This window comes from Elaeis guineensis, chromosome 11, assembly GCF_000442705.2.
Source record: "Elaeis guineensis isolate ETL-2024a chromosome 11, EG11, whole genome shotgun sequence".
Classification (NCBI taxonomy): domain Eukaryota; kingdom Viridiplantae; phylum Streptophyta; class Magnoliopsida; order Arecales; family Arecaceae; genus Elaeis; species Elaeis guineensis.
This window is the reverse complement of record NC_026003.2, coordinates 29,423,655-29,567,833: the sequence shown is the minus strand read 5'-3', so window position 1 is coordinate 29,567,833 and position 144,179 is coordinate 29,423,655. Positions and strand designations below refer to the sequence as shown.

Sequence of the window (144,179 nt, the reverse complement as noted above, 5' to 3'; positions counted from 1 at the left end):
TCATGAATTCAAATAGGCGCAGATGAGGTGAGGTGGCGCAGGGAGATAAGTCAAGGTGGTTTCAAATATTAAATCAACCTAATTGAACCAACCTTATTAAAATAGGTTAGACACAATTAGACTAAATTAAACCCCACACAATTAGGCTTAATTAGGCTCAATAAAATCCTAATCAAATCAAAAATTGACTAAGTCCAACCCTTGATCAGATCAGGGACAAAACCACCTTGGCGATTAGGTCAACTCTTAACCTAATCGTGTCAAACCCAACTGAATCCAATTCAATTGGACTTGATCCAAAAATAATTACTCAATCAAATTGAGTTAATTAACGATCAAATTACTAATTAAATATCTCATAAATACTGAGTCCAAATTCGATGGGCAATCGGACATCAAAGTCCATCGATATGAAACCTTGATCGAAGAGTCCCAAACCAGTGGGACTCTTGACCTCGATACACAAAATGTGTAGAACTCATGATCTGAGAATCCTAATTCTCGATCACAGAGTCTCAGATATGTAGGACTCAAAATTTTGAGCATTAAGATTCTTGGTCGAAGAGTCCCAATCCAGTGGGACTCTTCACCAGCCATCAGATCAGATAGGAACCTCTAATGTGTGTGACCCCGCAGGTTCGAACCTAAGCCGGTAGCACAGAAACCAATTTCTGTACTAATCAAAATAACCATCTAGCAATAGTACCTAACGTCCGGATAGATCGAATAGTCACAATCGCAACACTCAGAATCTACGTGAATATGGTTACTGTATAATTCATCCCTTTTGACCCCTGTGTATAGGACGACTCAGGGTTAAACTGTCAACTCTGATCAGATCATCTAAATCGTGCTCAACTCAAATAGTCCTGTGACTCCTCACTAGGACTATCCTGGCCAAAGTTTTGCTAAATTGAAACACGACTGTACACAGCTCCTGAACTGGAGTGGTCAATTCCATCTTGACACATGTACCGACAAGTCAAGTACTTGACTACACCCAGCAGCCTTCCGTCACTGAATTAGAAATTTAGGTAGTCCAGTGCCTAAGTGCAGTGAGTTGCTTGCAAGTCACCATGGTGGTCTCAGATCAGAGGGACAGTTATACCCATATCTCATTGGAGCAAATCTTGACAGCAGAAAAAGCTCCAGAGTCGATCACATTCAGTGCAGATGTATCCTTACATCTCACATGTATGCCTTACCAGTGTCTCCACACTCCTTGATTAAGAGGACAATCAATCCATATGGCACACAATAACCTATGCTTGATAAACATTTTGTCCTTGGTAACAACGTATCATTTGGTCATGAACAGGTTTAAGGACTAAATGATAAATCCTCCTTTGTCGAATCTAAATAGTCCTAAGAACTTCACCACAATACAGGAGTTCATTAGAAGATCAAATAATTTATGATGAAAAATATCAAAATAACTTTTATTAATTTATAATTCATATACTAATACAAGAAAGAGCACAACCATCAACAGGTTGACGATTGGCTTTGGGACACTATTCCCAACAATCTCTACATTATAGAGAATAAAAGCTTGGTTGTCATCTCTGTTCTCTATAAAGATTTGGAAGGTTATGATAATCATCTTTAAATATTTATGAAATACTAAGGATCAATAGCTTGTTTATGGAGAATCTGACTTAAAATCTGTGGAATACTGATTCCAATTTTTAGTCGGATGGGAATAAAAAAGTTGTGTCAGATTGTGTTTTTATCCTAAATAAAAATATAAGCGACATACTGGAAAGGTTCCATGCAATAGTAAGTAGCCAATTTTATTTGTGATACGAAGTTCTTTACAGCATTTGATGCTGGTAAAAAAGTTATTTAGTTATGAAATTTTATCAGCGAGCATGGAGTGGCACCCTCTATTGATGGTCCAGTCTTTCTATATTGACAGCAGTACTGGAGCCATAGCTTAAGCTGAAGAATTGATGTTCAATCTGTGAACCAAATACCTTCTGTATTTCAATCAACTTGTTCGATAAGATCGAAATAAAATCGACCTTAAGAAGATCGACTGAAAGGAGAACTTGATCGACCCATTGACTAGAGCAATCAGATCTAATGAGTTCGATGATCTAAAATAGAAGATGGATATTTGATACTGATCTAATTGGCTTTAGTCCAAGTGGAAGTTGTTGGAAAATATGTCCTAAAGTCAATCATCTAGGTTGTAGATGATTGTGTTTCATATAAATATATGAATTATTGAATGATAAATGTTATCAGACAGATTCATCATAAGGAATATATTTTCTAAAATAGAACTCATATGTTATGATGAAGTCTTTAAAACTACTTTCAAAATAATAAAAAATGATTTATCATGTGGTTCTTAAATCCTGCTCACGATCAAATGATACAATTATTATAAGGACAATCATTGTATCAAGTATAGATTGTTGTATACCATATTAGTTGGTTATCTTCTTAACCAAGACATGTGGTGACATGGGTATGGTATACGGGTGATGTGTAGGAGTCTATTTCACTGAGTGTGACCACTTCTAGAGCACTCTACTGTCAAGAGTTGCTCTGATAGGATATAGATATATGTGTCCCTCGGACCTGAGGCTGTCTCGGTGACTTGTAAGCAACTCACTGTACTTTGATGTCAGACTATCCGAATTTTTAATTCGATGATGCAAGATTTCTGGGTATAGTCAAGTACTCGTGAAGTCTGAGTGTGAGTTAAGATGAGATTGACCACTCCAAGTAAAATTAGAGATGATGCATTATTATGTTTCAATTCAGCAAAACTTTGACCAAAGTAGTCCTAGTGAAGAGTCATAGGATTTTTGAGGTTGAGACATAATATGGACCACTCTTTCTGGGTTGACAGTTTACCCTTAGTCATCCTTGAGCATCAAGTGTCAAAGGGATAAATTATACAGTAACTATATCCACATGGATTTTAAAGTGTTGCTAGGCATACATTCGGCCTATTCAGACGTCGGATCCCATTGCTAGATGGTTACATCGATTAGTACAAGAATTATTCTTGTACTACCGACTTAGGTTTGAACCTATAGGGTTATATATATAGAAGTACTTGTCTAATCAAATGGCTGATCAACAATTATGAATTGTTGAAAGCTTTAATTATCAATTTGATTGATGATTAATCTTATGCAAAGATTGTAATAAATTATTTACTAATAATTAATAAATTAAAAAAATAATTAATTAATAATATAATTATTAATTAGCTCAATTTGATTGAGTAATGAAGATTGGATTAGATCTAATTGAATTGGATTCAATTAGATTGGCTTTGTATTAATTGAATGCAGTCCTATTAAATAACAGGACCTATTCCAATTGATCTTAGCGATGCATGAATATGTATTTTATAAGATTAGATTAGATCTAACCCTATTTGATAATAGACTTTGATTGGATCAAATTCCATTGGATAATAGGCTTGATTGGATCTAGCCCTATTATCAAATAGCTTCTCTGAATCCTTCAAGAATCAATCCCTGGGTCAATGAGATTTTCATCTAACTAATTATGATTCAATTGGAGCCTAATAATTGGACTAAGACCTAATTAGTTAGTTTGTTATAACTAATTCCTAAGTTAGTTAGGATTGGGTTCAAGAATTATTTAAAATTTGATCAAGATCTTGAATCTTATTTGGAATAGGACTAAATCCAAACCAAGTCACCCCATGTGATAATTAAATCCTCCACACCACATCTCTTCACGTTGCGAAGAAACCCCACACCCAATCATGAAGCACCACTCCCTCTCCTCTCTTCCTTCCATGAAAAAGGAGGCACCCCATCTCCCTTCTCCATGTCGCCTAAAAACAAGGAGGGGACGTCCAAGAGTTGGACGCCCCAACATTCCACATGCCAACACCTTATTTTTCCTCTTCTTCTTGGTATATTTTCTTAATCTTTTCTTGTTAATTTTTAAGCATCAAAAAGAGGCTTCTCTACTAGTTATATAGTAGAAAATTAGAAAAAAAAAATTCTTTCTGAGGAGAGAAAGATCAAAGAAGAAGAAGGATTTTCTTTCTTGCATGCAGCCTTGAAGAAGGAGTTCTTCTTCCAATTTTTTTATTTTTTTTAGATAAAATTAGATTAAATTTAATTTTTAAAATATAAATTTTGAAGAAAAATATTTAAAAAAATTTGATTTGATTTTGAAGCTTTTTGAAGTTTTAGATCAAGAAAGAAGATGGGACATCTTTCTTGCGTGCAAGCTTGAAGAAGAAGGAGTTCTTCTTCTAAATTTTTTTTATTTTTTTTAAATAAAAATAAAATTAGATTTAATTTTTAACATGAAAATTTAAAAAAAAATATCAAAAAAATCTGGTTGGGTGTTTGGGGCTTTCTTGAGTTCTTGATCAAGAAGAAAAAGAGAGAAGAAGAGAGGAGAACGGTTCTTCTCTTGGATTCTTCTTTTGAATTTTCTGGATCTCAAGATTTTATATTATTTTCAATATAAAAAATTAGATTAGATCTAATTTTTATCATAAAAAATTAGAGAAGAAAAGTTCTTCTCAAGGGCATGAAAGAAAGAGAAAAAGATTCTCTCTTATATATAGAAAATTGAGAAGAAAGGGTTCTTCTCTTGATCTCTATTGTAGAGATCAGATGTATGATCTAGGAAGAAAAAGAGATGGTCTCCTTATTCTTCAATTCTATCATGTTCCTCTCAAATCAGCTAATGGTTGGTATCTTCATGAGCTAGCACTCTCAGAGAGATCGATCAGCATGAGGACTTCGTATGGATATCCGTAGAGATCAACATGTATGCGGCTGCCAAGCATCATGAAGACTCATCTACCATGGATTTCAGATGCGGTAATATGCTACGTGAACTCAGGTATGAGATTTCGATCTCAATTAACTTTTAGATGTAATCTAAATATGAATTAGATATGATCTAATTACACTTAGATATATTCAGTATATGCTGATTTTAGATTTCAGATGTACATATATGCATAATAGTTCATGTCATAGATCCTATATAGTGATTTAGATTTGATCTAAGTATATATTATAGATTAAATTATTTAATCTATATATATTTTGCTGTAAAATTTTAAAAATACATGCACATCACCCACCATGCTTTCCTTCACAAATGATATGCTATTAATAGGACGGTAGCAATATCGAGTATAGGTCGTTGCATGCCATATGAGTTAGTTATCCTCTTAATCAAAAAATATGGAGATACTATTATAGTATATAGATGGAATGTAGGAGTACATTCACATCGAATGTTACCATGTGTCGAGCACTCTGTTGTCAAGAGTAGCTCGTGAAGGATGTGGGTATAAGCATCTCTCCGACCTGAGACCACCACGGTGACTTATAAGCAACTCACTATACTTTAATACTAGATCATCTGAGTTTCTAACTCAATGATGAAAGGCTAATGGGTGCAGTCAAGTACTTATCAAGTTGGTGCATGAGTCAAGATGGAACTGACCCTTCTGAATTAGTAGGAGTATGCATTAGTGTATTTCAATTCAGTAAAATCTTGGCTAGTGTATTCTATGAGATAGATTTGAAAGGTTGAAATATAATATCATCGACTAAATTAGGATTGATAGTTAAATCCTAGGTCACTTTGAGTATTTGGGTTAAAGAGATGAATTATACAGTAACCATACGCCAGTAGGTTCTAGAAGATTGCTTTGCAATACTTCGACTTATCCGATCGTCGGATCATCATTGTTAGATGGTTACATTGATTAGTATAGAAAGTTATTTTTATGCTACTGACTTAAGTTTGAACCTATGGGGTCACACGTATTAAAAGATTTGATCAGATCTGATGGCCGAAGAGTCTAATTGGATTGTGACTCTAGTGAAGAGTCCTACTCAGACTAGGACTCTGACAGAGAGTCCCACTGAGACTGAGACTCTACTATTTTTGAAAAATTAATTAGTAATTAGATTACTAGTTGACTCAATTTGATTGAGTAAAGAGCTTTGGATCAAGTCTAACTAAATTAGATTCAGTTTGACTCTGATTAGGTTTGATATGATAAAGTCTGATTACAAAAAAAATTTGATCTTGATTCGATCAGGATTTTGACTCGATTAATTCCTAATTGGATTAAAAATTTGATGAAATATTTAGATTTTTAATTAGATTAGTTCATTTCTATTAGTAGGTTCAATCTAAATTTGATTTGGATTAGAACTGAATTAGAAATGAGGAGTCCAAGTCAAACTAGGACTCTATCCTTATCTCCTGTGCCACTCCTGAACCCATGCCAATTTCTTCATGCCTAATTAGATTTGGGTTATGATTTTTGGCATCATGATAGAGGGTCCAATAAAAGTGGATAGCAATAGCTGATGAGTCATAATATTATCTCTTGCCTAATTCGAATGCGATCCAAATTAGAGATAAAAGGTAAACTAAGAAAGAGATTTTTCATATATAGAATATTATTGGCATCATATTAATTTTTTTTCTTATTTTTATTAGAGAATTCTTTGGTATGTGAGACTCTAAAATCCTTCCCCATATTCTAATATTTTTTTTAAAATTTTTTAGGATGCCAAAAGGAGGTTTTGGCATTGACTCTTGGCGCTCTTCCTTGAAAAATCTTAATTCCTAGTCTATAAAAAGGGGTCCTCTCTCTTGGACGTCCTATGATCAATCCCTTACTGATTTTTATTTTCAGAGTTTCCTTTCCTCCTCCTCTATTCTTCCTCTTGATCCTCTCTTACTTTGGAGTGTCCAAGGTACTTGATGATGGAGGAACAAATCAGCTGTCGAAGTTGCTTGCAGGCTAGCACCTCCAAGTCCCTAATCTGTGCTTGTCTTCGCGTAAATCTTCCTATAGAGACCAGACGACTCTGTGTAGCTATGAGCACCTTAGAAATACCTTCTCTAACTATTGGATCAGAGGAGATCAAGATCAAATTTGTTTGGTAATGATCTCTAACTTGTTTTGATTCCTATGGTAGATCTAGTAGTTAGATCTAGAATTTCAGCATCGATGAGATCGCTGCGATTTTTATTTGCAGATCTAAAGTATATATTTTTATATCAAAGATCATGATGTAATAGTCTAATATAAGATCTTATGTATGTGATTAAGATTAAATTATTTAATTTTTTATTTTACTATACAAAATTTTTAAATTGCTTGTACTGCACTATCGCATATTTTCTTCAGTCAAACCATTAACATGAACCTACTCAGTGATTCTAACTAATGAGTAATCAGGCTGGAGGATGGTTGGATCAACCCAACCATTATCAGATAGTTTAATAGAGTCATCATATGATGAATAATAATTTCATCATTCAGAAAGAACATCAAACGGATGGCGTCTGTAATGTCTATCAGAAATAATGGACCCATTATCACTCATCTTAATGGGAAGCTATGATCTAGTTATCACCATAACCAGCTCATTTTAAAGATCTAATAATTTAAAAAATTTAATCAGTTTAAAGAAAAGAGAAGAGAAGATCAATCAGTAGACCATAATCCTCTCACTAACTTCACCAAGTCATTGAATAGGGTTAGGTCATGCTGATTGAACTGACATCTAGATCAATCACACCGATTAATCTTAATAGCATGGACTAACTCGAATCACTTAGCAATCTAATCAAAATCTAGTTCATCAAATTGGTCAGATAAGTGAGATCGATGGGAGGATCTGCTAAGCTTACTTTAGATACCATCAAAATGGTCAAATATGCCGCTCTCAATTAAAAATCACTGATTGAAATGCTAAACTTAGCTTAGATACCAATTGGTTAACTAGTTTCGATTTGATGAACCTAATGATTCAGATTCAACCACTGAGCCACAATCAAGGTCTATTTGGTATAATCAAAGATATAAACTTGACCATCTACAACTATTATACTAGAGAAATCTTGATTAATCTAATTCAATATTTAGTTAGATTCAATCAATTTCTTTACATGGTCAATCAATTCTTTGATTCTGACCTTAGGTCTAATCCAATTAAAGAGAAGAATCTGATTTGAGCTAACCCATACCCCATATTTTACATAATGTCATTAGATCTAAATCACAATTCTAGATCTATTGAATTTAACACTTAATTCTTAATTAAGTTTTACATCAACATGGTTAAGATTTTGAAAATAATTTTTCATATCAACTTTTTACATTAAATCATAAAATTAATAGTGCAGTACATATGATTTTAAAATTTTTACGCAGTAAAAATGAATGATTAAATAATTTAATCTTAATCACATGCATAAGATCTAATCTTAAACTATCATATCATGATCTTTGATATGAAAAATATATACTTTAGATCTGAAAATAAAAACATGCATCGATCTCATCGATACTGAAAACCTAGATCTAACTATTAGATCTACCATAGGGATTAAAACAAGTTAGAGATCACTACCAAACAAATTTTGATCTGAAACTCCTCTGGTCCAACAGTTAGAGAGGGTGTTCCTCAAGTCACTCATAGCCACATGAAGTCATCTGGTCTCTATAAAAAAATTCATACGAAAACTGGTGCAGATCAGGGACTTGGAGATGCTAGTCTGCAAGCAACTTCGACAGTTGATCTCTTCCTTCTTGTACAAGCACCTTAGACACTAGGAGGAGAAGAGCTCTGAAAAACCAAAAATAGTAAGAAAATTGATCGTGCATCATGCCAAAGGAGAGGAGACCCCTTTATATAGACTTGGAATTAGGGTTTCATCCAAGGGAGGGTGCCATATACACCATGCCACAAACCTTTTTGGGTGTCCAAAAATTTTCAGATTAAAAAGTTGGCATGGGGAGGGAGATCTAGTATCTCACAGCCTAAAAACTCTTCAAGAAAAATAGGAAAAAATCAATATGGCACCAACAAATTTTCTTGTATGAAAAATCTTTTTCCTAGTTTATATCTTATCTCTGATTCGGATCGCACTCGAATTAGGCAATAGATAAGATTATGACTCATCAAATATTGCTGCCCACTCTTATTGGACCCTCTATTTTGACACCAAAAATGACAACCCAAATCCAATTAGGCATGGAGAAATTGGCATGGGTTCAGGAGTGGCGCAAGAGATAAGGATAGAGTCCAAGTTGACAAGGACTCTTCATTCTCAATTCTAATTCTAATCTAAATCAAGTTTGGATTAAACCTACTAATAGAAATGAATCTAATCTAATTAGAAATCTAGATATTTCATCAAATTTCTAATCCAATTAGGAATTAGCCGAGTTAAAATCCTGATCGAATTAGGATGAAATTTTCTTTGTAATCGGGCTTGATCATATCAAACCCAATCAGAGTCGAACTGAATCCAATTCAATTAGACTTGATCTAAAGCTCTTTGGTTAATCTAATTACTAATTAATTCTCTATTAATAGTAGAGTCCTAGTCCCAGTGGGACTCTCCCATAAAGTCCTAGTCCGAGTAGGACTCTTCATTAGAGCCACAATCCTATTGGACTCTTCGACCATTTGATCTGATCAAATCTTCTAATGCGTGTGACTTCATAAGTTCGAACCTAAGCCGACAACATAGGAACAACTTTTTATACCAATCGATGTAACCATCTAGCAATGGTGACCCGACGATCGGATAAGTCAAAGTATTACAAAGCAACCTTCTAGAATCTATTGACGTATGGTTACCCTATAATTCATCCCTTTGATCCAAATGCTCAAGATGACCTAGGATTTAACTGTCAATCCTAATTTAGTTGATCATATTATATTTCAACCTTTCAAATTCATCTCATAGATTATCTTGGCCAAGATTTCACTAAATCAAAATACACTGATGCATATCTCCTATTAATTCAGAGGGGTCAATTCCATCTTGACTCACACACCGACTTGATAAGTACTTAACTGTACCTAGTCTCCTTTCATCATTGAGTTAGAAAATCAGATGGTCCGATACTAAAGTACAGTGAGTTGCTTACAAGTTACTGTGGTGGTCTCAAGTTTGAGGGACACTTATACCCATACCCTTTTTGAGCTACTCTTGACAGCAGAGTGCTCGGCATAAAGTCACGTTCGATACGAATATATTTCTACATTCCATCTGCATGCCATAATAATATCTCCACACTTATTGGTTAAGAGGACAACCAACTCATATGGCACACAATGACCTACACTTGATATCGCTATCGTCCTAGTAATAGTGTATCATTTGGTTGCGAATATTTTTAAGGGCTTAACGACAAATCCTCCTTTGTCGATTAATTTTAGTCCTAAGGACTTCATTACAACACTAAAATTCAAAGATGGTCAATTTATAATAAAAATATCAAATAATTTTTATTAATAAAAATTTATATATAATTTATAAGATGAGCACAATCGTCAACAGGCTGACAACTAGCTTTGGAACATATTTTTCAACAGATTGAACATATAAGCTAATTTGATTGAGAATTAAGTTATAGGTCAAACAAGATTGAAGAGTTGATTATGTCGAGCTAGCACTACACATGAGATTCAGGTTCAATCCCGCGGATGAACAATTTCTGATCAATGATCCATGGAGCATATGATAGATTGAATTTAAGTGCTTATTAATTTTAGATTAGCTCTAAGTTAATTAGACTTAATTGGATCTAAAATTTTAAGTTAGACTTGGTACAAAAATCTTAAAGAGTTTGAGATTGACAATTTATTGAAATTATTTCGAACCAGCTTCGAATTGGATTCGAATCGGATCTATTTTGATGAGATATTAGGAATCCCACTTACACTGGGATTTCCTTCTCCCTTGGGTCGACCAACACCTAGTATGATGCTGGTTGTGGACATCCCATATGGGTGTAGGAAAGGGTGCATTGTGGGTGCCTTGTGCAGTTTCAATTCTATCTCATGTAGGAAACCTTCTTTCATGAGTATTGGACTGATTCAAAGCATGTTTGAATTAAGTGTCCTATACTTATTGGATCATGAGATTCATCTATAAATAGAGAGGATCTCTATCTATGGATGTATAAGAAATAAATCAGATTGAGAGAAGAGAAAAAGAGAGAGAGAGGTGTGAGAAGAGGGAGCTCCTTCCCTCCTTCCTTCCTTGGCTTCTCCCCATCCTTGCCGCCCCTCCTCCTTGCCATGGGATCCATCTTAGGTGTCCTCCTTACTGGTGTGAGACATCACACCAGTATCTCTCCTCTCTCATTTGGTTAGATTTTAAAGGTGATTTGATTGGACTTCATCTCACTTTTCTGCATTGCTTGACGTGCATGTGAAGTAGAGGGTCTGCACTTTCAGACCTCCATGAATGATGATTCTAGATTTTTGAAGATTTGATCTCCTATTCTACTGTTATTTTAGTAAAAATTTGATCTTTATTTATATAAATTGATAAAAAAATTTTAGATACAACCTGGACTATCAGAAGAGAAACAGGTTCCCTTTCTTTCAATTGATATCAGAGCAGGGCTGTAATACATACATGTATATCTAAATTTTTTTGAATTATTTATATATTGTATATAATTAAAATTTTATATTAAATATTAAATTTAATTTAAATTTATTTATATAAAATTTTTTATCTAATTTTGATTGGATTAAATGATCCTAATCAATGGTTGATTGAGATTGTTATGAGATTGTTATAACAGAATTTTGTTGTTGCTGAATTTCTGATGGAATAACAATGAGATTTAAAATCTATTTTAAATTTATTTTAATAAAATTTTAATATTATTATTTTTATTATGAAGTGGAGCTTATTTTAGATCTAAATTAGGTCTATTTTGATAGATATTTAGATCTAAATTCTATCAGAATTCAGCACTACATGAAAATAGATTTTACCAAAAATTTAATTCTTATGCATTCATATTTGTATCTAATTAATTTTTTATATGATATCAAATCTAAAATTGATATTTTATAATCAATATAAGATATATTTTAGATTTGATATAATGTGTATGATGCATCAAATCTAATTAGATTAGATGAAAAACATAATTGATAAGATCAAAGATATATTCATGACATAATATTATTTTTGCAATAATTGTATATTGATGTGATTACACATAAAATTAGATTTTAGATCTTAGTAGCCTAGTACTCAGATTAATAAAATCACCAGACCATCTGATCATAAGAGATCGAAGAAATTAATCTCTTTTTTGTCTATTCGATGGGTTCTTTTATGACGTGTAAGGGTGTCATTGTGATTCGATTTCATAAAGAAAAAAGTAATAAATTTTTTATATATTATTTTGATCATAAATATATTTAAATTAGATCTAAAGTAATTTATGATTCATCACAATAAGATAAAATTTAGATATAAAATTATTTTAAATCTAAATAATATATTATATTAGATGTAATCGATATTGATCTAAAAGTTGTCATGATCCATTAGATGTATGTATGAAGTTTAGATCATATCTATGTATGTTTAATTATTAAATATATTATAAAAATTTATTTTCATGAATTGAAAAATATGGTATGCTTCACCTGAAACCCTGGTAGAATAGTTCTACAAACTGAAATACACATTCCACACAGTTAATTTTAAATTAAGTTTGAATGTTCTAGATTTGAGAATTAAAGATCATTAAGACACTGCATAAATCGATGGGCAAAGAATTAGCTTGAATCAGGTCCTTCTAATGGGTTGGACCTAGGGTTAGAAATACATATAGATCAAGTAGAGAAATTGATTAAATCTAATCAAGTGTTAAATTAGATTAGATCAGAATTTTTCTAGATCAACCTCAATAGTTGATGTTTGATCAAGTCTATATTTTTTATTTAATAAATGGACCATGATCATGGCTCTGTAGTTGAGCCCGAATCTTCTGATGAACCAAATCGAAACTAATTCACCAGTTGGTGTCTAAGGTAAGTTTGGTAGATTCGATCGAGTAGTTTTTAATTGGGAGCTATTCACCTAGATGTGTCTACGATGAGTTAAGGACACATCCCTTCCATAGATCTCACATACCTAGTCAATATGGTACATTATGTTTTGATTATATCACTAGTTGATTCATGTTGATCTATACCATCAAGGTTAATTAGTGTGACTGATGTAGGTGTGTTTAGACCAGCTTGTATCTAACCCCCTACATGACTTGGTGAAGTCAGTGGGAGGATTTACAACTTATAGGTCAACTTCTTCTCTTATTTTCAGGTTAATAAAATCAAATTCTCTAAATTATTAGATTCATAAAATGATAGAGTTATGAGATAACTTGGTCAAAGCATCCCATTAAGATGCGTAATAATGAGTCCAATATTCCAAATAGGCATTAGAGGTGCCACATGCCTGGTGTCTATTATGTGTTGTAATTATCATTTAGTATATGACCATCATGATGTACCTTCAGATCAATACTCAGGTTGGTCGAGCCACACTTGGGCCTGGACATCTATTTGTTGGATGTACTTGATGTTGTCATGTTAATGGTTAGATCTAACCAAGATTTTCAGTGGAGGCGCCACATGCCTATTGAAGTGATGCCTGAGGCAAAATCTAGTTGCTAAAAATTATTTAAAGAAATAATTAGTTATGAACCTATCCATTGATGCACTAGGGTTGATCGAGCCATACTCGAGTCTGAATACAGTCTGTATGGATTCTAGTACCCGCTAAAAAATTAATGTAATTTCTCAACTTGGAAGCAGAGGCTACGAATTCGTAAAAAATAATGAGAAAATCTTTAGACTAAAGTCCATATCTTTGGGATTAAAAAGTAATTCATATACTAATAGACTTGTATTTTTCCTTTCAATTATGGCCAACACACTATCCCTCCATATGTTGTTGGGCAGTGACGAGCTCATTAGACCCAACTTCGATAGCTTGTATCGAAAGTTGAAGATCGTTTTAGAGTATGAAAAGATTTTATATGTCCTTACAGATGAGGCACCTGAAGAATCTGCTGCCAACACTTCTCGTGCCATGAGAGACACTTACATGAAGTAGCTCATGTTAGAAAATATGTCTCAAAAGCCAATCATCAACCTGTTGACGATTGGGCAAACCTTGTATTATAATTGATTTATTAATAAATAAAATATATTTTTGATATTTTCATCACAAGTTTTCATCTTCTAATAAACTTCATTATTGTGACGAAGTCCTTAGGACTATTTAGGTTCGATAAAGAGATGATTTATCGATTAGTCTTTTAAACTATTCACGACCAAATGATAGGCTGTTAATAAGGACGATAGCTTCTATCGAGCATTAGTCGCTGTAGGCCATATGGATTGGTTGTCCTCTTAACCAAGGAGTGTAGAGACACTAGTATGGCATACAAATGAGATGTAAGGGTACATCATCATGGAACATGACCAACTCTAGAGTATTCTGCTATCGAGAATATCTCTGGTGGGAAATAGGTATAGGTGTCCCTTAGATCTGAGATCGCCTCAATGACTTGCAAGCAACTCACTGTGCTTTGATACTGGACTAACTGAATTTCTAATTCAGTGATGGAAGACTTCTGCGCACAGTTAAGTACTTGCAAAGTCGGAGTATGATCAAGATGAGATTGACCACTCCAAGAGTTGGAGAAAAATAAGTCACTGTATTTCAATTTAGCAAAATCTTGGTCAGGATAATCCATCAAATGGATTTGATATTTTAAAATACAATGTGGACAACCTGATCAGAGTTGATAGTTGAACTCTGAGGTATCCTAGGAGTATTTTGATCAAGGGGATGAATTATATAGAAACTATATCCGTATGGGTTCTAAGGATGTTGTTCTACACATTCGACCTATCCAGCTATCGGGTACCATTACTAGACGGTCACTTCGATTGGTATAAAAATTTATTTCTATACTATCGACTTAGGTTCAGACCTATGAGGTCACACATATTAGAGTTCATGATCCGATCAGATGGTTGATCAATGATTAAGAATCGTTCTAGGATTAAATGATCAATACGATTGATATTTAATCTAGTGCAAGTGTTGCAGGAGGATCGATTAGCAATTTGATTGCTAATTGGCTTAATTTAATTAAGTCAATAGGCTAAGATTAAGTCTAATTGAATATAATTTAATTAGATTTGATTTGGGCTTGATTGGATCAAGTCCGATTAGTTTATTAGATAAGCCAAGTTCAAGAAAAAACTAATCCTAGTTCAATTAGGACTTGGGTCAACCTAATTTCTAATTTGATTAAAAAATTAAATTAAATTTAAATCTAATTTAATATGATTAAATTATATTCTTAATTTGGTTAAAACTTATTTTAATTTGATTGATTTGGTTTTGGTTTGATTTGGTTTGAGAAACCAAATTTGAACAAGTCATAGATTGAATCCTAGTAAGACTAGGATTCCACCTTGCACCACCTTAGCCCCCCACGCCCACTCTCTCTTATTTTGTGTGACAAAACCTTCTCTCCTAGGCCTTCACATATACCCAAAGCATTCCACTCTTTCTCTCTTACATGGAATATGGTTGTGGATCAAGTCAAAGTAGGAATTAGTTTGGATATCAAATTCTATGAGATAGAATTTTAGGAAACCAAAACTCTTTTCTTATGGCACTAATTTTGCTCAGATTTTTTTTGAAATTTTTATGAATTTTATGACACATATTGTGCACCCTTTGTTAGTGGTCCATGGCAGAAAAAGAAAGAGGAGGCGCCCAAGAGTTGGGCACCACTTGTCTTGCCATGTTTGGATTTTTCTTGACTAGGTATTTGACCTCGACAAGGATTCTTCATATCTATTTATTTAAGAAGAATTTCTTCTTGAAATTTTTGTGAATTATAGATAATTGAGAGACCTTTCGAGTTTATGAAAATCAAGAAGAAAGAGTGTTGGAGCGTGGAGATATAATAGATACAAAATTAGGTGTCTAGGTGAGAGCAAAGAGAAGAAGAAGAGGTCTTCTTCTAGAGTTGCTGAGTTCACCTCTTCTCTTCCTCCATCTGTGAGTTTTCTGAGAGTATCTTATATCTAAAATTTCTTCTCCTACTTTTCATCTTTGAAAGAGTTCAAATCAAGATGAAGGAGGTATCTAATTGATCATCGAAGAAGGATCAGCGCAGTACTAGCATACTATACTGAATTCCTGGATCAAGACTTCTGATCATGATTTGTGGGCTCGTGTGGAAGACTCCAAGAGGTTGGATGTATGTGTGGCTCATAACATAATCCTTAAGTCTGAATCAGCAAAGTTAGAATGTCTAACTTGCAAGGTAATAGATCTGATCTATTATATTTTACATACATTAGGTGTAGTATAGAAACATGTTGATATGATCAACATGTAGCTCTTGCTCTTTATATTTTAATTTTTGATTTAATACTATGTAATAATCATATAATAGGATCTTAGATCTAGAGATTCTCTAGTTTTATAAGATAAATTTTGATTTATTTTAGTCTTTCGCTGTCTGATCTTGAAAAAGTTTCAAGATCTAACCCTGAAATCCTAGATCTGGTTCCTTCAATTGGTATCAGAGCCTAGGTTATTTATTACATGATTATTTATACATGCTTAGATTATTTCTTAGATTAGATTTAATTTATAATCTAATTATAAAATTTAAAATTAAAATTTTTAGATCAATCACAAACTACAGGTGGTCCTGCTGTAAGGTTTACCCCTTACAGTACAAAGATTGTCCTAGCTCGTGTAGATCTATCTTTAATCATAAATTTGTTAGATATGTTCTAGATTAAATTTATGATTTATTATATTTAAAAAGTATTTAAATCTAAAATAAAATCTCTTTGTTAATAATTTTCGTGCAAAGAACTATCATATATTTGTCTAGAAAATTTGTACAGTTTAAAGTTAAAATTATTTTAATTACATGAATCTGTTTAGATTATATCTAAAGTAGTTTCATACTTATTTCACTTGCATTTTGATTATGAATCAAATTTGCAACTTGGTTGGTAAGAACCATATTGTAAAAATATTTTACAAATATGAAAATTATTTTCAAAAAGTTGAACCCCAACCCTCAGCCCAAAACTTAATTGAGAATTAAGAAGTTGTTTGATTAGGTTCTAGGATTGTGAATTGAAGAACCTAAGACACAAATCATAATACATTGGGTTAATGGGTTAGTGTGAATTAGGTCCATTAATTAGGTTACACCTAAGGTTAGATTAAAGATGGACTTAATTAGAGAATTGACTAAATCTAATCAATTATTGTCTTAGATTAGGTCAAGAATTCTCTTGATCAATTATAATAGTTGTAGTTGGTCAAGTCCATGTCTTTAACGAGAACCAAATAGACTTGATTCTTGGCTAAGCGATCTAGCATGAACTATTAGTTTGATCTAATCGAAACTAATTAAATCAGTTGGTGACTAAGGTAAACCAGACCGGTGGTTTTTAATTGGGAGCCCGCTTATCTGGCCATTTCTGATGGTGTCTAAGACAAGCTTTAGTAGACCCTCCCACTGATCGAACTTACCTGACCTCTTGGTGAAAATATATTTTGATCTGATCACTTGACTATTTGAGCTGACCCATGTCAGCTAGGTAAATCAGTGTGACTGATTTAGGTGCTCCTAGACCAGTCCTTTTAATGGTCTCCCTTAAGCTGACTTGGTGAAGCCAGTAGGAGGATCATGATAAGCTGGTTCATCTGACCTCCTCTTCTAAATCAATTAAATTTTTTAAAATTATTAAGTTTTTAAAATAAAATAGTTATAGTGATAACTAGATCATAGCCTTCCATTAAGTGGATGATAATGGGTCCATCAATTGGATAATCATTGGAGGCCCAAAGGCCTGGTGCTTATCGGCTGATGAAATTGTCATTCATAATATGATTTTTTGACTGCATCTTTCTAAATGGTGGTTAGGTTAGCCAACCAAAATTGGATCTAATCATTCATTGGCTAGATGGGCCAAGTATGGTCATGTTAATGGTTGGACCTAACCAGACCTTTTCAGTGGAGGCCAATGCCTACTGATTAGGGACTAGGACAAAATTAAAATTACTAAAAATTATTTAGAAAAATAATTGGTTATGAACCTACCCTTAGATTTACATGGATTGGCCATCCAAAGTTGGACTTGTGTGCAGTCTAAGTGGATTCTAGTACCCACTAAGAAATTAGGGTAATTCCTCGAATTGGAGGTAGAGGCTACTAATTCGAATAAAATAGTGGAAGAAACATTTTGATTAAAGTCTATATCTTTAGATTTAATGAATCAATTACTAATTAGGTTATGATTTTTCTTTATGCAGATATGGCCACTTCCCTATCACTCCAATCATTGTTGGACAATGAAAGTTGGTGGGACCCAACTTCGGTAGCTGGTACCGAAAGTTGAAGATAGTCCTGGAGCATGAACGAATCCTATATGTGATAACGGATCCTGCACCTGGAGAGCCAGCTGCCAATGCATGTAGAACAGTCAGAGACACTTACCAGAAGTGGCTCAGTGATTGGACCACGGTGCACTGCATTATACTGGTTGCCATGAGCAACGAGTTCAGTCATAGATTTGAGATGGCTCAGCCAAAGGACATGTTTTAAGTATTAAAGGATGCCTTTGGCACACCCGATGACGTGGAGAGGCACAAGACTAGTGCCATCTTCAATGCCAAAATACGAGATGGTGCCTCTGTCACTGATCATATATTGTACATGATCGAGCTGATGGAGCATTTGAGCAAGTTTGGCTTTTTCTTGCATGAGCAGCTTGGGAAAGATGCAATACTGAACTCACTGCCCAAGTCTTATCTCCCATTTCTCATTCATTATAGAATGACAAAGCCTGAAATAAACTACCACAGGTTACTGGGGTTGCTTCAGAACTTTGAGAAGGATCACCAACTCCACAAGGAGTCAGTGAACTTAGTGGAAGGTTCGTCTTCTGGTTCTCGATCTTTTGAGAAAGGGAAGAAGAACAAGAAGAAGAAAGTGAAGAAGGTGCAAGTTCAGGCTGGGACATCAGTGCAGGGCCAGACAGAAAGATCAAGCCCGATAAGAGTCAAGTTGAATGCTTCTTTTGTAAGAAGCGGGGGCACTGGAAGAGAAACTGTCCTCAGTACATTACCTCCCTAGATCCAACAGGTAGAGAAAGAAGCAAGCTATTGCTGGGCAAGGTATTTATATGATAACTCCTTGCAATTTCTCTATTTGTGATATAACTGACTGGGTATTGGATACCAGTAGCCCTTACCATATTTGCAATTCCTTGTATGGGTTGCAGGTCAGTAAGAAATTCGAGCAAGACGAGAGGTTCCTGAACATTGGAGATGGAAGATCAGTTCCAGTTCTAGCATTAGGAATCTTGAAACTTGTATTTAAGTCCCATACCGTTGTTCTTAGTGATTGTCATCACTGTCCCAGTTTCTTTTTAAATGTTATTTCTGTAGGCCTTCTGGCCAAAAATGATTATAAAATTTTAATAAAAAAATAAATTTATAATATCAATATGAATGGTGTTACTATTTTTTGTAGACATTTGAACAATGGTGTGTATATGTTATCACAACCTGTTAACATAGTCTATTCTACTGGCAAGCACCCTAGATTAGATAGTGTATCAGATATCTACTTATGACATTGTAGGCTAGATCATATAAACAAGTACAGGATAAATAGGTTGACTCAAGAGAGAATCTTCGAAGTCAGTGATTGTGAATCACTTCCAACCTGTGAGTCCTGTCTTCTTGGTAAAATGACCAAGTCATCTTTTACTAAAAAAGGTGAGAGAGCTATTGAGCTCTTGGGCCTAGTACATACTGATGTATGCGGGCCCATGAGCACAAGTGCTAGAGGTGGATATTTCTACTTCATCACTTTCACGAATGATCTATCCAGATATAGATATGTCTATCTGATGAAACATAAGTTCTATTCATTTGAAATGTTCAAACGATTCTGAAGTGAAGTAGAAAAATAAATTGAAAAGAGTATTAAAACTCTTCGATCTGATTGAGGAGGAAAATATCTTTCTGGTAAGTTTCTCACATATCTAGGAGAGAATGGGATTCTCTCCCAATGGACTCCTCCAGGAATACACAGTATAATAGTGTGTCTGAAAGGAGAAATCAGACTCTGTTAGACATGGTCCGATCCATGATGGGTTTTGCCAGCTTGCTGATATCATTCTGGGGATATGCACTCGAATCGACCTGTTATTTGTTAAATAGGGTTTCAAGTAAGTTTGTAATTAAGACTCCATATGAGATATGGACAGGGCATAAGCCAGCACTTTCATACCTTAGGGTCTGGGGGTGCTCGGCCTATGTCAAATGGTTAGTTACAGATAAACTTGGACCTAGGTCTGACAAATGCACATTTATAGGGTACCCCAAAGAGACCGAAGGATATTTTTTCTACCATGCTGATGAACAAATGGTGTTCATCAGCCTTAAGGTAACCTTTTTAGAAAAGAAGTTCCTTGGTGAAGGAATCGTTGCCTCTAAGGTTGAACTTGATGAAGTTCAACAGGTAGAAGGACCGACACCAATAGCTGGACCTGAGTCGGATTTGATTAGATCAGATCCGGAGCCCAATATACCTGCCCCATTAAGGCGATCTGATAGAGTACTGCATCAACCGGACAGATACTATGATTTCTTGGTCTGGGACGGTGATCCCATCGAACTCGATGAGAACGATGAGGATCTGATCACCTATATGGATGCAATACAGAGATCTGATTTCGAGAAAAGGCTTGAAATCTTGAAATCCGAAATAGAGTCCATGAAGGTCAACGATGTATGGACATTGGTTGACCCACCTGAAGGGGTTAAACCCTTTGGGTGTAAATGGGTCTTCAAAAAGAAGAGGGGCACAGAGGAAAGGTAGAGACCTATAAAGCCCATCTGGTTGTCAAAGGATATCATCAACATTATGGTATTGACTATAATGAGATGTTCTCCCCTGTGGCAATGCTTAAATCCATTCAGATAATGCTTGCAATAGCTGCCCATCTGGATTATGAGATCTGGCAGATGGATGTAAAGACAGCTTTCCTAAATGGAGAGCTGACCGAAGAGGTGTGTATGATATAACCTAAGGGGTTTACATCCACAGATGAGTCCAAGATGTGCAAGCTTCAGAGATCCATTTATGGATTGAAGCAAGCTTCTCGGAGTTGGAACATGCGTTTTGATAAGGTGATCAAAATGTATGGCTTCATTAAGAATGAAGAAGAGCCCTGCATCTATAAATGGATAAATGGTCCAGTTGTGGTATTCTTTATCTTGTACATGGATAATATTCTCTTAATCGAGAATGACATCCCTGTACTACAGGAAATAAAAATTTGGTTGTCATCGCAGTTCTCCATGAAGGACTTGGGTGAAGTATCTTACATCCTAGGGATGAAGATCTATAGGGATAGATCTAAAAGGGTGCTTGGGTTATCCCAATCTACATACATAGACACTATATTAAAGAGGTTCAGCATGGAGAATTCCAAGAAGGGCTATCTACTGATAGGCCATGAAATTTCTCTCTCTAAGAAGGATTGTCCGACAACTCCTAAAGAGAGAGACCGTATGAGTAGAGTCCCATATGCTTCGATCGTGGGATCTATCATGTACGTCATGACATGTATAAGACCAGATGTGGCATACTCACTAGGAGTATTGAGTAGATACCAATCTGATCCTAGAGAAAATCACTGAAAAGTGGTTAAAGCCATCCTTAAGTATTTGAGAAATACTAAGGATCAATGGTTGGTTTATGGCGATCAGATTTGAAACTTGTGGGGTTCACAGACTCCAGCTTTCAATCTGACCATGATGACAGCAGAAGTATGTCGAGTTATATCTTTACTCTGAATGGTGGAGCCATCTACTGGAAGAGTTCCAAGCAACATACCGTGGTAGACTTTGTTTGTGAGGTGGAGTATATCGCAGCATCAGATGCCGTGAACAAAGCTATGGGGCTAAAAAAATTCATCACCAAGCTCGGAGTAGCACCCTCCCTCGATGATCCGGTCCTGCTCTACTGCGACAGCACTGGTGCCATAGCTCAAGTGAAGGAACCCAAAGCACACCAGCAGATGAAGCACATTTTGCCCCGCTTCCACCTGATCCGGGAGATCATGGATCGAGGTGACGTTGACCTTCAGAAGATCGACGGAAAGGAGAACCTAGCTGACCCCTTCACTAAAGCCCTGAGGATAAAAGAGTTCGACAACCATAAGTCGAAGATGGATATTAGATACTGTGCCGAGTGGCTTTAGTGAAGGAGGAAAACCACTTTTCCTCGTAGGATCTTTCAGATTTCATCAAATCTGGGATGGAATTATTTAAAAAAATTTATTCTATATATATTTCAGATCTAAGTCTCTAGACCTAATCTTCATATCTAATATTAAGTCTAAAATAAATCTAAAAGGGATGAAAAACAAGTAATACCTCAAGGGTAATCTGATTACCCTGTAGATGATCTCTGCATAACCCGAGGTTCTGATGTAGCCACGCAAGCACCTGGCCTCTATCAATATCCACTCAGGCAGGATCTGGAACATCTTCTCCTCACAAATCTATGCTCCAAAAATCAGATCTAAATCTTATTAGAAAGATCTTCAAAAGTCTTCCTGAAGTTGGAGCAGCAGCCTGTCGAAGAAGTCCTGCAACGTTCTGTTCCAGGCATCACCACGCCTTGGATCTTTGCCAGATGGACGTCCAACTCTTTGGACATGAAGAGGGGAGGAAGGAGAGCAAGGAAGAAATGGAGAAGAGGGAAGGGGGTGGCAGCTATTGGGTTTTGTGCATAAAATAACTTCTACTTCGAAACCCTAGGCGCAACAGGGTTTATATAGACCCTGTATGCTGCACAGTGCCACATCATTCAACCAATCAGAAAATTCTAATAAATTTTGAAAAAATTTTGATTGGTAGAGTGATGTCATCTGATCATATCAGATAAGAACCTCACCTTATCTCCAAAAGATGGTGCCAACATTGGATAAGCACAAATAGAGGTGGCGCCCAAGAGTTTAAATTGATCAAGACTCTCCAATCCTTATCCACTTTGGGCGCCCACTTTAATCCAATTAGGCTCACACCATAATCTGATTATGGCACCCAATTTGATGTGGCTTGGCTTATGGACACTCCACAAAAATCTTTCAATGAGCCCTCTTCAGTTTAAGACCCATATGTCAACTTTTGACAGATGTCCTAAAATGAAATTGGCAGGTGCTAGGAATTAGCAGGTGATGTCTTAAATTCATCTCATGAATTAAGACAAGCCTTTTTTTAGCTGAACAAGCTTCATTTAGACTGAGAAAAACTTTTCAAGATTTTTTGAATGAGTCAAATCATATTTGGCTCAGTAGAGACAGAAAAGATTACACGAGGAGAAAGTTAGGCTCAATCGTGTGCTAGCACGATTTCCTTGAACCTAATTGGATCTTATCCAAATCAATTGGGTTCGCCCAATTGATGACATCTAGACCCTAACCCTTATTTGTGTGACCCAGTTAGGTTCAATTCTATATGATAATGAGACATGTCATGATCTCATCATCAACATCATCGAAACTCCTTTCGATGGATCAGAACTCTTCTGATTCAGACAATTAGAATGATCGATCATCAATATCATTCTAATTGCTCCCAAAATTTATCAGTGATACCTAGCAGTATGTGGTGGCAACCCATCAAAATTGAAGATAAATCTCTCGGTGCAGCTACCTATGTGATTGAGTTCCTCTATTATGAGTTCCGACTGAATTAGGGTTAAGGTGAACTCGTCAAACCCAACATCAGTCATATGAGTTAATCGATCGATCCGAGTCTGATGTGAAACCCCAATGAAAATTTTTTTTTCCATTATTTCACTCTGTCATGGCCATGGGCTTAAGGACTCGATCTTTCGATCATCATAGGACTACTCCTCTCATCTATCGAGGTTGATAGATCCCATCTTGGTGCGACTTAGTTCCTATAATGAATATGCTACAACCAACATACACCTCAGGGTTCGAATGGCTAGGAGACCGAGTTATGGTGTAGTCAAACTATAACACACTCAAGATGAACTATCGATGCACCTCAAGTCAAAGAACTAGACACACAACTACAGCATCGAGTTAGTCATCGACGAGAAGGTAGACTTCCTTATGACTTCTCGAGGTGGTCACGCTCAGTACTCTCATTCTCAATGAATACCTGTACTCTCACTTCGGTATCTTCATACCATAAACTCAAGACACATCTATCCTAAGAAAGCGATCGTACACCAACTTTTCGGATCGATCACCATCCTCATGATGATCCTATGGTCAAGAGCTGTTTATGAGTTAGTTATGTAAATTCATGCCTTAAATTTTCAACTCTTGAAAATATGAATTGACATTCCTACTATCTCAAAGGGTGTATCACAGACACAATGTATACAATGTGATAGAAGAATAATCCATTTATTGATTTATAGTCAAAATTATAAATTTGCCTTTAGATTTGTACAGGAATGTGTCAGCCAATTTGGCATCTAGGACACACATCTAACAAACTCCCACTTGACCTAATGCCAATTGGCTACATATTTAAGTTTCATCTTCTCAAGGTGGGCTTCGATCTTTTACTGGCCCAATGGCTTAGTTAGCGGGTCTGCCACATTATCTGTGGAGTCGACTCTCTTGACCTCGACATAACCCTTTTCGAGGTAATCACGGATCAAATGGAATCATCGCTCGATGTGCTTTGACTTCTGGTGAGACCTTGGCTCCTTAGCTAGAGCTATGGTGCCATTATTGTCGCAGTAAAGAGGTATGGCATCCGATGACATCACTCCAAGCTCTACGATAAATTTTTGTCCTAGAATGCCTCCTTCACAGCTTTCGATGCAGCAATGTACTCTGCCTCCTTGGTGAAATCAGCAATCACTGTCTGCTTGGAACTCTTCCAGCTAACTACACCACCATTGCAAATGAAAGACTTTCAGATATCGACTTTCGATCATCTATATCAGACATAAAGTCTGAGTCTGTATATCTCTGAATCTGGAGTTCTCCATTCTCAAAAACTAGAAACATATCCTTAGTCCTTCTCAAGTACTTAAGGATACATTTCACAGAAATCCAGTGCTCTTCGTCTGGATTCGACTGATATCTGCTTGTGACACTCACAGCATGGGCTATATCAGGTCGTGTATATAACATGACATACATGAGGCTCCCTATTATCGAAACATAAGGGATCTTGCTCATGCGTTCAATCTCCTCAGGTGTGCTAGGGCACATCTTCTTGGAGAGATGAATGCCATGTCTAAAAAGTAATAAACCTCTTTTGGAGTTTTCCATGCTAAACCTTTTTAGCACCTCCTCTATGTACATCTTCTGTGAAAGTCCCAGGATCCTATTTGGTCTATCTCTATAGACCTTAATACCCAGTATAAAGGATGTCTCTCCTAGATCTTTCATAGAGAACTCCTTAGACAACTATACTTTGACTGAGATCAAAATGGGAATGTCATTCCCAATTAGAAGGATGTCATCTACGTACAATACGAGGAAGACAACTGCGCTCCCACTGACCTTTTTGAACACACATGGTTCCTCCTCTTTCTTGATGAAACCAAACTTTTGATCACATCATTGAAACGAGTATTCCAACTCTGAGATGCTTGCTTAAGTCCATAAATAGACCTTTGCAGCTTGCAGATCCTGTGATCATCATCACTGGATGTGAAACCAAGAGGCTGTTCCATATAGATATCTTCCTCAAGATATCCATTTAAGAATGCCGTTTTCACGTCCATCTTCATATTTTATAATCGAAATAGGCTACAACAGCAAGCAATGTGCGGAAGGATTTTAGCATGGCTACGAACGAAAAGGTATCCTAATAGTCAATACTTTCACGCTGACTATAATCTTTTGCTACGAACCTAGCCTTGAATGTCTCCACATTCCCATTATCTTTCTTTTGAAGATCCATTTACATCCAATAGGTACAATACCTTCAGGTGGATCTACCAAGGTCCAGACTTGGTTTGAGTGCATCAAGTCAATTTCTGATCTCATTGCCTCTAACCATTTCTCAAAGTCGATATCTGATATCACCTCGTCATAGATCTTGGGATCATCACCATGAGTCCCATTTTCTGTGAGGAACATTTCTTCTACATCCTCTTGTATGGTACCTAAGTACCTTTCAGGAGGACGAAAAATCCTAGTTGATTTACGAGGTGGAAGAGGTTGTGTAGGACTGGTTCTGATTGATTGGGTTCCTCAGGTTCTTTAGCTCATTGCTCATGGGAGACATTCTCCTTGAGCTTAATTATTCTTCCGATGCCACCATCTTGAATAAACTATTTTTCAAGAAAAATAGTATTTCGACTCACAATCACATTGTGATCTTCCAGAATATAAAAATAGTATCCTAATGACTCTTTAGGATATCCTATGAATCGAGCTCAAAAAGATCTGAATTCTAACTTGTTCGCCTGTTGTCTCTTAACATAAGCCGGACAACCCCAAATTTTGAGATGATTCAGACTTGGCTTCTTACCATGTCAATCTCATACGGTGTGGTAGGAACGATGTTAGAGGAAACCCTATTCAATACATAAATTACTATCATGAGACAATGTCCCCAAAGAAATTCAAGGAGGTCCGTGAAGCTCATCATGGAACGGACCATATCTAATAGGGTCCGATTTCTCTGTTCTAAAACCCCGTTGAGTTGAGGCGTTCTAGGTGAAGTCCATTGAGAGACTATACCATTGTCCTTAAGATAGTCTAGAAACTTTCGACTAAGGTATTCACCTCCTCGATCTGATCGAAGAACCTTAATGGGCTTTTCTGTTTATTTTTCTACCTTATATCTGAATTTTTTGAACCTTTTAAAAGCTTCAGACTTGTGTTTCATTAGAAATACATACCCATACCTAGACATATCATCGATAAAGGTAATGAAGTAGACATAGTTGCCTCTAGCCGACACATCAAATAGGCCGCACACATTCGTATGTACTAGGGCAAGTAGGTCTGTGGCCCTTTCCCCATGTCCCACAAAAGGAAGCTTGGTCATTTTGCCTTGAAGGCATAATTCACAAACTGGATATGACTCGAAAATCAATAGACTTAATAGCCCAGATTTTTTCAATTTGTTAACCCTGTCTTCCGCTATATGACCTAGCCTTAGGTGCCACAGATACCTATCATTTAGACTATCTCTAGGCCTTTTATTTTTTCTATGGCATTCATATTTTGCTCGATATTAAATACAGATACATCAATATGTAGCTGATAGAGACCGTTAATAAAAAAATTATCTGCAACTTTATTATTTTCATAAAATATGTTATAATGGTCCTTATGAAAGCTAATCACATAGCCTTCTTGTACTAAACATGAAACAAAAATCAAATTCCTGCTTACTGCAGGCACATAATAACAATCTCTAAGAAATAAATCTAATCCTAACGGTAATCGTAGAGGGTAGGTTCCCACGGCCATAGCAGCAACTCTTGCTCCGTTCTTGATGCGTAGGATCATCTCCCCATCTCTCAGCCTCCTGCTCTCCTCAAGATCCTGCATAGAAGTACACAAATGAGCACTAGAACCAGAGTCAAGCACCCAACTGGATGCAGAAAAAATCGTAAGGTTAGATTCTAAAATGAGCATACCTCCAGAAGGACCATCCTTCTTGTTCTTCAGAGTGGCCAGGTACTGAGGACAGTTTTGCTTCCAATGGCCGTCTGATTGGTAGTGAAAATATTTTTCTTTATCAGCAGCCTTCTTTTTCGATTCTGTCTTCTTCTTCTTGCCATCCACCTTCTGCTTCTTCACAAACTTCTTTTTCTTTTCAAAAGACTTTCTCTTGAAAGAAGTCCGCTCCACAGTAAGAACTGAGCCTTTTGAACCCTTCATAGAAAGCTCAGCCATAACCAGCATGTTCATTAACTCGGCCAAGGTACACTACATCTTATGCATATGAAAGTTATGATGAACTGATCATATGCATCGGACAAAGACTGAAGGATCACATCAATCAGAAAATCTTTGTCTAAGATGATATCGAGCTTTTCAAGCTCCTCAAGATCCTTGATCATTGTCAAACAATGATCTTGGACTGACTGCCCATCATGCATCTTGGCCTTAAAAAGTCTTTGACAGACTTGATACTTGGCTGCGCGACTCTGTTCACCAAACAACTCTTGCAGGTGAGCCAACATTTGACGGATAGTCAAAATGTTCTCATGTTGGTGCTGCAAGTCATTAGACATTGCACCCAACATGTAGTACCTTGCTTTGTTATCATCATCCATCCACTTTTTCAGAGACACTCTCTGTTCAGCAGTCGGACGTGCTGGCATGGCAGGTGGGTCCTGGTCCAAGACATGAGTCAATTTTTCGAAACCTAGAACAATTCTATAGTTCCTCAACCAGTCCTTGAAATTAGATCCAGTCAATTTGTAGGTGTTTGGTATTTTGGTCAGAGGGTTTGAGGCAGACATGTTTCCTGTAAAGAGTCAAAAGTTTCTAGTTAGATTTTGTAATCAGATTTAACCAATTTATTTAGGAGTTTTATTTTTAAATAAATTAGGCTCCCACTATTTTTTCAGATCCCTACACTCCCTTGGTAGAGATGTGAAAATCTTCGTAATCAGTGATTTTTAGTGGGTGGTGCGGTCTCACCGACTGGCTCACCACCTCACCTAACAGTTATTGGTGATGGGTCAACCTATGAGTGGACAACTCTTGTCCAATGATTCTCTAATCATGGTGCACCCAAAACTTGATCTCTAATTCATGAAGCTCACCGTGCCCGGGATATTGCTCCAATCCTTAGTTAAGTCAGACCCACTATTTGCACGAACTAGATTCCTGATTGGGTCCCTCACCGTATCCGAAATATTAAGCCTAACCCATCCTCTAATTCGTAGCATCCAATGCCTAATGGACATGGTTGCATCTTTTCGGTGCAACTGAGCCACTGTAACCAGTCGAGAACAATCAACCCCGGAAAGGGCCCGCACATCCACAATGGTGGAAGATCTAGACTTAATATTTTCTTAGAGAGATTTGATTTAGGTCTCATTAAACTTGACTTGACATAGTCATAACAATTATGACTAACCTAGTGGCATGGGTTAGCTCGAATTGTTAGCCAATTCTAATCAGAACTGAGTCGACACATATGGCCAGGTAAGTGAGACCGGTGGGAGGGATATGCCATTAACTCGATAAGAATGCATTCGAGTCGAGTAGCTTCCAATTAAAAATCAATCGGTCGCATCTGTCCAACTTATTTAGACACCAAATTGTCAAACCAGAACTAATTGGGTTAGCCTACAATCCAAACTCTAACCTCTGAGCCAAATTAGGTCTTAACTTGATCGGGTCATATCTAAATGTGATTCGACCTTGACTCAGACTTAATCCTATTAGGTTGGTCAATTATTAGCTTTCATGATCCCACCTAATCAACTCTTGATTCGGTTTGATCAACCGCTAGACCTAATTGAGCTACCCAAGCCCGAACCCAATTTTATGAAAATATCTTAGATCTGAAATTCTCAATTTTAGACCTAACTTAATTTCATAAGCTTAATTCATTAATTAAGTTTGAGTTCATAAACAAAGCATGTAAAATAAATCTTAGGGTTTCAGGATCTAGGGTTTTACAGAAAAGTAAGTTTTGATTTTTGATTAAGGATGAACACGCGGCACCCCTACACATCATATGAACATCCCATTGAATGAAAAGAGAGGTCATAAAACCCTACTTCGTTCTTATTACCGGACGGCCATGAGGAACACCTTAATCAGAAATATAACTTTAACTACAAAACTAGTTAGATCTAAATTTACATATCTCATATACAATTTAAGATCTAACTAATACATGCTTTGCATACATCTCATGTATCAAAAATCAATTTAATTAACATGCTTTCAGATCTAATACATCACATGTAACATCTGAAAAATAGAATTTAAATTGAACTATTCAAAATAAAAACTATTCTAGACAAGTTACTAGAATAATTCTACAACTAGTCTAGGCATGCAACAGATCAATTTTATGGAATAATTAAAATTTTATTTTTTATTTTTAATTTGATTATAATATTTATAATATCAAAAAAATAAAGAATAAATTTGATCTAATTCATATTTTAATCACATTAAAACATAAACTTAAGACTGTTCATGGATTCAACTAATCCTAGTCTAATCATGCATCTCATGCATGTTAGATCTTCTCAGATTTAATTTTAAATATTTTGATTTCAAATTCTATCATATCTGATGTGACATTTCAAATCTTTTAATATCAAAAAAATAAATAAAAAATTAGATCTAAATTAGATCTGAAATAGAGCTAAAAACCTGGCTTTGATACCAGTTGAAGGAGGAAAACCGCTTTTCCTCGTAGGATCTTCCAGATTTCATCAAATCGGGGGTGGAATAATTTAAAAAAATTTATCCTACATATATTTCAGATCTAAGTCTCTAGATCTAATCTTCATATCTGATATTAAGTCTAAAATAAATCTAAAATAGATGAGAAATAAGTAATACCTCAAGGGTAATCTGAATACCCTGTAGATGATCTCTGCACAGTCCGAGGTTCTGATGTAGCCACGCAAGTGTCTGACCTCTACCGGTATCCACTTGGATAGGACCTAGAATGTCTTCTCCTCATGAATCTATGCTCCAAAAACTAGATCTAAATCTGATTAGAAAGATCTTCAAAAGTTTTTCTGAAGTTAGAGCAGCAGCCTGTCGAAGAAGTCCTACAGCCTTCTGTTCCAGGCATCACCACGCCTTGGATCTTTGCCAGATGGATGTCCAACTCTTTGGACATGAAGAGAGGAGGAAGGAGAGTAGGAAAGATATGGAGAAGAGAGGAGGGGGCAGTAGCTATTGGGTTTTGTGCATAAAATAACTTCTACCTTGAAACCCTAGGCGCAGCAGGGTTTATATAGACCCTGTATGCTGTGCAGTGCCACATCATTCAACCAATCAAAAAATTTCAATAAATTCTGAAAAAAATTTGATTGGTGGAGTGATATTATCTGATCATATCAGATAAGAATCTCACCTTATCTCCAAAATATGGCACCAACATTGGATAAGCACAAATAGAGGTGGCGCCCAAGAATTTAAATTGATCAAGACTCTCCAATCCTTATCCACTTGGGGCGCCCACTTTAATCCAATTGGGCTCACATCATAATCTAATTATGGCACCCAATTTGATGTAGCTTGGCTTGTGGACACTCCACAAAAATCTTTCAATAAGTCCTCTTCAGTTTAAGACCCATATGTCAACTTTTGACAAATGTCCTAAAATGAAATTGGCAGGTGCTAGGAATTAGCAGGTGTTGTCTTAAATTCATCTCATGAATTAAGATAAGCCTTTTCTGAGCTGGATAAGCTTCATTTAGACTGAGAAAAATCTGTTCAAGATTTTCTGGATGAGTCAAATCATATTTGGCTCAGTAGAGATAGAAAAGATTACACGAGGAGAAAGTTAGGCTCAATCGTGTGCTAGCATGATTTCCTTGAACCTAATTGAATCTTATCCAAATAATTGGGTTAGCCCAATTGATGACATCCAGATCTTAACTCTTGTTTATGTGATCCAGTTAGGTTCAATTTCGTATGGTAATGAGATATGTCATGATCTCATCATCGACATCATCGAAACTCCTTTCGATGGACCAGAACTCTTTTGATTCAGACAATTAGAATGATCGATCGTCAATATCATTCTAATTGCTCTCAAAATTATCAATGATACCTAGCAGTATGTGGTGGCAACCCATCAAAATTGAAGATGAACCTCTCGTGCAGCTATCTGTGTGATTGAGTTCCTCTATCATGAGTCCCGACTGAATTAGGGTTAAGGTGAACTCGTCAATCCCAACATCAGTCATATGAGTTAATCGATCGATCCGAGTCCGATGTGAAATTCCAATAAAAAACTCTTTTTCCATTATTTCACTCTACCATGGCCATGGGCTTAAGGATTCGATCTTTCGATCATCATAGGACTACTCCTCTCATCTACCGAGGTTGATAGATCCCATCTTGGTGCGACCTAGTTCCTACAATGAATTTGCTACAACCAACATACACCTCAAGATTTCGAATGGCTAGGAGATCGAGTTATGGTGTAGTCAAACTATAACACACTCAAAGTGAACTATCGATGCATCTCAAGTCAAAGAACTAGACACACAACTACAGCATCGAGCTAGTCATCGACGAGAAGGTAGACTTCCTTATGACTGCTCGAGGTGGTCACACTCAGTACTCTCATTCTCAATGAATATCTGTACTCTCGCTCCGGTATCTCCACACCATAGATTTAAGATACATCTATTCTAAGGAAGCGATCGTACACCAACCTTCCAGATCGATCACCATCCTCGTGATGATCCTATGGTCAAGAGCTATTTATGAGTTAGTTATGTAAATTCATGCCTTAAATTTTTAACTCTTGAAAATATGAATTGACATTTCTACTAACTCAAAGAATATATCACAGACACAATGTACACAATGTGATAGAAGAATAATCCATTTATTGATTTATAGTCAAAATTACAATTTGCTCTTAGATTTGTACAAGAATGTGTCAGCCAATCTGGCTTCTAGGGTACACATGTAACATTTAGGACAAGTAGGAATTGTTGGAAAATATGTCCCAAAAGTTAATCATCAACTTGTTGATGGTTCAGCAACCTTGTATTGTAATTGATTTGTTAATAAATAAAATATATTTTTGATATTTTTATCATAAGTTTTCATCTTCTAATGAACTCCGTTGTTGTGATGAAGTCCATAAGACTATTTAGGTTCGATAAAGAGAAGATTTATCGATTAGTCCTTAAAACTGTTCATGACCAAATGATAGGCTGTTAATAAGGACGACAGCTTCTATTGAGCATAGGTCACTGTAGGCCGTATGGGTTGGTTGTCCTCTTAACTAAGGAGTGTGGAGATACTGGTATGACATACAGGTGAGATATAAGGGTACATCATCATTAAATATAACCAACTCCAGAGCATTCTGCTGTCGAGAATGTCTCTGATGGGATATAGATATAAGTATCCCTCAGATCTGAGATCGCCTCAGTGACTTGCAAGCAACTCATTGTGCTTTGGTACTGGACTAACTGAATTTCTAATTCAGTGACGGAAGGTTTTTGGGTACAGTCAAGTACTTACAAAGTCAGAGTGTGATCAAGATGGGATTGACCACTCCAAAAATTGGAGAAGAATGAGTCGCTGTATTTCAATTTAGCAAAACCTTGGCCAGGGTAATCCATCAGATGGATTTGATATTTTGAAATACAATGTGGACAACCTGATCAGAGTTGACAGTTGAACTCTGAGGTATCCTATGAGCATTTTGGTCAATAAAATGAATTATATGGAAACTATATCCGTATGGATTCTAAGGATGTTGTTCTACACATTCGACCTATCCGACCGTTCGGTACCATTGATAGATGGTCACTTCGATTGGTATAGAAATTTATTCCTGTGCTATCGACTTAGATTCGGACCTATGAGATCACACACATTAGAATTCATGATCCGATCGGATGGTTGATCAATGATTAAGAATCGTTCTAGGGTTAACGATCAATACGATTAACATTTAACCTAGTGCAAGTGTTGCAGGAGGATCGATTAGAAATTTGATTGCTAATTGACTTAATTTAATTAAATCAATGGACTGAGATTAGATCTAATTAAATATGATTTAATTTGATTTGATTTGGGCTTGATTGGATCAAGTCCAATTGATTTATTGGATAAGCCAAGTGCAAGGAAAAACTAGTCCTAGTTCAATTAGGACTTCGATCAACCTAATTTCTAATTCGATTAGAAAATTAAATAAAATTTAAATTTAATTTAATTTGATTAAATTAGATTCTTAATTTAGTTAAGATCTATTTTAATTAGATTGATTTGGTTTTGATTTGATTTTATTTTAGAAACCAAATTTGAACAAGTCATAGATTGAATCCTAGTAAGACTAGGATTCCACCTTGCGCCACCTTAGCCCCCTACGCCCACTCTCTCTTATTTTGTGTGAGAAAACCTTCTCTCCAGGCCTTCACACATGCCCAAAGCATTCCATTCTTTCTCTCTTATATGGAATGTGGTTGTGGATCAAGTCAAAGTAGGAATTAGTTTGGATTTCAAATTTTATGAGATAGAATTTTAGGAAACCAAAACTCTTTCCTTATGGCACTGATTTTGCTCAGATTTTTTTTGAAATTTTTATGGCTTTAATGGCACATATTGTGTACCCTTTTCTGATGGTCGATGGAAGAAAAAGAAAGAGGAGGCGCCCAAGAGTTGGGCACCACTTGTCTTGTCCTGTTTGGATTTTCCTTGACTAGGTATTTAACCTAGACAAAGATTCTTCATATCTCTTTATTTAAGATGAATTTTTCTTGATATTTTTTTGAATTATAGAGCATTGAGAAACCTTTGGGGTGTATGAAAATCAGGGAGAAAGAGTATTGGGGCATAGAGATATAATAGACACAAAACTAGATGTCTAGGTGAGAGCAAAGAGAAGAAGAAGAGGGTCTTCTTTTAGGATTGCTGAGTTCACCTCTTTTCTTCCTCCATCTGTGAGTTTTCTGAGGGTGTCTCATATCTAAAACTCCTTCTTCTACTTCTCATCTTTGAAAGAGTCCAAATCAAGAAGAAGGAGGCATCTGATCAACCATCGAAGAAAGATCAGCGCAGTACTAGCATACTGTGCTGATTTCCTAGATCAGGACTTCTAATTGTGATTCGTGGGCTCATGTGGATGACTCCTAGAGGCCGGATGCGTGTGCGGCTCACAACATCATCCTCAAACCCGGATCAGCAATGTTAGAACGTCTAACTTGCAAGGTAATGGATCTGATCTATTATATTTTACATACATTAGATGTAGTATAGAAACATGTTGATATGATCAACATGTAGTTCTTGCTCTTTATATTTTAATTTTTAATTTAATACCATATAATAATCATGTAATAGGATCTTAGATCTAGGGATTCTCTAGTTTTATAAGATAAATTTTGATTTATTTTAGTCTTCCGCTGTCTAATCTTGAAAAATTTTCAAGATCTAACCCTGAAATCCTAGATCTGGTTCCTTCAGCTCAATGACTACATGACTGTGCATTGTGTGATGAGAACAGCTATGAATGATGAACATAGCCATAAGTTTGAAGATGCACAGCTTGAGAAGATCATTCAAATATTGAATGAGTCCTTTGACACCCCTAAGGATGCGGAGAGACACAAACCTCCTGCGTAGTGTTCAATGCTCGTATGCAAGAGGGGGCTTCAGTCATCGATCATGTATACTATACATGATTGAGTAGATTGAACACCTTAGCAAACTTGACTTTTCATTGTATGAACAGTTAGACAAGAATGCTATCCTCAATTTGCTACCAAAATCCTGTCTATCCTTTCTCAGTCATTATAGAATGATGAAGCTTGTGGTCAACTACTATGGTTTGCTAGGGGTACTGCAGACTTTTGAGAAGGACCACCAGCTCCAGAAAGAGTCGATGAATTTAATGGGAGGTTCATCTATAGGTCGTCGATCTTTTAGGAGAGAAAAGAAAAAAAAAGGTACAGAGATCCCGTGCTGCTGATCCTAAGCAGAGCAAATCATCAAAAGTTGATAAGAGCCAGGCAAAGTACTTCTTTTGCAAGAAGTTACGTCATTGGAAAAGGAATTGTCTTACTTATATAGCCACCCTTGATCTGAATAGGCCTAAGAACAAGAAAAAGAAGCAAATAGTTATTTCATAAGGTACTTATGTGATAGTTCCTTATAATTTCTTTGTTTGTGATACTATTATCTGGGTATTAGATACTGAAAGTCAGATTAATATATACAATTTATTGCAGAGACTACAAGTAAGTAGAAAGTTTTGAGAGGACGAGCGGTTCCTAAATGTTAGAGATGAAAGTTTTGCTCTAATTCTGACTTTGAGAACTTTGCAGCTTGTCTTCGAATCTAGTAGTGTCATATTAAATGATTGTCATTATTATCCATTTTTTTTGATAAATGTCATCTTTGTAGGTCTTTTGGCCAAACTTGATTTCAAGTTTATAATAAAAGATGATTTTTGTGATATCATTATGCATGATACTGCAATTATGCGCGGACAATTAAAATATGACATATACATAATATCATAGCCTGTTGGTATAATGTATACTGCCAATAAATATTCTAAATTAGATAATATCAGGGAATCGTACCTTTGGCATTATAGGTTTGATCATGTGAACAAGAGTAGGATTGACAGGTTAATCAAGGAACATGTCTTTGAAATAGATGATTGTGAATTATTACCAACTTGCGAATCTTATGTACTTGGTAAGATGACTAAGTCATCTTTTAAGGAAAAAGGTGAAAGAGCCAGCAATGTCCTAGGTCTAATACATCTGATGTATGTGGACCTATGAACATAAGTGTCAGAGGAGGATACTACTACTTCATTACGTTTACAAATGACCTATCGAGGTATGGGTATGTCTATTTTATCAAGCATAAGTCAGAATTATCTGAAATATTCAAACGATTTCATGCTGAAGTAAAGAAACAAACTAGGAAGAGTATTAAGATTTTTCAATCAGACCGAGGAGGTGAATACCTCACCAGTGAGTTTCTGACATATTTAAAAGAGAATGAGATTTTTTCACAGTGGACCCCTCCTTGAACACCACAACATAACAGGGTGTCCGAGAGGAGAAATCGAATCTTGTTAGACATGGTTTGATCTATGATGGGCTTTGCGAGTCTGCCAATCTCCTTTCGGAGATATGCTTTAGAAACTGCCTGCTACATGTTGAATAAGGTATCAGCAAGTCTATCGATAAAACTCCATATGAGATATAGACAGGTCGTAAGCTGATTTTCTTACACGTTAAGGTCTGAGAGTGTCCAGCTTATGTCAAGCATTTCAAGATAGATAAGCTTGGACCGAAGTTCAATAGATGCTTATTTGTAGGGTACCCAAAAAAAACTAAAGGGTACTATTCTACCTCACTATAGAGCAAAAGGTGTTTGTCAGTAGTAGGATAATTTTTTTAAAAAAGAAGTTCCTTAGTGAAAGAGCTAATGCCTATAAAATTAAACTTGATGAAGTTCATGAGGTGAACGGACCGACACACACAGAATTGGATGTGATTAGAGAATCAAATCTGGAGCTAGTAGAGGCACCATTAAGGAGATTCGATAGAGTACCATATCACTCGGATAGATACTAAGGTTTATTGATCTAGGATGGTGATCTCATCAAACTTGATGAGAATGATGAGGATCCGATCACCTATATGGAGGCCACATAGAGGCCCGACTTCGAGAAATGGCTTGAAGCCATCCGCGTCGCCCCCACCGTGGCCCCTCTGTTGGGAATAGTGTCCCAAAGCCAATCGTCAGCCTGTTGACGGTTGTGCTCCTTTTGTATTAGTACATGAATTATAAATAAATAAAAGTTATTTTGGTATTTTTTCATCACAAATATTTCATCTTCTAATGAACTCCTGTGTTGTGGTGAAGTCCTTAGGACTATTTAGACTCGACAAAGGAGGATTTGTCGCTTAGTCCTTAAATATGTTCGCGACCAAATGATACGTTGTTACCAAGGACGACAACATTTATCGAGCATAGGTCATTGTGTGCCATATGGGTTGGTTGTCCTCATAACCAAAGAGTGTGGAGACACTGGTATGGCATACAGGTGAGATGTAATGGTACATCTGCACTGAACGTGACCAACTCCGGAGCTATTTCTGCTGTCAAGATTTGCTCCGATGGGATATGGGTATAAATGTCCCTCCGACCTGAGACCGCCACGGTGACTTGCAAGCAACTCACTGCACTTAGGCACTGGACTACCTGAATTTCTAATTCAGTGACGGAAGGTTGCTGGGTGTAGTCAAGTACTTGACTTGTCGGTGCGTGTGTCAAGATGGGATTGACCACTCCAGTTTAGGAGCTGTGTACAGTCGTGTTTCAATTTAGCAAAATCTTGGCCAGGGTAGTCCTAGTGAGGAGTCACAGGACTAATTGAGTTGAGCACGATTCGGATGATATCATCAGGGTTGACAGTTTAACCTGAGTCATCCTAAACACAGGGGTCAAAAGGGATGAATTATACGATAACCATATTCACGTAGGTTCTGAATGTTGCGATTGCAATTATTCGACCTATCCGATCGTCGGGTACCATTGCTAGATGGTCACTTCGATTAGTACAGAAATTGGTTCCTGTGCTACCGGCTTAGGTTCGAACCTGCGGGGTCACACACATTAGAGGTTCCTTTCTGATCTGATGGCTGATTATGAGTCTTATCTATCTGGAACTCTATGATTGAGAATTAGGATTCTCTAATCATGAGTTCCACACATTTTGGGTACCGAGGTCAAAATTTTGAATTTCGAATTTTGAATTTGAAATTTGAATTCTTTGATCAGGGTTTCATATCGATGGTCTCTGATGCCTGATTGCCCATCGGATTTGGACTCAACATTTATGAGAGGTTTAATTAGTAATTTAATCACTAATTAACTCAATTTGATTGAGTAATTATTTTTGGATCAAGTCCAATTGAATTGGATTCAGTTTGGATTGACCCGATTAGGTTAAATGTTGACCTAATCGCTAAGGTGGTTTAGTCCCTGATTTGATCAGGGGTTAGGTTTAGTTAATTCCTGATTTGATTAAGATTTTATTAAGCCTAATTAAGCCTAATTATGTTGGGTTTAATTTGGTCTAATTGTGCTCAAACCTATTTTAAACTAGGTTGGCTCAATTTGAATCAAACCACCTTGTTTTTAAATTCCCTGCGTCACCCAACTTCCTTGCACCCATTTGAATTCACGAGAAGAAACTTCTCGTGAAATTTTTCTCACGTAAAACCCTTCCCCACTCCTCATTTGTGCGCCATATGGATGGATAAATTAATTAGTTAGCCATTCAAATTCAAAGCATGTTTGAATTTGAATGGATAACTTATCACTTGCCCTTTCATCCTTATCCATTTTGTGCGCCACATTACTTACACGAGAAAAGGTTTCTCGTGAAACTTTTTCACGCACAAAGAGCCACGCCCCTTCTCTTCTCATGCCCAAAAGGATAGGGATAAGTTGGTTTTCGTTTGAATTCAAATTTGATTTGAATTCAAATGTGTAACCTCTTGTCTTTATCCTCTCACGCGGATAAGACACGTTCGACGTTGTTTTAAAAAGAGGAGAAAGGTGGGACGTGCGTAAAAAAATTAGGAGAGAAACTTTGGGGCGTGAGGAAGGCTTCTGCACAAGGTGAAGGTCCAAAACCTTCCGAGAGAAAAAGAAAGAAAAGAGAGAAAATTGGGCGCAGGGTTTTTGGTGTGTACCCTAGGTTTTCTACCTAGGGTTCGGGAAGTGAGATTGGTGTGTCACGAGTGTTGTGAGTCCACCAAATTTCAGAGAGAGATCCATCAGCCTCTCAAGTAACTGTGCAGACGATCCAGAGCATCCGAGAAGTCGGCACACATCGATCGAAGGAGTTCGATCAACATCTGCCATCAAAAGGGTGAAATCACGAACTAGCATTCGTGAGGAGCTGATCAGACGGGAGCTTCGTGTGGATGATCCGCAGAGGCCAGACAGTTGGGTGGCTGCGACGTGACGATCAGAGCCTCCGACGGTGATCAGATTGCGGTGATCGACTACCCGCAAAAGGTGATGTGTTCTGAACACAGTACTGTAAAACGTTTACTGATTCAAATTTGAATTTCAAATTTAAATGCATGCTGTTGTATCATATTTAGATCCTAGTGTAGGGTTAATTAGTATTAATTAATGAGATTAATTAATAATTCTACTATAAAATAGTAATTTTGAAAAAGTTTTAAAATTACCATTTTGCCCCTGCACTAAATTTTTGCTTCAATTGGTATCAGAGCAGGTTCTAGAATATGATATACATATGCATGCATAGATTAAGGTGTAATCTATAAGTTTAAATTTGAAATTCAAAATTCAAAATTCGAAATTCAAAAAGATTTGAAATTTAAAATTTGAAATTTGTTAGAAGTTTCAAATTTGAAATTCAAATTTGAAATTTGAAATTTGGTTGAAATCTCAAATTTGAAATTTGAAATTTAAAATTCGAAATTTGAAATTTGAAATTCAAAATTCAAAATTTGAAATTTGAAATTTGGTTGAAATCTCAAATTTGAAATTTGAAATTTGAAATTCGAAATTTGAAATTTGAAATTCAAAATTCAAAATTTAAAATTCAAAGATTGAAAATTCGAAATTTGAAATTTGGTTGAAATCTCAAATTTGAAATTTAAAATTTAAATTTGAAATTTGAAATTTAAATTCAAAATTTAAATTTTGAAATTTGTATATTTAGATATACTTGATCCAAGTAGCAAGTAATCTAATTGGGTTGGTTGCCATGGCCGTCCGGTTATAGGAGAAAAGTAGGGTTTAAAGGCCCTCTCTTCCATTCGATGGGGTCTCCTATGGCGGTAGGGGTGCCGATGCAATTATATCCCATGCCGATGAAGCAGCGAAAGGACTTAATTAAGAAATTTATCATGAATGTGTTAGATTAGATCTAAAAGAAAATTTATGATTTATTTTGAGTTATTTTCTGTTATGAAATGAGTAATAGAATTGCTGTTTATGAAATGTGCTGACCCGTTTGTGAAATGAGTTAACACATTTGGTGAACAGAAAATAAAATCTTTCAAATTTGAAAATTATTTTCGAAATGCCAAACCCTGACCCATCAGCCCAAGTACTTAATTAAAAGAATTAAGTGTTGTCTAGTAGGTCTAGAATTATGAATTAAGACCTAAGACAATTGCATAAACTTTTGGGTCAATGGGTTAGATGAATTAGGTCCATAATTAGGTTAGACCTAAGGTTAGTTTAAAAAAAATGGACTAATTGGAGTAATTGGTCAAATCTAATCAAAAGTTGAATTAGATTAGGTCAAGGATACTCTAGACTCAACTTCAATAGTTGTAGTTGAATGGGTCCATGTCTTTAACTAGACCAAGATGGACTTAATTCATGGCTACGCGGTGGAGCTCTATTTACTAAGTTGATCAAAATTAAAACTAATGAACCGGTTGGTGTCTAAGGTAAGTTCGGCAGTTTTGACCAGTGGTTCTTAAGCGAGAGCTACTCGCATTGATTCGATCATTGACGAGTTAATGGCAAATCCCCACCACTGATCTCACTTACCTGGCCAATCTGGTAAGTTAGATTTTGATTAGATCACTTGGTGATTAGAGCTCACCCATGTCATTAGGTAAATCAGTATGACTGATTTAGGTGCTCCTAATGCCAGCTTTAATTAAATCCTTTTTAATCTGACTTGGTGAAGTCAGTGGGAGGATTGAAATTGGCTGGATGATTTCTTCTCTACTATTCTTTAATAAAATCCTCAAAATTATTAGGTCCCTAAAATGATTAAGTTATAATGATAACTAAGTCATAGCCTCCCATTAAGTGAATGATAATGAGTCCATTAGTTCAATGATCATTGGAGGCCCAAAGGCCTGGTGCTCATTGGCTAATGGAATTATTATTCATAATATGATAATTTGATTGAGTCTTTCTGATGGTGGTTAGGTTGGCCGGCCAAAGTCGGGCTTGATCATTTATTGGTCCGATTCACTAAATTAAGTCATGTTAATGGTTGGACCTAACCAGATCTTTTCAGTGGAGGCCAAAGCCTACTGATTAGGTTCTGGGGCAAAATAAATTACTAGAAGTTGTTTAGAGAAACAACTGGTTAAGAACCTACCCATAGATGCACATGGGTTGACCAACCAAAGTTGGGCTCGTGTGTAGTCTGTGTGGATTCTAGTACCCATTAAGGAATTAAAGTAATTCCTCGAATTGGAGGATGAGGCTACCAGTTCGTAAAAATATTGGGAAAAACTTTAGACTAAAGTCCAAGTCTTTAGTATTAATTTATGTACTAATAGAGGTCTCGTTTTTCTTTAAGCAGCTATGGCCACTACCCTGTCGCTCCGGTCATTATTAGATAATGACAAGCTCATGGGACCCAATTTCGATAGCTGGTATCGAAAATTGAAAATCGTCCTTGAGCATGAACGGATCCTTTATGTAGTAACGGATCCAGCACCTGAGGAGCCAGCTCCGAACGCTAGTAAAGCGATCCGAGACACTTACTTGAAGTGGCTCAATGACCGCACCACCGTTCAATGTATTATGCTGGCAGCAATGAATGACGAGTTCAGCCGAAGGTTTGAGAACGCCCAGCCACAGGAGATGCTTCAAATGTTGAACGACTCCTTTGGCACGCCTGACGATGTTGAAAGGCACAAAACTAGTTGTGCTATTTTTAATGCTCGGATGAGGGATGGGGCCTCAGTCACTGATCATGTACTGTATATGATCGAGATGATTGAGCGCCTAAGCAAATTGGGCTTTCCTCTGCACGAGCAGCTCGGTAAGGATGCGATCCTTAATTCCTTGCCCAAGTCCTTCCTCCCATTCCTTACTCATTTTCGAATGACAAAGCCTGTAGTAAACTACCACGGATTGTTGGGGTTGCTGCAGAACTTTGAGAAGGATCACCAACTCCATAAGGAGTCGGTGAATGTAGTGGGAGGGTCTTCTTCTCGTCGTCAACCCTTTGGGAAGAGGAAGAAGAACAAGAAGAAGAAAAATAAGAAGGTGCAATCTCATGCTGGGACAGTAGCACGGGGTCAGACCAAGAAGCGCAAGTATGACCAGAGCCAGGCGGAGTGCTTCTTTTGCAAGAAGCACGGGCATTGGAAGAGGAACTGTCCTCAATACATTGCCTCCCTGGACCCGAACAGGCCAAAGAAGAAGCAAGGTAATTATATGATAACTCCTTGCAACTTTTCGATTTGTGATACTACTGCCTGGGTATTGGATACCGGAAGCCCTTATCATATTTGTAATTTGATGCAGGGTCTGCAGGTCAGTAGGAGATTTGATGAAGGCGAGAGGTTCCTGAATGTTGGAGATGGAAGCAAAGTTCCAGTTCTAGCTTTAGGAATCATGAGTCTTGTAATCAATTCTCGTAATGTAATTCTGAGTGAATGTCACTATTGTCCAAGTTTTTTATTAAATATTATTTCTGTAGGCCTTTTGGCCATGTACGGTTATAATTTTTTAATAAAAGGAAATATTTGCAATATCATTTTGAATGGTGTTACAATATTTGTTGGACAATTAAATAATAGAATTTACTTACTATCACAGCCTGTTAATGTGGTTCAAAAATTCGGTAAACGCTCTAGAATAGATAATGTGTCAGAAGTCTACCTTTAGCACTGTAGGCTAGGTCATATCAATAAGAACAGGATAAACAGGTTGGCTCAAGAAGGAATTCTTGAAGTTAGTGATTGTGAATCACTTCCAACCTGTGAGTCCTGTCTTCTTGGAAAGATGACCAAGTCACCTTTTACTGGAAAAGGTGAGCGAGCCAGTGAACTCTTAGGTCTGGTACATTCTGATGTATGTGGACCCATGAGCTCAAGTGCAAGAGGTGGATTTTTCTACTTCATAACCTTCACAGACGACCTATCTAGGTATGGGTATGTCTATTTAATGAAGCATAAGTCGGAATCATTTGAAATGTTCAAACTATTCCGAAATGAGGTAGAAAAACAAACTGGAAAGTGTATTAAAACTCTTCGATCTGATCGAGGAGGTGAATACCTTTCTAATGAGTTTCTGACGTATCTAGGGAGAATGGGATTCTCTCTCAGTGGACTCCTCCTGGAACACCACAGCATAATGGTGTGTCTGAAAGGAGGAATCGGACCCTGTTAGACATGGTTCGATCCATGATGGGGTTTGCTGGTCTGCCGATCTCCCTCTGGGGATATGCGCTCGAATCAGCTTGCTACCTTCTAAATAGAGTTCCGAGTAAGTCTGTAGCCAAAACGCCATATGAGATATGGATAGGACGTAAGCCAGTACTCTCGCACCTTAGGGTTTGGGGATGTCCGGCTTATGTTAAACGTTTAATTACAGACAAGCTTGGACCTAGATCTGACAAGTGTAATTTTATAGGGTACCCAAAAGAGACCAAAGGGTATTATTTCTACCTTGCTGATGAGCAAAAGGTGTTTGTCAGCCTTAAGGCAATCTTTTTAGAAAAGAAGTTCCTTAGTGAAGGAACTGTTGCCTCTAAAGTCGAACTTGACGAAGTTCGACAGGTGGAAAAACCGACACATGTTACTGAACCTGAACCAGATTTGATTAGATCAGATCCAGAGCCCATTGATTATGCACCCTTAAGGCGGTCTGGTAGAGTACCACATCAACCGGACAGATACTATGGTTTCTTGGTCCGGGATGGTGATCCTATCGAACTTGATGAAAACGATGAGGATCCGATCACCTACATGGATGCAATGCAGAGACCTGACTCTGAGAAATGGCTAGAGGCCATGAAATCCGAAATGGAGTCCATGAAGGTCAACGATGTGTGGACATTGGTTGACCCATCCGAAGGAGTAAAATCCATAGGGTGTAAGTGGGTCTTCAAAAGGAAGAGGGGCGCAGACGGAAAGGTGGAGACCTATAAAGCCCGTCTGGTTGCCAAGGGATATCGTCAACGTTAAGGTATAGACTATGACGAGACGTTTTCTCCTGTGGCAATGCTCAAATCCATTCGGATTGTGCTTGCGATAGCTGCCCATCTGGACTATGAAATCTGGCAGATGGATGTGAAGACAGCTTTCCTAAACGGAGAGCTGGATGAAGAGGTGTATATGATACAATCTGAAGGGTTCACATCCACAGATGAGTCTAAGGTGTGCAAGCTACAGAGGTCCATTTATGGACTTAAGCAGGCATCTCGGAGTTGGAACATACGTTTTGATAGGACGATCAAAACGTATGGCTTCGTTAAGAACGGAGAAGAACCCTGCATTTATAAGTGGGCTAATGGTCCAGCAGTAGTATTTCTTGTATTGTATGTGGATGACATTCTCTTAATCGGGAATATGTCCCTGCATTACAGGGAATAAAGATTTGGCTATCGTCACAGTTCTCCATGAAGGATTTGGGAGAAGCTTCCTACATCCTAGGGATGAGGATCTATAGGGATAGATCCAAAAAGTTGCTTGGCTTATCCCAGTCCACGTACATTGATACTATGCTGAAAAGGTTCAGCATGGAAAATTCCAAGAAAGGCTATCTACCGATAGGCCATGGAATTTCTCTCTCGAAGAGGGATTGTCCGACAACACCTTAAGAGAGAGAGCGTATGGGTAGGATTCCATATGCTTCGGCAGTGGGATCTATCATGTACGCCATGACATGTACACGACCAGATGTGGCATACTCACTAGGGGTAGTGAGTAGATACCAATCTGATCCAGGAGAGAATCACTGGAAGGTTGTTAAAACCATCCTGAAGTATTTGAGAAATACTAAGGACCAGTGGCTTATATATGGTGAATCGGACTTGAGACTTATAGGGTTTACAGACTCTAGTTTCCAGTCTGATCGCGATGATAGCAAGAGTGTGTCAGGATTTATTTTTACCCTTAATGGTGGGGCTGTCTGCTGGAAGAGTTCCAAGCAGCACACTGTGGCTGATTCAGTATGCGAGGCGGAGTATATTGCTGCATCAAATGCTGCCAAAGAAGCGGTGTGGCTGAGAAAATTCATCACCGAGCTCGGAGTAGTACCCTCCCTTGTTGGTCCAGTTCTGCTCTACTATGACAGCTCTGGAGCCATTGCTCAGGCGAAGGAACCAAAGGCACACCAGCGGATGAAGCATATTCTGCGCCGCTACCATCTCATCCGGGAGATCGTGGATCGAGGTGACGTCGACCTTCAGAAGATCGACGGAAGGAGAACCTGGCCGACCCATTCACTAAAGCCATTGCGGTGAAGGAGTTCAACGACTACAAGTCGAAGATGGGTATTAGATACTGCACCGATAGGCTTTAGGCCAAGTGGGAGATTGTTGGGAATAGTGTCCCAAAGCCAATCGTCAGCCTGTTGACGGTTGTGCTCCTTTTGTATTAGTACATGAATTATAAATAAATAAAAGTTATTTTGGTATTTTTTCATCACAAATGTTTCATCTTCTAATGAACTCCTGTGTTGTGGTGAAGTCCTTAGGACTATTTAGACTCGACAAAGGAGGATTTGTCGCTTAGTCCTTAAATATGTTCGCGACCAAATGATACGTTGTTACCAAGGACGACAACATTTATCGAGCATAGGTCGTTGTGTGCCATATGGGTTGGTTGTCCTCATAACCAAAGAGTGTGGAGACACTGGTATGGCATACAGATGAGATGTAATGGTACATCTGCACTGAACGTGACCAACTCCGGAGCTATTTCTGCTGTCAAGATTTGCTCCGATGGGATATGGGTATAAATGTCCCTCCGACCTGAGACCGCCACGGTGACTTGCAAGCAACTCACTGCACTTAGGCACTGGACTACCTGAATTTCTAATTCAGTGACGGAAGGTTGCTGGGTGTAGTCAAGTACTTGACTTGTCGGTGCGTGTGTCAAGATGGGATTGACCACTCCAGTTTAGGAGCTGTGTACAGTCGTATTTCAATTTAGCAAAACCTTGGCCAGGGTAGTCCTAGTGAGGAGTCACAGGACTAATTGAGTTGAGCACGATTCGGATGATATCATCAGGGTTGACAGTTTAACCCTGAGTCATCCTAAACACAGGGGTCAAAAGGGATGAATTATACGGTAACCATATTCACGTAGGTTCTGAATGTTGCGATTGCGATTATTCGACCTATCCGATCGTCGGGTACCTTTGCTAGATGGTCACTTCGATTAGTACAGAAATTGGTTCCTGTGCTACCGGCTTAGGTTCGAACCTGCGGGGTCACACACATTAGAGGTTCCTTTCTGATCTGATGGCTGATTATGAGTCTTATCTATCTGGAACTCTATGATTGAGAATTAGGATTCTCTAATCATGAGTTCCACACATTTTGGGTACCGAGGTCAAAATTTTGAATTTCGAATTTTGAATTTGAAATTTGAATTCTTTGATCAGGGTTTCATATCGATGGTCTCTGATGCCTGATTGCCCATCGGATTTGGACTCAACATTTATGAGAGGTTTAATTAGTAATTTAATCACTAATTAACTCAATTTGATTGAGTAATTATTTTTGGATCAAGTCCAATTGAATTGGATTCAGTTTGGATTGACCCGATTAGGTTAAATGTTGACCTAATCGCTAAGGTGGTTTAGTCCCTGATTTGATCAGGGGTTAGGTTTAGTTAATTCCTGATTTGATTAAGATTTTATTAAGCCTAATTAAGCCTAATTATGTTGGGTTTAATTTGGTCTAATTGTGCTCAAACCTATTTTAAACTAGGTTGGCTCAATTTGAATCAAACCACCTTGTTTTTAAATTCCCTGCGTCACCCAACTTCCTTGCACCCATTTGAATTCACGAGAAGAAACTTCTCGTGAAATTTTTCTCACGTAAAACCCTTCCCCACGTCCTCATTTGTGCGCCATATGGATGGATAAATTAATTAGTTAGCCATTCAAATTCAAAGCATGTTTGAATTTGAATGGATAACTTATCACTTGCCCTTTCATCCTTATCCATTTTGTGCGCCACATTACTTACACGAGAAAAGGTTTCTCGTGAAACTTTTTCACGCACAAAGAGCCACGCCCCTTCTCTTCTCATGCCCAAAAGGATAGGGATAAGTTGGTTTTCGTTTGAATTCAAATTTGATTTGAATTCAAATGTGTAACCTCTTGTCTTTATCCTCTCACGCGGATAAGACACGTTCGACGTTGTTTTAAAAAGAGGAGAAAGGTGGGACGTGCGTAAAAAAATTAGGAGAGAAACTTTGGGGCGTGAGGAAGGCTTCTGCGCAAGGTGAAGGTCCAAAACCTTCCGAGAGAAAAAGAAAGAAAAGAGAGAAAATTGGGCGCAGGGTTTTTGGTGTGTACCCTAGGTTTTCTACCTAGGGTTCGGGAAGTGAGATTGGTGTGCCACGAGTGTCGTGAGTCCACCAAATTTCAGAGAGAGATCCATCAGCCTCTCAAGTAACTGTGCAGACGATCCGGAGCATCCGAGAAGTCGGCACACATCGATCGAAGGAGTTCGATCAACATCTGCCATCAAAAGGGTGAAATCACGAACTAGCATTCGTGAGGAGCTGATCAGACGGGAGCTTCGTGTGGACGATCCGCAGAGGCCAGACAGTTGGGTGGCTGCGACGTGACGATCAGAGCCCTCTGATGGTGATCAGATTGCGGTGATCGACTACCCGCAAAAGGTGATGTGTTCTGAACACAGTACTGTAAAACGTTTACTGATTCAAATTTGAATTTCAAATTTAAATGCATGCTGTTGTATCATATTTAGATCCTAGTGTAGGGTTAATTAGTATTAATTAATGAGATTAATTAATAATTTCGCTGTAAAATAGTAATTTTGAAAAAGTTTTAAAATTACCATTTTGCCCCTGCACTAAATTTTTGCTTCACCCTCGCCTCGACGCCTCCACGCCCAACCTCCCCTTGGGTGGCTCCGCCCTGACGCATGCACCCTGGCCCCCCGCCCCCGCCCCGCTGGCATCCGCAGCTCGGTCCCCCGCCCCCGCTCCGCCCCCGCTCCGCCCCACTGCCTGCACCCCAACCCCCAGACATCCGCGCCGTCCCCATCGCGGCCCCCTGCCCCAACGCCTCCGCGCCCAATGCCCCCTTTGGGTGGCTTCGTCCTGACACTTGCACCTCGGCTTCCGACTGCCTGCACCCCGGCCCTCCGATTTCGTGCTGCCCCCGCCGCGGCTCCCCACCCCGACTCCTGCACCCCCACCCCCGTCTGCCCCTGGCCTGATCCCCCATCTCGATGCTTGCAATCCAATCCCCGATCATCTGCACTCCGAACCCCACCGTCTGCACCGCCCTCGCTGTAACCCCATCCCTCCATTTCTCCGGCTCCAATGCCACCAACCTCTCTTCCTCTCTCTCTCTTTTTTTTTTCTCTCTCTATTTCTGCTTTATGATACGTAAAATTAGAGAATATATGGTAGACGATGACAGATCTATCATAACTTTTTTCATGGTCGGACCGACCATTTGAGTTTTATCAAGTTGAAGAGATCTCAAGCGCGGTCACACAGCTCAATCGGTCCGTCACTCTCCCACGCTGCCACGTATCCCCCGCATCCATCCATCCCCCCCCCCCCCCCTCCCCCCCCCCCTCTCTCTCTCTTTCTCTCTTTCTCTCGCTCCTTTCATCGCTCTCTCTTTCATTATTTTGCTATATGGGGAAGCCCTCGCGATTGAGCGGACGCCGCACAGCCAGGTTCGCAATGCACCGCAACTCCCCCATCGCTGCCGCCTCCTCGCCGCCGGACGCCAGCGACGCCGGCCGACGCTGCCTGACCGCCCTCCTTGTCATCGCCGCCGTCACCTTTCCCAGCGTCGTCCTCTACCGCTCCGCCTCTCCGTTCGTGCCCCGACAGCCCTCCGTCCGGTGGGATCCCGCCCCCGCCCTTGTCATCCCCGACATCGACAAGCCTATCGACTCCGTCGATTTGGTAAGCTCGAATCCGAGTTATTTTTTTTTTTTTAAAAAATTCTCCATCGTTTTCAATAATTTGTCTCAATTGTGAGACTTTCCCCCAATGTGTCGTCTTCTTTTACGGAATGATCATAATGCCTTTCTCCCTTCGGTCTATTTACTGAGAGCTGCTCGAAGCTGAGTGCTAGTTTAAGCTTGCTTACCTGATAAAACGAAGTAATTTAAGGTTCCATCAAGCTTCTATTAAGCTCGATTACGCGGTTGCTTTCTACGTTTAGTCTGGAATTCGTTAAATGGCCAGACTTCTGGCGAGGTTTAGGAGAGGGACACTCAGCACTCGAGTAATCCTCCTTGATTATGACGTTGGATTTTTGGAAGACGTGACACGTAGAATGTTGTATTAGAGTTATTTTTTTCCCATGGCTACCTGACTTAGAGTCAGACCTTAACCCTATGGCTTATTGGATCCTGATTGTTTGGGCCTCGCGGTTCATTTGGGTTGACTCGGGTCTGTTTAGTCTGATCTAGGCCGTCTTGTACTGTTGGTCAAGCTGGTGTTATGCTTAGGATTGCTGAATTGTTGCTAATCCTGAAAATTTGAACTATGAATAGTGGATCATTCTCATCTTGGACCTTAGGCAAGTTGGAAAATTTCGGGTTAAAAGTTTGGATTAAAGGAAGTTCATCTCTGACCTTCTGAGATATTTATGCAGGAATCATTGACTCTGACTGTGCCAATAAAATCATGCCTCGGTAAGTTTTCTGCATCGTATCATGGCCAAGTGGTATTATATGAGAAATCGGATATTATGTGAGACTGATATAATGGTATCAAACAACAGCCAGGGTAGTATTTACTATTCAATTGCTATTTTCTCATGTTGATCTTAATAGAGTTGTGTATAAATTCAATTTGAATTTAGAACTTATAATATCCTGATGTCACAGTTTAATACCTAAAAACAAACACTACATGCTTTAGTATTGTTCTAACTAAAAAACCAATCTATAAATTTTTAGATGAAAAAATTTCTTTATAAGTGCTCCGTTAATCAACAGTCTTCAATTCTGCACCGTCTGCCCGTGGTGACTTTACTAAAACCCTGCATACTGTGCAATGTTCTGATATTGGGATGAAAGAAAGTTGGATTCTCTCTTTTCTGCATCATGTTCCTTTTTGAACCTTAAATCATTGAGTTATTACATTGATCGACATGATCATTTATTTGCATATTAATTTTGGGCATTGTCTGATATATATTCCAATTGTAGGATAGTGAGGATGTTAGGCTTGAGAGAGTTCTGAAGGAGGCAGCCATGGAAGATAAAACAGTAATCTTGACCACCTTGAATGCTGCATGGGCTTCTTCTGGATCAATTATTGATCTCTTCATTGAGAGTTTCCGGCTTGGTGATGGTACACGTAAACTTCTGAACCACTTGGTGATAATTGCGTTGGACCGGATGGCATACATGCGATGCATGTTTATACACTTCCATTGCTTTGCCCTCATCACCGATGGAGTGGATTTCTCAGCAGAGAAGCGTTTTATGACTGCCGGATATTTGAACATGATGTGGAGAAGGATAGAGTTTTTAGGAGTAGTCCTTGAGAAGGGATACAACTTCATTTTCTCGGTACATTATTTACTTTCACATGTCTAGGCTTTTAACAGTTTACCTATTCATAGCAGAGAAATATGGACAGTGATATTTATTTATTTTTTTCCATAACGAAATCATTTTTGGAAATATCTTTAAACATGTATGCAAATACATGCCTGACATATTGACATATTTAGCATGGTATAAGTTGTGGTTCATTAATCTTGCACTTGTTTATTTATGATTCTTTTTAGATATCTCTTGGGTAGAAACTAAGTTTGATGGAATCTTATTGGGGCTTTTAGATGGAAGTCATGGCTATCTGATACCTTCCCTTAAATGCAATGAATGCATACCTGAAAAAAGGTTTTGGATTGAGGAGTTCCATGTTTTGACATAGCACTTTCCTTTATTTTTCAAGCTTGTGATATTCCCAGTGTTCTCTATTTGTACTCTAGAATACTTTCTGTCGTCACAAAATTTATCTTATGCATCAATTTTTTCAACACTAGCCCATATTAAAGAATTTTATCAATGAATGCATGCATGTTAAAAGTGGAAGGATTTTATCTGTTATATTTCCATTTTTTTTAACAAATTGTTTTATTCCAAAACTTTTCATTTACTAACCATGGCCTCCAGTGGTGATACTATTGCATTTAAACCTGGTAATTTTTTTATGCTCCTTATTTGGACTAATATAGAGTTGCATACATATGCATGACTATCAGTTTTTTTTTTCCTTCAACAGCAATGTCTGCATAAGTTGGTATGACCCTTCTTCCATGTGATAACATTACCATTGCCTAAGAAGGTATTAAACATATTAAGTCACTAAGAATGAACAATGTGTTGATCCTTAATAGTCTTTTGTAGAGATTTTTTCCAAACAATTTTGAAGACTATCACAATTATCACATAAACTTTTCAGTCTGAATTATCTGGTTTTTTCTGGAGTTGTAGTCAATCAATGTTTGGATTGGTTACCATATCCATCCTTTTCTCTAAACCTTTGAATTTGTTTTGGCCTCATGGCCAGTGAGAAATGATGCTAATTTTTGTGTTGATTCACTTCCAACTAAATCCAAAGTTTACTATGTCATATATCTGTCAGTTTTTCCTCTATTTAATAGTTTACATGTTTGATAATACTGCTGATTTTCTATGGCGTTCTAGAGTTTATTATAAATGCATACTATCTTATTTTCTGTTCCTTATGACCTGCAATACACACCACTATCTAGAGCTAAAAATGGTTCAGTATGGATTATTCTACCTCCAAATCCATGTTTATATTTATTCACCAGATATGAATACTGTTATGAGTATTCAATTGATGGTAAAATTTGTTTCTGTTTATTTTCTAAATGACATAGATGCAAATGGGCTATAATCACATTCATGTGTTCTAAACAGATATGGATTCAAGTCATATATTAGTTATAACAGTATTTCTTCCAAACAGGTCGGGCTGCATGCCAGGTATTAGTTATATTTGTATCTATTCTATGTGAATATGAATATGAATAAGATATTAGTTTGAATTCAAATCAGATTTTTTGAGCAAAGTTCAATAATGACAACGAAGGTTGCAAAACTTGGTTTTGGCCATCTATGTGAAATTCTGTTGTTGGTAGCTTGGATGGCTTTGGAAGTTTCACTCCAAGGTTTAATAAAAATATTAAAAAAGTTTGAATAAAAGGAAAAAAGCAAATAAAAGTCATTACCAAACATTTTATAGAATTTTGTGTTATGTAAGTTCTTTATTTGTTGAGTTTCATCTACTTCAATTTGAAGTAAATATTGTATATTAGTGAAATTCATTAAGTATGCAGGTATTTCTATTAAAAGCCTAATCAGTATTTACTTCTTAAACTCTAGTTGCTCGGAAATGCATTATATGTAGTTACTTTCGAGCTTTTGATGCCTAGTGTATTGAAATATGTTCTTCATTTTTATGATAGAAACATATTAAATTTGGATATTTTTCCCATATTCTTGAGGTTAAATAGTTATTTTTCAAATGCATGCAATTATAGAATGCAATAATTATTTGCTATAAAAAAAAGGTGTTAATCTTGTGAAACTTCTTTTATTTAGTTCTTCATATCAATCTTTATAAACTATAACAGGGGCCTTTTAACTCAAGAGAATGAAAACAAGAACATTGACAATAGGTACTATATAAATTATCTACTTAAATAACAATAACTGTAATATAATAGTAAGCACCAACATAGAACATAAAAAATATATCCATAGCTAGCATCAATCAAGGATTTAGGCATGGAATTTTGTATCAGCCCGAACTGGGTGGTACATCCTGTATCGAATCGGACCGGCCACAAACCGATTCAATTTAAGGCTAAAATTCAGGAAATGATCCCTAATTGCATCGAACCAATTGGTTTGATATGGTACCGCTCAGAACGGCACGAAACCACATGGTTTTGATCGGTTTGCACGACGAACCAGCCAGCATGTGGGTGGGGGGTAGTTTTTAGGATAAAGCCTTTCTTTTTTTTGTTCCATTTTAAACAAAAGAAAAAAAGAAACACCTCTCAACTCATCAGATTTTTTGCAATTTCATCGAGAAATCAAGATATTTCAATCATATTTAAGGTAATCCAACTTTTCCTCACTCATTTTTTTGGCCGAAAAATGGTAATAAATAAAAAAATAGGGGATAATCATGCTAAATTTTTGATTTTGGTATGATTTTATTATATGTTATAGATTTTTAGATGATCTACATGATGGCACTAAAATTATTAATTTTATTGATTATATATTTTTTTAAAATTAAAAATATATTTTTTAAAATAAAAAATTATAAAAAAATTTAAAAAATAACAATAAAATTAAAATATTATTTAGGATGATTCAAGCTGCTTTCAGTATAAAATTGATGTTTGATTGTGAAGATTTTGATGCATGATGCACATAGTAGTCTAGGCCTAATTTTGAATAAAATTAAAAAATAAGTAGCATTTAACGCATATTCATGGGCTTAAAAAAATATATGTAGCATCCATAATATGTTTCTACTTGGATCTAAGCTTAAATGAATTTTTAAAACTTTTGAAATTAAAAGTATTTTTTTAATTAAGTAAATAATAAAAATGTATAATCAATTTTAAAAATATGTAAAATTAGTAGTGCATTTTAGCTAATTCAAAAGTATTATTTAAAGTATAAAACATATTTTTCTTAATTTATAAGATTTAAAATTATTTTTCAATACAGAAAAAATAGATATAAATAAAAATTATAAAAAATTAGAAGTATAAAATATATTATTTAGATGTATTTTTTAAAATTTAAAAATTAATTTTTTTAGGATGATAAAATTTTATTATTTTTACATAATTATTAAACTGACGTATTTTGTTAAACTTGCAAAATGAATCCGAGTAAAAAGAAGAATCTAGAGCGTAACATTGGTTTGGATCATGGTGAGATGCTTTCGGTTCGGCATTATTGGAATGCAAATGGTGCAATAAAAAGTTCAAGTGAGGAGGGATGATTAGATTGAAGCAGCACTTGTCTGATGGTTATCTCGATTTTGCTGTATCAAAAATATTTACGGGAGGTCCGACAGCTGATGAAGAAATATTTTATTGATTTCAAAGCAGTAAAGAACAAAGTAGAAGAGAGCGAAGGTAGACTGCAGAGCCATAGAAGTATCTTCCTATCACTTCAAAGAGTCAGAAGAGGCCTTCACTCCGGATGATAAGGAGGTACAGATTGAGACTGCCATTCAGATGAGTTTGAATGATCAATATTGGCTGGAGAAGATTATTAAGTATTGGACTATTATGATATGAATCGAGGTCTGGCTCTATGACTGCTGGGGGAGAGTCTGAGTTCAGGAGGACCTTCTCAGTCAGAGAGAACGTCAGTAGAGGTAGTTATAGTATTTCATCTATACTCGGATCTTTTGGTAGTAGGAGGAAGTCTTCTAAAAAGATTCCAACAAGAGCCACCATCCATGATTTAGATACATAAGTTTCTTCAGTAAGAATTCAGAGCAACGGAGGATTGATAGTATGCTGATGAAGGATAAGAAGAAGGATATGTGGTGAGTTATTGAATCATGATTTTATTTCAGCCACATTTCAGTGAATGCAGTAGATAACGCATGCTATTGGTCTACCATTTCAGCCATATAAGCTATCGGTCCGGATATAGATCCTTCAAGACTTAGAAAAATTTATAGTGAGCTTCTTGATAATAACAAAGAGGATTTGCAAAAATGGATTTCTTATAAGAATAAATGATCCATATACAGACTAATGGTAATGTGTGATGGTTGGATCGGTTCTGGTGCTCGACATCGTGTACATCCTTAGATTGATGGAGAAGGTGATTGATATGGTAAGAGAGAAGAATGTCGTGTAGGTCATCAAAGATATGGACTGCAATATAAGACTATCGGGGAGTTGCTGATGGAGCAGCGATCGCATATTTATTGGATCTCATATGCTGCATAATTGTATCGACCTTATGTTGATCGATATTGAGAAGCTTCATAAAGAGTAGTAGACAATAGACTTAGCACAGACTATCACTAGATTCATCTATAATCATACATGGATCCTGTCACTAATACAGACATACACTAGAGGAAGATTTTGAGATCAGATGTCATACGGTTTGCTACAAACTACATAGTATTTAGATAGCTTTCTAGATAAGAGAGCAGTCTTGTGTTAGATGTTTGTTAGTGCGGAATGGCAAAAGAGCAGATATGCGAGGGCCAACACTGAGGAAAGTCATACGGAGAATTTGGTGATGAGTCAATCATTCTAACAACGGGCCAATAAGATAGTAAAGACCATCAAGCTATTTATACGAGGTACTTCAGATCGTGAATAGCGAAAGATATCCCTAGATGGATTTTTTGTATTACATGATGTTGGGTATAAAATACCCACAGCCGAAGTCCTCAACAGAATCAACGATTCCGCCCACGATGCCGACCTCAAAGGAAGACTCCGTCCGGACTCCTACGGGAGCCGGGCTTCGTCCTCGACTCCAACGGCTGCAGACAGACTTCGTCCGGACTCCTACGGGAGCCGGACTCCGCTGACAACTTCGACCTCAAGTAGACTCCGCCCGAACTCCTATGGGAGCCGGGCTCCGTCCTCAACGTCAACTGCTGGTAAGCCCCGTCCGGACTCCTACGGGAGCCGGACTTCGCCTTTAACTTTGATTGCAGGAAGACTCCGCCCGGACTCCTACGGGAGTCGGGCTTCGTCCTCGACTCCAACGGCTGCAGACAGACTTCGTCCGGACTCCTACGGGAGCCGGACTCCGCCGACAACTTCGACCTCAAGTAGACTCCGTCCGGACTCCTACGGGAGTCGGGCTTCGTCCTCGACTCCAACGGCTGCAGACAGACTTCATCCGGACTCCTACGGGAGCCGGACTTCGCCTTTAACTTTGATTGCAGGAAGACTCCGCCCGGACTCCTATGGGAGCCGGGCTTCGTCCTTGACTCCAACGGCTGCAGACAGACTTCGTCCGGACTCCTACGGGAGCCGACTCCGCCGACAACTTCGACCTCAAGTAGACTCCGCCCGGACTCCTACGGGAGCCGGACTCCGCATCTGATTTTGATTGCAGGGGATTCCGCCCGGACTCCTACGGGAGCCGGGTTCCGCCCGCAACATCAGCTCCGAGAGGGCTCCGCCCGGACTCCCATGGAAGCCGGGCTCCATTCACGATCCCAACCGCAAGGACTCCGCCCGGACCCCTACAGAGGCCGGACTCCGACCGCTGCCGAACTTCAGCCGATGGATCTGCGCCCCCTGGCAGCCACAATAACAACCATGATCCTGCTCCACTTCCTGCGACGGATTCCGCGCAGCTCCATCACCCCTGACAGGCCGCGGTAACGGTCGCAGCCCTGCTCCACTTCCTACAACGGATTCCGCGTAGCTCCACTACTCCATGGCAGGCCGCAATAACGGCCACGATCCTGCTCCACTTTCTGCGACGGATACCGGGCGATTCTCCCATCCGCTGGCAAGTCACGACAACGGACGCTGCTCCACTCCTCGCAACTGATTCCACGTGGCGAGCTACGGTGATAGCCACGATTCCGCTCCACTACCCTTCGCAATAAATTCTCCCTGACTATGGGCGGCCCACTACCAGACGGTTACAAACGTCGCCATCAATCCGTTACCTCCTCCGCCTATAAAAAGGGGGACCCAGATACGTTATTCTCTAAGCTCTCATTTTTCATCTCAAAACTCTGCTAAATTCTCCGTTCGAGCACTCCATTCTTGTTGAGGCAGAGAACTGACTTGAGCGTCGGAGGGTCTTGCCGGAGCAACCCCACCTCCGGTTTAGACTTCCTTTGCAGGTCTCGGCGGCGACCGCGACTTTCCCGACTCCAGCTTCTCCGGCGCAAGCGGATTTTTGCACCAACAGGATTGGCGCTAGAGGAAGGGGCTGTGTCTTCGCAGTACCCTTGTTCTTAAAGGAGCGTTCAACGGAGCCGCCTCCGATTGTCTCCTTCGACACCCACTCCTTGTTTCCCCCCGCGGGATCCATACTCGATGCCTCCACGCAAGGCGTCCACGCGACGGTCCACGGCCTCCGCGGCCAGATCTCAGGCTCCGGCCTCCCCTCCTATTTCTCAACCTCCTCCTCCTCCTCCTCCTCCTCCGGCGGCGGTCGGCACGGAGCAGTTTGACTTGCTGGCACAGCAGGTCAGAGGCCTCGTTGAAGCTGTGCAAGTAATGCAGCAGCAGCAGCCGCAGGCGTCAGCGCACCCGGAAAGGGCGTCTCCGGAATGCCAGAACCCGGCGGCGGGGCGGGCCACCTGGGCCAGCCGCCCCGTCCTTCCTGGGAAAACAAACCCGAGGGTAGAGAGCCCTCAATCGGACCACGACTCCACCCCTGGAAGATCCCTGCCCCCGTTCTGCCAGAGGACTCTCGAGACTCGAAGTCGAGAGGATTTCCTGGACCGGAGGCTCCAGGAGATGAACCGGCAGATTGAAGAACTCCGCCATGCGCCTCCCGCTTACGGTGAGGATATTTGTACTGACCCTCCCTTCTCCCAAATGATCATGCAGGAACCGATCCCGCCAAACTTCAAGCTTCCCCAGTTCGAAAGCTACGACGGGACTTCGGACCCGGTTGATCATCTGGAGGCCTTCCGGACAATGATGCTGCTTCACGGTGCTCCTGATGCCATCTTATGCCGGGCTTTCCCGTCTACCTTGAAGGGAGCGGCGAGGAACTGGTACTCGTCTTTAAAACCGGATACCATCTTTTCCTTCGACCAAATGAGCCACCAATTTGTGGCCCATTTTGTCAGCAGCCGGTGCCCCCGGAAGGGTTCGGAGTCCCTCATCAACATCAAGCAGAGGGAAGGGGAGTCCATACGGGCATACATCAACCGCTTCAACATCGCGGCGCTGGAGGTCCGGAACTTGGACCAATCAGTCGCCATGGCCGCTCTGAAAGGCGGCCTTCAGAAGAATGATCTTTTGTTCTCCCTGGAGAAGAAGTATCCCAGGGACTTTGCTGATTTGCTGGCTCGGGCTGAAGGATACGCCCGAGCGGAAGAAGCTTTCAAAATGAAGGATGAAGAGACGGCGAGGGAGCGGCAAGCGGGAGACTCGAGTAAACCCGCAGTTGAGAAAAGGCCAAAGGAAGCCCGGCTGCGCTCTCGATCCCCTCTCGGGCATAAGCGCGCCCATACTCCACCCCGGGCGCGCAGGCAGAGAAGCCCGGATCGCAGGGTTCTGCGGGGTTCCCCACCAGGGAGATTCCGCAACTACGCCCCCCTCAACGCCTCGAAGGCCCAGGTATTGATGGAGGTCAGGGAGCAGCTCCCTAGGCCGGAGAGGATGAGCACACACCCCGGGAAGCGCAACCCCAACAAGTTCTGCCTCTACCACCGCGACCACGGCCACGACACAGAGGAATGCATCCAGCTCCAGGATGAGATCGAGGAGCTCATTCGGCGAGGTCGACTCGACAGGTTCATCCGCCGCAGGCCTGAGGGTAGAGGAGACCGGCCAAGAGCCCTTCCGCAGCCTGAACCGCCAAGAAGGGAAGAGCAACCCGGGGACCGGCCTCCCATCGGGACCATCGACTCCATCACCGGAGGGCCTCAAGGAGGAGCGGGCCACCCGCGATCGTGGAGCTCGGAACACCTGTAAATGTATCACTTACGATTTCACCTTGAATCTAAATTTCTTTCTACTTAACGTACTCTTCCCATCTGGCGTGGATTAATTATGACTGGATATGACCCCTCCAAAAACAAAGTTATGTCAGGAACGGGGGAGAACCCCGCCCAAGCATACCCAAAATGAAAGTCCGACTATCTCAAAATCGGATGGGGGGAGAGGCCTTACAACGCCCTAATGTGCCCCCACAGCCATGTCAGGAACAGGAGGAGAACCTCGTCCTGACATGAGCAAAGTCAAAGGCCCGGTTCTTTTAGACCGGATGGGGGGAGAGGCCTTACAACGTCCTAATGTGCCCCCACAGCCATGTCAGGAACAGGAGGAGAACCTCGTCCTGACATGAGCAAAGTCAAAGGCCTGGTTCTTTTAGACCGGATGGGGGGAGAGGCCTTACAGCGCCCTAACGCCCCCACAGCCATGTCAGGAACAGGAGGAGGACCTCGTCCTGACATGGGCAAAGTCGAAGGCCCGGTTCTTTCAGACCGGATGGAGGGAGAGGCCTTACAGCGCCCTAACGCGCCCCCACAGCCAAGCCGGGAACGGGAGGAGAACCTCGCCCTGGCTCGAGCGAAGGGGAAGGCCCGGACTCCTGCGGGAGCCGGGTTCCGTCCACGACGCCAAGGAAGACTTCACCCGGACTCCTACGGGAGCCGGGTTCCATCCGCGACGCCAAGGAAGACTTCACCCGGACTCCTACGGGAGCCGGGTTCCATCCGCGATGCCAAGGAAGACTTCACCCGGACTCCTACGGGAGCCGGGTTCCATCCACGACGCCAAGGAAGACTTCACCCGGACTCCTGCGGGAGCCGGGTTCCGTCCACGACGCAAGGAAGACTTCACCCGGACTCCTACGGGAGCCGGGTTCCATCCGCGACGCCAAGGAAGACTTCACCCGGACTCCTACGGGAGCCGGGTTCCGTCCACGACGCCAAAGAAGACTTCACCCGGACTCCTACGGGAGCCGGGTTCCATCCGCGACGCCAAGGAAGACTTCACCCGGACTCCTGTGGGAGCCGGGTTCCGTCCACGACGCCAAGGAAGACTTCACCCGGACTCCTACGGGAGCCGGGTTCCATCCGCGACGCCAAGGAAGACTTCACCCGGACTCTACGGGAGCCGGGTTCCATCCATGACGCCAAGGAAGACTTCACCCGGACTCCTACGGGAGCGGGTTCCATCCGCGACGCCAAGGAAGACTTCACCCGGACTTCTGTGGGAGTCGGGTTCCGTCCGCGACGCCAAGGAAGACTTCACCCGGACTCCTACGGGAGCCGGGTTCCGTCCGCGAGCCAAGGAAGACTTCACCCGGACTCCTACGGGAGCCGGGTTCCGTCCACGACGCCAAGGAAGACTTCACCCGGACTCCTACGGGAGCCGGGTTCCGTCCACGACGCCAAGGAAGATTCCACCCGGACTCCTACGGGAGCCGGGCTCCGTCCACGACGCCAAGGAAGATTCCACCCGGACTCCTACGGGAGCCGGATTCCACCCATGACATCTGCAGCAAGAGCTGATGGTGGCGAAGCCCGGCCGCCCAACAAGATCGGGTGAAAAGAAAAAGCCCATTGGCACCTCCTCGCTCCTATGCAACCCCGCGAAAAGCGGGGGAAGGCCTTCACTCCGAGAAGAGGAGGAAAATTAAAAAGGAAGGATGACGAACTACGGCAGGAACGGACGAAGGATGAACCACACCAAAAGACCTAAAGGACTTCGTCCCAACTGAAACGGAGAGTTCCTACCGAACACCTCCGGCCGCTAAAAAGACTTTCGACACCGGTTAGGAAGACAACGACATCCCCGAAATACTGCGGAGCCCGGACGGCCAAGCTCAGGCTCGCGGCCATGTACGACGAGAAAGGCGAGCTAACGCATCGACGACCGGGCGCCCCCTAACGACGTCTACATCAGATAAGTCAAATGACAAGAAAGGTTCAGCGGACAGCAATTTAGTACAACGCGCGGACGAGGTAACACAAAACACTTTTTTTATTCCATTTCCGATATACACACTACAAAGCTCGGAAGGCCAAGGAAAGAAAGGCAAAACGACAAAAAGGAGGTAAATACATGAAAAGACAGAAAGACAAAAAGAGCTCTAAGGAGGTCCTGCTCCCTCCGACCTAGAATTATCTACTCCGTCTCTTAACCAGGACTGTCTCAGATTCTCAATTTCTTCTTCTAGCTCTTCCCTCTTCCGCAGCACGTCCTGGAGCGCCCGACGAAGTTGCTGGCTCTCAGCCTCCGCCTCTCGACGCCTCTTCCTCAGGACCTCGGATTCCGCCTCCGCGTCCGCGACGGCCCGCCGCTCGAGTGCCAGTTGGATCTTCACTTGTTGCAGCTCGGCTGTCTTTTCCCCGAGGGAGACAGAAATCCCCTCAACGGTGCCTCTTAGGGCTTGGAGCTCTTCAGAATCTTGGGCGGAAGTAAGCTGTGCCCTGTTAGCCAGCTGCCTCTGGAGACGGACGACTTCGTCGGCCACCGTCCTGAATCTCCCTTTATACTCTTCCACCTGCCTGCGCCAGCTAGCCCGCTGCACGTCGTGGCTCACCTCGGCGTCCTGAAGCTGCTGCTGAAGGTCGGAGACCTTCTGCGACCACCTCTGTTCATCATCGACCCGGGCCAAGAGCCGGGATGAATTTCCTTCCAGCTGGCCGATCTTCCCCTTCGCAGCTGACAGTTCCACCTTGAGGGCGCTGATCCTGGCGGCCTGGGCCCAAATTCGGTCGCTGGCGCTCTTCTTACATTCCTCGAGTTCCTTTACGAAGTTCGTCTTCCTCCGGCTATACTCCATGATCCCCTTCACATGGAGACTCCGAAAGTGGGTGGCCTCAGCGGTGGCTTCAGTGTGACCTTCTCTCGATTTGCGGAGCTTGCCTTCCGTCTTCTTCAACTTCTTTGTCAGGTGAAGGACTTCCTTCTTCAGCCGTTGGATCGTCGATTTCAGCGGGACCCCCAGGGGCAGGGGGAGCGCTTCTGCAGGACACTGCCATCGGAAGGCAAAAGCGTCAAAGCACGACTTATTGCAAGAAGAAAAGCAGAGAGAAGGAGGGAGGGGGAAGGAGAAGCCGTCCGCAACAAGAAATTCAACTTTATTGATTGAATGGTTTTTAAAGACAAACGGAAAAGAAAAATTGCGACGAAGTAAAGGTACAAGATCGGAGGTCTCAGACCTCAGGGGCGGGGGGTGGAGAACTCGGCGTGGGGGCTGCGACAGCAGTGGCGGCTGACGAGGGGCCGGCCTCGTCCTCAGACTCCTCGCCTAGGAAGCTGAGGTCGAGCTCTGGGAATTTTCTAGCCACTTTCTCTTGGCAGAGCTCGAACCCCTTAATGAACGCTTCCTGGCCGAACTGGACATTCAGGTCCCTCATCTCCGCGGAGGCCTTGAATTCCTCCACCGCAAGGGCTCTGGCCTCCGAGACCAGGACCGGAGTTTGCTCGACCAAGTGGGCGACCTCGGCCTCCGCCTTCCTCGCCGATTCCTCCAAGATCTGCCTCTCCTCCTTCCGGGCTTTCTTCTCCCTTTCCAGGGCCTCCTGGAGGGCGGCTACTTCGGCCGTCTTTGCTTGGAGGCGAGCAACCTCCGCCTGACAGCGTTCCTCCACCTGGAGGATGTCCCTCCTCGTGCGGCTCACCGCCTCGATATAGGCGAGGAGCTGGTGCCCAATCTGCAAGGACGGCTAGGGAATCAGAACAAAGGCCGAATAGCCATGTAAATGAAGAGTCGCTTACCTCAAGGAAGGACCTCAAAGAATCCCAAGCCCGCTGCTCAGGATCGGCGTGGTCGATCCTCTCCACGACGTCAGGCAGAATGCAGCCGTCGATCAGCCGTCTGATCAGGTCCCTATCGTTGAAGGGATTCTCCGACCCCTCTTCGGAGCAGAGGGACTCGTCCGCAGCATTTCGGCGGCTACTCGCCCTGCGGGCCACCGATTTCTTTCTTTTCCCCGCGGCGGGCGCCTCCGTAGGGCGAACCCCCGGAGCGGGGGCCCCAGTCGGCGGACTCCTCGAGGAGGCCCGGGGGGCCGTTGGCTCGGCATCCGAGGGAATGTCGATGGCCGGGGCCGCCTGGACGGCTGCAGCTAAGCTCGTCTCCTCCGCCCTGGCCCTCTTCGCCGATCCGGAGGTCGCAGCGCCCTTTCTCTTGTGGGCCCTCATGCCCCTGGCGAGCATCCGCACTGCTTCGGCGTCCATTCCTAAAAAAAAAAAAAAAACAAAAGAAGAGAAGAAAAAGAGAGAGAAAAGGAAAGAAGAAAAAGAAGCAAACCAATCAGTCAAAAAAAAAAAAAAAAGAAGAAAAGAAAGAAGAGAGAAAGAAAGAAACAGAGGGGAAAGAGAGAGAGAAGGAAGAGGAGGTAAAGAGAAGAAGAGAAGGAAGGCATGAAAAGAGAAGATAAGGTAAAAGATGAATACTCGCTGGATCCTGGGGACTCAGGCCGATGTTGAAAAGAAACTGCTCCCTCAGAAGATTGGGAAGGGAAGGAGCGGAATAAGCTAGAAGCTTCTGGGCGGTCTGGAGGTCGTCCTCCCCCAGGCTGGGAGCCCGGCGGACAGAATCCCTCAGAGAGCCCCAAGGGGGCAGGCCCAGTTTCAGGGTCGGGCAGTGGACGAAGAGGTATTTCCCCTTCCAATTGTGGATCGAAGAAGGGGCGCCTTTCAGCAACCCCTTCTTGCCGAACTGGGGGGAGAAGTACCACCAGTCCTTCGCCGAAGGATGGCGCTTGAAGGTATAGAAGTGCCTAAACAAGGAGAGGGACGGCTGGACCTCGACTACGTGGCAGAGGGAGAGAAATCCTATCAAAAACCTAAAAGAATTCGGGGCCACGGAAGCCAAGAAGATGTCCAAGAAATGGAAGAGGGCAACGACAAAGGAAGGAAGCGGAAGCCGGAGTCCGGCACGGAACGCTTCCTGGTACAAACAAAAGCGACCGGGAGGAGGAGTGCTGGCCCGGTCAGAAGGGCCAGGCAGCTCCAGGTCGTACTCCGGAGGAACTCCGTACTGAATCCTTATCAGAAGGAGCTCCTCCGAGGTCAGGGAACACGGAATGGCGCCCGGCGCGAAAACCGGGCGGAGCCCAGCCCCAGACGCGGGTTCGTCCGCAGAGACGGGGACCTGGGGGTTTGAGGCGGAAGAGCTCCCGGAACTGCAGGGAGCAGAAGAACCAGAAGACATTTCGAGTAGTTTTGAAGGGGGGCTCTAAAGGTCCCTAAGAAGACGGACAGAAGGGGGAACGAGAGGCCACAGGAAGCTAACTCGGAGGGATGCAAAAAGATAATGACAGAAAAGAAGTCCCTAGGTGGTGAGAAGAAGGTTGGCGATGCTGGAACTAACCTATATCGCTCTGAGGGACCTGAGGGACGAAAACAGGAGACGCCTACGACTCGAGAAGACGCCCACTGAAACGGGACTCCCGAAGAGAAGGCAAACACTGGTCGAAACTATGGAATGGAATAGGGCACCTAAAGGTGGGAGGACGGGTTTAAATAGACCCTGGGATCCGGCGCCATAATGATTGCGAATCCTCCCAAGCCAGTCCGCGTCCGACACGTGTCCCACTCCCCCGGCAGGCGGCTAAAAGCGGCTGATGAATCAGCAGGGCCATTATGGCGCCGTACCTGGGCCAGTGTACCGGCGAGAATTTCGAAGTCCCTTCGTACCGCCCCAATTCGAAAAGACTCCGGCACGCGCGCAATTAATGCCCAAAATATCTGGGGGCAGCAGTGCGCGGGATTCGAGGGGACGGCTTCGGCTGTACCCATCTCTCTGTACTTCCTTCGTTCAAAATTCAAACTCGGAAGTAGGGGGACAGGTGTTGGGTATAAAATACCCACAGCCGAAGTCCTCAACAGAATCAACGATTCCGCCTACGATGCCGACCTCAAAGGAAGACTCCGCCCGGACTCCTACGGGAGCCAGGCTTCGTCCTCGACTCCAACGGCTGCAGACAGACTTCGTCCGGACTCCTATGGGAGCCGGACTCCGCCGACAACTTTGACCTCAAGTAGACTCCGCCCGGACTCCTACGGGAGCCGGGCTCCGTCCTCAACGTCAATGCTGGTAAGCCCCGTCCGGACTCCTACGGGAGCCGGACTTCGCCTTTAACTTTGATTGCAGGAAGACTCCGTTCGGACTCCTACGGGAGTCGGGCTTCGTCCTCGACTCCAACGGCTGCAGACAGACTTCGTCCGGACTCCTACGGGAGCCGGACTCCGCCGACAACTTCGACCTCAAGTAGACTCCGCCCGGACTCCTACGGGAGCCGGGCTCCGTCCTCAACGTCAACTGCTGGTAAGCCCCATTCGGACTCCTACAGGAGCCGGACTTCGCCTTTAACTTTGATTGCAGGAAGACTCCGCCCGGACTCCTACGGGAGTCGGGCTTCGTCCTCGACTCCAACGGCTGCAGACAGACTTCGCCCGGACTCCTACGGGAGTCGGGCTCCGTCCTCAACGTCAACTGCTGGTAAGCCCCGTCCGGACTCCTACGGGAGCCGGACTTCGCCTTTAACTTTGATTGCAGGAAGACTCCGCCCGGACTCCTACGGGAGCCGGACTTCGTCCTCGACTCCAACGGCTGCAGACAGACTTCGTCCGGACTCCTACGGGAGCCGGACTCCGCCGACAACTTCGACCTCAAGTAGACTCCGCCCGGACTCCTACGGGAGCCGGACTCCGCATCTGATTTTGATTGCAGGGGATTCCGCCCGGACTCCTACGGGAGCCAGGTTTCGCCCGCAACTTCAGCTCCGAGAGGGCTCCGTCCGGACTCCCACGGAAGTCGGGCTCCATCCACGACCCCAACCGCAAGGAGGACTCCGCCCGGACCCCTACAGAGGCCGGACTCCGACCGCTGCCGAACTTCAGCCGATGGATCTGCGCCCCCTGGCAGGCCACAATAACAACCATGATCCTGCTCCACTTCCTGCGACGGATTCCGCGCAGCTCCATCACCCCTGACAGGCCGCGGTAACGGTCGCAGCCCTGCTCCACTTCTTACAACGGATTCCGCGCAGCTCCACTACTCCATGGCAGGCCGCAATAACGGCCACGATCCTGCTCCACTTCCTGCGACGGATACCGGGCGATTCTCCCATCCGCTGGCAAGTCACGACAACGGACGCTGCTCCACTCGCAACTGATTCCACGTGGCGAGCTACGGCGATAGCCACGATTCCGCTCCACTACCCTTCGCAATAAATTCTCCCTGACTATGGGCGGCCCACTACCAGACGGTTACAAACGTCGCCATCAATCCGTTACCTCCTCCGCCTATAAAAAGGGGGACCCAGATACGTTATTCTCTAAGCTCTCATTTTTCATCTCAAAACTCTGCTAAATTCTCCGTTCGAGCACTCCATTCTTGTTGAGGCAGAGAACTGACTTGAGCGTCGGAGGGTCTTGCCGGAGCAACCCCACCTCCGGTTTAGACTTCCTTTGCAGGTCTCGGCGGCGACCGCGACTTCCCCGACTCCAGCTTCTCCGGCGCAAGCGGATTTTTGCACCAACACATGATAAAGAGGACAAAGAAATAGATCAGTGAGATAGATCGAAAATATGTCTAAGAATATATCAACATCATTGAGTGACGATGGGACTACCAGATGGATAGGGACTTGCATCTAGCAGGTAAGCAAGAAATTAAGAATCTTTTGAAAATTTTTCTTCTCTTGTATTTGTACAAGTTTATTTAATCATTTGTGAAATTTATCTGTAGCTTACTATTTGAATCCGAGATTCTAATATATCATATCTATGATAGATATGGATAACGAGTTTCTGAGTGCTCTCCGTAACATGATTTATAAGATGATGTCTATGTCTACAAGAGGTATGTTAGGTTAACTGAGGTGTGAATATTTAATTGAATCTGATCTTCAATCAATAATATATTTGTTAACTTAACAAATATATTTTTCATAAATAAAACAGTTTAAAGAGGAGACAGACAGCTTTAGAGTCTTATTGACTATCATAAGCAAAAAAAGGGATGAATTCAGATAAATTAGATATCAATAATGACAAGACCTTTTTGATATTACATGTCCACTAAGTTTATACAATCTGATATATAATTTTGCTTAATATTTTTGTAGTTGAATGATAGATTCATTTTGGATAGTCTATAGATAATTTGAAAGGTGTGGTTATTTGTATTCTATCTTAGACGGTATTTTCTAGTGGCCGTGAGTGTAATTGGTTAACTTTCATCCTCATCCACAGTAAGCAGAGAAATCATCTGACATAAAAGCACTCAATGATCTTATATATGTTCACATAATCTGAGGTTGGGACTAAAATACATTCAGAAGGAAGTACAGCTAAAATATACGGACTCAATGATAGATGATTATGCTACTGATGATGAGAATTCAATGATCGGATGGTTTGCAGGTCAGCAGTAGAAGCCGAAGCTTGATGAGTTGGGATCTCCTCCATAATCAGCCCATTTGATAGCTAGAAAGATTAGGATGGATCTAGGGCAATGGGTAGATAAAAATATTCCACATAAAATTTCAGCTGATCAGCCACAGTCTGAGAGGCAATAGGAGAGTTATTCATCACATGACTCCATATCCGAGACATCCTCCTAAAGATTTGAACGAGAACTATTGACATAAGACTGGTCATCTTAATCAGAAAGAAGACATCCATCCTTCCAAGCATAGCAAAGTCAATCATAGAGGGGTATGAGGGGAGACCAAGCAATTGCTCAACGAAAATACAAAGAAAAAAAGATAGTTGCAGTCCTGATAAGGAGAGTGGAGTTGGCTCACTTAGATTCAGAGACCAGAAAGAATGATAACAATGGTCATCGATCTGATGGTCAGAGAGAGTGGAGGACAAGAGAGCACCGTTCGTGAGACGAGGCCACAAGATGGTTTTTGATTCATCGGTAAGTCCTATTATACACATGCCACACAAGATAGGGACCATGATGTACGAGCTGATAGAGCCTATGAGGATATGATTTCATATAAACGACAGACTCGTAGAGGTCGTTCAGCACATGATGCAGCTGTAGATGACCTCGTACGTAGAGTATGATCTATGGATGTATCAGGTTCATCCTCGTATTATGGATCCTATTATCCATATGGATATTGATATAATGCGTCCGAGACATCATCTTCCAGTGGCTACTATTTTATGCAATCTGGAGCATCTTTTGGATCGGATTTTACTATCGGTTTATTTGGATGGGCTCCTCCATAGTCATACTATCAACTCGAGAATATCTCTTAGAGCTAGAACTTGAGCGAGAGATCTAAAATGTCCTATAATCCAGAGTAAATACCTTATGGGATGAGCATTCAGGACTACAATGCTGCTTGGTTAGAGGAATGAGTTGATGTTCTTTCTGAATATACGGATGATTCAGATATCCACAAGTGTCATCGATACTCGACGAGAAATTAGATTAGTAGAGATTTTAAGGTTATATATTGTATTATGTAGTTTGTATATTTTATACATTTAATGCATTGTTTTAGATTTCTTTTATTTTTTTTGGAGTGATAGAAATATTATATAACATAAATGAACATTAATTTGAATCTAAAATAATTCAAAAATAAAAAAATTGATTGGATTGAAAAAAATTGAAAAAAATGAAAAAAGACATGCTGGTATGGAATCGGCATGCCGGACCGTACTGAGTGCAGGTATGGTATGGTATTGATACCGTACCATGCTAGTCGAAACTAATATGGGCCTCGATATCAGTTCCAAAAATCTTGGATTTAGGTCTTGGTGGGGATGGTGGGGTATCCCACCATCTTGAGTGTTGGGATGTAACATTGTCCAAGTATTGGACACTTGGATGTAGGGTTTATCGAATTGGATGATTTGGGGTATGCCGAACTGTATCAGTGGCTAATCGGTGTGATTTGGACGTTCGATTCAGAATGTTGGAGAAAACAGAGCGAGGGAGAAGGAATAAGAGGAAGAGAGAGAGGAGGGGAGGAAAGAAGAGGGGAAGGCCAAAGGTGGTCGGTGGTAGCCTGATAAGGCCTCTGGGGCTCCACGGTCCTCTATAGGATACGAAAAGAGAGAGAGAGATAGAGAGGGAGGGGAAGGGAGGGAGAGGAAGGAGGAGAAGGTGGTGGAGAGACCATCGGAGGGCAGTCGGGTGGCCGTCAGACGGTCCAAAAATGCCTTGCAGTTGTTGCAGGTTTGAAATAGGGGTGACACCCCTTTTCATCATTTTTTTTTAAAAACACATTGCTGGTTTCACTATTTATCATCTTTTTTAAAAAGATGATGAAATAGGGGCATCGTCTCTGTTTTGAATCCACAGCGATCGTGGGATATTTTTGGGCCATTTGACGGCTAAGACGGCCATCTGACGGTCCTCCAGCGGCCTTCTTGTTCCCTTCTCTTCCCTCCTCTTCTCTCTCTTCCCCTCTCTATATCTCTTTTCTCTCATTTTCTCTCATGGAAGACCGTGGAGCCTGAGAGGTCTCTGTGGTCCTCCGACAGCCTTCGCGGCCTTCCGGTGGCCACCGCTAGTGTTTCCGCTGGCCTCCCTTTCCCTCGCTCCCCCTTTCTCTTTCTTTTCTTTTCCTCTCGGGTTCATCCCTCGTTTTTGTGTCTGTTTGGGCCCAGTATGGTCCGGTATGGGGATGTACGGACTCGCACGTCGGTCGGCTGGTACGGGGTCTAGTTTCGAGTTAGTGATCTTTGCTTGGATGGGATGCCCATCATCTCGAGTACCAACCATCCTTGGTGTTAGGAGAGGGTAGGACATGGCGGATCCTCTTCCATAAGAAAAAGGGTTAGCCCATCTTACACGATTTAAATCCTTGAACTCAATCAATTTTAAACTTGCCAAAATTAATTGAAACCCAAAATTAGTGGGGTCAATTCTGGCCATAATCAATTGACCTATTGTTTTCAGCCAAAATATGAAACCTAGACAACTAAAAATAAGTGATAAATCATATAAGGCTAGAACAGCAAAGGAGTTGTAATTTGATGATTTGACTACAATTTCAACGAGCATGCATGTGAAAGCATGAAATAGATGATAAGATTCCAGACTTGCAAATAATTTCAAACAAGAAACAGAATAACAGTTATCTTGTCTAGGGAATTCAGATAATTAACAGTCCTCTCCTTGTTCATCATGAATGCTTGTCCATGTCCATGTTGGCAAGCCCATATGGACAGGTACAATAAAAGGAAAAAATCAACTAAAAGAAGATGAATAATTCTGAATCAATAATGGCTGAGATACTAATTTAGGTTCTATGGTGAAGATACAATAAAAAGTAGTAAATGCAGAAATGCAGTAAATGCAAACATGAAAATGCAAAAATAAATTGGTGCTTGTCATGTTTCAACTAGATATTCATGGCAGTTGGGTAGTTGGATATATACCAAGTACAATATGTGGTTCGAAATATTTCTGTGTTTACAAAACTTCTTACCTCAAATGGGAAAAGAATTACCCATTTATCAGATCTTCTCTAATCTTGATGGCATATCGGGCAGGGTTCGCTGTACCGGTATCGGACGGTGTGCCGGTACCGGACCGGTACGATATCGGTGCCGGACCAGTACGGTACCGGTATCGTACCGTACCGACACATGGTATGCCAAGGCGTATCGGTACACAATTTTTTTCCATTTTCAAAATTTTTTTTGGGGGTTTTTGAAGTTAATAATTGATAAATACAACCTCAAAATGATATTATATTGCATATTATTGACATATTTGGGTTCAATTTGGAGTTAGGTTGCGGTACAAAGACTCTTGATCCAAAATTTCAAACATATATTTATTTACATTATATTTCAACTATGTCATCTTAAAACTAAAGAAAAAATATATAAAATACGCATTAAAATGTATTTAAATATTTAAGTACAAAGCGCAATAACTGATATACGAACTTTAAGTTGTACTCTGCATTTAATTTCTTGTCGAGTGTTTGTGACGCTCGTAGATGTCTGGATCATCAACATAGTCTGAATGGGACATCAGTCCAACCCTCTAGTCAAGCTGCACCATACTCTCAAATATTCATCATCCCATAAGGCATCCTCTCTGGATTGTAAGATATTTCAGACCTCTCGCTAAAACTCTGGCTCTGAGAAGTATTCTCGAGATGATGATACGGTTGTGGAAGAGCCCATCTAAATATACCAGTAGTAAAATCTGATCCGTAAGATGCTCTAGATTGTATAGGATAGTAACCACTAGAAAATGATGCCTCGGATGCACCATATGCATATGGATTATCAGGTGGCTATGGATAATAGGATCATAATGCGAGGATGATCCAGATACATCTATGGATCCTACTCCACGTGTAAGATCGTCCGCAGCTATATCATGTGATAGACAACCTCTAGGAGTCCGTTGTCTATATGAAATCGGCTCCCCACGGTCTCTACCGACTCGTTCACCATGATCTCCATCCAGTGTGACATGTGTAAACTGAGACTCATCGGTGAATCAAATATCATCCTGTGGCTGTCTTATAAACGGTGGTCTCCTGTCCTCCAGTTCTTTTCTGATTATCAGATCCATGGCTACTACTACCAGTATCATCATCACTCTCCCTGGTGTCCGTATCTGAACCAGATAGCTCTTGTACTCTCGAGAGTGGTGCACGTACAACTGTCTTTTCCTTCCCTCTTGTGCCCCTATGTGACTGAGTTTCTTGTGATTGGAAGAATGGATGCCTTCTTGCTGGCTGCCGGGAGGATCGTCTATACATCTCTCGCTCGAATCTCTGAGAAGATGTATCAGACAGTGAGTCATGTGATGAATGAGTCCCTTGTATCCCTTTAGACTGTGGCTGATCAGTTAGAACCCTATATGGAATATTTTTTTCTGCCCATTGCCCTAGATCCACCCTGATCTCCCTCACCACCACACTGGCTAGTCGTGGAGGGGATCCTAGCTCATCAAGCTCTGGCTCCTGCTGCTGATCTGCAAGCCATCCGATGATCGGATCGTCATCCTCGTCGGCATAATCATCTAGCATCGGATCTGTGTACTTCAACTGAATTTCCTCCTGAATACATTTTAGCCTCAACCTCAGATTGTAGTGAACATATATAAGATCGTTGAGGCATTTTTGTGTCAGACGATCTCTGTTTGCTGTGGATAAGGACGAAAGTGGACCAATTATGCTCACAGTCACTAGCAGAGACCATTTGAGAAAGAATACGGACAGCCATATGTCTCAAATTTTTTGCTGACGTTCCAAAATGAATCTACCATTCAGCTACATAAGCAAAATTACATATCAAATTTGATGATATTATTAAGCAAAATTACATATCAACATATCAATCTATATTGCTCATTATTGATATATAATTTACCTGGATTCATCTGCTTTTTGCTTATGACAGTTGATAGGACTCCAAAACTGTCTGATCTCTCTCTAAACTGTTTCGTCTGAAACAAAATATATTTATTATTTATAAATATATCAGGTCGAATTCAGTTGAATAATTATATCTGTTTTAAACTAGTATACCTCTTGCAGACACAATGACGCGATTTCTGGATCAGGCACTATCTTATATATGACATTGCGCAGAGCAGCAAGAAGCTTGCTGTCCATATCTATCTCCAGAATAGTATACTGAAATCTTGGATTCAAGTAATAAGCTGCAGATAAATTTCAAGACTGATTAAACACACTTTTATTTTCATACTTCGAAAAAATATTTTAAAACATTCTTGAATTCAAACTTACCAACTAAATGCAAATCTCTGTCCATTTGATAGTTCCAACGGTGCTCAATGATGTTAATGAATTCTTGAGCATACTTGGGATCCTTCTCACTGATCTGTTTCTTTGTCCTCTCCATCATATAATATAGGAAGCCCATCTGGGAGTATCTCTCGCTGTCCACGGCGCGAAGCACCTCATATAAAGGCTTGATAGCATTCACTACCTTCTGAGCTCGTTGTCAAAATGACTGACTCACCACCAAGTTCTCCACATGACTTCCATCAGTGCCGGCCCTCGTATATCTGCTCTCCTGCCACTCGGTACTGACAAACATCTGACGTAGGGCTGCTTTCTTCTGAAGAAGACTATCAAGTGCTATGTAGTTGGTAGCAAATCGTGTGATACCTGATCGTAAGATCTTCCCCTCAGTATACGTCCGCATCAATGAAAGAATCCATGTGTGGTTGTAGATGAATCTAGTAATGGTCTGGGCAATCTCCACTACCTGCTGCACCCTGTGAATCTTCTTGATATCTATCAATATAAGATCAATGCAATGTGCAGCAAATGAGGTCCAGTATATCTGCGGTCGCTGCTCCACCAGCAATTCTTCGATAGCCTTATATTGTGGTCCATTATCTTTGATGACCTGTACGACATGCTGCTTACCCACTGAATCAATCACCTCTTCCATTAGATCAAGGATATATGTGGCATCGTGCATCTTATCTGAAGCATCAATTGATCTATGAAAAAATATTTTTTTATCACAGTATGTCAAAAAATTAATGATGCTCCGCCTAGTAGGATCTGTCTAACCATTACACATCACTGTCAGACCGTATGTAGGCCATTTATTTTTGTAAGAAGCAATCTATCTCTGCAGATCCTCCTTGTTGCTGTCAAGAAGCTGACCATAGATGTCCTTAGGTCTTGGAGGATCTACACCCTGGTCGGCAGCCTCTATAGCTGAAATAACAGATCGATAGTAAGGATTGACTGCTGTATTTGCTGGAATATGGCTGAAATGAAATCATGATCCAATAGCTCGCCACATATCTTTCTTCTTATCTTTTTTCAGCAAACTATCAATTCTCTGCTGCTTTGAATCCTTGCTCGGCAAAGTATGTGGATCCAAATCCTGAATGCTGGCTCTTGCTAGAATATCTCTGGAGGACCTCCTCTTACTGCCAAAAGCTCCCAACAAAGAAGACATGCTGCGTCTGCTTCCTCTACCACCAGGCTCTCTGACTGAGGTAGTCCTCCTTAACTTGAATTCTCCCCCACCAGTTGCTGATCCAGATCCTGATTCGTAGCATGATGGTCCGAATCGCTCTCTGTACCGGACCATCTCCTCCTGTCGGTACTGATCTGCCAAGCTCGCCTGAATGGCAGCCTCAATCTGTGCCTCATCATCTGGAGCAGAAGCCTCCTTTGACTCTCTAGAGTGATAAGAAGGTGGCTCTGCGGCTCGACGGTCTACTTTGGTCTTTTTCTGCTTTGTCCTTCGTTGCTTTCGAATTAGCAAAGTACTTTTTCATCAATTGTCGGACCTCTTGCAAACATTTTCGATACATGAACATATCAGGATAACCACCAGCCAGATGCTGCTTCAACCTAGTCACCCCTCCCTTGAACTTTGTGTGGCACCATTTGCATCTCCAATGATGCCGAGCCGAGAGTATCTCACCATGATCCCAACTGATGTCACGCTCTGGATCTTTCTTCTTACTCATTTCTGCAGGTATAACAAAATACTAATTATTTCGAATTAACTATAATATAACATTAATTATATATATTTTTTATTTGATAATATTTTTTATTATTTAAATATTTACAAAAAGAATTTCAAAAAAATCTCAAGTTAGATTCAAATATTTCAATTGTTTTGAATCATCTAAACATTATTCTCAATTTCAAAACTAACTCTGATTTTTTATTTTTTTAATAATTTTTATATAAATAAATATATACTATAAAATAGCTGATTAATTAAAGTGAACGAACGTCATGCTCTAAATTTTTTTCTTATAAATATATGCAAGTATAACAAAACATGATAGTTTAATGATAATTAAAATAATTATATATAATTTTAAAATAATTTAAATAATTATTTTAAAACTTATAAATTCAAAATAAATATGTTATATGCTTCAAATAATATTTTTAAATTAATTAAAATATAACACTATTTTTATATATTTTTTATTTTATAATTAAAATTTTTAATTTAAATAATTAAAAAAATAATTTTTTAATTTCAAATATTTGAAAAAAAATTTGAAATTAGATTTAAGTAGCTTGAATCATTCTAAACATGATTCCCAAACTCTAATTTTTTTTCTAAAATTTAATTTTTTATTAATTTTTAAATGAATAAATATATAAAAATATTTAAAAAAATATATAATTAACAAAAATTAATAATTTTGATGTCATCGTGTAGATCTTCCAAAGATCTATCACATATAATTAAATCATACCAAAATCATAAGATTTTGGCATGATTTTCTCTTATTTTTATTCTTTCTCATTTTTATCCTATTTTTAATAATAAAAAAAATAAATATTTACTAAGAAAATAACACATTATCTTATCTCCGGCCAAAGATTAGCTTTTCCTCGAACCACTCCTGCAATTTGACGGAGTTTTTTTCTTTTTTTCTAATTTTTTGGAGGTCTCAACAGTTTCGTTGAGACTTTCATATGCTTCGGAAGTTCTCTGAGACTTCTCAGAGAACTCTAACGCCTCTCAGCCATTTAAAAACTCTCCGACCCCACCCCCCTCCCCCCTTTCCACTTTTTCCATGTGGAGGATGTCGGCACGGTTCGGTTCACACCAAACTGATACCGAACCGACCAAGATTTTGGGCGGTATGGATGCGAACCAGACCGAATCGGGTGGTTTGGTGCGGTTCGGGGGGATTTTTCGAAAACAAGGTCCGAACTAGACCGGTAAGGCATCGATCCGGCTCGGTACGCCACGTATCGGGCGTTTCGGTCCGGTACGACGAACCATATTATCGGGTCTTCAAGAGCCTTAGGATTTAGTGCACTTAGTAATATATTTGATCAGCCTCTTGTAATAAACATGGACTCCTATGCACATATAGATATCAGAATGGTCAATACACCTGCAACCTGAGCTAATGTAGATTACTTTAGGTCTGGCCATTGTTCTTCCATTGAACTAATATGCCAAACTGACATCACCTTCAACCTACTCTCTTGGGATATATATGTATCAATCAAAGGAGTGGGTAGGAATTCTACTTCTGCCTCTATTCATTCGCCAAGTGAATCCATTGTCGTGTTTTTTTCTCGGATGGGCCTGTTACTCAATGAGATGTAGGACTCGTTTGGCTGACAGAAAGTGGAGGGGGAAGAGGCAGTTCCTGAAAAGTGGAGAAGGGGCCTCTTGTTTGATTGGAGTTTTAAGAGGAGAGAGAGAAAAAATTTCTTTTCATGAGAAGTCATTTCCTACATTTCATGAGAAGTGGAAACCTATGGGAGAGATGTGTTTTGGCACTTTCCATGGGATGGAAAGTGGTGATACTTTTTTTTTCTTAAAATATCTTTTTGAGATCAACGATCAAGATTTTTCAAAATATCAATGGATGGTTGGATGAAATATTGAATATTGATATAATATTATATTAGTATTATCCTAATATTTATATGAATATAATATTAATATCAGTATCAATATTATATTATTTATTATATTTTAACATTTACACTAATATATATTAATATAATATTTATATTAATATAGTGATATTTATATCTATATTAATATATATGTATTATATTAATATAATAAATTATTATGATCTGTTATATTATAATATATTAGTATTATATTTATATTATATAATATTAATATTTATATAAAGTTTAAGAGCAAAAATATATGATTTTATATCTACTAGGGGTATAATAGGTATTTTACACAATGGATGCTCAACTGAACATAAGCTACTCTGTAATAAGTCACTTTCTCATAGTCAACCAAACATATCAATATCCTATTCTCAGAAAGTAACTTCTCTGAAAGTAACTTCCTGGGAAGTTACTTTTTGAGAAGAAAAATTCTTTCCGTGAACTAAATGAGCCGTAGAGTTGGCTGATCATGTTCAAGATATACTTTTATGATAGTAATATCCATGTTTGATAATGATGGCTCTATTTTGAGTTTGTCTTGTTCCAGCAAAAAGTTACTGAAACCACCACCATGGTGGTAGCCCGGTTGGAACAGGCCTTGGCATCCGTTCCTCGCATCTTAGGTTTGAGACCGTGTGCAGTCGATTAAATGATGGGGATTTATCCCCCGAGGCTTGGGCGGATGTGCTCGGATACGGTATCTGGTCCTTCGTGTGTCGAGGTGGGGCTGGGGGTAACATACTCACCCGACTGGGGTCTCCCCTCGGGCGTGGTGGGGAGGAGATTGCGCTTATTGCTCCCTGAATTGAACATTCACTCAGCAAGGGTGGGGGCTCTCATGGTCACGCCCAGAGGGAGTTGCTACGCCGGTCGTCCCTCATCCCATTTTTTGTACCAAAAAAAAAAAGTTATTGAAACCAACTTGAGTTATCCATGCCTTGCTATCCAACTTGCTTGAATCACCTGGTGCAGCATGAAGTGCCCATTTTTTTACCTGGCCTTGTGGAACCTAGAGTAGAGGAAGGAAAAAAATCCCATCTCCATTTAGACCAATTCATACTAGTTGATTGTGGGTCAAGCATGCTGAACAAAAGTCCTATCGCAATTTTGTGAATGAGAACACATATAAACAAACAATCATGATAGTGGATATGAGGGCGTCTTCTGGTTAACTTGGTAAAGTCACTAGGTGTTGGATACCAGTGTCCTTGGTTCACTCCTTCCCTCACTCCCAACTCTCGGAAGGCTTCCTTCCGACCTAGTTCTCAAAGAGGAAAAAAAGGTTGTGAAAGTGGATATGCAAAGAAATCATGATGAAGTTTAATATTGATGATAAATCATACCACTGGACTAGTCGAGCCTGTCATTTTTAATTATTACATTGGATAGGTCAGAATGATAAAACAATAAACACACTAGAAATTGACTTGAACTAAAATAAACTCAAACAAACATAAATCATTTGTATTTTGATATATGGAATCTTTGTTTTTGCTGGGGTATCTGATTGATTTTAGTTCTTTTGTCCGATTCATTCTCTTCTTAAGAGTTCAGAAATGGTCCAAGAAAATCTATTTTTAAGTAAAGCAGGAGATAGTTAAGATTTGCTCATTAAAGCAGGAGTTAGTATCCACTTACTCTAAGCTCCTTCTCATTAAAAACATTAAAAGCATAATTAGACATATAGATATCAAAGGTCTTATGACTCATCAACTTCATTTGCTACCAATCTATTATGAAAAGTAAAATAACAAATTAAATACATGATTTTTTTAAGAATATAAATAGTGAATTAGTAAGAAATGTTGAGGAAATGTGAGACCACAAACTAATTGCCTTCAGATTGAAACAACCAAGCTCAAGTAAATATCTTCAGTTTCACTTTTTATGGGAGCTAGAAAATTGGTCTTCTGCCCATGCTGAAGGAATCTTGTAAAGCAACTATTGATACAGGGATGACTGAGACATCATGAACCACTTTTGAAATCTCAGAATATCTACGATTGTAAAATATCAAATGTCTAGTTTATATGGGCCTGTTTATTCAATCTGTTTTTGATTTGTTCTCAGTTCTCTTGAAGAATAGAACTCAAATTAAAAAAAATGTCTTAGTGCCCAGTTGAAAGTATTGTGATGAATTCATGTTTCTTTTTCATAGATTAACTATCAATTGCTTATTGACATGATATGTTACACAACATCAGTAGCATCAGTAGTGGTTATTTCAGCTGTAGAAGAATGACTCCTCCTGTTAAAAGGAACATACATTTTTTTGTTTTACAATATTGATATACTCTATAACTTTAACACCATAAATTTTTAAACAACATGCTCCATCAGTATTAGCATTTATCTAGGATCATGAATCATGAAATGAAAAATATGACATTTGATTCCTACTACTCTTTTCAAATTTGTATATTCTCTATGTTATTTTCTTCCTGAAACTGACTTTTGTATCCATTTCTTTCATTACATGCACATAAACTTCATATACCCCCATAAGTTTCAAATAGGACACAAGGCTTTTAAATAAGTACTTGTGGCATCATAATGGACCTTCACGGATCTATGCATTTTCATGTATTATTAGTCCATTCATCATTAGAACGACAATCAAGTGTCACATGTCCCTCAACAAGAAACGATGGAAAATATGATGATAAATAGCTACATCCTCACCATATGGAAACTTAGGTTCTATGTTTCGATGTTGTTGGAATACTCTGAAGATACAATATGTAAACTTTCTTAATTGCTCTTGTGAACCATTAATTTTTCTGAAGCTATATCTAATTATTTAGATGCTAGACTGAACCTCTTTTTTTAAGCCATCTTGCACGAGAAGGTTTAGAATAAATGCAGCACATTGCGTGTAAAAATATTGCCATGACCATAACCATCTAGCTTTTTGTCAACTATGTATTTTGGGTCGTCTTGATGGATCCCCATTCGTTATGTATTCCTATTTAGGGTCATTTTTGATTGTCACGCCCCAAATCCGAGATCGTGAGTCTAGGGTCATGGCAACCACCGCATAATTTATAAAGAATTCTCTCTATAAGCATACAAGGCATTTCAAATAGATATCAAAATAATATAGTGATATTTATTAAAATACTAAAATAAAAGACTTAAATTTATTAACCAAGCCAACGATGTCCAAATTCAAATGTCTTATATCAAATAAAGTTTCACTAAAAATAATAAATAATTATATCTAAGTTCAATGAAGTTGATAGTGCCAATTTTGCCTCTATAGCTCTCTTCTCCTAAAAGTAATGCCCACATTCGAAAAACTAATTATCTGAATCGGAAAAAAAAAATAAGGGAGGTGATGAGCTTGATATTCCAGTAAGTAATAAATATCTCAACTAGATATTTCAGATATTACTATAAGATATAATGTTCCAAAACAATACCATTAATAAGCATAAGAACATACTTCATGTTTACTTAAATAACTCAATATTTTCAATATTTATATGCATACATAGCTATAAATCCAATTTGAGTCAAAAACACATAACTCAATAGTCTAAACTATGACCACACTTATCCCGATGGCAGGTTTCAGAACAGAAATAGTGAGCTCAGTCAGAGTACCAATACACAATCTCCATTGGTAGGGTCCAGAATCTAATGCATAATCTCCATTGGCAGGATTCAAAGTACCAATGCATAACCTCCATTAGTAGGATATAGAGTCTAATGCACAATCGGCAGGGTCCAGAACATAATTAGACTGAGAGTATAAAATCCGATCTATATCAAAGTACTTTTGTAACATAACATATATGTTATAATTTCATATATATTCTATAATAAATCCATAAATCATAGTATTTCAAAAATCTCAGAATTTCAAATCATACATAATTCAAAACTAACTATTTGCTTTCAAAATAAATTATAAAAATATCTCGAGAAGATAGTTCTTTACTTATCTTTCGTAGAATACTAAACGAACATATCGATTAATCTTGAGAGTGATTCTTCAGAATTTATTATTAAAAATTATATTTTTATATTAATTCTAATTCATAACTAAATCAAAATAAAATTTTAAATCAAAATTCTCCATCAGAATCAACTCAGACTAAAGGAAATGAATCGGGTTCATAAATCATATAGAGAGAGAATATTAGAGAAGAAAAATCGACAAGATAGAACAGGACTAATTAGACGACACTGTTCGATAATTTGATTGGTCGAATCAAGATGATTTAATCAAATTATGGTCGAATTAGTGTATAGATGGTTCAACAAAAATCATGGGTGATCAAGTCTAATGATATCCATTTCTGGTCAAGGGGGTGCCGGCACACTATCTAGCAACTGTAGATCAGGATCCTCTTTATTAAAGTCAGATCAATCATCATTAAAAGGAAGTCCTTCATAGGACTAATTTTAGAGAGAGAAATCCACCAAAAGAGAAAAATCAAGGTCCGCTGTACCAGTATTGGAGCTCGTATCAGCATCCGACTGGTACGATATAGTATCGATATCGTATCGTATCGACACATGATACGCTCCGGCATATCGGTTCGGTATCAGTACAATTTTTTTTTCTTTTTTTATGGATCTTCAAGTTATTAATTCATAAATACAGTCCTAAAATTATATTATATTGCATATTATTGACATATACCGTATCGTACCGACACACGGTACGCTCCGGCATATCGGTTCGATATCAGTATAATTTTTTTTTCTTTTTTTTTGGATCTTCAAGTTATTAATTCATAAATACAATCCTAAAATTACATTATATTGCATATTATTGACATATTTGGGTTTATTTTTTGAGTTCGATAGCGGTACAGGGACTCTTGATCCAAAATTTTAAATATATATTTATTTATATTATATTACAACTATATCATCCTAAAATTAAAAAAAAAATATAAATATGTATTAAAATGTATCTAAACTTTTAAAGTACAAAGCACAAAAAATGATATATTAACCTCAAGATCGGCTCTGCATTTAATATCTCATCGAGTGTCTGTTACGCTCGTAGATATCTGGATCATTGGTATAATCTGGAAGAACATCAGTCCAACCTTCTAACCAAGATGCACTATACTCCTGAATATTCATCCCATAAGGCATCCTTTCTGGATTGTAAGACATCTGAGATCTCTCACTCAAACTCTGGCTCTGAGAAGTATCCTCGAGATGATGGTATGGCTGTGGAGGAGTTCATCCAAATATGTTAGTAGCAAAATCTGATCCGTAAGATGCTTCAGGCTGCATAGGATAGTAACCACTAGGAGATGATGCTTCGGATGCACCATATCCATATAGATCATAAGGTGGCTGTTGATGATAGGATCCATAATACGAGGATGATCCAGATATATCCATAGATCCTACTCCACGTGCAAGATCGTCTGCAACTGCATTGTGTGCTGGACGACCTCTAGGAGTCCATCTATATGAAATTGGCTCCCCACGGTTTCTACCGACTTGTCCATCATGGTCCCTATCTTGTGTGGCATGTGTAAACTAGGACTCATCGGTGAATCGAATATCACCCTGCGGCTGTCTCATAAGCAGTGATCTCCTGTCCTCCAGTTTCTTTCTGATCATTAGATCTATGACTACTACTACTAGTATCATCATCATTCTCTTTGATCTCCGAATCTGAATCAGATAGCTCCTGTACTCTCGAGAGTGGTGCACGTGCAACTGTCTTTTCTTTTCCTCCTCTTGTGCCCCTCTGTGACTGAGTTTCCTATGATTTAGAGGATGGATGTCTTCTTGCTGACTGCCGACCTCGTCTAAACATCTGTCGCTCAAACCTTTGCGAGGATGTATCGGACATCGAGTCATGTGATGAATGAGTTCTTTGTGTCCCCTCAGTCTGTGGCTGATCAGCTGGAACCTTATGTGAAATATTTCTTTCTGTGCATTGTCCTGGATCCACCCTGATCTCCCTAGCTACCATACTGGCTGGTCGTGGAGGAGATCCCGGCTCATCAAGCTCTGGCCCCTGCTGCTGACCTGCAAGCTATCCGATGATCGGATCGTCATCCTCATCAGCATAATCATGTAGTGTCGGATTAGTGTATTTCAGTTGTACTTCCTTCTAAATACATTTTAGCCTTAACCTCAGATTATAGTGAACATATATAAGATCATTGAGACGCTTTTGTACAGACAATTTCTCTGTTTGCTATGGATAAGGGCGAAAGTCGATCAATTACGCTCACAGCCACTAGCAGAGACCATCTAAAAAAGAATGCGGATAGCCACACCTCTCAAATATTCTGCGGATATTTCAAAATGAATCCACCATTCAGCTACAAAAACAAAATTACATTCAAATTTTATGATATTATTAAGCATTTGATGTCAATTTATGCTGCTCATTATTGATATCTAATTTACCTGGATTTTTCTGCTTTTTGTTTACGACAGTTGATGAGACTCTAAAGTTGTCTGATCTCTCTCTAAACTGTTTTGTCTGTAAAAAATATATTTATTAAATTTATAAATATATCATTGAGTACAGATTGAATTCAGTTGAATAATCATATTTCTTTTAAACTAGCACATCTCTTACAGACACAATGATGCGATTTTTGGATCGGACATCATTTTATATATCACATTATGACATCATTTTATATATCACATTATGAAGAGCAGCAAGAAGCTCGTTATCCATATCTATTCCAGAAGTGGTATACTAGAATCTCGGATTCAAATAATAAGCTGCAAATAAATTCCATAATTGATCAAGTACACTTTTACAAATATAAGAAAAAATATTTTAAAATATTATTGAATCCATGCTTACGGCTAGATTCAAATCTCTATCCATCTGATAGTTCCAACGGCGCTCAACGATGTTAATGAATTCTTGAGCATGCTTCGGATCATTCTCACTGATCTATTTCTTTATCTTCTCCATCATGTAATATTAGAAGCCCATCTAGGGGTATTTTTCACTATCCATGGCGCGAAGCACCTCATATAATGGCTTAATAGCCTTCATTACTTTCTCAATCTGTTGTCAGAATGACTGACTCGTCATCAAGTTCTCCATATGACTTCCATCAGTGCCGATCCTCGAATATCTGCTTTCATGCCACTCGGCACTGACAAATATCTGATGTAAGACTGCTTTTTTCTGAAGAAGACTATCAAGTGCTATGTAGTTGGTAGCAAATCGTGTGATACCCGATCTTAAGATCTCCTCTTCAGTATACATCCGCATCAATGAAAAAATCCATGTGTGATTGTAGATGAATCTAGTAATAGTCTGGACAATCTCCACTACCTGCTGCACCTTATGAATCTTCTCAATATCTATCAATATAAGATCAATGCAATATGCAGCACATGGGGTCCAGTATATCTGCAGTCCCTGCTCTATCAGCAACTCTCCGGCAGCCTTATGTTATGGTCCATTATCTGTGATGACCTGCACGACATATTGTTCACCCACTGAATCAATCACCTCCTCTATTAGACCAAGGATATATGTGGCATCGTGCATCTTATCTGAAGCATCAATTAATTTGTGAAAAAATATCTTTCCATCACAGCATGTCAAAAAATTAATGATGCTCCGTCTAGTACGACTGGTCCAACCATCACACATCACTGTTAGTTCATATGTAAGCCATTTATTCTTGTAAGAAGCAATCTATCTTTACAAATCCTCCTTGTTACTGTCAAGAAGCTGACCATAGATGTCCTTAGGTCCTGGCGAAGTACACCCTGGCTGATAGCCTCTATGGCTGAAATGGCAGATCGATAGTAAGGATTGCTTGCTGCATTTGTTGGAATATGGCTGAAATGAAATCATGATCCAATAACTTGCCACATATCTTTCTTTTTATCCTATTTCACCATAATGTCAATCCTCTGTTACTTTAAATCCTTGCTGGGAAAAGCATGTGGATCCAAATCATGGATGGTGGCTCCTGTTAGAATATCTCTAGACGACCTGCTCCTACTGCCAAAACCTCCCAGCAAAGATGACATACTATGTCTGCTCCCTCTACCATCGGGCTCTCTGACTGAGATAGTCCTCCTGAACTCGAATTCTCTCCCACTGGTCGCTGATCTAGATCCCAATTCGTAGCATGATGGTTCAAATCGCTCTTTATACTTGGCCATCTTCTCCTGTCGGTACTGAAGAGCCAAGCTCGTCTGAATGACAGCCTCAATCTATGCCTCATCATCTGGAGCAGAAGCCTCCTTTGACTCTCTAGAGTGATAAGAAGGTGGCTCTGCAGCTCGACGGTCCACTTCCGTCTTCTTCTGCTTTGTCCTTTTTTTCGCTGCTTTTGAACTAGCGAAGTGCTTCTTCATCAACTGTCGGACCTCCTGTGGGCATTTTCGACACATGGACACATCAGGATAACTACCAATTAGATGCTGTTTCAACCTAGTCATCTCTCCTCTTTTGAACTCTGTGTTGCATCATTTGCATCTCCAATGATGCTGAGCTGAGAGCATCTCAACCAATATCACGTTCTGAATCTTCTTCTTACTCATTTCTGTAAGTATAACAAAATACGACAGTTTAATAATTATTAAAAAATATTATATATAAATTAAAAAAATTTAATAATAATTTTAAAACTTATAAATTCAAAAAATATATTATATGCTTTAAATAATATTTTTGAATTAACTAAAATGTAATACTATTTTTATATATTTTTTATTTGATAATATTTTTTTATTATTTAAATAATTATAAAAATATTTTTTAATTTCAAAAATTTCAAAAAAAATTCGAGGTTAGATCTGAAATTCTGATTTTTTATTTTTTTGAATTTATTTTTTAATAAATTATTTATGAATAAATATATATAAATAGTTAAAAATATATAATTAATGAAAATTAACGATTTTAGTGTTATCATGTAGATCTTTCAAAGATCTATCGCATATGATCAAATCATACTAAAATCATAAAATTTTGGCATGATTTTCTCTTATTTTCATATTTCTTCGTTCTTATGCTTTTTTTAACAATAAAAATATAAAAAATAAAATATTTATTAAAAGAATAATACATTATCTTATTTTCTGTCAAAAATCAGTCTCCTCGAACCAGTGCTGCAATTTGACGGAATTTTTTTCTTTTTTTCTAATTTTTTCGATGTCTCGTGAGTCTCAAGCGAGCTCAAGAGTTCTTTTCGGACTCTCGGGTCTTTCAAACAACCCACCTGGGCTGTCACTAAAAGACAGCCTAGACCCCCCCCACTCCCCCCACATGAAGAATGTCGGTACAATTCGGTTCAACGTCGAACCGAACTGTATCGAGCCATATCGCCCGATTTTGGGCGGTATGGCGTCGAATCATATCAAACTGCTCGGTTCGATGTGGTTTGGAGCTATTTTCTGAGAAAAATGGCCAAACTGGATCGGCTGGCCGCTGGTCTGGTTCGATATGCTCCGTACCGGACAGTTCGGCCCGATACGACATTCTTTGAGAGAAATGGTCTAGAGAGAATTTTAGAGAGAGAAAGTTCGACATTCCAGAGAAAGCAGGGGTTCAGACCGAAGGAAGAGAGAGAAGAGAGAAAAACTCTCTCTTTTCTTTTTTGCTTTCTCCTTTTTTTTTTTCCTTTTTTTGTGTTTCCATGCTTTAAAACTCATGCTTGGGCCTAACTAGAAAATGGGATATTACATTCTTTCCCTCTAAAAAAAATTTTATCCTCAAAAGTTTTCTTACTTATATTTCAGAAGATAGGGATTCACAATTCTAATCTCATCCTCAATCTTTTGTTAGTCTTAATCATCAATGCAAATTCATCATTAAATTATTTTATAAAAGAAAGATCAATATCTCAAAAATAGATCTGAATCAGAGCCATTCATTTCTTATAATCAAAATCAATATCTTAATGGATTTTTTACATGTATACCCTTTCAAAAATTCAAATTTGCATAAATATCTTTTCAAAATTAATATCTGTATGTATACCCTTATAAAATATCTTTTTTTGCATATGTATTCATATCATCTAACACCGTTAAAAATTAATAATTTAAAATTAAAATGACTAAAATATCTTTATGGATAGATGTGCAAAAAGTAAAATTTTTAAGGATATATATATAAATAGTAATTTTATGAGGATATTCATGCATTTTTAAATATTTGGAAGGATATACATGCAAAAAATTCTTAATATAAATACATCTCTCTTGGTTTGTTAATTTTTCTTATTCTAATAGAGAAAAATTAACATATACAACAAAAATAATAAATTTATTTAATTTATTAATTTATATAAATAAAATAATTTTTTTATCAAACAATAGATCAAAATTATTTTATATAAAAAATAAATAAATCGTAACCATCCATGTTTTCTCTAATGTATAATAATATTTTTTTAAGAAAAGTATCTAAATTTGATATTAGATGAATAGCTTGTACATTTGCATAGAATAGACAGTTGTGGATTTAGACATTATGTAACAATAAGAATTTATAATCTTATTATATTTTATTTTAAAAAATTTTATCGAAAATATCTTTATGAAGTGTATAAAGTATATCATGTTGTTATAAGATGGACATAATCATTCCATCTTACATAAAAATAAAATATAATATAGTATTCTAATATATAAAATATTATATAATATTATCATCGTGTTATTATATTATGTAATATATTACTACATTATAGAGTAAGAGGGTCTGAATCTATCTAGATAAAATAGATAAAAATTAAATTAGAATTTTTTGCATATATATCCTTCTAAACATTCAAATTTGCATGAATATCCTCATAACATTGCTATTTGTATGTATATTCTTATAATTTTCTTTTTGCACATCTATCCATAAGGATATTTTAGTCATTTAAATTTTAAATCATTAATTTTTCAACGGTGTTAAATGATATGGGCTGATATGGGCACATATGTAAAAAAAAAAAAAAAAAAAAGGACATACATACAAATTAAGTATTTTATGAAGGTATATATACAAATATCAATTTGGAAAGAATATTCACGCAAATTTGAATGTTTAGGAGGGTATACACGCAAAAAATCCTATCTTAATTTTAGATAAGAGCATCAAGTTTCTCATTAAAATATCAACTACTCTTGGTTTAATCGATCTATCATAAAATTATGAACAAACTTTACTATTCTCTCAATAGATGCACATTTGAGCCTAATTTTTAAGATCAATAAACAATCTCAATTTTCATCTAGTAGATAAAGAAGCATAAGCTTCAAATATTCCAAATCCAAAATCAAAAGTCAACCATCCACTCATTCAAGACTTAAGGTGCTAAAAATTTTCATAGAATGATAGATAGGAGACTTATCAATCAAATCACACAGCAACATCCAACATAATCCAAAATATTGTTCTTTCCAATATCAATGAATTTTCTCTATAACAAATATCAAATTTCATCATCTATCATTAACTCAAAGAATTAATATTATTGACTAGCTTAAAGTAATCTAGATAATCCAGATCATCATGCTTTCGCTGTGTGCTCTGATTCAAATCTATCAATATACTTGTGTTAAATCTAAGTTTCTAGATTATGTCATAATCAATATAAGTTATCGTCCCAATATCCCTAGTATTTATCTACCTACACTCATCCTATGTCTGATTTATATGTCATAATTTATCCATTTATGCTTTGATACCATATTAATTGTTACGCCTCAGATCCAAGATCATGAATCTAGAGTCATGGCAACCACCGTATATTTATAAAAAACTCTCTCTATAAGCATGCAAGGCATTTCAAACATATATCAAAACAATATAGTGGTATTTATTAAAATACTAAAATCAAAGATTTAAATTTATTAATCAAGCCAAACGATGTCCAAATTCAAATGTCTTACATCAAATAAAATTTTACTAAAAATAATAAAAAATTATATCTAAGTTCAATGAAGTTGATAGTGCCAATCTCATCTTTATAGCTCTCTCTCAAAAGTAATACTCACGTTCAAAAAATTAATCATCTGAATTTGAAAAAAATAAGAGATAGGTGATGAGCTTGATGGTTCAGTAAGTAATAAATATCTCAATTAGATATTTTAGATATTATTATAAGATATAATGTTCAAAAACAATATCATGAATAAGCATAGAACATAATTTATATTTACTTAAATAACTCAAATATTTTCAATATTTATATGCATGCATCATCATAAATCCGATTCAAATCAAAAATATATATAACTCAACAGCCTAAACTATAACTACACTTATCTCGATAGTAGGGCTCAGAACAGAAATAGTAAGCTCAATCAGAGTCCCAATGCACAATCCCCATTGGCAAGGTCTAGAATTCAATGCACAACCCCATTGGCAGGTCCAGAGTACCATACATAATCTCCATTGGTAGGGTCCAGAGTCCAATGCACAATCCTCATTGGCAGGATCCAGAACATAATTAGGTTGAGAGTATAAAATCCGATCCATATCAAATCACTTTTGTAACAGAATATATATGTCATAATTTCATATATATATTCCATAATAAATCCATAAATCATAGTGTTGGAAATTTCACACGGATTGATGATATAAAAAGGCCCAAGGTCCAAAATGTCCTAGCTTGGTAAGCCTATCTACTAGGCCACCACCGATCTAGCATCGGTCGTGACCTTTGTTGCTCCATCACCGACTAGTCCTCGACTTCTGCCCGATCGGTGCTCTGCAGCCTGAGCAGAGGAAGACCCACCGACCGACGCTCGATAACCCTCACTTGAGTCTACTGATGTTTCCTCGATAGCAAATTCCTCCAGATTAGGCTGAAGAGTCATCGACACGCTTGAATGATAAGCTCAGTCTGCCTAGGTCGTTGTCTTCAACTGATCACATCTGGTCGATTGGCTTTTCACTGTCGAACGGACCTCCAGCTTTTGACTGTTAGAAAATCGGGTAGGATGCATGCATAGATTTCAAAATTTTTTTGAATAGCAGCGGAAAGGAACTAGATTAAATCCTTTAATCTCACATGATTTAGATTATATCTAATCCTATCCGAGCTCAGGAATAAAGACATACATATAATTTAAAAATAAAATAAAGGATGAGATCGAATCTTTATACTTTTGTGCGGGTTGAAATTCACCGCTATCGATGATCTGAGATCTGAAGGTTCTTGAGCCGCACATGTGTGCGGCCTCTACAGGTATCCAGCAGGATCAGTCTTGAATCTTTCTTCTTATGATAGATCCTTCTTCTTTAAGTAAGATCTTGGCCTCTTTGAACTTTGATCAACTATTGATCTTGACTGCAACTTCAACCCTTGAACTGCAGCTTTTTTCTCTTTGTTCCTTGCTGTAGAAGAAAATCTTTTCAACTCAAGCATATGGAAGATGGACGCCCAACCCTTGGCGTGGGAAAGAGAAGAGGGAGAGAGGGTGAGGCATGGAGATGTGGGAGGAAGAGTTTAGAATTCTCAAAATTTAATCTCTTGGAATCCTAGGAGATCATCTCTTTAAATAGGCTTTTTTTGATTCCAAATCGTTAACCAATCAGGCTAAAAATGTTAGATCTTATTTTATAAGTTCTCTTACTTTTTAATCTGATTTTTTTTTCAAAAAAATCAGACCTAATTGGAAAGGCCATCTTCTCTTTTGGCAAGCAGATGGGGCGTCCCAGTCAGATAAGGCAGACTGAGTGGGCATCCCTTATAAAAGAGGGTAGGTAGTTGGTTGGCGCCCCCTTAGGGTTTTCATGCAAGAGGGAAGGGGTGTGGCCCCTCTTTCTTTCTTCTTCCACGCTAATGCAAGAGAGGCTTGTTGGTGCCCCCTTAGGGTTTTCATGCAAGAGGGAAGGGGCGTGGCCCCTCTTTCTTTCTTCTTCCACGCCAATGCAACCCTCTCTCTTCCTAACGCCAACCTTGCCCCCTCTCTCTTCCTAACGCCAATCCAAGGTTGGTGCCCCCTGGACTTTTCAAAAGAGAGGTATAGCGCCATCTCTTCTTTCCTATAATTCCACACGCAATATTAAAAAATAAATGAGATAATAAGGAGATAATTTAGCCAACTCATTGATTTAATCCAATCCTCTTGGGCTCATAATTAGGCGTCCAGCTAAATCCAAATGGATTTAGGTTAGGTTCAAGGCTATGGACTTGATCCAATCGAAACTTAGAGAAGAAATAGGTTTAACTATGTGCTAGCATGGTTCTCTTAAATCCAATAGGATTTCAATAAATTCTAATCCAATTAAAACTTCATCAGTCTAATTGGTAAATTCAAGATTAAATCCCTTAACGTGTGACCCCATAAATTCTATTCTATTTGGTAGTGAGATATATTGTGATCTCCATCACAATATCATCGAAACTTTTTTCGATAGTTTGGAACAATTCCAACTCTACCCTTCGAGGGTCATCGATCATCAAGACGACGTCCGATGAGTCCCATAATCCATCGGTGACACCTAGCAGTATGTAGTGGCAACTCAGTAGAATGAAAATGTGAACTCGTAGGTGCAGTTATCGTATGATTCAGTGCTTCTATCATGAGTCTCGACTTGATGGAGGTCATGGAGAACTCGTTAGATCCATCGTTAGTCATATGCAAGATTGGCTCGACTCAAGTTCATTTGTGAATTTCGTGGAAACTCTTTTCAATATTCACACTTGCTTTGGCCAAAAACTTTCTGAACTCCGTTTCGCAAATCGCATAGGACTTTTCCTTTTCTATCAAGATCGATAGATTCCATCTAAGTGCATCCTACTTCAAACAGCGAACCTGAACCTACTGTAGCCAACATACACAGCAAGGACCTGAATGGTTAGAGACTAAGGGAACGTGCAATCAAATCCAGTAGCCTCGCTGCGAATAGCCGATGACATCTTAGGTCAAAGGACCACTCACACACTGCAGCATCGAGATAACCACTGACGAGTGAGTAGACATCCAAGTGATTTCTCGTATTGGTCATGCTAAGTGCAAGTTATTCTCTAACAACCACCTGCATTCTCACCTCAGTGTCCCTACATCATAGATCCGAGACTTATCTGTCCGAAAAGGAGGTGATTCGTGCATCGATCTTAAATGGATTGATCACTGTCCTCATGACGATCCTTCGATCGGGAGCATTTAGAAACTAACCACTAATTAATGCATGTCTCAAATTTTTAACACTTTAAGAATATATAAAAATTATCTTTATTAATTTTTAGGACAAATCATGGACACATAAATATGATTGGAATAAAAATTATTCTTTATCAATAATAAAAGATTTACAAGTACAAAGTTTTGCCTTGAAATTACAAAATATATCAGCCAATAATTGGCTTCTAGGGTACATATCTAACAGACTCTCACTTGATCTAAAGCCAATTGGCCATATATCTAAGACCCATCTTTTTAAGGTGAGCTTCGATCTTCTACTAGCTGAGAGGCTTGGTCAGCGGGTCTGCCACGTTCTGCATAGAGTCAACTCTCTGCACCTCGACGAACTTTTTCTCGAGGTATTCGCGTATGATATGGAATCGTCACTCATATGCTTGGACTTCTGATGAGACCTGAGCTCCTTAGCAAGGGCTATGGTGTCATTATCGCAGTACAGTGCAATGGCATCCGATGGTATCACATCCAGTTCTGCAACGAACTTCTTGAACCAGAATGCTTCTTTAGTAGCTTTAGAGGTGGTGATGTACTTGGCTTCCATGATCGAATCTGCAATGATCGATTATTTGAAACTCTTATTTGAAACTCTTCCAGCTAATCGATCATCTATTGCACAGAAAAATACACCCTGATGTAGATTTTCTATCATCGACATCAGACATGAAGTCCGAATTGGTGTATCCTTCCATTTCAGCTCCGATGCTCCGCCAAAAACCAAGAATAAATCTTTAGTCCTTCTCAAGTACTTAAGGATGTTCTTCACAGCAATCCAGTGTTCTTCATCTGGATTCGCTTGATATCTGCTCATGACACTCACAGCAAGGGCTATATCAGGTCGTGAACACATGGCATACATGAGGCTCCTTATTGTCGAAACATAAGAGATCTTGCTCGTGCGCTGGATCTTCTCAGATGTATCAGGACACATCTTTTTGGAGAGATGAATACCATGCCTAAGAGATAAGAGACCTCTCTTGGAGTTTTTCATGCTGAACCTCTTCAGCACCTCCTCAATGTACATACCTTGTGAGAGTCCTATCATTCTCTTAGATCTATCCCTATAGATCTTTATATCAAGAATGTAGGAAGCTTCTTTTAGATCTTTTATGGTGAACTCTTTTGACAACTATATTTTGGCCGATGTGAGCATGAAAATATTATTTTCAATCAGGACAATGTCATCTATGTACGATACGAGGAATGTGACAGCACTTCCACTGACCTTTTTGTACACACGGCTCTTCATTTTTGATGAAATCAAACATTTTGATCACATCGTTAAAGCGAGTATTCCAACTTCGAGATGTTTGTTTGAGTCCATATATGGATTTTTACAGCTTGCAGACTTTGTGATCACTATCACTGGACGTGAAATCCATAGGCTGCTTCATATAGATATCTTCCTCAAGATATCTATTCAGAAAAGCAGTTTTTACATCCATCCATCAGATTTCATAATTATAAAAAGCTGCAACCGCAAGCAGAGTCTGGATAGATTTCAGTATGGCCACAGGTGAAAAAGTTTCTTGATAGTCAATGCTTTCGCGTTGACTATAACCTTTCGCTACCAACCATGCCTTATAGGTCTCTACTTAACTATCCGACCCAATTTTTCTCTTATAGATCCATTTACACCCAATAGGTACAATACCTTCAGGTGGATCTACTAAGATCCAAACCTGGTTGGAATGCATGAAGTCAATTTCTGACTTCATCGCTTCATCCATTTCTCGAAATCTACATCTGACATCACCTCATCATAGGTCTTGGGATCATTCTTAATGTCCCTATCTCTTACAAGGAACGCTTCTTCTAAATTCTCTATAAGAATATCTAAGTATCTTTCAGGAGGATGGGAGATCCTACTTGATCTACGGGATGGAGGTGGTACTACATCTACTGGCTCATTACTGGGTTCAGGTTCTTGGACTTGATGCTCTTCAGAGACGTCCTCGAGCTCAATTTTCCTCCTACAGCCTTCATCCTGGATAAACTTCTTTTCCAAGAAAATGACATGACGGTTCACAATCACATTGTGATCCTTAGGAAGATAGAAGTAGTATCCCATGGATTTTTTAGGATATCCTATAAAATGAGCCCTAAAAGATCTAGCCTCTAACTTATCTACCTGCTGTCGTTTGATATAGGCCGGACATCTTCAAATCTTGAGATAACCAAGAGTTGGCCTCTTACCATGCCATAATTCATATGGTATGGTAGGAACAGATTTAGAGAAAATCTTATTCAATAGATGAATTGTTGAAAGTAAAGCATGTCCCCATAGAAAGTCAGAAAGATCTGTGAAGCTCATCATGGACCGAACCATATCTAATAGGATCCGATTCCTCCTTTCGGATATCTCGTTGAGCTGAGACGTCCTGGAGATGTCCACTGTGAGACTATATCGTTATCCTTGAGATAGGTCCGAAATTCTCCATTAAGGTTTCTCTCCTTGATTTGATCGAAGAATCTTTATGGATTTTTCGATCTGTTTTTCTACTTCATGTCTGAACTCTTTAAACTTTTCAAAGATTTCAGATTTACGATGCATCAAATACACAAACCCATTCCGTGTGACATCATCGGTAAAGGTTATGAAGTAGATATAGCCACCTCTGGTCTGTACATCGATTGGACTGCACACATCAATGTGCACCAGGGCTAATATCTCAGTGACCCTTTCTCCTTATCCTATGAAGGACAGCTTAATCATTTTTCTTTGAAGACATGACTCACAAACCGGATAAAATTCAGAAGTCAATGGTTCAAGAAGATCATTTTTCTTCAGTTTGTTGAGTCTGTCCTCTCTGATGACCTAGCATAAGGTGCCACAGATACTTTTGACTAATCTTATCTCTGTCTCTTAGACCCTGCGGTATTCACTATTTGTTCGTTAACATTAACACTTGCATCCACATGTAAATGATAAAGACCGTCTATCAATAGACACGTGCAACACATTTATTTTCCAAATGAATTGTACACAAGTCTTTATTAAAATAAAAATTATGATTATCCTGTGCCAGTATAGAGACAGAAATCAAATTTCTACTGGCTACAGGAATATAATAACAATCTTTTAAAATTAAACTAAATCCTGATGGTAATCGCAAAGAGTAGGTCCCGACGACTATGATAGCAACTCTTGCCCCATTGCCGACTCGAAGAGTAATGTCACATTCTCTCAGCCCTCTAACTTCTTTTAGACCCTGCATAGAAGTGCACAAGTGTGCACTCGAATCAGAATCTAGAATTTAATTGAAAGAAGAGGAAACTGTTAGATTAGTTTCAATAACGAGCAAATCAGATGTGCCTTCAGAAGGTTCATCTAGGATAAGGACAAGAGTCAATTTTTCAGAACTGAAATCTAATCTCAAGTTCTGGAGCCAGTCATTGTGATTGGACTCGATCAACCTATCGGTGTCAAGAATTTGGGCTAGCGGGTTAGAACTCAACATGACTATCTGCAGAAAGAACGATTTCTAGTTAGATGTTTGTACTTGATAGATGTTTGTTCTAGGGACTTTAAAAATAAACAAGGCTCCCACTATTTCTTCGAATCTCCCACACTTGGAGAAACAAAAACCTATCGTGATCAGTTTTTAGTGGGTACTGCACTCTCACTGATCCGTATGCACCTCACCTAACAGTTATTGGTGACACATGAATCAATGAGTGGACAATACCTTGTCTGTTGCTTCACCAAGTAAGATGTAGTGGATTTGGTCTCTAAGTCCGGTGGCCTCACCTAATAGTTATTGGTATATTTCTTAGTTAAGTCAAACCAACCATTCACCAGCAGGCGCAGAGCCATCATTGGGTCCCTTACCTAATAGTTCCCTTACCTAATAGTTATTAGGCCCAACCCCATCTCCACCTCGAGGCATCAGATGCCAATATAGTGGTTGTGCCTCTCTGATGCAACCGAACCACTAGCCAGCCGAGAACGATCAACGCTAGGAAAGGCACGCGCATCTCTACAATGGTGGAATACTGCTAGACTTAATATTCAATTGAGAAAATTTAATTTAGATCTCATCTACTTAATCACATACATTAAATGTAATGACTAAACTGGTTTAGGTCAGTCCATCTTGTGTCTGATCCACCTAGCTGGCATGGGTGAACACAAATCACTAATCAACCAGACTCAATCCATAATCTACCCAATGGTCAGATAAGTGAGATCGGTGGGAGGGATATGCCATTAACTCGTCATAGATGTCATCTATACGAGTAGTTTCCAATTAAAAATCACCGGTCAAGAATGTCAAACTTATCTTAGACACCAAATGGTCTATTAGAATTGAATCCGTTGACTTAGTTATTTAAGCTCGAATCAAAAAGCCAAATTCAATCTTGGGATAATCAATTCACATCAAGTATGAATCGATTGGCCAACTACAACTAATCTCAATTTTGAGCCTCTATTGACCCAAATCATCAATATCTGATTGGGTTCGATCAACTACTCAAAATTGGAAAAAGGGTTCTAACCTACTCTAATCATGGATCTTATTGTAGTTTAATCTCTAGACCTAATTGGTTCAACCCATACCCAAGCACATGTTTTATGCAATTGAACTTTAGATCTTAAATTCACAATTTTTAGATCTTTTAATTTCAAATCTTAATTCTTAATTAAGTGTATTATGGACATGGATTCAGTTTAGATGTCAAAACAATTTTTAATCTAAACCAATTAATATTGTATCAAATACAATTTCATATTTTGTTATTCTTTTTGCATCATTTAAAGTTTTAATTTAGATGAAAAATAAATTTCAAATCTAAACAACTTTACCATGCAACAAAATAAAAGATCCTATGATTTTTAGATCTAGGGTTTGACTGAAAAGTAAGTTTAGACCATGGATGTACAAACCATGTATCATATACATCATTTTTAGATCTAAAACTAATCAGAAATACATATCAATATATGCATAAACATCTAGATCTAAAAGAAATCAAAATACATATTTAACATATGTATTAAAGGATCTACATTTAAAACATATCTCACATGCATGCAGTTTTAGATCTAAACTACAACCATATATCACACATATATATTAAATTTCAGATCTAAAACTAATAAACGCATATCTCATATGTGTAAAATTAGATTTAAAATAATGATTAAAATACATTGAAAACACTTTTTCAAAAATGGTTTGCATTGGACTAGGATAATTTTTTCAATATAGGGGGTAAAACTTATATCAAGATAATCTTATATCAGTCTGATGCGAACTTTTAATTATTCTAATTTCAGATCTAACATGATTAAACACATCTGATTTTAGATTTAAAATATTGGTTTAAAAGTTTTGAAAACGATCTTTCAAAAATTATAAATCTTGTGTTAGGACAATCTTTTCAATATAGGGGGTTAACCCTATATCAGGACAATCTTATATCAGCATCAGATCAATTTTAAACTACTCATATTTTTAGATCTAAATTAGATATCAGATTATACATGTCAAAAAAAACCTATGGCTCTGATACCACTGTTAGAAAATCGAGTAGGATACATGTATAGATTGCAAAAATCTTTTAAATAGCAGCGGAAAGGAACTGGATGAAACTCTCTAACCCTACATGCATTAGATCATATCTAATCCTATCCGAGTCTAGGAATAAAGACATACATATAATCTAAAAATAAAACAAAAGATGAGATCGAATCTCTATACCTATGTATGGGTTGAAATTCACCACTACCGATGATCTTAGATCCGAAGGTTCTTGAGTCGCACACGTGTCCGGTCTCTACAGGTATCCACCGGGATCAATCTTGAATCTTTCTTCTCGTGGTAGATCTTTCTTCTCCAAGTAAGATTTTGGCCTCTTTGAACTTTGATCAACTGTTGATCTTGACTGCAACTTCAACCCTTGAACTGCAGCCTGTTTCTTCTTGTTTCTTGCTGTAGAAGAAAGTCTTCTTAACTCAAGTGTGTGGGAGATGGATGCCCAACTCTTGGGCGTGGGAAAGAGAAGAGGAAGAGAGGGTGAGGCGTGGAGATGTGGAAGGAAGAGTTTAGAATTCTCAAAATTGAATCTCATGGAATCCTAGGAGACCATCTTCTTAAATAGGCCTTTCTTGATTCTAAATCATTATCCAATTAGACTAAAATGGTTAGATCTTATCTCATAAGTTCTCTTACCTTTTAATCTGATTCTTTTCTCAAAAAAATTAGACCTAATTGGAAAGGTCATCTCCTCTTTTAGCAAGTAGACTGAGTGGGCGCCCCTCATAAAAGAAGGCAAGCAGTTGGGGCGCCAAGTGGGTTTTCATGCAAGAGAGAAGGGGCGTGGTCCCTCTTTCTTTCTTCTTCTACGCTATTGCAAGAGAGGGGGTGGGCCCTTCTCTCTTCCACTCTCTCTTCCTCGTGCCAATCCAAGGTTGGCGCCCCTTGGACTTTCCAAAAGAGAGGTATGGCGCCATCTCTTCTTTCTTATAATTCCACACACAATATTAGAAAATAAATGAGATAATAAGGAGATAATTTAGCCAACTCATTGATTTAATCCAATCCTCTTGGGCTCATAATTAGGCGTCTAGCTAAATTCAAATGGATTTAGGTTAGGTTCAAGACTATGGACTTGATCCAATCGAAACCTAGAGAAGAAATAGGTTTAACTATGTGCTAGCATGGTTCTCTTAAATTCAATAAGATTTCAATAAATTCTAATCCAATTAAAACTTCATCAGTCCAATTGGTAAATTCAAGATTAAATTCCTTAATGTGTGACCTCATAAATTCTATTCTATTTGGTAGTGAGATATATTGTGATCATCACAATATCATCGAAATTTTTTTCGATGGCTTGGAATAATTCCAACTCTATCCTTCGAGGGTCATCGATCATCAAGACGATGTCTGATGAGTCCCACAATCCATCAGTGATATCTAGCAGTATGTAGTGGCAATCCAGTAGAATAAAAGTGTGAATCCCTAGATGCAGTTATCGTATAACTCAGTCCTTTTATCGTGAGTCCCGACTTGATGGAGATTATAGAGAATTCGTCAGATCTCATCGTCAGTCATATGCAAGATTGGTTGGATTCGAGTTCATTTGTGAATCCTGTGAAAATTTTTTTTCAGTATTCACACTTGCTTTAGCCAAAGACTTTCTGAACTTAGTTTCGTAAATCGCATAGGACTTCTCTTTTTCCATCAAGATCGATAGATTCCATCTAAGTGCATCTTACTCCAAACAACGAACCTGAACCTACTGTAGCCGACATACACAGTAAGGGTCCAAATGGCTAGAGATCAAGGGAACATGCAGTCAAACCCAGTAGCCTCGCTGCAAATGGCCGATAACACCGCAGGTCAAAGGACCACTTACACCACTGCAGCATCGAGATAACCACTGACAAGTGAGTAGACATCCAAGTGATTTCTCATGTTGGTCGCACTCAGTGCAAGTTTCCTAACAATCACCTGCACTCTCACCTCAGTGTCTCTATACCGCTGATCCGAGACTCATATGTCCGAAAAAGAGGTGATCCGTGCACTGCTCTCAAATGGATGGATCACTGTCTCCATGACGATATTTCAATCGGGAGCATTTAGAAACTAACCACTAATTAATGCATGTCTCAAATTCTCAACACTTTGAGAATATATAAAAATCATCTTTATTAATTTCTAGGATAAATCATGGATACATAAATATGATTGGAATAAAAATTATCTTTTATTAATAATAAAAAATTTATAAGTACAAAGTTTTATCCTAAAATTATAAAATATGTTAGCCAACAATTGGCTTCTAGGACACATCTAACATTGACTTCCCCATCCGAGGACGGCACAGAGTATTCGACTTCTAATCATGGCCAACCAGTCCTCGGCTCATTAATATTAGTTGGCATACCAATGCAAAATTCAATGTCTGCTGGGTGATAGTTGTCATAAAGTGGATAAGGCAACCACAACCCCCATATTTCGAGAGTCTCGAACGACAGTTCCGTCACTACGTGCAAATTACGCTTCGACTGGATGGGACTGCGCCAACCAACTTACTAACCAAAGTTTCCACCTCCATCTATAAAAGGAGGCCCAAAGAAGATCCTAAAAAAGATACGTCATTATTCTGCCTCTTATGCTCTATCTGTTGAGCAAAAGTTCTGACTTGAGCATCGGAGGGTCTCCATTGGAGCAACCTTCGATCAGAACTTTTTTGCAGGTCATACCCGCGGGAGATCTAATCTCGTCGTCCACTCTAGCATTCCGATGCTCTACAGAATCTTGCACCAACAGATTAGCATTATAGACGGAGGCCCAAAGGAGATCCTAAAAAAGATACGTCATTATTCTGCCTCTTATGATCTGTTAAGCAAAAGTTCTGACTTGAGCATCGGAAGGTCTCCATCGGAGCAACCTCCGGTCAGGACTTTTTTGTAGGTCATACCTTCGGGAGATCTAATCTCGCCGTCCACTCCAGTATTCCGAAGCTCTGCAGAATCTTGCACGAACAGATTAGCATTAGAGGAAGGACATCGCCATACGGAGGAGCACATATCGAGAGTAGCAAAATCATGCCACCTAAGAGAGCATCTCGCCATGCCAACACCATCGTCCCTCGATCGATGGAGAGCCAGGTAAGGCTGCAAATGGGTCGGATTGATCCGTGATCCGATCTGATTAAACTCGACCCGAACCCATTTAAAAGACCCATAAAGCTGGGTCAGGTTCAAAAATTGGACCCATTCCCTTTTGCGGATCTTGTCTGGATTTTCTGAATTTGAACCCGATCCGATCCGACCTGTAGAGACTTTTGTGTTAATTTGGATCTTAAGATACATGACTCGATCCGGACCCAAACATAGGATCCGAACCTAGTTAGAGTGACTCACCCAAATAGGGGTTTGAGCTTGAGCCAAAATTTTTCAAACCCTTCGGTCTTCCCTATCCGATTTTCAAACTAAATCTCCAAAATTAAAAGTTTTTCAAATCCTTCAGTTCTTTTATTCTGACTGTTGTAATATCTATAACAACCCAAGGAGGAAAGATTGGATGGATTCTTGGTAATTTAAATAAAGGGCATCTCGATTACTTCGTTTGGTTTCTTACTGGGCTCAGTTTTCTAAATCTTTTGGTTTATGTTTATTGTGCTATGAGGTATAAAAGCAAGAAGGCTTTTTGAATTTCAATTTGTTTTATTGATTTTGAAAAATTTCAGAGCATGCTCTAATGTGCACAGATGTTGTGTCATCCACAGTATATGCAATCTCATTTTTAATCATGTACAAGTATTCTTCTTGTATGATGTTTTAGATTAGGATAATTATATCACTATATAAAATTCATGTTTTTTTTTTACTTTTCTTCTTTTGTGTGGACTTCTGGAACTTGACTCTTCTCAAAAACCACTTGTTTTCCTCTGCTATCTAATACAATTAATTATTAAAAGTTACAGTTGGAGGATTAGAGGAAAAAAAGAAAAGATATCTTTCTTAGTTGTCATCCAGCAATAGTATTCATTGATGGTAGGTTTCAATTAAATTAAACCCATGATCCGATCCGAACCGGATCCGAATCGGACCTGCATTTCATAGATTGGGGTCGGGTTATATATGGACCTGATCTGATCCGAATGATCCAATGGGTCAATAAATTTGGTCATGGACCCGATCCGACTCAATCCGATTCGATTTTTTATCGGGATGGGTATGGGTCCAATATCAAGATCCGATCAAAAAATCGGATCGGATCGGGATCACTCAGGACTCAGTCCGACCTGACCTATTTGCAGGCCTAGAGCCAGGCTAACAATTAGGTGTAGCCGCTAGTAGCAAAAACTCCCTCGCCTCAGCCGGTGGTGGTGACGGCAAACCAGTTCAACCTGCTCTTTCAGCAGATCCAAAATCTGACGGCCGCTGTCTAGGCGATTCGGACTGCTCCTGTACCTCCACAGACGGCGCCGCAGCCTGATCAGGTCATTCTTGCACCTCTATCGGCGGCACCACCATCGAATTCGATCTTGCAGCCGCCACCATCGGAACAGCCATGGGCTCCTTCGCAAAGTCCAGAGAGAAGACAAATCCGCCAAAGCCATCCTAGAACTCCGGAATCAAGAAAGCGACGATCTTCGAGCCTCTGATCAGGCATGACTCAACTCCTGATCGGTGATCTCTCTAGCACTTCGAGGCCTGTACCGTTCGAAATGCTATACTCGAGCAACGGCTTCGGGAGATTGATCAGCGGATTGATGCTATCCACAATACTCCCTCGGTGCCATATGACTGGTTCAATAATGACCCGTCTTTTGATTCGAGAATTATATAGGAGTCACTTTCTCATCACTTCAAGGTTCCGCAATTGGAAAACTATGGTGGGACTGTCGATTCCATTGATCACCTTGAGAGCTTTAAGGCATGATGCTCCTCCATTGAGCCATCGATGCCATTCTTTGTCGAGCCTTCTCCTCTACTCTAAAGGAGGTGGCTCGACATTAGTATTCTAGTCTGAAGCCGGCCTCGATCCATTCTTTTGAGCAGCTGAGCCGATTCTTCATCGGTCATTTGGTTAGTAGTTGATGCCAATAGAAGCAGTTCGACTATCTTTATACCGTCAAGCAGAAGGAGGGCAAGTCGATCCGATCTTTTGTCAGCTACTTTAATGCGGCCACTCTGGAGGTTCGCGACCTAGATCAATCGGTCGCGATGTTCGTAATGATGAGCGGATTTTTGAACAATGACCTCAAGACGTCATTGGTGAAGACCTATCCTCGAGACTTCCCTGACATGCTAGTCCGGACAGAGACATACGCTCGCATGGAGGTCTTCGCTGAAGATGAAGCCGCCACTAGTTCCATCACGGGGGAAAGTAGAATAAGGAGCGTTCGCTGAGGCGGGAGGAGAGAATCCGACAATGCTCTAGGTCTCCATCTCAAAAATCAAGGACTGGGACCCTTCCTCAGAACCGCCAACCTAGGAGTCCATAGAGAAGGGATCGGCATAATTCACCATCGAGGAGGTATGATAATTACACCCTATTGAATGCGCCAAGAACTCAGGTGTTGATGGAGATCAGAAGGCAGCTCCTGAAGATGAGAAAGCTGCGAACACCTGCCACTCGGAGGAACCCCACTAAGTACTGCTTGTACCATCGAGATCATGGTCATGATGTGGAGTATATTCAACTCCAAGATGAGATCGAAGATTTCATTGGGTGCAGACATCTTGATCGGTTTATCCAATGAAGGAGGGAGCAGTGGGAAAATCGACGGAGATCTGCTCGGCCAGTAGAGCAACCACGATGGAGTAGTGGGAAGATCGACGAAGATCTCCTTGGCCAGTAGAGCAACCACAGCAAGCCGAGCCACGAGAAGATCGACCCTCGGTTGGCGTAATAAACACTATCACTGGGGGGCACTGCAGTGGAGGGCACGGCAGAAACGAAGAAGCAACTAAAAGGTGGAGAACTGGAGAGCTTATAACTTTTACCGAGGTGGATGCTCAAGGAATTCAGTTCCTACATAATGATGCAGTGGGTGTAACTTTGAATGTTGAAAACTATGATCTACGTTATATCTTAATTGATAATAGAAGCTCCACTGACGTCTTATTTTATGATGCCTTCTTAAAGATGAGAATATCTATCGATCGGCTGGGGAAGATTGATTCCCCACTAGTTGAATTTATCGAGGATGCCATCTCTGTGGAAGCAGCCTTTAATCGGCTTTAAACTAAAAACGGTCTTTGTTCGGTTCGATTGAAGGAGCCTTTGATCGGCTTTAAACTCAAGGCGGTTTTTGTTCGGTCCGACTGAAGAAATCTTTCATCGACTTTAAACAAAATGACCTTCAATCTGTTTGAAGGAGAAATAACCATCGATCAGTAATTTCACACACGGACACTATGCAAGGGGATATAAACTTTCTTTTTATTGAAAAGTTTTTACAAAAATGGTGCTTCAAGCACTGTCAAAAAAAAAAGAAAAGAGAAAAGAGAAAAGGGATGAGTGCATTCCTCATCTGAGGAGAGGACTCCTACTTTCTCATCCCTATTGTCAGGGAGGAGGTAGTTAAGGTCCAGTTACTGCATTATCCACCACAAGTGAACTTTACAGTCCTAGAATCCGAAGACAAAGGCGGTGGCGGCGGCACCGGTGACCTCTTCCTCGAACGCCGTCGAGGTCTTAAACTCTGTGATACAGTGTTTGCGGAGCACAAAGGGGATCTGCATGGTGGAAGAAGAGGCACTCTCATCCCCAGCAGGCGGCGGCAACTTCTCAAGCTCCACGGAGGGAGCAGAAATCTAGCTCGATGGGGGCAGACGGCATGCCGAAGGAGGCCCGTCTTCCCTTTCTTTTCTCTTTTTGATGAAAGGGCCTTCTTGGCGACAGCCCTCCTCTCCTTCATAGTCTCCTTGATGGTTTTCTTAGAGGGTATTATGATGGCAGAGAGGATAGTTTTTGCAAATTCTACGAGAGAAAGGATGGAAGGTGAAGCTCTCACTAGCCATTAGTTCCTTTTTATATGTGTGAGCGCCTCCGTCGATCGCCAATCGCCAGCTTCGATGATATGGCTATTCCCTAGACCATAAATAGCGCGTCTTCTCAACCTCGGAAGCCAATTTAAGCGATGCTTTGCAGATCGATATACCGCCACGTGGCACGTCTCCACAGGCTTGAAGTATTCTCCCAAAGTTTATTTTGTCGAAAGAAACAACAACCATCATTTCTCACGATCATTGCCCAATCACATCACGTCTGTCTTAAATGTGTTAGGATTTACGAAGCACCGCCCATTGTTAATGCAGGGAGTGATTGATATGACAAGTGTCGAAGATTTTTCGTTAAAAATGTAAAGCCTCCCAAATAAGGAAGTCCAACGACGACGCCAGATAGCATTGCAGAGCAAAAGAAAATACAATATAAGATAAGTAGTTTTTATTGTATTTACAAAGCTTTCGTGATTACAAAAATGTCGTCACCCTGAATGGAGGATGACAGAAATTGTTACTTTGGGTCACGACTAGTCTTGGCCTTCGAAGTTTCGTCGGGAACCTCCTCACGGATCTTTGCACCATCAGGACTGAGCTTGCGAATCTTCACACCCCAAGACCTACATCGAAAGGTAGAAGACTCAGTTTGCCTTCAAGCAAGAAACTGGAAAGATCAAGCCTTAGGAATGCCATCCTGATTTGGTTCCTGCACGTCCAAAAGCCGGCCGTGCAGTCCATGTCGAACATGCGTCGGACTATGTCCTCCGGAGATGCAGGGTCAACTATGTCTGACTAAGCTCTGGGACCTCGTGACTGCTGGCCGACTTTCTCTCAGCTTGTATTCGGCAACCGCGTTCCCCGAATGCTCAAGTCTGGAGATCTTCTCTTGGGCAACATGAAGCTCCTTCTGGATCTGCATCATGTGGTCAGTGAAACGACACCTGGCTTCTTTGGCGGCAGTTTCTGATAACTCCAGTTCTGAAATCCTTCCCTGAGCTGAATGGAGTTGATTGCGAAAGTGGAGCTATTTAGCAGCGATGCCTCAAGTGGCTTCCTTGGCGAGTTGCGACAACCTTGCGGATTCAGCAGTCAGCCAAGCCTTCTCCGTGGAATGCACCTTGTCATTCTGATGAATGGCCGACCTCAACTGTATGATTTCCATCAAAGCCTCGTCAAGTACCTTCTTGGTTTTCGATAGCTTCTTTCGGGCGGTAGCTTTCTTATTTAATTCCTTGACCATCTTTTTCAAGTCACTTATGCGGGTCCTAATCCGCACAGTAGAAACTGCTAGTAAAGGCTCGTCAACAAAAACTGAAGGAATATAGTCATCGAGGACACGCTGGCACGACTGAACAAATATGTGAAGAATAGTATGAATTTAAAAAGGAGCAGTATTTTGTTTCATTAACAAAAGCTTTTTACAGGAACAAACAGAAAATAAAAATACAAGGCATCTCATCTTCCGACCTCACCTCGAAAATTGAGAGAGCTTGGGGCAGCTGCTGGTGGACCTGAGGGCACTTCAGTTGAAGGATTACCTTTGAAATTGAAATATTGGTAGCAGGCGATGAAGGGACCTCTACTGCCACCTTTTTGCTCTCGGACAGTCCTTCGGTGACTGTAGACTTGGAGAGAATCGGCTCCCTTTCAGCTTCTCCTTCCTCATCCTCATCTAGGAAGGAGAGATTGGCCTCAGGGACTCGAGTAGCAACTCTGCGGCAGCAGTTCTCGTATCCAGTCTCATGCCCCACATTAAAGATCTTCTGACTGAATACGACTTTGGCATTATGAAACTCATCCGATGCCTTAAAGCTCTTAATCGCTTGAGTCTTCTCCCATGCAAAATTCATGGAGGCCCTGAAACTCTCCACTGTCGATCGATGGGCTCTGGCAATTTGCCCCTCGACCTCCTGTTTGGCATCGGTGATCTGATCTTCAGCCATCTTCTCAATCTTTACGATCTTGGCAGTGGCCTCCCACAGCTCCTTCCTCCAAGCAAGGTCGGTGTTAGCCTTATTTAGCATCTCTTTCAAGCGCTCAACCTCCCCTCTGGCTGCCTCGGTCTGCACATGCACCTTCACGACGGTAGACTCAACCGGTTGGTGCAGCTCTCTCATCATCTCTACTCTGCATATGCGGTTCAGAAGGACGATCGAAAAATGGAGCATCTGCACCAAAGCCATATCAAGGAAGGAAATAAAGAAGGAATAAAAGAACAAGAGAAAGAAGGGAAGCACATGATGCATGGTAGTTGCAGAATGTTGCTGCAGGTCATCAAAATCCATGCTGTTGATCCCCTTTAGCTCTGTGGGAAGGATCATTCTCTCAATCAGCTCCCTAACGACCTTCCAATCATTGAAAGTCGCATCATCGGGGATCGAAGGAAGGCGAGCATTTGCGTCAACCTGATCTTCTTGGGGAGGCAGTCTGCTTGGGCTGGCTATCAGAGAAGGCAGCTCCCTAACGACCTTCCAATCATTGAAAGTCGCATCATCGGGGATCGAAGGAAGGCGAGCATTTGCGTCAACCTGATCTTCTTGGGGAGGCAGTCTGCTTGGGCTGGCTATCAGAGAAGGCCGAGCGCTATCTCTACATAGGGATGCAGGAGTCAAAGCATGAGCCACAGACGGTTGAGACACTTGCACTTGAGCAGCAGGGATGGGGGTCGCAGTCGGCAGGGATGAGCCCAGGGGGTAGGCGTTGCCACCACGACGGTGGCCTCGATCGTTGAGGCCTGCTCGATTAAAGCTTCTTTTCGGTCGACTGCGGTGATGCTTGGCTTCTTGGAGGTGCCTTCTAATGTCGGAGCCTTCTTTGGAATGTTCCTTTTCTTTTAGCAAGATCCTCAGGTCTTATCTCTGCAATCACCAAAGCATGGTCAGAGACAGAAAAAGAAAGAAATAAAAAAGATGGATGACTACACTACTCACTCCTGGGGTCGGCTTGGCTAAGCCCCGGATATAGAGGGCTTCATCGGACAACAACTCGTCGATAGAGAGAACTTTGAAATCCCTAAGGATCTTAAAATGACCCTCTTTCTCAGCCTCCAATTTTGAAACTCGGAATGCAGATGCTTCTGGCTGACCCCAGCTCGGTAAGTCCCAATCACCTACTGAGGCCCTTGAAACAAAAAGAAATCGCTCCTTCCATCCGTGAACGGAGGAAGGAGCACCCTGTATTAGAGGAGAGATCCCTTCTGAGAAGAGAAGTACCACTGGTTCTTAGCATATAGGTACCTCTTGATGGTGAAGGAATGAAAAAGAGAGATAGATGGCTGAACGTTGGCCAAAATGCAGATGACCAAAAAACCCACTACAAATCTAAGGGAGTTTGGGACAATTGCACAAAGGGAGAGGTCGTAGGAGTGGAAGATGTCAAGGATGAGAGGGGGAATAGGAAATCTCAAGCCTACTCGGAGCATTTCTTCGTACATGCCGAGCCAATCGGGATGTGGGTTATTTACTCAATCGCTAGTCCTAGGGAGTTCTAAGTCAAACTCCAGGGGGACTTCGTATCAAATCGGTATCCGACTGAAGTCGTTCAAGTTTAATATGGAGCAAAAACCATCGGGATCGACCTCGCTCCATTCCCCTATCGGGTTCTCAGGATTCGCCGTCGGAGAAGATCGGTCTCCTGTAGAATCATCGGAACCTGCCATTCAAATCAAAGTAAAGGTGCTGAAAAAGTTGTTTGGAGAAAGAAGGGGAAAACAGATGGGCGAGGAAAGATGATTAAGAAAACTCATCTTAGAACAAGGGCAAACGATAGAGAAATGGAACAGCGGAAGGACACCTTCAGAAATACTCCTGAGAGACTGCAGCGAAGATGGCACAGTGGCAACCCGGACAAAGAAGACAGAAAAAGAGAGAAAAAACGAAAGAGGCTAGGAACAATCGAAGAGTCAAGATCAGACTTTTCCTTAACTTATAGTCGAAGGAAAATAATCTTTAGAGATATCGAATCGTTTCCTACCAAACGATCTGCGGCATGTGGCGCCCCCTTATTTGTTAGCCGCAACCGCTAGTTGGCCAAATCGATGCTGCACTCCAAAAGAGAAGTTTTGAATCGATGCTCATTTAATTCAGCTATGATGGTTTGGCCATGTTGCTTCAAATCCATCCTAAAACTTGCGCACGTCCCATCAACCGAAAGTCTCTTCATATCCTCGACTTAAGGAAGCAAGCATACTCCCTTCACTTGATCAAAGCTCGGACTCAAGAGTAGAGTATGTGTTGGGAAAAATTTCTACTGGGCCATCGTCGATCTATCGTCGGTTATGACCTTTGTCGCCCCATCACTGACTAGTCCTCGACTTCTGCCCCATCAGTGCTCCATAGCCTGAGCAGAGGAAGACTCGTCAACTGGTGCTCGATAACCCTCGCCCGAGCTTGCTGATGGTTCCTCGATAGTCAATCCCTGCAGACTAGGCTGAAGAGTCATCGACGCACTCGAATGATGAGCTGTCTGCTTAGGTAATGGTCTTCAACCGATCACATCCGACCGACCAGCTTTCTGTTGCCGAACGGACCCCTAACTCTTGACTTCCCTATTCGAGGACGGCATAGAGTATCTGACTTCTAATCGTGACCGACCAGTCCTCGACTCACTGATATTAGTTGGCACATCAGTGAAAATTCAATGCTTGCTAGGCGACAGTTGTCACAAGACGGATAAGGCAACCACAACCACCATATCTCGAGAGTCTCGAATGACAGTTCCACCACTGTGCACAAATTACATCTCGACTGAATGGATCGTGCCAATTGATTTACCAACCAAAGCTCCCACCTCCATCCATAAAAGAAGGCCCAAAGGGGATCCAAAAAAGGTACGTCATTATTCTGCCTCTCATGCTTCATATATTGAACAAGAGATCTGACTTGAGCGTCGAGGGTCTCCGTCGGAGCAACCTCTGGTCAGGGTTTTTTTGCTGGTCACACTTTCGGAAGACCCAATCTTGCCATCCACTCCAGCATCCCGACGTCTTGCAGAATTTTGCACCAACACAGTATTCCAAAAATCTCAGAATTTCAAATCATGCATAATTCAAAACTAACTATTTGCTTTCAAAATAAATTATGAAAATATCTCGAGAAGATAGTTCATTACTTATCTTTCGTAGAACACTAAACGAACGGATCGATTAATCTTGAGAGGATTCTTCAAAATCTATTATTCAAAATTATATTTTTATATTAATTCTAATTCATAACTAAATTAAAATAAAATTTCAAATCAAAGTCTCCCATCGGAATCAACTCAGACTTAAAAAAAATGAATCGGATTCATAAATTATATAGAAAGAGAATATTAGAGGAGAGAAATCGACAAGATGAAATCGGACTAATTAGGTGACACTGTTCGATAATTTGATCGATCGAATCAAGATGATTTAATCAAATCATGATCGAATTAGTGTATCGATAGTTCAACAAAAATCATGGGTGATCAAGTCTAATGATATCCGTATCTGGCCAAGAGGGTGCCAGCACACTGTCTAGCAGCCGCAGATTAGGATCCTCTTTGCTAAAATCAGATCAATAATCATTTAAAGGGAGTCCTACATTGGACTAATTTTAGAGAGAGAAAACCACCAAAAGAGAGAAATGGTTTAGAGAGAATTTTAGAGAGAGAAAGTCCGAAATCCAAGAAAGAGATAGCAGGGGTTCAGACTAAAGGGAGATAGGGAAGAGAAAACTCTCTCTCTCTCTTTTCTTCTTTTTTTTTTTGTTTTGTGTTTCCATGCTTTAAAACTCATGCTTGGGCCTAACTAGAAAATGGGGTATTACATTGATGTCATTCCAAGTTTCAGAATTGGAGGTGCTTTTGCACATCAAATTTGGATCCATTTCATAATTACTGACATGTTTTTACGGTCGGCTGTCAACCTAATGTCAACCCTCCACCTTTCTCATCTGGGCTTGAGATCGGCCATGTGGGTGTAAGGAAGAGAGCTAACTTTTGTATAAGAATTCATTTTTTAAATTTTATACATATCCATCAAACGATTATTTGATGAAGTATTTTCTGCTATCATTGATGACAACTTATCCTTAGTGCCTCCTCCATACAAAAGACTCAAGTTCTTTGCAAGTGCAACAATTGTGCTTGGAGGTGGCATATGTCTAAATTCATAATCTTCTTTTGCAATTTCCATTTTTTATTCCTACAGCAATGCTTCCTCAAATCAATACCGAAACCAATCCTTACTGGAACCAACTTTAGGAGCTGATGATGGCTATTTGACTACTAGCTTTACCTGTATTACCTTTACCTGTATTTGACTACTATTCTTTGTATTACCTTTACCTGTATTACCTGTGATAGGCTTGTATTTTGGATTATGAATACCAGAGATGATGGCTATTTGACTACTAGCTGGAAAATCTGAAATGGATGGTAATATTATTTTTGCTATTTTCTGACAAAAGATCCTTATTGAACAAATATGATCAAATTGACATTTTTGTGGTCACTATAGCTTTAGAAAATAGCTTTTAATGTACATTATTTGAGAATCCGTGCAGGGTATATTTAGTCCTACATCGATTATTCTTTGGAAAGATCTTAGGTACTTATACAGGGTTAAAGAACCAAATAATATCTTCCGGCTATAACCTTTTTGGGTGAGGTCCTAGGTTGTTACAAGTAGTATCAGAGCTCATCTAATTCATAGCCCATGTGGACTAAGAGACATTACAATATGAGTACATGAGGGTTGACCATGAGCTGATCGTAGTGTTTATAAATGGATTTGCCTGAATTTGGACCCTTAGCCTTGTAAGAAGACTAGGGCTTAAATGGGGGCAGTATGAATCTATATAAGGCGTGTACGCAATTTCACATCAGTTATTCATTGGAAAGATCTTGGGTACTTATATAGAGTCAAGAAATCCACATAATATTTTCTGGCTAGCACTTCTAGGTGAGGTCTTTGGTTGTTACAATTATGCCTAGGGGTGTTTTTCAATTTTGCATTTTACTTCTCCGTTCCATTGTTCCCTAGAATATATGTTTCTGGACAAGTTTCACATTTTGCATTTTTCCCAACTGGCCTAGACCCTAAAATATCAGAATAAACCTAATATTTGAAAAATTTTCCCTTCTTTCCAAACTCAGTGATGTGCTGATGTTAATGGCTGCAATTTTATCATTTCCTTCAGCCACAATTTGGTTGGACATTTTAACCAAATTATACTACAAAAGTAAGATAATTTTGTAAACTCTTGATATTTTAAATCAATGTTGGTTGTAAACTGCAGCTTAAAAATTTGTTGTATACTATAATTCCAAGCTGTAATCAAAGCTGAACTGTTTGGTCTTTAACCTAAAAAATCTTAAACTACGTGAAAATTCTGCTTTTTCTTGGTCATTTTGTCATTCATTTGATTTTGGTGATGCAGATTATTAGGATTTTGTGAGTTTTGGGAAAAATATAAGCCTTTCTATTGTAGGTTCTTGGACATTGAAGAATGACTGTCAATCAGATAGAATGGCTCACTTTAAGTGAAAGAATGATGTTCAGGAAGTAGCACCCATTTTCCATTTTAATTGGACTAGAGTTTTCCAATTTCTACAATTTTAGCTGATTCAGTGGTTTGGGGTCTGCTTTTGTCATGTTTCTTGAAATATGCGACTAAATTCAGAAAGCATCAAGAAAAATTCGGGAGAAACTAGAAAAGAAAAATAAATCAGTCATAACTTTATAATATATTGTAGTTTTTATAACAAGGGATGTACTGTTCTGGTTGTTTTGTGTTCAATAAAAAAATATTTTAAATCAACAATTTTCAAAAAATCATGTTTCATGTTATTTGATAGTAATCTAACGTATGATAGCAGAAATAACTATCATGTTTAAAATAGCCAAGACCATTTTTGAATTATTACCTCTTGTTTCCTCCTTTTAATACCTGAAATTTAACATAGAGATGCTTGCAATTTCTGAAAACATGCGGAACCTAAGTTTGAAATAGAGAAACTGGTTCCCAACACTTTAAAAGATAAAAATGGTAAAAGTATTAGCGTAAACAACCCATTTATATGTAAATTTGGACTTATACATTAGTTTTGGCCAAAGCTCCAGACATGTTCTGATTTCAGATCATTTCCATCCAAGTTCTAGATGAAATTTGAAAACATTGTTGGTAACCAGTCATCAAAACAACTCAAGCTGTGAACAGAATCCAAACTAAATATTTGTCAAATGTGGACTCGTAAAGCTGATCACCAGTAAGTGAGACAAGGTTTGGTGTTTATGATTTTGGTTGCAAGAAATTTAAGAGAAAAGTCAACCTTCTCAAGATTAAAGAGGCTATTTTGTGGTTGAGAGCTTTTTATGAATTAGAAGGGAAGAGTGCTTTGTAGAGTGAACCTGTCAAAGAGTGGATGGGCTAGATTTAAGCATAGTTTTTTGAAAATTTGGGATCAAATATCCTTTCTAGGTGACAAGTTCACAAACCAAGAAGTTTTAGGTGTATTTCATGATTTCCACCTATGGATCTTGTAAACCAATCTTTGTTATTTCAAGATCTTGTTAATCTATATGAAATTTTTATCTTTTATCTAAAGCCCTTGTATTTTTTTCTGTTTTGTTGTGAGTTACAGTTAACCCTTGATTTGTTAGCAGTTAGATGTCCTTAGTCTCATAGTTTTTTGCTATGTGTGAAGATACTTACGCCTGCTAAAACTTTTGATGAGTGAATCAGAGTTTCATGTTACCAGGAAATTCTAAAGAGAACGGATTTTTTTATAGCCAATCTCAAATAAATACCACTTATTTATGGATACTGATTTGACTTCTCTGCCACTTGGAAAGTGAAATATTATCAAGCTAGCTGGTTGTATAAAGAAGTGGGTTTTTAGTGAAATAATATGGTGAACATATTATTCATCCTTTTAGAAGGAATACATGTGGAGGTTGATTTTTCACCGCAGAGATCTAAAAGGACGTCCAATTGTTTGAAACATCAAAGTTCCAGTTGTTCCATTCTCTTACATGTTTTTTCATTGCCATTTTTTGTCGGAACTTCCTTTTTCTTCACCGTCTCATTCTTTAACTGGTCTCATTCTTTAAGTGACAATATTATAATTTATCAAATTCTTATGATCATGTCCAGATTTTGGAAATTTAATCTGATCCTAGGTACTCTGCAAATGCAATAGGCTCTTAGAATATTTATAATGGTTGTGATTTGTAATTAAATGCCCTAGATTCAAAAATTGTTTATCTATTAGGCAAGTCTAATGGCTGTTTTCCAAAATTTAGATATATATATAAAAGAAAATTTCAAAGTGAATGTCTGAAACTTTAAAATTCTTTATTTTATATAGAGTTCGCCGAACCGGATGGTTTGGGGCATGCCAAACTATATAGGCGGCTAATTGGTGTGGTTTGGATGTCCAATTCGGAACGCTGGCAAAATGGAGCGAGGAAGAAGGAAAGAGAGGGGGGAGAGAGAGAGAGGAGGGCAGGGAAGGAGAGGGTCTGCCAAAGCCGCTGGAGGGCTATCTCTGCGGTCCTTTGCAAGGGAAATTTAAAAGAGAGATAGAGAGAGGGGAAGGGAGGGGAGAGGAGGGAGGGAAAGGCGGCGGAAAGGCCGTCAAAGGGCTGCCTTCCTCTCCCTTCCCCCCTCTCCCTTTTCAGTTTCTCTTGCGGAGGACCGTGGCCTCTGTAGCCCTCCAGTGGCCATTGCAGGCGTCTCCGCCGCCCTCCTGTTTCTTCCCTCCCTCTCTCTCTTTCTTTCTCTTTTCCTCTCCGGTTTATCCTCCATTGCCGTATTGGTTCGGGCCCGATATGGTCTAGTACAAAGGTGTATCAACTTGTACCGCCGGCCGGCCGGTCGGCTTGAGGTCTGGTTTCGAGTTGGTGATCCTTGATTTTATATAAAGGTTTTTGGCATTTCTATTAGTAACTACTTATTTGAATTTTTGATGAGAAGTGGTCAAGGAACTCTAGAACTAACAATTCAATGCTTGTACAACAAGCTCATTTTTCTATTGTTGCGAGGGATAATTCTCCTATCATCACTCTTTGGCCTTTTCATAACATCGACCACCCACATACACTATCCTTTGTTCTAGGCTTTTGTTTTTTCAATTGCTTGGAGATGTTGATGTGGTCATTGTTATAACTATGATAGAGATCTTCCTGCAGATCTGTAGTTGGAACTGCTTATGTACCAAATCATACTATTGGTGAAAGAACCCTTTGGGAGCATTAGGAGTCCTTGGAGAACTTTCGGTATGGTATAGGAGGAATGGCATTCTTTACCTGTAGTTTTCAGATTAAATTTGTAGTTGACAATGAAAACTTTAAGGTGAATCTTTTCAACTCAGATCTGTTACTGATTCTTTTTTCATCTTAGTGGTTATAATCTACCATGCAAGGCAGTAATAACTCATATAGTAACAGGAATCACTGTTTCTGAGAAACCAAAGACCATATTTTGCATTCATTTGTTGCCATTGCAGCATCATCTTCATGATTGTGAACTAATTTTGTTGCTCAAGAACACATTCACACATTAAAGGTTATCAAATGTATTCATTCTGAATTTGGAAAGAAATAGAAAATTGATTGGAAATGAGTGCTGTGCTTGACGTCCAATTCCTGAGTTGTCAGGGAAGTTTGTTATAGCACACTGTTAATTGCTTGCACCCTTTTTTAGGAGACTTGTTTCTTTATCTTTTAAGGTCAGGTGCATGGCAGTAATCTCTCTCTCTCTCTCTCTCTCGCCCCCCCTCCTTCCCTCCCCCACCTTGCATGCGCACTTTTCTCCTTTTGTGTGTGTGTTTGCGCATATGTTCGGATGCTGTTAGGAGATTGTGTGCTTCGAAATATAGATTCAGTAGCACTGTTGGACAACTCTTGTTGATGGTTTTCAGCAGAACAAAGAAAACGTAAAAAAATCATGGTTCTGTGCTGATTTGTATAGTTTCAACTTTCATACCATTTAATTTATGCAAATATAATTACGGAATAATAGACTTTCCCGAATGTCTTTATCATTGGTTTAATTGCAGGATGCAGATATCATGTGGTTCCGGGATCCGTCGCCACAATTTTATCCAGATGGAGATTTTCAGATAGCTTGTGATCACTACACGGGTGATGCCACTGATCTAGAGAACAGGCCTAATGGGGGATTCAACTATGTAAAGTCTAACAACCGAAGTATAGAATTTTATAAGTTTTGGTACTCATCACGGGAGAAACATCCAGGTTTGCATGACCAGGATGTGCTTAATTTTATTAAGTATGACCCATTCCTCACAGAAATAGGAGTGAGAATTAGATTTTTGAGTACTGCTTATTTTGGTGGGATTTGTGAGCCAAGCAAAGATTTAAGTAAAGTTTGTACCATGCATGCAAACTGTTGTATTGGTTTGGGCAGCAAAATTCATGATTTAAGAATTATGCTTGATGATTGGAGAAACTATATGTCACTGCCACCAAACATAAAGAGATTTCGCCTGTACTCATGGAGGGTGCCACAAAATTGCAGGTAAGATGGACATTTTAGAATAAAACATAGAATACAGTGCTTTATATATTATGCTATATTACATGACTGATATTTATACTTCTCTGTAGATTTTTTTTAGTTATTTCTTTTTCTATTTTAATCTGATGTCGTGACGTGCTCATTTTGTTTCAGTCTAGCTGAAATATGAACAAATTTTCTAGGAGAAGATTGATAGATGATGTGCGGCTGTAAATTATTTACTCATGTTCCAATCTATCACTTTTTTAGAGGTTAGTAGTCATAGTTCTGTATTTCTTAAATTGATGCATGCATTATTTACATAAACAAAACAGAATTCATGCATGTTCCATCGAACTAGTTCTGTAAATCTTATAACTAAACCAGATAGTGTCGTGTCCCTTTGAAGATGCATGTGTGGTTCTATTACATGAATGTGACTATCGGTGCAGTTGTATAGCCATGTGACCACCAGATGTTTGACTAATTTTCCATGAGGCACAAGCTTATGGGCTTTCTTATTTGTTACCAGATAGGTCAATGGGGGTTTTCATTTTGGAGACATGTTTTCTTAAGCTTGATCACAAGTTATGTTGATGACAGTCTTACAGTCTTAGAAAAGGCCTGCTTGGTGTAGGATCAGGTTGGAGGGGAAGAGAGGGAGGTAACGAGAAAACAAAGGAGATCTCCCGGGTCACAGGCCCAATCCTGGTGGGATTAAAGAAAATGACCTCTCCAGGTACTTTTTTCTGGAAAAAAAAAAATCAGGTGGATGTCGGGGCTCTTGACCCCTTCCTCTCCCACCATGCTCCCACTGCCTCCTTCTCTGCCCCTCTGGCACTCTATTCCCCTCCCGATCCAGCTGGATCCGGCGGATCGTTCCCAGCCTAAATGTTTAATGATAGTATCTTGATCCATTTATTAATCTGTGAATAACGGATGGAGTTAATTTTCCAGTAAATACTAGACCAGAAACTCATGGTGAGTTACCAATAATCAAATGCACAGTTCATCATACCTAGATGGTTTCAGTTTTGGAGAGTTGCTATGCCTAAGGTCCTGTTATCTTCTCGTTCATGTGCTTTCTTGTACTTTTCTTTTCAGTATAGTTTTCCCTCACATGATTGCCATATTCTACACTGCAGAGAATTCATTGATGATGTGGTAGAAAGACGCCACTTTTTTGTGGAATTTTGCAAGATTACATATTTCCTTGGTCTTTGCCTACATGAATACTTGATTGGCGAAACCGGAGACTGGAGAATTATCAAAAATAGGACAGCAGAAGAGGGGAACTACTGAATCCAGCGGCTTGAGCATACACGGGAAAGTTTTGCTCTAATCAGACATGTATACTCCTTGCCAATATTTGTATATCTGTAGATTTTTATATATTAGTTACGACTGATCGAGTCTATAGAATCATTCATTTCCTTTTGCTGGTGATGCAGTTCCTATTTGTTGCTCAATTATCATTGCTGATTCTGTTTGAATTTGGAGAAGAATACCTCCATGTAAATACTCTTAACAAGCATGTCATCCAGCAAATTTGGATTGGATTTGGCTAGTAAATACTGTATCATTCAACTAGTTCGCAGCTTGCTCATCTCGCAAGTTATAAATTTGGATAGGATTTTGGCTAGTAAATTTTTTTTTTCGAACAAAAATTTGTGTTATATTTACAAGCCAATAACCCAAGCTATGCAGGTGAGCCTCAAAGAAGAAAATGGCCGAAAGACAAGCATACGTCTTTCCTTGTACTGGATGGAGCAGCAAACAATGGCATAAAAAATAAAAACAAACAGGATGATTTTAGACGTGAGGCCTCCCATCATGTCTATTACTTGGATGCTGATCTATTGTAGTAGCAATCGAGCAACAATAATAACTGAATCATTCCTTCCCATTGTCTATAGATATGAAATTTCAATAACATAAGCAAAACAGCACTTCACTTGCGTCACCATTATTCCAAGGGAAATAACGGCTATTATTTGCCCAAATGTATCTACGGAGGGAATTTTAAATGTAAAATAATGACTTATAGCAGCTTTTGTCTGATGTGTTGATAAAAAATAACAGATAAATAATGATGCCTTCTGCTGAAATTACTATTCACCAAATCAAAAGAATAAACTTTACTAGTTGGTACAAAATTATAACTTGAAACTATAAATCGAAACAAAATTCTAAACAGCGGCTATGATTCTGGTTATACGGCACACATTATCATGATAGTTATCAAAATATCTGCAATTCATATTTATAACATAAGTGGAGGCTCAGAAACTGTTATAGCAGCAGTTATAATATTGTATCAGTACAATACACAGTGATTTGTCAAATGACATCTTTATCAGTGCTCCAAAGATCAGCATTATCATTTTCTGTACAAAAAATCTGACTGTTCGATACAGATGGGATACCGGCTGTTTTCTTTTACCAGTCACAATCGTGGATAGGTTTTTTAACATCCAGAAACGAATTAGCAGGAAGTTCAATGGTTAGAACGATAAATTTTCAGAATACCAGAAGCATTTTCAATATTTATTTCTTCTTCATTTCTGATCCTATGGCTTCTTCATTTTCGATTTTCATCTCCTGTTGTCGAGAAACATTGGAGAAGAGGTGCTAGATTGCAGCAAACGGACATCAGTGCTCATTGGTGGTCGAAGAATGTGTCATCTTCTTATTGGTGTTCGTCAACGTGCGGTGGTGGCCATGATATCATGCATTCACATGATCGTTGCCGGATTGATCTTCTCCGTGGGGGCACGTCTTTCTTCTATTGGAACACTGTTTTGGTTTGGTAGGCCTATGGCTAGAGCATAGGTTTGGTTTGATAAAATACCTTAGAATATGTTAGATGTTCAATTCTCATCTAGAGGTTAATGAAAATGGTGGACATCTAAATGAATGCCCATATTACAACTCCTAGTGGAGAGCATAGGTTCAGTTTGCATATATAATCTTTTCTGCTAGATGCCACACCATTGTTTGATGAAATGCCTTTTGAAATTTATTGGATGATGATTTTAACTATCTTTATTTTTTTCTTGAGCAATTATATCTATATCAATTTTGGATGGATAACTACACATGGATTGAAATGATTTTTGTAGGAGCTGGCTTGCTCGAGCAAATGTTGGGTTTAAGCTTATATATCATGTTTAGCCTTATAAAGATGTGATGTGGATTTAGCATAATCGGTCAACGGCTCTGCCAACAAATATGATGTAGATTTGACTATGCTTTTCTCTTATTTATTCTATATTTTGTTTCTATTTTGAGCAAGAGAAGTGCAAGAGAGAGCTTTAAAGCTCTTGAATGTATATCCATGCAGCTTCAAACATCAACACCCGAACAGACTTATTCGACTCAGTCAAGGTTGCTAAATAATTATAACATCGTGACTTGATGGGGTTTGTGGTATCCTTGTGGCTGCTTTTTCAATTTCATGTCATGCGAACTTAGTCATGCATCAGATATCTTTCTCAAGTTTGGCAATTGTAATCATGTAAACACCCATATAATAAAGTGCAGCAAATAAATACTTAATATGCATGTTGTGGAGTGATGTTGCGTTGAAAATGATCCTGATATTTTTCCTCTCATATGAAATGGCATTTTCCAAAATGATGGAAATGGATTTGGCAATTACACCCAATTTGATCCTAATGGATCAGGTTGGTCAATGTATTGATCAGATTTTAATCCGATCGGATCCGAATCCAATAAATTTATATCTCGAATCAGATCAAGTTCAGATAGTGACCGTCCCAATCCGATAAATTTATATTTCGAATCAGATCAGATTCGAATAGTGACCGTTCCAACCCATTACCTAATCCGAATCCAATCTTTTATATATATATATATATATATATATATATGTCACGCCTCCGATCCGAGATTTGTGAATCGAGGGTCGCGGCAACCGCCGCATATTCATGAAGAACTCTCTCCATAAGCATGCAAGGCATCTCATCACGATATCAATGCATCACAGCGGAATAAATTTAAATAATTATTATTCAACTTTAATTCAAGTAATTAAATCAAATGTCTTACGTCCAATAAAATTTTTGGAAACAATAAAACAATAGATCTAAGTTCAATAAAGTTAACAATGCTAAATCTCGCCTCTAAAAGCTCTGTCCCAATATTTCTTCCCACGCTCGAAATTAATTGTCTGAATCTGAAAAATAGAAAGAAAGATAATGAGCTAGACAGCTCAGTAAGTAACAAGTATCTCTACCAGATATTCTTAATGTTATTTAATTTTCAAGAACAATGCTGCAAATAACATAAAAATATATTTCATGCTGATTTAATGCAAATCCATTATTTTCAAAAATTCACACATAATATAATCTTAAATCCGATTCGATTCAAAACACTCGTAACTTAACAGCCTCGACTATGACCAACGTTTAACCCCCATTGGCGGGGTCCACAGAATACCAGCGCACAACCCCCACTGGCAGGGTCCAGAAATACTAGCGCACAATCCCCACTGGCAGGGTCCACAAATACCAGCGCACAACCCCCACTGGCAGGGTCCACAAAGTACCAATGTATAATCCCCATTGGCGGGGCCCACTGAAACATAGTTAGGCCGAGAGCATAAATCCGATCTATATCAAAACACTGTACCATAATATGTCATAATTTTTCACTAAATATGTGCATAAATCGATATACCATAACATTTCAAAGGCACTTTTCTTACAAAACATAATTTCATAAATCATGCATAATTTCAGAGAATAATTATTTATTTTCAGAATAAATATGGAATATCTCGAAAAGATGTTTCATTACTTACTTTTCACGGAGCACTGAATGAACGGATCGACTAACTTCTAAGAGATTCTTCCGTGCCTATTATCCAAAATTATATTTTTTACATTAATTTTAATTCAAAATTAAATCTAACAAATCTCAAAATCAAAATCTCGCTTAAAATCAGGCTTGTCTCTAAACTCGATCAGAATCATCAGATGAAGCCTTCCCCTACGCTAATCTTAGAAGGATGACTTTGGAGAGAGAGAAAATCCATCAAGAGAGAGAAACATCCTAGAGAGAGAAAATTCTAGAGAGAGAAAGTAGAGAGAGAAAGTCCAATTTCAGAGAGAGAAAATCAGGGTTCAGACTGAAAGAAGAGAGAGAAGAGAGAAAAACTCTCTCTCATCAATTTCAATTTTTTTTTTTTTTTATTTATTTATTTACTTACTTATTTGTTCATATATATATATAAATAAATATATATATATATATTTTATTATTATTATTATTATTATTATTATTTTCTTTTCTTTTCTTTTCTTTTCTTTTCTTTTTTTTCTTCTTTTCTTTTTCTTTTTTTTTTTCTTTCCTTTTCTTTTTCTCTTTTTCCTTCTTTCTCTTTTCTTTTTCTTCTTTTCTTCTTTTCTTCTTTTTTCTTCTTTTCTTCTTTTCTTGGTTCTTCCCGTGCCGAACAGGGGACGGTGGGGGTTCTCCAGCCTTGACCAGCCGTTCGGGCCACGGCCGCCACGGCGGAGGCAGGCGGCCGACGGGGGCCACTCCCCCGATCACGGAGGAGCGGGGTCGGCGATCAATTCCGATCGCCGGCGTCGGAAAATTCAAGGAAAATAGATCAAAAACAGAGTCTTTTTCGCCAACCAGAAATCGACGACTTTCGTCGCCGGCAGCCGCGCACAAATGCACGGGGAGGAAGGAGAAGAAAGAGGGAAAGAAGAAGGAGACTCACCTCAGCCTCCGGAGACCTCGTCGGCGGCGATCACGGTGAGAAATCAAAATGATGACCGCGGCTTTATTTCGGGAAAATCAGAGGGAAGGAGAGGGAGAAGAGGCCGATGATCGGTCTCAAGGGGAAGGGGTCTTCTTATAGAGCACCCTAGGACTCCGAGGGGTCCTAGGAGTCCTAATTTGCCCGGGACTCGTCGGAGAAGAAGACTCCTACCGGGAGTCTTCTTCCCGATTTTTTGATCCCCTGTTTTTTTTTTTTTTTTTTTTTCGTTTTGGTCTTGGGTCTAGGTTTTGGGCTATCACATTCTTCACCCCTAAAAAGAAATTTCGTCCTCAAAATTTTTCATACCTGTCACCATTGTATTGGAAGCCTGTGGATTCTGTTGAGTAAGCGCATAAACTCTTCCCTGGGTTTTAGAAATCTGTCCGCCACCCTTATGTTGTCCTTCATGAGTTCTTTTGCCAGCTTGATTTTCAGTATTTAGCGGGCAGCTAGCAATTTTATGATCCTTCTGACCACATTTGAAACAAGCACCGGTATTCCAATAGCAATCCTTGTCTGCATGATTTTTGCCACATCTGGAGCATGGCTCACCATCAATCTGTTGAGTCTTATTGTCTACTGCTCCCTTAGCTGATCTTTTGATGTTTTTATTATTCTGCCCTTGTGTATCATTTGATTGTGCTCTCTTTCTTTGCTTTCTTTCCCTTTCCATGCGTTCTTCATTGACTTCCCTTTCAATTATCAGTGCTTTGTTTACCACATATGCATAAGTTGTCAATTCATATGGAACCACTTATTTTCGAATCTCAGTTCTCAGTCCCATCTCAAACTTGTGAACACGTTCTTGCTCACCATCCACTAATCTCGGAGCAAATTTTGCTAACTCTATAAATTTTGCTTCATATTCAGTCACACTCATACCCTTTTGCTTCAAATAAATAAACTCTTGCTCTTTCTGGATCCTTATACTCTGAGAAAAATACTGATCATAGAATGCAATCCGAAATCTTTCCTAGGTAAGTATTTCACCGTCTTGTTCATGCTTGCGCTGTAGTCGCTGACACCAGTTGTATGCTTCTCCTTGTAGTAAATAAGCTGCATATCGAATCTTTTCTTCATCAAGACACTCTTGGACAGCGAAAGCCTTCTCCATCTCCATTATCCAGTTGTCAGCCTCCAAAGGTTCAGTAGTCCCCTTGAAAGCTGGAGGAGCAAGCTTTTTAAATTCTGAAATGTTGTTCCGTTGTACTGGTTGCTCTCCATGTTGTGGTGGTGGATGCTGATGTTGTTGTGTATCTCGTTGTATCTGTTGTTGTTCAAACATTTGCTGCTGCATTTGTTGTTGCGCTTGTACCATCCTGATTAGGGTCTGTATTAACTGAGCCATATCTGATTCTTGACGTGCTCTCGAAGTACTCCCATTAGGATCTACGACTCCCTCCTCCTGAGGGGTGCCACTGGTCGGATGGGGAGTGCTACCATCCTGTGGTTGTGATGTCTCTCTTGCAATTCCTTGAGTAATTCTTGTCATTCTACGGGGAGGCATGATAACCTTGTGGTAGTAAAACCTTATTAGATTCATTTATCTATTTGTTAGGATGGGTTTACTATAATGTTCATACTCTAACGTCCCAATATTCCTAATGTTTACCCACCTACACTCATACTATGTCAAATTCTATGTGTCATAATTTATCCACTTATGCTCTGATACCATATTAATTGTCACGCCCCCGACCCAAGATTTGTGAATCGAGGGTCGCGGCAACCGCCGCATACTCATGAAGAACTCTCTCCATAAGCATGCAAGGCATCTCATCACGATATCAATGCATCGCAGCGGAATAAATTTAAATAATTATTATTCAACTTTAATTCAAGTAATTAAATCAAATGTCTTACATCCAATAAAATTTTTGGAAACAATAAAACAATAGATCTAAGTTCAATAAAGTTAACAATGCTAAATCTCGCCTCTAAAAGCTCTGTCCCAATATTTCTTCCCACGCTCGAAATTAATTGTCTGAATCTGAAAAATAGAAAGAAAGGTAATGAGCTAGACAGCTCAGTAAGTAACAAGTATCTCTACCAGATATTCTTAATGTTATTTAATTTTCAAGAACAATGCTGCAAATAACATAAAAATATATTTCATGCTGATTTAATGCAAATCCAATATTTTCAAAAATTCACACATAATATAATCTTAAATCCGATTCGATTCAAAATACTCGTAACTCAACAGCCTCGACTATGACCAACGTTTAACCCCCATTGGCGGGTCCACAGAATACCAGCGCACAACCCCCACTGGCAGGGTCCAGAAATACCAGCGCACAACCCCCACTGGCAGGGTCCACAAATACCAGCGCACAACCCCCACTGGCAGGGTCCACAAAGTACCAACGTATAATCCCCATTGGCGGGGCCCACTGAAACATAGTTAGGCCGAGAGCATAAATCCGATCTATATCAAAACACTGTACCATAATATGTCATAATTTTTCACTAAATATGTGCATAAATCGATATACCATAACATTTCAAAAGCACTTTTCTTACAAAACATAATTTCATAAATCATGCATAATTTCAGAGAATAATTATTTATTTTCAGAATAAATATAGAATATCTCGAAAAGATGTTTCATTACTTACTTTTCATGGAGCACTGAATGAACGGATCGACTAACTTCTAGGAGATTCTTCCGTGCCTATTATCCAAAATTATATTTTTTACATTAATTTTAATTCAAAATTAAATCTAACAAATCTCAAAATCAAAATCTCGCTTAAAATCAGGCTTGTCTCTAAACTCGATCAGAATCATCAGATGAAGCCTTCCCCTATGCTAATCTTAGAAGGATGACTTTGGAGAGAGAGAAAATCCATCAAGAGAGAGAAACATCCTAGAGAGAGAAAATTCTAGAGAGAGAAAGTAGAGAGAGAAAGTCCAATTCCAGAGAGAGAAAATCAGGGTTCAGACTGAAAGAAGAGAGAGAAGAGAGAAAAACTCTCTCTCATCAATTTTAATTTTTTATTTATTTATTTATTTACTTACTTATTTGTTCATATATATATATTATTATTATTATTATTATTATTATTATTATTATTATTTTCTTTTCTTTTCTTTTCTTTTCTTTTCTTTTCTTTTTTTTCTTCTTTTCTTTTTCTTTTTTTTTTTTCTTTCCTTTTCTTTTTCTCTTTTTCCTTCTTTCTCTTTTCTTTTTCTTCTTTTTCTTTTTCTTCTTTTCTTCTTTTCTTCTTTTTTCTTCTTTTCTTGGTTCTTCCCGTGCCGAACAGGGGACGGTGGGGGTTCTCCAGCCTTGACCAGCCGTTCGGGCCATGGCCGCCATGGCGGAGGCCGGCGGCCGACGGGGGCCACTCCCCCGGTCACGGAGGAGCGGGGCCGGCGATCAATTCCGATCGCCGGCGTCGGAAAATTCAAAGAAAATAGATCAAAAACAGAGTCTTTTTCGCCGACCAGAAATCGGCGACTTTCGTCGTCGGCAGCCGCGCACAAATGCACGGGGAGGAAGGAGAAGAAAGAGGGAAAGAAGAAGGAGACTCACCTCAGCCTCCGGAGACCTCGTCGGCGGCGATCACGGCGAGAAATCAAAACGGTGACCGCGGCTTTATTTCGAGAAAATCAGAGGGAAGGAGAGGGAGAAGAGGCCGATGATCGGTCTCAAGGGGAAGGGGTCTTCTTATAGAGCACCCTAGGACTCCGAGGGGTCCTAGGAGTCCTAATTTGCCCGGGACTCACCGGAGAAGAAGACTCCTACCGGGAGTCTTCTTCCCGATTTTTTGATCCCCTATTTTTTTTTTTTTTTTCGTTTTGGTCTTGGGTCTAGGTTTTGGGCTATCACAATATATATATATATATATATATATATATATATATATATATATATATATATATTATTCAAATACAGACCGATTACATAAAATATGAGCTTTATAGCCTTTAGACTTAGTTAAGATCTCAAGGACTGAAAAGTGATAGTAGATTATTGTTCAATACTTCTATTTTTATTTAAAAAATTTTATTTAGATAGGATGGATATCCGATTGGATAACCCGATATCTAATCGAATAGGATCACAGATCGAGTTCGAATCAAAATGCTGGAATATCAGATCAAATTTAGATCAACCCAAACCCACACCCGACTTGATCCATTGCCAGGCCTAAATGGAAACCTTCTATTTGCTTATGATGAGCTGGTCGACATAGTCCCACATTAACTAATAATAGAGAGTTAGTTCTAACTAGACTGCCAGAAACATTAGTTCTAACCAAGCAAGATAAATCCAGAATAAAAATGTTCCCAATCAATGGGTTTTCTAGTTCTGTCAGCCATGACCATGATTTTAGAAAGACTAGTTAAATTACAAAGAGAGTAACTAAATTCACCAATCACTAGTTTAAAATATTCTGGTACCCATTGAAACCAAGCCACAACAGAGCCAAACCCTACGTTAAATTACCAGTGTATTTGTCTTTGATCATAGCATGGTCATATAATTACCACCATTTACCTTTGTTTTTGTAACATCCGGCTCATTGGATCTTAAACCCAGCCCAAAAAAAAAAAAATGAAGAAGACTCCCGCAGGGAGTCTTCTTCTTCCGACCGGCTCCTAATCGAAGTTAGAAACCTCATCAGAGAGGAGTCAAATTCCTCTCCTCCGGTTCTATTTAAAGGGGAGACCCTTCTCCCTTCTTCCTACCAAAGAATCCTGGAGCGAAACGACGAAGATCGCAGGAAATCGCTCGCAGAAACTGTCACTGTGCCCGCCGTAATTCCTCGCCGAAAAGGTCGCCGGAGCTCGAGGTAAGCATATGGTTCTCTTCCTCTTTTCTCTCCCTTCCTTCCCGTGCCGGTGTGCACGCTCGTCGATGATCGGAGTCATTGGATTTTGTCGTGGGAGAGGTTTCGATTTTTTTTGATTTTTGGACGTCGGTGGTCGTCGCCGGCCACCGATTTGGGACCCTTGGGATGGCGGTGCACTCTTCTCCGGCCACCGGCCATTCCTGTGCCGACCGATCGCTGGTCGGCCAATCGTATGAGGGGACCATTCGGTCCCCTGTTTCAGTTTTTTTCACCTAGGGAGGCCACGGGAAGAAGTAGAAGGAAGAAAAAAAAAAAGAAAAGGAAAAAGGAAAAAGAAAAGTAAAAGAAAAAAAAGGAAAAAGAGAAAAGAAAAAAAGAAAAGAAAAGAAAAAAAATGAATAAATAATAAAATAAAAATGAGAGAGAGTTTCTCTCTCTTCTTTCAGTCTCAACCCTTACTTTCTTTCTCTAAAATTTTCTCTCTCTAGATTGTTTCTCTCTCTCTTGATGGATTTCTCTCTCCAAAGTTATCCTTCTAAGATTAGCGTAGTGAAAGGCTTCATTTTGATGATTTTGATCGAGTTTAGGAAAGAGTCTGATTCTAAGTGAGTTTTAATTTGAAATTTGTTTAGATTTAATTTTGAATTAAAATTAATGTAAAAATATAATTTTGGATAATAGGCACTGAAGAATCTCCTAGAAGTTAGTCGATCTATTCATCCAATGCTCTGTGAAAGGTAAGTAATGAACCATCTTCTTGAGATATTTCATATTTATTCTGAAAATAAATAATTATTCTCTAAAATTATGCATGATTTATGAAATTATGTTTTCAAAGAAAAGTGCTTTTAAAATATTATGGTACATCGATTATGCACATGTTCAGTGAAAGATTATGTATATTATGATACAAAAATGTTTTGATACAGACCGAATTTATGCTCTCAGCCTAACTATGTTTCAGTGGACCCCGCCAATGGGGATTATACGTTCGTACTCAGTGGACCCTGCCAGTGGGAGTTGTGCGCTGGTATTTAGTGGACTCTGTCAGTGGGGTTGTACGCTAGTATTTGTGGACCCTACCAGTGGGGGTTGTGCGCTGGTATTCAGTGGACCCCGCAATGGGAGTTAAACATTGGTCATAGTCGAGGCTGTTGAGTTACGAGTGTTTTGAATCGAATCGGATTTATGATTATATTATATGTGAATATTTGAAAAGATTGGATTTGTATAAATCAGCATGAAATATATTTTTATGTTTATTTGCAGCATTGTTCTTGAAAATTATATAATATCTAAATATCTAGTTGAGATATTTGTTACTTACTGGGCTGTCTAGCTCATTACCTTTCTTTCTATTTTTCAGATTCAGATAATTAATTACGAGCGTGGGAAGAAATATTGGGACAGAGCTTTTATAGGCGAGATTTAGCATTGTCAACTTCATTGAACTTAGATCTATTGTTTTATTTTTAGTAAAATTTTATTGGATGTAAGATATTTGATTTAATTACTTGAATTAAAGTTGAATAATAATTATTTGAATTTATTTCGCTGTGATGCATTGATATCATGATGAGATACTTGCATGCTTATGGAGAGAGTTCTTCATAAGTATGCGGCGGTTGCCGCGACCTCCTGCTCGCGATCTCGGATTGGGGGCATGACAATTAATATGGTATCAGAGCATAAGTGGATAAATTATGACACATAAAATTTGATATAGTATGAGTGTAGGTGGATAAACATTAAAATATTGGGACGTTAAAGTATGAGCATCATAATAAACCTATCCTAACAAATAGATAAATGAATCTAATAAAGTTTTACTACTACAAGGTTATCATGCCTCCCCGTAGAATGACAAGAACTACTCAAGAATTGCAAGAGAGACATCACAACCACGAGATGGTAGCACTCCCTATTTGACCAGTGGCACCCCTCAGGAGGAGGGAGTCGTAGATCCTAATAGGAGTACTTCGAGAGCACGTCAGGAACCAGATATGGCTTAGTTAATGCAGACCTAATCAGATGGTACAAGCGCAACAACAAATACAGCAGCAAATACTTGAATAACAGCAGATACAACGAGATACACAACAACATCAGCATCCACCACCACAATATGGAGAGCAACCAGTACAATGGAACAACATTTCAGAATTTAAAAAGCTTGCTCCTCCAGCTTTCAAGGGACTACTGAACCTTTGGAGGCTGACAACTGGATAATGGAGATGAAGAAGGCCTTCGCTATCCAAGAGTGTCTTGATGAAGAAAAGATTCGATATGCAGCTTATTTACTAAAGGAGAAGCATACAACTGGTGCCAGCGACTACAGCACAAGTATGAACAAGACGGCGAAATACTTACCTGGAAAAGATTTCGGATTGCATTCTACGATTAGTATTTTCTCGGAGTACAAGGATCCAGAAAGAGCAAGAGTTTATTTATTTGAAGTAAAAGGGTATGAGTGTGACTGAATATGAAGCAAAATTTACAGAGTTAGCAAAATTTGCTCCGAGATTAGTGGATGGTGAACAACAACGTGTTCACAAGTTTGAGATGGGACTGAGAACTGAGATTCGAAAATAAGTGGTTCCATATGAATTGACAATTATGCAGATGTGGTAAATAAAGCACTGATAATTGAAAGAGAAGTCAATGAAGAACGCATGGAAAGAGAAAGAAAGCAAAGAAAGAGAGCAAAATCAAATGATAACAAGGGCAGAATAATAAAAACATCAAAAGTTCAGCTAAGGGAGCAATAGATAATAAGACTCAACAGATTGATGGTGAGTAGTGCTCCAGATGTGGCAAAAATCATGTAGACAAGGATTGCTATTGGAATACAGGTACTTGTTTCAAATGTGGTCAGATGGATCATAAAATTGCTAGCTACCTGCTAAATACTGAAAATCAAGTTGGCCAAAGAACTTATGAAGGACAACATAAGGGTGGTGGACAGATTTCTAAAACCTAGGGAAGAGTTTATACGCTTACTCAACAGAATGCACAGGCTTCCAATACAATGGTGACAGGTAAAAAAATTTCGAGGACAAATTTATTTTTAGGAGGAAAGAATGTAACATCTGGCCCATTGGGCCTTAAACCCAGCCAAAAAAAAAAAAATAAAGACGACTCCCGCAGGGAGTCTTCTTCTCCCGATCGGCTCCTAATCGGAGTCGGAAACCTCATCGGAGAGGAGTCAAACTCCTTCCTCCGGTTCTATTTAAAGGGAGACCCTTCTCCCTTCTTCCTACCAAAGAATCCTAGAGCGAAACGGCGAAGATCGCCGGAAATCGCTCGTAAAATCGTCATGTGTGCACCGTAATTCCTCGCTGGAAAGGTCGCCGGAGCTCGAGGTAAGCATGTGGTTCTCTTCCTCTTTTCTCTCCCTTCCTTCCGTGCCGGTGTGAACGCTCACCGGTGATCAGAGTCGTCGGATTTTGTCATGAGAGAGGTTTCGATTTTTTTTGGTTTTCGGACGCCGGTGGTCATCACCAGCCACCGATTTGGGACCCTTGGGATGGCGGTGCGCTCTTCTCCGACCACTGGCCATTCTTGTGCCGGCTGATCGTCGGTCGGCCAATCGTATGAGGGGACCATTCGGTCCCCTGTTTCAGTTTTTTTCACCTAGGGAGGCCACGGGAAGAAGTAGAAGAAGGAAGAAAAAAAAAAAAAGGAAAAAGAAAAGAAAAAGAAAAAAAAAGAAAAAGAGAAAAGAAAAAAGAAAAGAAAAGAATAAATAAATAAATAAATAAATAATAAAATAAAAATGAGAGAGAGTTTCTCTCTCTTCTTTCAGTCTGAACTCTTACTTTCTCTCTCTAAAATTGGACTCTCTCTTTAAATTTTCTCTATCTAGATTGTTTCTCTCTCTTGATGGATTTCTCTCTCCAAAGTTATCCTTCTAAGATTAGCGTAGTGAAAGATTTATTTTGATGATTTTGATCGAGTTTAGGGAAGAGTCTGATTCTAAGTGAGATTTTGATTTGGGATTTGTTTAGATTTAATTTTGAATTAAAATTAATGTAAAAATATAATTTTAGATAATAGACACTGAAGAATCTCCTAGAAGTTAGTCGATCTATTCATCCAGTGCTCTGTGAAAGGTAAGTAATGAACCATCTTCTCAGATATTTCATATTTATTTTGAAAATAAATAATTATTCTCTAAATTATCATGATTTATGAAATTATGTTTTAAAAGAAAAGTGCTTTTGAAATATTATGGTACGTCGATTATGCACATGTTCAGTGAAAGATTATGATATATTATGATACAAAAGTGTTTTGATACAGACCGAATTTATGCTCTCAGCTAACTATGTTTCAGTGGACCCCGCCAATGAGGATTATACGTTGGTACTCAGTGGATTTGCCAGTGGGGTTGTACGCTGGTATTTAGTGGACTCTGTCAGTGGAGATTGTGCGCTGGTATTTGTGACCCTGCCAGTGGAGGTTGTGCGCTGGTATTCAGTGGACCCCGCCAATGGAGTTAAACGTTGTCATAATCAGGCTGTTAGTTACGAGTGTTTTGAATCGAATCGGATTTATGATTATATTATATGTGAATATTTGAAAAGATTGGATTTATATAAAATCCATGAAATATATTTTTATGTTTATTTCAGTATTGTTCTTGAAAATTATATAATATCTGAAATATCTAGTTGAGATATTTGTTACTTACTGGGCTGTCTAGCTCATTACCTTTCTTTCTATTTTTCAGATTCAGATAATTAATTACGACGTGGAAAAATATTGGGACAAAGCTTTTAGAGACGAGATTTAGTATTGTCAACTTCATTGAACTTAATCTATTATTTTATTTTTAATAAAATTTTATTGACGTAAGATATTTGATTTAATTACTTGTATTAAAATTGAATAATAATTATTTAAATTTATTCCGTTGTGATGCATTGATATTATGATGAGATGCCTGCATGTTATGGAGAGATTTTTCATAAGTTTGCGATGGTTGCCGACCTCCTGCTCGCGATCTCGGATCGGAACGTGACAGTTTTGGTAATCATGATTCCTTTATTTCACCACAACAAGCCAAACATCTAACATACATCCAATCTTGAGAGTTCAGGGTACAAACATCATCATAATAGGTAGAAAAATAGTATAGAAAAATATATAAAAAAAGAAGAGAAATACAAGTCTCATCTCAATGTAACACCAAACCCTGTGGAATGTGAAATGAAATATGTTGGCTCCATGATAGCTAACCTTGGTGAGTTTCACTTCTCCACAACACGTTTGAGCTGTTCACAAAAATCACCGCAAGGAAAAAACTTAGTTTTGTTGGCACTAGATGATGGCCTAGATTTTAAAAGACATTCTTCTACTTCTAAAAAATTACATCATATTTTGTCTGTCAGTCCATTCAGAAAAAATTTCATAGTACCATCATCAAAATTTTATGAGCTGCTCCAATGATTCAAAACTAAAAGACGTGCAGTTAAAACCATATCATTCTCAAATATAAATTCTGCAAAATAGAAACTATTGTGATAATTTTTCACAATCTAATGACAGCAATACCTCAACAGAAAAATGACATTACAAATCTACCACAAGTTAAATTACATCCAAGAATAAAAGAAAAATACTAAATAGCCTTAATATGTATCGGCATCAACCAAATCATTCCCGGTGATTCAAAATTTCAACAAAAGAATATCTGTGGTATAACTTCTACCGCCCGTAACTTCTGGATCCAATCGAAAAATTCAAATTTCACACACTGCCTACAGACAGATCATGGCTTGAGAGCAAGTACCAAACCAAACTTGGAAGTCCTGTCCAAGACCTTGATGTCAACCTTAGCAGAGATGGTTAGAATTGACTTAGGCTTCAGCTCATGCTGTAAAAATACTGCAAGCTTTCCAGATTTGTTGAGCCTCGACTTTGTAGTAATTTGGGGATCAGCACCATATTGCCCTCCAACGGAACCTTCTGCCTTCTGATAATTTCTCGAATCACGGCACTTTTTTTGTATATCATCCAAATGGTACCCGTATGAAGCACCAAGTAAATCTCCCATGTTCCTTTCTAAGAAAGATTTCACCAAACACTTTATGCCCGCCAACTATGCTAGACGAATCAAGGAAGAAGCATTTGCTAGGGCCGAGCTAGCTTTCCCCCTCCTATCATAAATAATATTTTAAAAATATAATAATAAATGTAGAGAGATTGGGTAACTGGTTGGCAACTTCCTGGCAACCTGTTACAATAAAAATAAAAATACTGAAATATGCTCACATATTGGGCGGGCAAGATATCTCTTCTTCTTTTTATATAATAATATAAAAGAACACGATAGCGAGACCCTTCTTATCATCCATTTGTGTAGGTTGCTTATAATCCAGTGCAGTAGATCAAATGTAATACCAGGGTATGGCAGATTGAGGCCTTCTTGAAGAGAGTAGGAAAGCAGACAACTTCGCTTTCGTGCCTTCGCGGTGATGGGGGAGTGGTAGCAGCAGGGGTGGAGGAGGCAAGCACAGGAATTTGCCTCCAGAAGAAGCACTGAGATGAAAAATATCGCTTTCTTTCTCTCCATCTTGACCTCTCCTCTGCATGCCCCTTCCACCGCTACTGCTACTTCCCGATTGAATCAATCAACCTCTCTCTGTCCAGTGATATTGTTTGGCCCAAGTCTATTGGGAGCTTCTTTCTTTATAGAGGAGAGTCGGTGGAGAGCGCAGTACAGCGGGGCAGTACAGTTGGCTTGGCTAAGATTAATATGGTTGTACGTTACTTGTATCTGGAGGCTGATATGTATGGTACTGCGTGTACTGCTGCTTACCCACGGTCCTTTTCAAAACTGGAAGGCTATTGTACCAAAAAGAAGGAACAGAAGTCCCACGTGGAGGCTGTAGCTTTAAAATATCTGACACTGATTGTTTGAATCTGGTCGGATGCTTTTTGATGCGAGTCACGTTTGCCACTGATACGTTGGGTTCTATTTAAATGCCGATTTTATAGGTTGAGAGGCCAACTACCTATTAACTTGTAAAATCAAAAACTAATAACTTTTTAACTAGAAGGAAATCTCAGATCTAATTGCCAATATTCAAACCAGAAGGAAATCTTAGACTTAATTACTTGAAAACATCAAAAATACCTAGGATCACAATCTATATATTAACTAGTTGCACAGGCAATCAACTTGAAAGTGTCGAGATTGCGTTGCATTGTTATCGTGCTAATCCTTTAAAGATTTGATCAATCGTTGATTCCATGGAATATATGTCGTCGTCTGGTCAGTGGACTAAGCTGGCAAGCGAAATTTTCAGAGCTGGCAAATCTTAGCGGTATTATTTGTCCCAACTTTTGAGTATAAGCTTACCGCTCGGCTCAGATAAAGGATTATAATAATCCAATGATTCATCAGGTGACCTAGCCAAGCCAAAATTGAGCTGTCAGATTAGACTCAATATTTTTTGAAGTCGCATTAAATGACTGTCACTATTTCCATGACATTAGTGCCTTTCTAGAAGCATCATTTGTATGGATGGGAATTTCTTCGCTGCAGCCATTTCTTCTTGAGGCTCTGATGAGGACCAATTCGTGGAAGCCGGTAATGCCGAATGCCAAGCTTACATGTGACGGCCAATTAGTGGGTGATCGGACAGGCACGGGAATCACAATCCTTTGAAGTTCCTTTTAAAAGATGAAAACCTTAATTTTCAACCCTTTTGACAAGTATTCTTCCATTTTCTGATGGTTTTCATCCAGTGAAGGCTTCAACTCCTCTTCCTTTCCTTTCTTTAGCATTCTGTCGGTTGTTGCTTCTGTCGAGTGGTTGAACTATGCATCTTTGTCTGAGCATATTCCGATGGCTTCAGCGGAGCCGAATTGGAGGCCTCTTTTGGTCGCAGCATCGAGAAGCATATTTTGGGCGAGTATGACCTAAATCCATTGCGGATCGGCTACCAGATTCCATCGAACTTTTTTTTAAGTTGTTGGGCTGAAGAGAGAGTGAACGGTTGGCTTTGGTACAATTAATTTGGTCGTACCTTACTCCTATCTAGATGTTGGGATTTTGATACTGTCTGTACCGCTGCTTATCCACATTATCTTAAAAAAAAAAAAAGAAAAGAAAAAGAAAAGAAAAACAGGAGTCTTAGATGGAGGCTGTAGCTTTGAAACGTCGGAGGCTGATTGTTTAGAATCTAGTAGGTTGCTTTTCGACGGGAGTCATATTTGCTACTGTTGTGTTGAATAACATGGACCTATTTAAATGCAGATTTTATAAGTTGATGAAGGCCAATTAAGTACAGATCAACTTATAAAATCAAAAATTGGTGATTTTTTTTTTACCTAGAATGAAATCTCAGATTTAATTGACAATAATCTAACTAGAAGGAAATCTCACATGATTATTTGAAAACATCAAAAATATCCAGGACCACAACCTATATATTAACTAGTTGCACAGAAAATGAACTCGAAATTTTCAGAACAATAACTATTGCCTCTTAAAACCTCATCTGCGTGACGAGTAAATAAAAACTATTGCTCTGTTCAATTGGGCTAGAGAGATGTTGCATAATGTAGGACTTGATTTGCAACTAGAAAAAATAATCAAGGAATCGTTGGAACATATCCGATTGGGGACCCTCTACTTAAATCAAACCGAGTTCGAAATGAAATAGGAAAGATGAGATAGAGATGGTAGAATGAAAGCATGGCGTTAAGATTTTCTCATACCTAAATGGTCCCCGTGCCTAATATTTATAGAGGAGGATGCTGCTTTATGGAATTATGATCGTACAATTATGGACGAGCCCCTGAGCTCTTTCTTTATTAGCTGATTTGGATGGTTATGGCCTCTCTTTTCATGTGTACCGAGACTGTGTCGAGCTACGGCTAATTGCACTATTATCGTGCTAATTCTTCATAAATTTGAACGATGATTGTTGCAGCCAACTCTCTATCGCCTATGATGAACATCTGCAAAACAACATCTACACGGACCGAAGTTGTATCTGACGGAGATCTTCTGATGTTTAAGTTAGAAATGGAATTGGTGAACAGTAGATTTCAATATCAAGAGTAGCAGAGCTTTGGCAAAAATTTTGTTTACCCACACTGTTCACTTACCTCCTCTTTTTATAGATGACTCTGGTATAACCGTCGAGCATATGATCCCATTTTTTATGGCGCTTAATTGTTGGACCATAAATATAGAATTAGTGGGGCGTTACTTCCCTTTAATAGCCGTGACATAGTCGATAACTGTTTGCGACGGTTATGGTATATTGAGCAGGTTGCCGACCATATGTCGATATAGCCGACTTTATGTCGGCAGAATCTATAGATGACCGTCGGCTATTAGCTCTATCATGCTGTTGCATGCCGACGGTCTAAGTCATCCGCTATCGATCGGTGGTAGTCGAATACTAGTCGGTCAACGGATCTTAGTTGATTAACCGACAGTAGGTCGACGTAATTAGCTCGATCAGTTGATAAAAAATCGATATTATTTGTTCGACCGATGTATAGTCGGAGTCGTAGTGACCAAAGTCGAGGATCAGTTGGTTTATCCCAACAGTTGCCCCCCACTTTCTAGTCCAAAGTGAGCCGACATGTGAATTGCCACATGGTTTATCACGTTGGACAAAGAGAGTTCTGTCACATCAAGTCCCGATTTTGATACCATTTTCTTCGAGATATGGATGATCGGCTACTTTATCATGTTGGTAGGTACGGTCATCTGTTACACTGACTGATTGATCCGGTATCGGTTGTCAGTATTAGGCATCATTTCGGAAAGTTGATTTGGTGTCGGACGATATGATGTCGATAAGTAGATTTGTGCCACGTGTCTGAATGTTATTGGGTCGGAGTTGTTCATACGGATAGAGGTGATGTGGCTTGATCTGGAGTAGGTGCGTCAAACCATCCGATCAATGGTTGTCCAGATGTTGCCATTTGTCTTTATTTGGTAGATCTTCGATTTGATTGCTTTCATCTCAGTCATTGAGGGATCCTATATATAGGGTCACTCTCAGTCAAATTTTTACTTTTCACTATCTTTGGTACTAGAACTCTATCGGATTGTCGCCTCAATGCTCGCTCCCAACCTTCAGGTCCAGTTCAATTTTTTCTTTTTGAGTTCTTTCCTCTAGGATTCTCGTCTTCTTTAGAGTCGTTCTCATGGTTAGGACTTCTCCTTCTCGGGATGATCGATCGGAGAATCCGACTGATGAATCCCAGTCGAGTCTGAATGTGGAGGTCTTTTTACTTTCGGGATCGAATGTTGAGCAGCTCCGAAGCATTCTGTATCCCAGAGCAATTTTAACTTTTTACCCCTGGAGCCAATGATCTGGTGAATAACCCTCCTTCAGACCAGGTGGCCTTCTATGTCGAAGATTTTCGAATGGATCTTCGATTTTTGATCTCGAAATTTGTTCAAAATATTTTGAATTATTACGGACTTTGCCCGGCTCAGCTGGCACCAAACTTGGTCCGGCTGATAATTAGTTTTGCTTGCTGTGTCGGATGTTGCCGACCATGCCTTGTCCTTCTCTTTTTCGAGCCTTTTTTATCCTCCGACCTCATCCAAAGGGCCGAGGGTGGTGGTTCTTCAACCCCCAAAAAGGTCTATCCTTTATTACCAGTCTTCCATCATCCATTCATGGATGGAAGAACCAGTTCTTCTTTGCTTCTTCTTCCCTTCCTTGGGGTTTTCCTTCTCGTTGGGGCAATTCATGAATCGGTCCCAACGACAACAGTTGAGTAGAGGTCGACGACCAAGAGGACTTTCACCGGCTGAAAGATATATCGGTCCCGAAACAGAAAGAGCTTGTAACCGAATAGGCCCTTTATGACACCGGCCTTAGTTCGGCTCCTCGTCTAGGTATAGTATAGTTGGTCGGTTATTTCTGACTTTTCTTTTACTTGTTGAATTATACTGACCTCCATTGTAATTGCAGCCATGCAGCAGAGGGTGTGAGTGTCGAATACCGACATTCATCAGCACGCTGCTAAGAAGAGGGCAGCATCTGAGGTCAGGCCTTCACGACTGCCGAAGAGGCATCAAGCACCAGCTCCAATCGGTGTTTCAACATCGGCTATGGAACCCAATGCCCGTTTGGAATCGATTCCTGAACCAGTTCGAGCACTGTCGGCTCTGACAGTACTCCCTGCTATATCGTCCGAGGAAAGGGCGGCAAGAAAAACTGTCGAAACAACATCGATAGTCCCACCACCTGAGGAGGTTCAGGCCGAGGCAAGAGAGCCCGAACAATCTGTGGCTGCGCCAGTTGCTTCTTCAGTTGGGGTGCAGTCAAGCTCAAGCTTCCCCTCGCTTTCAAACATGGGGCTGCCGACAATAGACCAGGGGAAAGCTCCGATGACATTGATGGAAGAAGTTGCATCAAAGGGCTATACAGTTCATTTCAACCTTCAAGTGCCTATCGATGAATCAGCCTTGGTTAATTCTATACTGGCCAAGCGACTGTGCCAGGCTACTCTTCTTCGACTGATCGGCAGTGTAGAAGAAAATGATCAGTGGTCGAGATATTTTTGGCCTTTTATCCGACAATCATCGGGGTAAGTTTTTTTTTTTTTTTAACCTGACTTATCTTTTGTCTGTAGTTGATCTACGACATGTCTGACCTGAAGGCTGGCTACATGAAGTTCGGTGATATCTATAGTGCGTGGAAGAATAAAATGGCAGCCGTCAATGCTGAAAAAATGGCTGCGCTTGAACAACTCAAGTCGACAGCGGAGTGGAAAGCTAAACTTCAAGAGGAGGTTTTTTGACTAACTGATGACTTGGCATCCTCGGGGGCCGAACTTAAGTTGGCTCACGAGGCTATTTCGGCTCTTGAGTCATAAGTCAAGAGCAAGAAGCACTCTATCCACCGGCTTCGACGAGAGTGAGATGGATGAATCGAAGAACTCTGAATCGAATGTGGACGTCATCGGGTCTGCCTGAAAAGGTTGGCACTGGCTAAAGAAGAATTATCTTCTGCTCGAGCCGATGCTAACTTGGCAAAGGTGGAAGCGGAGTCGGCAAGGGAAGCACTGAGTCAGACAGTCGAGGATTTTTGAGATTCGAAAGAATTCAAGAAAGAGATCCTCGAAAGTGGCTTCGCCTCATACTGCATCGAGTATGAAGATGATCGAGATGCGATCGAAATATTATACCCGAGCCTCGACTTGAGCAGCATTGTCCCTCCAGGATTGAAAGATAGAGTTGCTAAAGAAGAAGCTGTTCCGACACAAGAAGAAGCACCGACTGGACCTGAAATCGTTCAAATCGACGATGCTACCTCTGAACAAAGGAACAGAAATGATGATGAAGCTTAGTCGGTGTATTTTGCCCTTTTTTTGTGTAGTCTGATACTTGTAGTCAGACTTCAGTCTAATTTTATAACTCTTTGTTGACAATGAATGAAAACATTCTTAAGTTTGAACTCTTGTTTTTTGGAATGTCTGCAATGTAAAATAACCACCGAACTGTAGGAACCAGATCTAGGGTTTCAGGATTAGATCTTGAAACTTTTTCAAGATTATACAGTGGAAGACTAAAATAAATTAAAATTTATTTTCTAAAATCAGAGAATCCCTAGATCTAAGATCCTATTACATGATTATTACATAGCATTAAATCAAAAATTAAAATATATAAATATAGCATGAACTACATGTTGATCATATCAATATATTTTTATACTACATTTAATGTATGTATTAAACAATAGATCAGATCTATTACCTTGCAAGTTAGATGTTCTTGTAGGAACCAGATCTAGGGTTTCAGGGTTAGATCTTGAAACTTTTTCAAGATCATACAGCGGAAGACTAAAATAAATCAAAATTTATTTTTAAAATCAGAGAATTCCTAGATCTAAGATCCTATTACATGATTATTACATAGCATTAAATCATAAATTAAAATATATAAATATAGCATGAACTACATGTTGATCATATCAACATGTTTCTATACTACATCTAATGTATGTATTAAACAATAGATCAGATCTATTACCTTGCAAGTTAGACATTCTAACCTCGCTAATCCGGGCTTGAGGATGATGTTGCAAGCCGTACACGCATCTGGCCTCTAGGAGTCATCCACATGAGCCCACGAATCTCGATCAGAAGTCCTGCTTCAGGAAATCAGCATAGTATGCTAGTACTGCGCTGATCCTTCTTTGATGGTTGATCAGGTGCCTCCTTCTTCTTGATTTGGACTCTTCCAAAGATGGAAAATAGGAGGAGTTTCAGATCTGAGATGCTCTCGGAAAACTCAAGATGGAGGGAGGAAAGATATGAAAATAAATAACCCTAGAAGAAGACCCTCTTCTTCTTCTCATTTTTCTCTCTAGACACCCTAACTTGTGTCTATTATATCTCCACGACCCAAAGGTATTTCTCTTTGATTTTTGGATGGCCCAAAGGACTCTTAAATCCCTATCGTCTCCAAAATTTTCATAAAGAAACTCATTTTATATAGAGAGATATGATAGAGTCCTTTTCTAGGTCAAATACCTAGTCAAGGCTTATCCAAACATGACAAGTTAAGGGGCGCCCAACTCTTGAGCACCTCCTCCTTATTTTTGTGCATGGATCATCAGAAAAGGGTGCACAATGTGTACCCTAAAAGCCATAAAAATTCTAAAAAAAAATTGGATAAATTCGGTATAAAATTGAAAGAGTTTTGGATTTCTAAAACTTTATTTCATAGAATTCGAAATCCAAACTTATTCCTTTTTGATTTGATCCAAACCACCTTCCATGTAAGAAAGAAGAGAGGAGACCTTTTGTGAACGTGGGAGAGACCTGGGAGAGGGCTTTTGTCACACAAAATAAGAGGAGATTGGCGTTGAATGAGAGAGAGGGTGTGGGGAAGGCTTATGTGGTGCAAGGTGGAATCCTAGTCTTACTAGGATTCTATCTTATGACTTGTTTTAATTTGGTTTATCAAACTAAATCAAACCAAAATTAGATCAATCCAATTAAAATAGGTCTTAACCCAATTAAGAACCTAATTTAATCATATTAAATTAGATTTAAATTTGATTTAATTTTTTAATCAAATTAGAAATTAGATTGACCCAAGTCCTAGTTGAACTAGGACTAGTTTTTCCTTGCACTTGGCTTATCCAATAAACCAATTGGACTTGATCCAATCAAGCCCAAACCAAATCTAATTAAATCATATTTAATTAGACTTAATCTCAGCACAATGGCTTAATCAAATTAAGCCAATTAGCAATCAAATTGCTAATCGATCCTCCTGCAACACTTGCACTGGGTTAAATGTCAATTGTATTGATCATTTAACCCTAGAACGATTCTTAATCGTTGATAAACCATCCGATCGGATCATGAACTCTAATGTGTGTGACCTCATAGGTCCGAACCTAAGTCGGTAGCACAGAAATAAATTTTTGTACCAATCGAAGTGATCATCTAGCAATGGTACCCGACGACCGGATAGGTCGAATGTGTAGAATAACATCCTTAGAACCCATGCGGATATAGTTTTCATATAATTCATCCCCTTGACCAAAATGATCATAGGACACCCTAGAGTTCAACTGTCAACTCTGATCAGGTTGTCCACATTGTATTTCAAAATATCAAATCCATTTGATGGATTACCCTGGCCAAGGTTTTGCTAAATTAAAATACAGCGACTCATTCTTCTCCAACTCTTGAAGTGGTCAATCCCATCTCGATCACACTCTGACTTCGCAAGTACTTGACCATGCCCAAAAGCCTTCCGTCCCTGAATTAGAAATTCAGTTAGTCCAGTACCAAAGCACAGTGAGTTACTTGCAAGTCGCTGAGACGATCTCAGGTCTAAGGGACACTTATACCTATATCCCATCAGAGACATTCTCGACAGCAGAATGCTCTGGAGTTGGTCACGTTCAATGATGATGTACCCTTACATCTTACCTGTATGCCATACTAGTGTCTCCACACTCCTTGATTAAGAGGACAACCAACCCATATGGCCTACAGTGACCTATGCTCGATAGAAGCTGTCGTCCTTATTAACAGCTTATCATTTGGTCGTGAACAGTTTTAAGGACTAATCGATAAATCCTCTCTTTATCGAACTTAAATAGTCCTAAGAACTTCATCATAACAACGGAGTTCATTAGAAGATGAAAGCTTATGATGAAGATGCCAAATATATTTTATTTATTAACAAATCAATTACAATACTTAGTTGCTCAACCATCAACAGCTTGACGATTGGCTTTTTGAAACACATTTACCAACAACTCTCACTTGTCCTAAAGCCACTCGGCACGGTATCTAATACCCATCTTTGACTTGTGGTTGTCGAACTCCTTTATCGCCAGGGCTTTAGTGAAGGGGTTGGCCAGGTTCTCCTTTTCGTCGATCTTCTGAAGGTCGACGTCACCTCGATCCATGATCTCTCGGATTAGGTGGAAGCGGCGCAAGATGTGCTTCGTCCACTGATGTGCTTTGGATTCCTTCACCTAAGCTATGGTACCAGTGCTGTCACAGTAGAACAGGACTGGACCATCGAGGGAGGGTGCATCTCCGAGCTCGTTGATGAATTTCCTCAGCCACACAGCTTCCTTCGTGGTATCCGATGCTGCGATGTACTCCGCTTCACAAACAGAGTCTACCATAGTATGTTGCTTGGAACTCTTCCAGCAGATGGCTCTACCATTCAGAGTAAAGATATAACCCGACACGCTCCTGCTGTCATCATGGTCAGATTGGAAGCTAGAGTCTGTGAACCCCACAAGTTTCAGATCTGACTTGCCATAAACCAACCATTGGTCCTTAGTATTTCTCAAATACTTAAGGATGGCTTTAACCACTTTCCAATGATTTTCTTCAGGATCAGATTGGTATCTACTCACTACTCCTAGTGAGTATGCCACATCTGATCTTGTACATGTCATGGCGTACATGATAGATCCCACGGCTGAAGCATATGGGACTCTACTCATACGCTCTCTCTCTTCAGGAGTTGTCGGACAATCCTTCTTAGAGAGAGAAATTCCTTGGCCTATCGGTAGATAGCCCTTCTTGGAATTTTTCATGCTGAACCTCTTCAGCACAGTGTCTATGTACATGGACTGGGATAACCCAAGCATCCTTTTAGATCTATCCCTATAGATCTTCATTCCTAGGATGTAGGATACTTCACCCAAGTGCTTCATAGAGAACTGTGATGACAACCAAACTTTTATTCCCTGTAGTGCGGGGATGTCATTCCCGATTAAGAGAATGTCATCCACGTACAAGACAAAGAATACCACAACTGGACCATTTGCCCATTTATAGATGCAGGGCTCTTTTCCATTCTTAATGAAGCCATACGTTTTGATCACCTTATCAAAATGCATGTTCCAACTCCGAGAAGCTTGCTTCAATCCATAAATGGATCTCTGAAACTTGCACACCTTGGACTCATCTGTGGATGTAAACCCCTCAGGTTGTATCATATATACCTCTTCGGTCAGCTCTCCATTCAAGAAAGCTATCTTTACATCCATCTGCCAGATCTCATAATCCAGATGGACAGCTATTGCAAGCATTATCTGAATGGATTTGAGCATTGCCACAGGGAAAAACGTCTCGTCATAGTCAATACCATAACGTTGACGATACCCCTTGGCAACCAGACGGGCTTTATAGGTCTCCACCTTTTCATCTGCGCTCCTCTTCCTTTTAAAGACCCATTTACACCCAATGGGTTTAACCCATTCAGGTGGGTCAACCAATATCCATACATCATTGACCTTCATGGACTCCATTTCAGATTTCATGGCTTCAAGCCATTTTTTGGAATTAGGTCTCTACATTGCATCCATATAGGTGATCGGATCCTCATTATTCTCATCAAGTTTGATGGGATCACCATCTCGGACCAAAAAATTGTAGTATCTGTCCGACTGACGCGGTACTCTACCGGATCGCCTTAATGGTGTAGGTACATTGGGCTTCGGATCTGATCTAATCATATCCGACTCAGGTTCAGCTATTAGTGTCGGTCCTTCTACCTGTTGAATTTCATCAAGTTCAACCTTAGAGGCAACGGTTCCTTCACCAAGGAACTCTTTTTCTAAAAAGATTGCCTTAAGGCTGACAAACACTTTTTGTTCATCAGCATGGTAGAAAAAATATTCTTTTGTCTCTTTGGGGTACCCTATGAATGAACATTTGTCAGACCTAGGTCCAAGTTTGTCTGTGACTAATCATTTGACATAGGCCGGGCACCCCCAGACCCTAAGGTGTGAAAGTACTGGCTTACGTCCCATCCATATCTCATATGGAGTCTTAATTACAGACTTACTTGGAACCCTATTTAACAGATAACAGGTCGATTTGAGTGCATATCCCCAGAAGGATATCGGCAAGCTAGCAAAACCCATCATGGATCGGACCATGTCTAACAGAGTCCGATCCCTCCTTTCAGACACACCATTATGCTGTGGTGTTCCTGGAGGAGTCCATTGGGAGAGAATCTCATTCTCTCCTAGGTATGTGAGAAATTTACTAGAAAGGTATTCTCCTCCTCGATCAGATTGAAGAGTTTTAATACTCTTCCCAGTTTATTTTTCTACTTCACTTCAGAATCGTTTGAATATTTCAAATGAATCCGACTTATGTTTTATCAGATAGACATATCCATATCTGGATAGGTCATCCGTGAAAGTTATGAAGTAGAAATATCCACCTCTAGCATATGTGCTCATGGGCTCGCATACATCAGTATGTACTAGGCCCAAGAGCTCAGTAGCTCTTTCACCTTTTCCTGTAAAAGGTGACTTGGTCATTTTA

At 39.4% G+C, this 144,179-nt stretch overlaps 1 protein-coding gene, 1 long non-coding RNA gene and 1 pseudogene across 4 annotated transcripts; 1 reads left to right on the top strand and 2 right to left on the bottom strand.

The window, feature by feature from the left end:
* The first annotated feature begins 49,193 nt into the window (after positions 1-49,193).
* Positions 49,194-117,358, top strand: LOC105035660 (uncharacterized protein At4g15970). Of its 3 annotated transcripts, XR_012135449.1 has the most exons (6): positions 49,195-49,519; positions 50,776-51,141; positions 115,308-115,789; positions 115,943-116,040; positions 116,726-116,824; positions 116,914-117,048. XR_012135449.1 is itself a non-coding variant. In XM_073245950.1 (4 exons), exons 1-4 carry the CDS (start codon positions 49,244-49,246, stop codon positions 117,068-117,070), a joined length of 1,281 nt encoding a protein of 426 aa, XP_073102051.1. In that variant the 5' UTR covers positions 49,194-49,243; the 3' UTR covers positions 117,071-117,358. The 3 variants fall into 3 exon arrangements, 1 of the variants encoding a protein (XP_073102051.1); XR_012135448.1 differs by lacking the exon at positions 116,726-116,824 and having other exon boundaries at positions 116,914-117,077; XM_073245950.1 differs by lacking the exons at positions 115,943-116,040; positions 116,726-116,824 and having other exon boundaries at positions 49,194-49,519; positions 116,914-117,358.
* Positions 81,674-100,397, bottom strand: LOC140852527 (uncharacterized; annotated as a pseudogene).
* A 14,472-nt stretch (positions 117,359-131,830) lies between the features above and the next one.
* Positions 131,831-133,096, bottom strand: LOC105035659 (uncharacterized). Its single transcript, XR_830364.4, has 2 exons — positions 132,639-133,096; positions 131,831-132,523 (listed from the first exon to the last, which is right to left on the bottom strand). It is a non-coding gene; the product is annotated as an uncharacterized lncRNA (long non-coding RNA).
* Positions 133,097-144,179: the final 11,083 nt, after the last annotated feature.

Bases quoted from the DNA above. Each gene is read 5' to 3' on its own strand.
- LOC105035660 (XM_073245950.1), top strand. From the start codon at position 49,244: ATGGGGAAGCCCTCGCGATTGAGCGGACGCCGCACAGCCAGGTTCGCA. The intron at 51,142-115,307 runs GTACATTATTTA...GTTTAATTGCAG, and splicing joins GATACAACTTCATTTTCTCG to GATGCAGATATCATGTGGTT. The intron at 115,790-116,913 runs GTAAGATGGACA...TCTACACTGCAG, and splicing joins AGGGTGCCACAAAATTGCAG to AGAATTCATTGATGATGTGG.